We start from the raw sequence: 135912 nt of genomic DNA, 5'->3' as shown, positions 1-135912 counted from the left end.
GCATTTTGCACATATCTTATGCTGTTATATCTAGATACTCTGAGCACGCGTTGTTGAGCAGATGAAGACAAAACAACAGACAAAAAAAAGGCATGACGAAAAATACACAAGGCTGACTTTATGTGTTTTCAGAAATGCAAAAAAGTGAGAAAAGATGAAGACGGTGTTACCTTTTTAAAAATCTCTGTTCTGTCAGCTGAAACAACCGTTCTCTTCTTTTTAGTGAACCAAAATGTCCAAAATTGTTGTTCTGTTGTTGCATGAATGCTCATCACTGTGCTGCTGCCTATTTAAGTAAACAGAAGATGTGAGAGGGAGGGCCTTAGAGGCTACACACAAACCCTCCCCGCCAGACAATTGGCCAGTAGATCAGACAATTTGTCATGTCTTATGACACATGAAATGAACTGCCCCTTCTTGTCATAGTTCTACACATAACATATCCAAAATTGGTAATGCAGTAAAATGAACATCTATGATTGAGTGACAGCTTACAGGTGGTAATGACCCAGAATAAACACTGAAAGAAAAAAAGGATTAACTGAGATAAGACTTATTAAAAACTCAGCAAATGGTGGAAATGAAGATCATTGCAGTGATTCTGAATTCAACCTGTTTTTTTAAACAGATTGAAAATATGAAGCAGGCCAAAACACTGTAATTCTTACTCATCACATTGTGAAAATTGTGTACATTTTTTTGGTTTGGGTTTTTTCCTTTTTTTTTTTTTTTTACTAAAATCAAACCAAGTTTTTTATTTCAGATGAGATATTCATTGAGATTCTGTTACAAAGAGTCTATATGAAGGACGGATCTGAAGAAGATACATTCATGCACAACGACAAAACGATGATGAAGAGCCTTGTCACGACAGTCTTGTGCTTCTAAACAGCAAGGAAGCATTGAAGTCAGACAAGAAGTTCCACTGACTTCCCCAACATTTTACGAGGAAGGTTTTATTTATTTATTTAAACATGAGGATAAGTCCCTTAAGATCTCATTTTCAAGAGGGTCCTTGGTATTGAACGCTTAGAAGACTTGATGAGAAACAACAAACTAGAGAAAAGAAAAAAAAAAACAAAGAAACAAACAACTTAAATACTTGTATAGATCTTTTCTATCTTCCTCGAAGCCCCAAAGCGCTTTACAGTCACATTCACCCTTTCACACACACACACACACACACACACACACACACACACACACACACACACACACACACACCCACACACACACACACACACACACTAATGGTGGCTCTGATGCCACCATTGATGATATCAGTGTCCAAGACACTTTGACACATGGGTGGGCAAGGTGAGAATTGAGCCTTCTGATCAGAAATCGACGCCCTACCGCTTCACCACAGCTGCCCAAATTTAGCTTGCAGTATGACTTAAACGCCCAAACGCACAACCACAGACCCACACACGCGCAAACACACCAGCTCTCCGTATCTACCACCTCCTTGAATGACACAAAATAAATTAAAAAGTCTTTTTCAGTTTTGTTCACACTGGGAAAGTTTATTTCCCATTGTGAACAAAACTGGGAATGTTTATTTCCCAGTGAGGGCTGCACTCAGTGGTTACCACCCTTGCCTCACAGCGAGAGGGCGAGGGCCTTGGTTTAAATCCTGGCTGGGACCTTTGCATGTTCTCCTTGTGCATGATGTTTTTCAGGGAGTCTGGCTTCCTTCCACAGTCAAAAAACATGCTTCATAGGTTAATTGGTATCCCTTAATTGTCCCCATAGTTGTGCATGTAATTGTGTGTGAGTATGTGGCCCTGCAACCAGACTGGTGTACTATTCAGGGTGTACCTTTGCTTAGCAGTAGCTGGGTCGGCTCCAGCAGCATCATGACCCCAATTGAGAATTCAGCAGGTTTTGAAAATGGATGGATGGATCTCTTAACACAGTTTTTTAGAGAATCCATGTTCACTGATGAACAGCCAACTATGTTACAATACTTTTTTAAAGTCTAACATAAAGTAAAATAAATGAAACGCATCTGGCTGTCTGCTGATGTATAAGTTTGATGGATAAGTTTGATCCATCTGCTTAGAAAAGGGGGTAATTGCTTCAGCTTCCCAGTCGGATGTCAAACTTTTTCCTAGAAAAATTCCAATCCGGATCATGGAAAAGCAAATGCAATGTACAAAATCCCCTTAAAGTTGATGAGAGGCTATGATTTAAGTCTGATGTGCAGATACACACCCTGTACATGTCCCAGTAACTGAGTCAGACGCTGGTTTCTTGCTAATCTAGAGTATTTTAAAGTCATAGATTAAGACACGCAGCCATAAAATAAAGCCGTCCTAAAAGTTTCCTTTATGATAACAGAAAAACAAGAAACACAGCGGCAGGACCTTAATAGAGCTTTACTTAATAAACATTTACACAAAAAAATCCCATTGAGAGCTGTGCTGTATTCAAAATGCTAAATTCAAAAAGAACTAAAAAACGTTTGCACATTTTCACTCACAGCTGGTTTGTTGTGTAATTCTCTGTGATGTTTTTTAGTCTTAGAGTTCAAAAATACACAATTTGCTCTTTCTTAAATTAATTGGCATTAAAATGCAGCATTTTTTTAAAACTCAAATGTTTACTCTTAAACCGGTTGCTGTGGACTTTTATCTAAACAGATATTATATCTAGTTTTTTTTACTATAAAAAATGAAGAGCAGAGATTTTTCCTCTGAATTGTTTATTTTTAATCATTCCAAGTATTGTTTGTTCTTCCACTTACTCATGTAAAAATACTCATATTTAGCACCATATTTAGTTATTAAATATAAGGTGGTTAAACATAAAAAATCAAAAAGTTAATGTTAATAAATTTACATCACTGCCCTGTTTGCAGTTTAACTCAAAGCCACATCAATAGTCTGGATCTTAATCTTAGACAGAGATGAATTACATCAGCTGTTTAGCCTAAATCTTTATTCAAACATTAAGTCCAATGCAGCTCATGCACCATTTATTATGTTTTAACACAACTTCCCCTTGCTCAATTCTTGAGACTTTTCCAACAAACAATGACCTCATTGTGTTACTCCTGTTTCTTTTTCTTTGATGATAACAATAAATTTAAAAAGTATGTATACCCTCTAGGCAAAATCTGAGGTTGTTCAGCATTCACACTAAAAAAACTAGAACAAGTTCAGTCATCTAACTGATACATCTTGTTCAAATTAGATGTGTGTGCAGCACCACGTAGATGAAAAGTCCCATTTTTACAGGTGTTGAATAAAAAGAGGAAAGACGTGATGAAATTAACCAACTTGGGGAAAACCAAAACATCAGTGGTTGAGCCAGCTGCAATACTGCTTGCTCTGAAGTCATTTTGACCAGAGACACCTGACTCATTTGTCCACAAAAGCTACAAATACTGAGCATTAAAATACTCTCCCATTTTCTATCAGCTGTGGCAGAAGCTATAGTTGGTGTTAAGAGACAGAAACAGGTGGCAAAGACGGTCATTTTCTCTTTAAGTTCCCTGTTACAATTCAGAAATAAACTTTCAACACTGATCGCCTACAAAAGTTTTACAGCTGATCAAATGATGCCGTTTACAATTAGTAGAACATTGGGGAACCAGAGCACCATAAAGTCTGGGGTGTTTGACTTTGGGCTCAGCTTTAAAGGACGTTAGGGGGTATTTCATATCATAATGTGGGTGCTAATATCATTGATTTATCATCCTATGAATTTGTCGTTTCAGTAATTCCTTTGTGTTGCGGTCACACACACTGGCTTTTCATTCATGTGCTTTCTTTTTTTTTTTTTTACAAACACCAATCATTTTATCTTTTAAAGCAAGAATTTCAGTTGAATTTGACTCTTACCTGCTGCACAATGGTATGTGTAGACCTAATTATAAATACTTCCTTCCAAAGAGACAACACAATTACGCAGTGGTAGAAAAAAGGAAGAAGGAAATCATGACAAATGCTCTTAAAAATAAACCCTGAATGAGATGTAAGTTTAGCGTTTTGGCATGATTGAGAACTGCTCTAAACCTAGATCGGTGTATTGCTACAACATTGCAGAAGAAATTAAACTACCGACATTCTTTTCTTTTTTACAAGCTTTTTTAATTGTTATAAAGACTTTTTAAAATCCTTTTATAATGTCAGCTTTCATTTCATTTTTAGAAATTCTTAGAATCATGATTCACAAACACGTTTTTCAAACTTCACCGGATGTTTAGCCTCCCAAAAAGACTCTTTTAGTCACACGATTTTGCAGCTTGCCGATCCAGTAAAATGAAACATGTCACACTTCTCTTTTCTATGAACTGGTAGATATGTATTTAAAATTAAACTTGTAGCCTGCAGAAAAAAAAGTTTTCATAATAGTTAAATGTAATTTAAAAAAATGTGTACACCATTTAATCTATCAAATTTGAGTGTAAAAATGATTTGATTGGGATTAACCCAAATTTTAGGAAGAAATTCCTTTGTCAACCAATTTTATCTGACCATTTTCTGAAACTGCTTAACCCCTTCTGGGGGTCACAGGGTTGCTGGAGCCTGTCCCAGCCACTGTTGGGTCAAGATGGAATACATCCTGGATGGTTTGCCAGTCCAGCACAGGACCACACACAGACAGAGGAACAATCATATTCACACCTAGGGACAATTTAACATCACCAATTTAACCTGTGTAGTATGTTTTTGGACTGTGGTAGGAACTACCTGGAATAAAGACACACATACATAGTGAAAACAGGCAAACACCATACAGACTGGGATTTGAACCAGGGCCTTTTTGCTGTGAGGCAACCGTGTGACCACTACACCACTTAATAGTCTCTCTTATAACACTTTCCGGATGTGAGGGAAATTGTTTTATTATTATCATTGTTTAAATGTAATCCTCCCAAATGGTTCATTATACGACACTCCCGATTGAACTTTTCTCTTTGTTTGCAAACTGTAACCTCCTACTTGAATTCTTAATAAAAGGAGCACTAGGAGTAGCAGACCTTTTGAGGAGAGAAGGGAGGTGGACTTTCTTCCGTCACACTTGCTTTACTCACTTTTGCATAAGAAACTTGATTCTTGTTGTGGTTTGTTGTTTCTAATTGTATTTTTCTTTAATGTCTAGATGCATTTATCTGACACCGGAAAATTCACGAAACAAAAAAAATATATATTATAAATGCGTAGCAGCATCGCTACCATGAGTCATTGGTTCTTACACACACATTTAGCAGCAAAAACATAAAGAAGTCATTTCCTGTGTGACTTCAACATTTCCTCACATCATAGTGAGGAAACCTTTGCCTATGGTGGCACACAATCATGTTTCTGAAATTGATTGGGTTTGGGGCAAAATTCTTTGCACTCTGTCTTTACATACAGCAGCAGCGTTGCAGTCAGGTCTCTTTCTGTCATTACAATGTAGGGTTAGAAAAGTGCTCATAATTCAGTCATAGTAACTCTCAACTTGTAAGAATTTTTACTTTTTTGGCAACTGGAAGTAAACTATGCTTCTACTGAATTCGGAATAATTTTAAGCTATCCACAAAAAATTATCAGCTTCTGCGAAGGTCTAAATAGCTCCAGATGTTCACTATCACCTCCAGGTTTGGCATTTGCTTGTGATTTACCACATTAAATCTCATTTTTTGCCATTTGGCTGCTCTTTTAAAGGGTCATCAAATTTGCTGCCATCTTTCCTTATCCTCTGCATCTTCTTCACTCACAGTAACTCTCCTTCACTACATCTGCTACCCTTAATCTTTGGTCTTCCTCTAGGCCTCCTTCCTGGTAGCTCCAACCTCAACATCCTTTTACGAACAACATCAGTGTCCCTCCGCTCATTGTATTCAAACTATCTGGTTCTGCTTCCCGGCAATTTATTTCCAAAAAATCTAACATCAGCTGCTCATCCGATGGATTCTTTTAATCCTCGTCATTTCCAAAAGAAAACCTCATCATCTTCAAATCTGCTGCCTCCAGGTCCTCTTCCTGTGCCCCAATTAATCTGACGTATCATCCATGTTTTATGGCCAGACTTTGTTTAGCTTTAAGATGACATAAGAAAAAAGGACTTGCTGTGGTGGCATTAGAAGTATTGGTAGTAACTTGTTACAAAAATAACATTACTTTTTGCAGGTGAAAGTTCTCATTTATCCTGGTGACTACATTTATTTCAAGCTATGAAAAAAAAAATAGATGCTAAATTAGAATAGTTTTGGAGCTGGAGTGTTTTGATGCAAAGGCCTAAATGCATCAACAGGTTTCAATGGCTTGTGAAAGAAAGTAACTTAAAGTAATTCAAGAAATCAATCCAGCCATAAAATTTTAACATATGGGAGTACTTTTCAATAACAGCAGCTTAAATGTAACGTATTGCATTTTGAACTAATTTTCAAAACACTGCGCCTCTATGGGTTATATAGAAATACATGTTTAGGGGGGCCAATCAGGAGCCAACGTCGTAGTAGGAGTTACAGCACCCCCTACTGTCACAAAAAAGGAACTGCAAATCAGGTGTTTGACTTATTAAACATATCTATGTCATTAACGTTGCTCCTACTGTCTTAGCTCTTATAAATACATATTTATGTTTAAAGAGACTATATTACGTCTATTTCCCTCCTGTTTTTGGCCATTATTCGGGATGTTTTGATGATCTAACGTGGAGTTTTGGCGCCATCTAGTGAGCAACTTAAACAGAATTTAAGTTTTAGATGATAACAGCGACGTCAGCTAAAAGAAAAATCAAAACAGTCACCGCTGCTGACCAGCATCTGGCGCGGATGTAGGTCCAGACAAAAGACTGTGGTCATCGGTGAATCCCCCGTGAGACAGAAAAACACTGCGGGCAGCCTTAGGGAGGAAGTACGCATGCGCGGAAACTCTAAGCCTGTCTCTGAACTTTCATTTTGCTCTGGCGTGTTCCCGTAGGCTGTAGCAAATGAGACAAAAACTAGCCAAACTGTCAACATGAACTAGCGTCTAAGCAATAGTTTTAACTTAATATGCACCTTTCGAGTGTCATTCAAATATTTATTAATAAATAAAACTCGTAGAAACCAGTTTAGCTAACTGTGCAGCAACAATGGTGTAGTAAGCTAAGTGTAAACAATCGACTGTGTGAGAAAGCCCTGGGAAAGGTGAGTTTGTTAACATTATTATTACTAGTGTAGATTTTTAAGTTCACTGAAATAACAGATCAACTAATGTAATATTCGTAAATACATTAAACGAAACGTGCATAATAGTGCAAACAAACATGTTTTAAATGTTATAATGTATGTATCCTCATATCTGTGAAAATGTTTTTTTTTTTTTATTATTGTCAGACTGATCTTAAGCATGGAGCGGTCCGCCCTGAAACAGGGCCAGCTGTTTGGCTCTTGGGAAACCAAGGAAAGGCTTGGGATGGGAGGCTTTGGACACGTTTACTTATACCAACATGTGGTGAGTTGTATGCTGTGCATTCTGGAAGGCCTAACCTAAACAGCAATGTTTTTTACCCCTTCTTTCTGCTATTTTCCTGTTTTGTTTTTGTTTGGAGCAGGAGACAGGGGTGAAAATTGCTGTGAAACACTGCCGCCTGGACCTGAGTGCTAAGAACAAAGAACGGTGGAGCAGAGAGATTCAGATCATGTCAAAGTGACTGCTGTTTGTGGTTTATCCAAATCAGGGGTCTGTAACCTTTAACCCAAAGAAAGCCATTTGGTCCAGTTTTAATGTTCCACCTCCTTGTTTAAAAATAAAAGCTTTATTTATGTTTTTGGCGCCATTAAACATTTGTATATAAAGTGTAGCTTTTATTTATTTACAATAACTAAATTACAAAAGTGTTATATTTTTCTGTAACACTTGTAGTTTTGATTGAAGCACAGACAAATTCCTTTCAAAATAAAACATACCCTGTGTTAAATAAGGTCCTTCTCCTGCAGCAAATTCAATTGAATTAACAAAAAGGAAGAAAAGTCAAATCTGTCATTATGACTTTTTCATCCTATTTCTCCTATTTAAAAGAAATCTATTCATGTACGGTAAATGCAGTTTTATATACTTTTGGAACTTTGCCCCTGAGCAGCAACTAGACACTGTTGTTCAGCAGAAGATCAGAAAAGTGCTTTTAGTTTATTTTAATAATAAAACCACTCTGAAATTTCTTTGCTCAGTTAGCTGAAATGGTAAAAATCTAAAAAAAAAAGGACGAAACTTAATTGACTTAAACAAATTAATCAAAACTACAAACTCATTATTTATTCAAATGATTTGCATTTTTCTACAAAGCCAAAAATGGGTGTGGCACCGGAGCCTCAGGTTTCTGACCCCTGATCTAAATTTTGTGACTTCATTTCAGCTTTTACAAATGTTTTATTACATGTTTGGTCCCACTGTCGACAGGCTGAACCATCTGAATGTTGTTCAGGCCAGAGAAGTTCCTGAGGAGTTGCATGCCATCGCTTTAAATGATCTACCGCTGCTGGCGATGGAATACTGCTCAAGAGGAGATTTACGCAAGGTACTATATAGCTTCTCCATTCATTTTTTTTTAAATAAAAGTTTTTGCAAATGTAGGTATTATGCATTTACTTTTTTATTCAGGTGCTGCATAAACCAGAAAATTGTTGTGGGTTAAAGGAGAGTGAAGTCCTCTCACTACTTAAAGACATCGGTATTGGGGTTTTTTAAGTTATTACTTTGATACAAGACTATTTAAGCTCAGTGTAATATGTGTGGAATTTCTGACCAACACAGGCTCTGGTATCCAGTATCTTCATGAGAATAAGATCATTCACAGAGATCTGAAGCCAGAAAACATAGTTTTACAAGAGATCGATGGCAAGGTGCAGTAATTTAGTCTGTAACATACATGAAGCTTGTATTAGCTGCAATTTGTGACACACAATAACAGATTTCTTTGTTCTTTTTTTTTCTTCTTAATTTTGTTTAAAATATTCCTTCTTCAGCTTGTACATAAAATTATAGACCTGGGGTATGCAAAAGATCTGGATCAAGGCAGTCTCTGCACATCCTTTGTTGGAACTTTACAGTATTTGGTAAATTTATCTTACAAAATATATTCATTTTGGTGTTTTTATTTAGTTTTAAAGCTTTATATGTACACATGACAGGCTCCAGAGCTGTTTGAGAGCAAACCCTACACTGTAAGTGTGGACTATTGGAGTTTGGGGACAGTGCTCTTTGAATGCATTTGTGGCTTTCGGCCGTTTCTGCACCACATGCAGCCCGTACAGTGGTAAGCCAAAAAATGCATCTAGTTTTTTTTTTTTTTCTGTAATTGTTCACAGTTTTGACTCATGTTAAAATACTAGTGTAAAAAAGGCGTGGCAGAAACCTTAATTACATGAAGCAGATCTTATCTACTCAAAAAAAAGGTGCAGTAAGCTAACTTCAATTTAGGGTTGTTTATGTTCAAAGTCTGCATTGTAAACAAAGGCTATTTTTTCACGTCTTTATTATTTACTAGCATTTGTTGGGAGAAATAGCAGTTTTTTTTTTTTTTACCGGTAATAATTGCAGATGTTTCTTTAAATGCTAAATTTCATCCCAGTTCAGTTTGAAATGTGTTCTTTGGAGAGCTGAAAGGATTATTTTTTTTTGTCTAAACATGATGGAGACTCCTAAGAGTGAAGCCTTCAAAAGGTAAAGTGGAAATGCCTGGTTATGTTAAACAAACTAAGTGCATTTGAAAGTTGGAGATGAAGGTTAAAGTGTCTGTTCAGTCTTACTTTGTTGATCTAGACATATTTTCCCCTTCCCAGCACAAGTGATTCACAACTCTTGGTAATTCTGTACTTTAAAAAAGGAAAGGAAAACCTGGTTCAGAGAAAGGAGAATTGGAAACCTTCTCAATATTGAAGATTTTTAAGAAATTAGAAGCTATAAAATTGGATTATCATGATACCAATTTTGTTGGAAGTGTGTCAAATATTGAATCTTTATTTTTGTTGCAGACTGCTTTGGAAAATCTTAATAATTTGTGTTCTAATTTTTTGCATTTATTAATTTTTTGCTTGTGTAGGACAAGCAAAGTCAAAAACAAGGGGCCTAAAGACATCATGGCAGTCGAGGACATGAATGGTGAAGTTCGATTTTCAGCACACCTGCCTTATCCCAACAATCTTAGCAGGTCAAGGAGGAATCATTTAAATTTAAGTGAGTCCAGCTAACTTTATTCTGAGTAATTGATATCTGTTTTTCCTTTGTTCAGTCCGCTGCTGGAACCCATAGAGTCTCTGCTCCAGATGCTGTTGCTTTGGGATCCTTCAACTCGTGGCGGAGGACTGGATCCGGAAACAAACAAGCCTTACTTTTACTCCGTTCTGCACAATATTCTCAGCATGAAGGTTAACCCGAAGAAAATGTCTTCAATCTGGATTTACTTCATTCTTTAGTGTGTGTGTTCTTTCTAATTGACGGAACATTAAGTGAAACTACCCTCAAGCTTCACTCTTCATCTTCCAGGTCATTCACGTCTTGGACATGACCTCAGCCCAGCTGCACTCTTTAGATTTGGGGACCGACGAGAGTTTACTCTCTCTGCAGCTTCGCCTCGAAGCACAAACACAAGCGCATATTTCCCCACAGAGCCAAGAGCTTCTGCTGGAGACGGGAAACTCCCTCGACCCCCGTAGGCCGCCCATCCAATTTCTGCCAGAGGGCTTGGTATGCAGCACAGAAAGACAAACGCAAGCCAAAACGGCGTTTGTTTGTCGAACGCTAACTACATACACCACAATAGTGTATAGTTCTTGTACTTTTTCATCTGCAATTGTGAATGCAGATGCAGATAAATTCCAATTTTTGCTAATGTTTTTCTTTTTTACAAAGTGAACTACATTTTTTTGTTGTTTTTTTCTTTTTAGGGCAATAATAAATTTCCACCTTCCTCTTTAGGGCAAGTTTGTAGTTTTATCTCCAGAGTCTTTTATTTTATGCATCCATAGTTTTAATTCTGCATCTTTTTATTTTAGCGAGGCTGGGATAACTCTATAGTGTTCCTGTTTCACACAAGCCTTAACAAATACTCCGGACCGCTGACCGCCAGACCTTTGCCAGAGAGCGTCAACTTCATAGGTGAGATGCTTATCTCTGCACCAAGTTGTAAACGTATTTTCTAGATGTTATTGTGTTCTGTACTCATGTTTAAATAAATTTTATCTAGGGTTGATTTAACTTAAATTCAGTTAAACTCGTGTCTAATTTGGTGTGATGTGATATGTGCTTGTGTTCTCTCTTGTTGCCAGTCAGGGAGACTAAAACACAGCTCCCCCTCTCCACTCTGAGAAAGGTTTGGGCTGAAGCTGTCAGCTATGTTTGTGGACTGAAAGAGGACTACTTCCGGCTGTATCAGGGGCAGAGGACTGCCATGTAAGTGCATTAGTAGCCACATAAATGATCACTGTAGTAGCACTCCGAGACTCTGGTTTCTCCTGCTGTTTGCGTTAGGCTGAGTTTGCTGCGTTACAACACCACCTTGACCAAGTACAAGAACGAACTGTTCTCCGAGTCACATAAACTCCAAGCCAAGCTGGCTTTCTTTAAGACAAGCATCCAGTATGATCTGGAGCAATACGCCAACCAGATGAAGAACGGCATCTGTGAGTGGATTTTCAGGATCTTCTGTGATGTGTGTTGCATTTTTCTGTCACTTTTAACGCCTCTGCTGCTGTTTTGTTTTAATGTGAAGCTTCAGAAAAAATGTGGAAGACGTGGCAAGAAAGTAGAGAAAAGGTTGATTTATTAACGAAGGTGAGACACTTTCAAAACAAATGCTAATTTATTGGAGTGATTCAAACAGCACAGTGCTAACGGTTTTCCTGCTGAAGGCTGCAGACGTGGGGTTCCTGGATAAAGAGATTCTGGGCTTGCATAATGAGATTGTGGAGCTGCAGAGGAGTCCATATGCCAGAAGACAAGGAGATGTAATGGAACAGCTGTGAGTATCACTGCAAAGCTGTTATTCCACTTCATTTTGAAAACCCAAAAGGATTTAGACCCATTTTTTTCCTACAAGGTTTAAGAATTATATGAGATATAATTCAGAGCAAGTGAATCCCAGAACACATTTCTGATGTTTTTCTGTTACACTAATATCACTATTGGTTCTTATAGTTTGGGTCTAGGGTGTTGTGGAGTGGCATTTAACCCCAAGAAACATATGTTTCCGAACTTTTAAAGTTAATTTGACTTATTGTTTTTCATTTTATGTAGCAGCAATTGAAAATAATTAAAAATGCTTTTGTCTCTTTTTTCAGGGAAAAAAAGGCGATTGAACTCTACAGGCAACTGAAGGCTAAATGTAAAAGTTAGTACCTAAACTTATCTAAAGCAACATACAATAATCCACATTTTTAATTGTAATACAAAAATATTTTTTTGTGTATTTGCTATAGGTACATTTGTAAAACTGCTAATTGAATGATACAAAAATGATGAACAGGTTGTGTTGTCATCTCCTTTTCAGGTCCTGACCCGCCTCATGGTTACAGTGACAGCTCAGATATGGTGAAAACAATCCTTCAGACAGTTCAGAACCAGGACAGAGTGCTGAAAGATCTGTACACTCACCTGAGGTAAACTATACCCAATTTAATCAAACATTTTGAACAATGTCGGCACAAGTGAGGGATAAAGTGGCCCGATTTTAATGTTCTGAATGTTCATTTTTTCCATAGTACCATTCTAGTGTGTAAGCAACATATTGTGGATTTGTTCCCTCATCTGGAAAAAGCCCTGGGGGATATAAAAGCTACAGAAAACACTGTGATACAAATGCAAAAGAGGAGACAAAAGGAGTTCTGGTATCTTCTTAAGGTTGCCTGTGTATGTACGCTATAAAGTAACAACAGACACTTGAGAGCTTCAGCACAGAAATGAGGTATTTTGGTAGCTAATACGATTTGTGGTTGTGTATTTAGGAACAGAACAACTCTCCAGTGTCGTCACAACATCCCTCTGATTGGTAAGATCTCTTCCAAACGCAACTCTCTGCCTATAAAAGATGAATTTCACTATAAGTTGCAGTTTGAGGTGTAAACAAAGTCTTTAAAGTGTTAAATGTTTCTTGTCTTTTTCAGTGAAACTGTTGGCCAGCTGCTCAATGAAAATCAGCGGTATCTGAGTCATCTGACTTCTCTCATGCAAGATGCTGCTCAGAGCATGGAGCACAGTGTAATGGTAAAGTCTGGAGAACAGAATGAAATGATCATTATTGATGTAACTTTCAAATATAAGGACAAGTGTCTTCACTATTTTTGATCAATAATAGCCATCCCCTCATGTTGGTCTTGTGTCTTGATGGTTTTTCTTTTAAGTCTGCTTGATTTTGAACAGGTTTTTTTTCTTTCTTCAGGATCAAGACTGGAGCTGGACTCAGTCTGGAGCAGTGAAGGTCCAGTCTCAGAAGCCATGAAAACTTTCCAAAGATTACAATGTCTGGCATATCAGAAACACTCTATGTGTGCCTATACATTATCCTCTTTGACAATAACGTATAAAAAGTGTTTTTAAGCTGTCCATGAAAAAATGTTAACATATTTAATGAGTGTTTTGTCCTTAAATATTAAACATATTTATTTTCAGATGAATCAAAGTGCATTATTTTTGTTAAAAGAATGTGTTAACAATGGAAGGTGACCTGACGTTTTTATAAAGGTGTTAAACACAAACATTGTTTTGTCTGAGTCATCCTTGTGAGTAATCTGAATGCCTTTCTTATAGTTAATTGCATGAAGAAGAAAAAAACAAGAAGAAATAAAGTTTTTTAAATTATTTGGTTGGAAAATCACCATAAATATCATTTTTAAACCTTAAGACTTGCATGAAGGTACCTTCTCATGTCATTTTTGCCTAGATAGATTTTGGGATTTTTACAGTGTTGTGTTATTTTCAGTTTTTATAAGTCATTTTATTTGTACTCATATTTTTGTTTGCTCTGTCCAATTATTTGGTTCCCGAATCCCTTATTTCTCATTTGTTCTTTTTTTCTTCTTCAAATTTATATCTCTTAATGAGTGATCTATGCCCTTTTTGTTTGTTTTTTTTAAACCGTCTGCCTTTTTTGTGTCATAGTTTGTGTGTCATAATTATTATAAATATTCATTTTTGAATAGGTCTTTGTCAAAGTATTAGTTTTGCCATTCATATTTTTATAGAAAAGTTGACCCTAAATTATAGAGTTTGCCACCGAATATTATTTTTATTTCTTTTTTAAAATATTTCCTGTACCAAATTGTCCAGGCTCAGAAACGCAAAATAACTAGAAATAAGAAGAAGAAAAAAACAATTTACTGTCCCCAGGACTTTTTTAAAATCGCATTTGGCTTTTTTTCGACGGTCCCTGAAGTAACTTCGATGAAGCAAATCAGCGTTGGAAGGGGAGGAGTGACGTGAGGGGGATGGTCCGTCGAATGATAAGACCAGAGTGCAACTGTTCGATACTTGGGTAATTTTTCATTTTTTAAAACCATATATTTATTGTAATGTTTCAGATGTTTAAATAATCAACAGCATTGTCCATTATGTGAATATTAGTTATATTTTATTGCCGTTTGACAACTTGAAGTTGCGCTTAGGTGCAATTTGCCGACGGAGTAAGCGATTTCCGAATCCACCCTTAGAGAAAGCTAGCTAGCTAGCTAGCTAAGCGAACCTGCTAGTAGTCTTCCGTTTTCCACTTTCTCAATGAGTCGGTCATGTTCGAGTATGCAGATTTGTATCGTTTAATTTCTGCTTTATTACTTTGTAGAGGCATCTCACTTGCTGCCTTTTTAAGAACAAGTTATAAAGCAGAAAGAAGCACGCTAGCTTTACACTTCCCAGCATTCCCATTAGTTCTCGTGTTACGCATCGAGGTTCCATTACATTTCAAAACTGATCTTCACCATGTTTAACAACCAACGTTTTACTTGATTTAAATTGTAGGCCAAAACATAATAAACAAACGTTCAATCTTTTTTATTATTGGGCTGTTTTTGTTACTTTACAGATTTAATACAAAATTGATTCACCCTGCAGCAAATTTGGTTCAATGTGTATATTGACACCTAAATTGCACATTATGCGTACTTTAAATTATATTGTGATGCAGTATTGTTGCTAGAACTCTACAAAACCTTAGGATTTCGACCATATTTTTAGTGTTTTCTCGGGTGTGTCAATGTTTTCTTCAGATAAGTGCGGAAAGGTCCCCTGTTTTTCTGAGTCTGGGACTGTGGGTATTTTGATTCCCTTTCAGTCACTGCTTATCGTTGTGTAAATATTTCTGCTGATTGACATTTCCTTTTTTTCTGGCAGGTGTGTGTAAGTGAGGATGACAATGCCGCATGTGGGGGCAGTATTTGCAGCAATGGCAGGAGTGGTTGCCCTCATGCTGCACTCCTCCATTCACAAGATAGAGGAAGGACACCTTGCCGTCTACTACAGGTATTTCATTCGGTTTTTTTACGTCTGTAGTTTGTGAAAAACACCTGTTTTTCATAGTTGACATTAATATCTACCAATTGGGACCTACTTGTTTAAAGATAAATCCCAATGAAAACTGGATTTTTTTTAACACTTTCTTGTGGTATTTTACTCATGATGGAGGACATATATGAAGAAAATTAAGTTTAAAATTGTGGTTCTGCTTTGCAGAAACTGTCCCAGAAAATGACATAATCATAATTAAAAGACCACTTGGAATCCTTTTCAAACAAATCAATAGATGATTGCAATGGAGCTTTAAAGGATTTTGAGAAATTTAAATATACTTTACATCTGGTGAGGCAGATTATAAACGCAAAGACAATATGGAAGCTGTACTGGGAACTCGTTCATTTATTTATTTATTTATTTGTGTATGCGGATATGCACCAAGCAATGCTTGTTTTTGTTTTTTTTGTTTTTTTTCCAGAGGTGGAGCTTTACTAACTACTCCCAATGGTCCAGGATATCATATCATGTTGCCTTTCATCACCACATACAGAGCAGTGCAGGTAAACAGATACTTTTGCACTGAAACCCAACTTGTAGTAGATGTTTTTTTTTTTTTTAAACTAAATTCATTTAAAACTTTCGTTGAATCCGCTTGGTCCAAACAAGACTCCCTTGGGAGGTGGAGGTGTTTTTGAAAAGTTCTCAGTCAAAATTTATGATTAAACATATTTACTCAGCAAGGATCTATAATAAATAAAAAATAAATTTTGCACCATTTAGTTGCATAATTCTAAAAAAAAAAAAATTTTGCTTTTGCTTTCAAAGCTTCTTAGCTGTAAGGAACAAATTTTTATTGAGTGGCTAATTCCTCTAACTATTTCTGATCTGCTTAAACTTGATCCTTTGGACATAAATAATACAAATGTAACACAAATGAGAATAATTGAATCAAATGCTATATTTTCCACATTTGTGATATTTCTTTTTTCTAATAGATTTGGGATAATGTTGTCTCATTTTCATGTGTTTAGTTTTATTTCTCTCAACTTTAACATTCGGGTCAAAATATGTTTGAACTTTTTGTTTTAGACCACGCTTCAAACTGATGAGATCAAGAATGTGCCTTGTGGGACAAGGTATGACTGTTTACAGAGACACATTTTCAGAAGTTAATTACTCTTTAGATACTATTTGTTTGAATTAAACCTTGTTTTTTTTCTGTAATAGTGGTGGTGTGATGATCTACTTTGACAGAATAGAAGTTGTAAATATGTTGGTCCCTACAGCAGGTATGGTGTATTCAAATCTTTGTGATTGCAAACGTTCCTGATCGACTTTAACCACCGTGTCTTTGTTTGTAGTGGTGGACATTGTGAGGAACTACACGGCCGATTATGACAAAACTCTCATTTTTAACAAGATTCACCACGAATTGAACCAGTTTTGTAGCGTCCACACACTTCAGGAAGTCTACATTGAGCTGTTCGGTGAGAGGCTTTGACTGCTTCAATAAGTGTTCCTTCCTAAAACTCCAAATAGTTTGTATTTGAATAGTTTGCCTTGTATCCTGCAGATATTATAGATGAAAACCTCAAAACTGCACTGCAGAAAGATCTGAACGCTATGGCACCTGGACTTACAATACAGGTATGTAAACACACTTCATAGTGATACAGCATGCACTTAAATTTAATAATATTTGATATTTTAAGGGAAAAAAATGGAACAATATTTTGCACTTCTTTTAATAGTCAGAAATTGTTCCTGTTAGTATTCATTTAAGTTAATGATCATATTGATTAACACTGTAAAATATATTTCTCATGAATTTGTAATTGTTTGACCACATTTGGTCAAAATAGAAAGATGTTGCATATTTATTTAATTCTCTCCAATTCCATGCAGGCTGTCCGTGTCACCAAACCGAAGATTCCCGAGTCTATCAGGAGGAACTTTGAACTCATGTGAGTTTTAGAGGATTTGTCTCAGCACAGACTTACTCACTTAATTCATGAATTAAATACATTAAATAGAACTAAATGTGTGTACTTGTGTGTGTGTGTGTGTGTGTGTGTGTGTGTGTGTGTGTGTGTTTAGGGAAGCAGAGAAAACTCGTCTCCTAATAACGGTTCAGACTCAGAGGGTTGTGGAAAAGGAGGCGGAGACTGAAAGGAAGAAAGCCATTATTGGTAAATTTGTTGTTTTACTGTAAATCATTGTAGGCTTTTTATTTGCATCTCTCTGTAAAGTTTCGGCTGTTTCTTTGTCAGTCATGTCTAACAACTGTTTTTTTGTCCTTTAGAGGCTCAGAAAGTGGCTCAAGTAGCAGAGATCCATTTTAGACAAAAGGTGATGGAGAAAGAGACTGAGAAGAAGATTTCTGAAATAGAAGGTTGGCATAGCTGCTCTCATTTTCCTTTTTTTGTGGATAAAATGTCTGAGGCCATTGTGGTTTTCTCATTTGTCTCATTTATCACATGTGTTCGTTTCAGATGCTGCTTTCCTGGCCAGGGAGAGGGCCAAAGCAGATGCAGAGTATTACACTGCTGCTAAGTTTTCTGAGGCAAACAGGGTAAGAACTGTACAAGTACCCTCCCCTACTCCAAATATCATCATCTAACCCGATTTTCTGTTTTCATTTGTGGAGATTTAGATTTGAGGGCTTTTCTGATCCTGTTTTGAGTTTTTTTCTAAAGAAAAAACCCCACTCTGATCAAAATGGTGTCTTTAACATGTTTTTGTGGACATATACAAAGAAAATGAAGCATTTCTACATTCAAAACGTTGTGAACGAGGAGCAGACGAAAAAATGCTGTTTGAAAATTGCTGCTCCGCTCTGCAGTGGGGAGGTTAAGATGGGGCGGGGTAGCTCAGCGCCCACAACTCGGAGGCGAATGTCAAAGGAATTTACAGATTTCCTTGATTTAGGCACAAAACGTCAGAATCCTAATTAAAAGAGCACCAGGATCTCTTTTAAAATGGATTTTAAAAAATGATTTTAGTGGGATATAAAGCTGCTTCTATTCAGCTCATTTCATTTGTAAAAGATGCATCATTTAAGCCCATGTAAATGTTTTTTTATGGATTAATCTTAACAGATGTTATGTTTTTGTTTTTCTGACTAGCTGTTATCAGTCTAGGTGATATTTCTCTATCAACAGCAGAAATGAATTCTTATTATAAAGATGCCCCAGGAGACCTGTTTCATGGACCTTTGTCTGGGATCATACCTGTGTTTTGATGACAAAAAGCTAAATCCTTATCATTTTCTCAAAATACTGACATAATTCTTTTTAATCTTTGCAGCTTAAGTTGACGCCGGAGTACCTGGAGCTGATGAAGTATCAGGCCATAGCTGCTAACAGTAAGATCTACTTTGGTCAGGACATTCCGAACATGTTTGTTGAGGGGAACAGCAATTCGCCCAAGTCTGGACCAACTTCAAGTTTGCCCGGCTCTGAATCAGACGTGTTCAAAGCTAAGCCAGATGGGCACTGAGGCTCCAGGAGAACCTGATGAGGACCTTTCACTGAAAATTGTGGGTGTTGAAGCTTTGCAGATGGTCTTGAATCTAAACAGCAGTGGGGACGGTGAAGTGAAAGATGATTGGAAAGTGCGAGAGCCTGGGGTAAACAGAAAGTTGGAGAGAAAAAGTGAGCTTAAGGAATGCTCGATGCCATGGTAAAAATAATTAGCATAAAACGCCTATGCCTGGAAAGGTGACACTAAAGAGTCGCCCTAATTTAAATGTGCGCTTCTCTATTTCAGGTTATGCATTTTTTTTTTCCTGCATTGTCTTTTCTAGTCTTGCAGCTGCGTTTATGTTTTTCTGTGTGCGAGAGCATGATTTGTGATTAAATATGAGATGATTTTCTGGAAATGAATGTCTGGCTTTGCAGCACTGGAATCTGACAGGTGTCGCTAGTTAAAAGTTTGAATACTTTGTACGGGTTCAGGTGTACGGTATATTTGTGCCATTTTTGTGCCGGTCGGCCGTCGTTGCTGAGAGTCCTTTTGAAGACTAAGTAATCCTAGCTTCCATGAAACGCTGCCTTTGAACCGTTGACTTTTAGTCAGCTTATGCACCAATGTTTTAGGGTAACCGGTGTGGTAGGACTCGGTCATTGGATGGAAGCCACCTTTAGTTTGGTTTTGATGAACTGGAACTGAATATGTGCGGCGAAAGCTTTAATTACAGTGGATGATTTACTGCTTGTTGTGTTGTTTATTTTCTGGGGGGTTTTGTAATCCTATGTTGATTTGTTTTGTTGGCAATTACTTTAATTCCCAGTGAGATAAAAAGAAGAGAAATAAAATCTGGTTTTCTTCTATAAATTCAGATGATCGATCATTTCTGTGAGAGTGCTACAGCAATAAATACCAGCTCAACACGCTTGGATGTATTCTTTTTGTTAAGAATTTTCTTTTCTTTTTTTATTCTGATTGTCATTTGAAAGGTTTGCTTGAATCAGATGATGGGCATAATTTATTAAATATCAACTTTCTATTTTCAGGGCTTTTCAGTTTATCGTCCATTCTCAGGAATTGCTTTTCATTCTTTTAGAAAAACTTGGCATTGCTACATATTCACAGACGAGTTACTCTTAGGTTAAATTGGAAATACAAAATCCCTACAAATGTATTTTAATTTGTTTGTATAAAGTCTGTAAACAGGAGCATTTTGAGGATGTTGTCGGGTCAAAAATGAAAGAAATTCTGAAACAATTCCAATTGTAGTGGTTTTGACTACACCAGCTTAACTGGAAATGCACATCTCCCTGTTGAGAGTAATATTTAGGCAAGCACTACACAGAAATACTGAATTAGGAGGTTCTTTTTATTTTATTTTTCTGAGATTTGAACAAAATGCAAGTTGGTGCTAGTTGTTTTTTTTTTTTTTTTGGGGCAGGGGGCTGTTTTAAACGTTGAAAGACTTTCACCACTCAGATTTCAAGCCTTACATAAAAATGAACTAACTGACCTGCAGGCTGAATATTCTAACAAACACAAGCAAAGACTGGAGAAAACAACAGTTAGCAGCCCACACCGGTTGTTGTTTTTTTTGAAGATGATGTTGTTTGGTGGTGGGTTTAAACACACAAAGAATAAAGCGGTTGTGAAATTAATTTTGTCAATATTTTGTACAATCTGTGAAATTTAAAACATTTTCTCCTTGTTTTAAAAATGTTTACATGTAAAAATGTTTCTAGGTTTTGACAATGTTTCTATGTAAAATAAAACCTATTTTGGTACCAGTTTCTTTTTTGGGTTTGTGACTGTTTTCATGTAGTTCAGATCATTTCCAAAAGGAGGTAATCTAACTTAAGATGAGGCGGGATATGACTCATTCTGAAATCTGGTTTGGAAAATCGAGGGTTGTGAAAAAAAAAAAAAGTCATGAAATGTTGCAGATAAAGTATTGATAAAGTATTTTTCCTATATGGGAAGGCAAAAGGTGTTTTGCATGTCTGGAAGACAAAATAAATATTAGAAAACTGACGTAAATCTAAAAGTAGAGTAAAATATAATAAAATGCTGTTTAGTTAATTAGTTGGCAATACTTCATTAAAACATGAAAAGTATTTTATTTGAAAGGTAGAGTATTTAGTTTCATGTTATAATTTGCATTTTGATAAGCCTAACAAGTGTTTTTTTTTTTTTTAGTAATTTGACAAGTGTGATTAAAGTCTGCATTAATAGGAGGAAAGCATCTAAAATTCCTACAATTCACCAAACACTTGAACTATACTACATTAAGTTTTAACTCCATTTCAAACCTGAAACCTGTATATGTATTTTTTACATAAATTTGCTATACATCTCAGCAAAACTACAAAGCAGCTTTGAATGAAGGCAACAAAGGACAAGGAAGTGGTTATGGAAATGTGAAGTAAAGCTTCCTTCAGCTGTGTGTAAACTTTAGTTGCATAAACGCTTTCAGATTAGACTCAAATTTGATCTGAGAGCAGAAAGAAACAACTTTACCCCCTTTATTTCACATGAAGTTTATTCTGGATTTATTTGCAGAGTTGTACTAATTTTGTAGTGAAAGTCTGTAAAACTCAGCAATTTTAACCCCCCCCCCTCCCTTCCTTCACCACCACCATCCCAATTCCAGGAAGTGAGGTGATGGTCAGGTTTTTACAGCTTCCTGCCTGAGCATCGCTTTCCTGGGTTGCTTTGACATCACGTCCATGATTTATCTAACCTTGACATCTTCCGGGACGTTTCCCTCACCAAAGGGCCTGAGGGTGTGGTTCCTCCTCTATGAGTAAATTCATTCCCAAAAACGGCGGGGGAACGTGAAAATGAATCATCAGCAGGACACAGCGCTGCTCTGTTCTCCTCTTTTCTCTCAACATTCTTACTTCCTGTGTGTTTCTGCTGTTTCCCAGCAATATCCCCCTTTCTTTAAGTAACCCCCTAAAAAAAGCAGCTGTTCAAGCTGACAAATGCTATTGTTGCATAAGCACAGTTCTTTATTACAACTAAGTCAACAGGTTGAAATAGTCTTAATCAGGCTGTGAAAAAGTTTCCTTTGTTCGAGGAAATTACTCAGATTCTATCAGCTTTAAAGTAGACTCAAAAATTAAAATATCTGGATAAGAATTACACACTTTCCAGCTGTTTGTACATCTGTTTATGTGTTTAAAGCCCCGCAGAACTTTAAAAGTCAAAAGTCAATTCCTAATTGTTTTACATTTACATTCATAATGTTCTTAAAGTTTGCCATTTCCTTAAAAATAACACAAAAGATTGAAAATTGATATTTCAATTCACACAACAAAACAAGTTTTTGATTTTAAGAACGAGACAGTATCAGGCACAGCTGACATGAATGGTGGTGTGGAAACAATAACATAATATAGAAGTTATAAATATTGAATTATGTTTAAAATAAGCTAACTAGAAGCATTTTCTGTTTTGGGTATAGGAAAAAGTCTGAACTTCTCTATATATATATATGAGGAGCAGGATCGATTATAATGCTTAGAATTTTCCCCAAAATAGAAAATGAGATTATAATCAAATATAACTTTATTTATTTTTTATTTTTTTAGCTAATAACTCAATCATGACATGTTCCCATAAACAGTTTACCGTTCAATTAAACCTGAGGAACACAGTCTTCCTGGACAGACAGTTACATCCTTGACACAAACCAGATCAATTTGACCAAACATGCAACTCTTTGCTCCCATAACCTAAAACAAATTTATTGGTGGCATCGAACCTGCTCCAAACCTGCAAACACAAACATCTAAAAAGAAAGAAAACATGCAAAAAGTGAAATATGTGCAACTGAAAACATCTCCCATATGCAGTCTCAGTCTCAATTGATAACCCCTTTATAAGAATATGCTCTAATTTTATAATATTTTGGGATGAATATGCTCATTTTGTAGCCATAACAAATCTGAAAGACAACTATAAATCAATTTTTTGGGTCATTTATTTAAAAGCAGCTCAGCGGCCTTGTGGAAGACTGGAAGGTCGTGAGTTCAAATCCACGTCCGAGTCATACCAATGCCTCCGTACTTGGCGCACAGCATTAAGGGGTTGGATTGGGGGGATTAAACCACCAAATTCTGAGTGCGGCGGTGTCTGCAGCTCCCCAAGGGGGTGGGTGCAGAGAACAATGGGACTTTAACTTTCCATACATGCAACTACAGCTTCACTTGAGATATTATCAAAAGTTGATTTATTTTAACCCAGTGTTTTAATGTTGAGAGATATTAATAATGGTAAGAGCACGAAAAGTAACAAAACAGTTTTTGACTCAGTTGTGTCATTCAGTTCTCTGTCTGCTCAGAAAGCTCTGGTTCTGATAGGATGTGCTGCTTGGCTTCACAAATTAAGTAAACTTTATATTCCAATAAATAAACTGCTGAAAAAAAGGTTCTTTAACCATATTTGGACATCTGTCAGTTACTTCACATATTCTCTAGGAAATCTAGTAACTAAAAGTGTGGAAATGTAAATTTGTTCTATCTTTGAGGAACCATCTAAACTGCCAAATCTGCTAAATTGCCAAATCAATTCCTAATTTGCAAACTTAAGTTTAAAAAGGATATTCTATTAGTAAAGTTCTTTTTAAAAGTAAATTAGGTCACATTAGTAATATGATCTACTTTTCTTAGAAAAAAAAATCTTTTTTTGTAGAACATTAAAACAGATTCTCAGTGCAGCTATTATGTCTTGTTGGTGTGTTGTCGATGATTTAATGTGTTCTGTCTTTTGCTTTGTACATCTCCAGGTGCCGCGTCAGATCTTCTATTCGCATGTCCTTCAGGTGCACAAGATGTTCTAACTTGTTCACTTTTATCTGCAGGATCTGGAAACAGTGATGGAAAAATCAAAGTTTATCCTAAAAGAAGTTATTAGTAAAAATCAAATTCAAATAAAAAAAAATGTGTTACTACTTCTGTTGTCAGCATAAAAAGGGTTAATTCAATGGTTTAAAAAAAACTCCTTGTTTGGTAAAGGAGAAGTTAAGCACATCTTCACTCTGCTTTTTTTTTTGCTGCAAATGTTTGCAAAATGAGGAATGAAAAAAAAAAAGGTTAGATCCGCTGGGCAGCTGCTGACTCACAGACCACTGCTGACACAAAGTGTGACACATTTGAAAACACACACACCCAAGAACACAGCAGCATTGCAGGTGGGGAGCCTGTCTGACAAAGCTTTTCTCCAGCAGGACCATATGTTGTTCACACATATGCTCCCATTCAGCTTAAGAGTTTGCAGCATGAATGTACTGGAGTACCTCCACCGTCTCCTGCAGAGACAGGACTGCCTGCTCTTTTTCTTGCAGGATGAGTCGTAAACTCGGGTCCATGTCGGAGTAAAACCTGACTGCGTGTTGCACTTTCCTGCCCAAAGAGAAACAAAAGCATTAATATTATTGTTACTATGAATACTGGTATTGCTAAACGTGCTACAAAGAAAAGGTCATACATGTTTTTCTCCATGTTCTTCTCATCTTTCCTCAGCTCTGTCAGCTGAGTATGGATCTGATGAATTTCTACATAAAAAGAAAAGAAAAACACGATGTTTTTTTCTTAATAAATAACAAATAAACCAGAAGTATCAGTGTGCTGTGGTAAGAAACCTACATTGCTCCTTCTGATAAATCTCATGGGTACAACTAAGGTGAAGATAGGAGGATTAAAGACAGACAAAGAAGAAGAAACAAGGTAAGATTAGACAAAAGAAGAAGAACAAACTTTGGCTTTTAGCCAGCAGTGCAGAGATAAACACTATCTGGTGGTCGGGAACTGATAAGAGGACTGGAGCCCCTGTCTCTGATGGTGGAAAGGGAAAAGATGGAAAAGGAAGAGCAGAGGAACAAGGTGCAGGCCAGGGCTGAGGTCAGCTTCACAGGCTGGCTTTGCTGAGTATGGGGAAATGGAAGAGACACATATCACCATATCACCAACTAACACCCTGGCAGGGGAGTGTTTTTCTGGTCGCTCCTGTCTTCAAAGGGAGGTATGTTAGCGTCAGCGTGTGGTCACTGCTATCTCCACGACTTTTGGCGCAGTGCAGACGCCTTAACTTTTTTATTTAACCGTTATTTCACCGGGAGGATCAGTTGAGAACAGTTTCTCATTTGCAATGATGGCCTGGACTTTCCACTAACTACAGTCCAGGGAGGGAAAACAAAAATCCCCACAGACGCAGAATCAACACTGACAGTGGTAATTATATGTGCGGTTAAAAAAAAAAAATTCTCTGAATGTTTGCTAATGGCAGAAAATGTCTAAAATTAAACTGACCTCCTTTGCAGATCTAAAAATATGTGACATTTTAGCATTGTCAGCTTACCTTCATCCACAAAAAATGCTGGCACAATTAAACAATCTTCCTCACTGTCAAAACACAGTCATCAAATTGAAATTTATGTCAGCAGTTTTTGTTTCCGTTCACCATGTTGCAGCTTTCAGCAAACCCTTAATCACCAGATTACTGTCCTGTGATGTGGTGCAAAGTAAATCACTGAATTATTTTTGTTTTATTTATCCTCTCTTTAGTTCATCAAGCTTGTGTATAAAAAAATATATAGTTCCCAATGTTTAAAAATTCATCAAAGTAACTGTACCTGCGCAGGGTTTCTTCAGGTCCCTGGTGTCATAGTAGTCAGGGTTCTGATTCAGAAAAAAAAGTAAGTCAAAATTTTAGGGATTTTTTGTGCATCTCAAAAAGAATGTGGGCAATGACTACATCATTATACAAACTGTTATATTGTTTTTTGGGTTCTCCAGCTTCTTGTCGATCTTCTCCCTGAGGGCACTGAGAGCTGGCACCACAGCTCCAGAAGTGCTCAGAACAATCTTGTTGAGTGTTTCCTCTGGCACATGAAAGTCAAGCCTACAAAACACCTTCCTGTTCATAAAAACAAACATTTAAAATAAAAAAGAAATACAGCCCTTCACTGATCCATAAAAACTGTAATTTTTGTTTTTGTTTTGTTTTTTCAGCTTGTGGCCTCAGAGCGGGGGTCTGCAATATCTGACGCTTAAAGAGCCATTTGGTTCAGTTTCTTACTGACCAAAAATGCGAGAGCCGCAAAATCTCTCTTTACCGATTAGAAAAGTGCCCCTTATTTAAGTTAAGAAATTTGTTTATAAAATCTATCTTTTAAATTTTTTACATTAATTAATTTACAGCTGTGTTATTTTTTTCAACATATGTTTTAAATGTTTTTACTTTTGACAGCAGCAGATACCAGCTCCTTTCCTTTCAAAATAAAGTACACCTTGTGTGCAATAAAATCGTCAAAGCCAAAATAAAACCAATATTTTTGTGTGCCTTCGTCCTGTTTCTTCTTGTACTGTCTAATAGAAACATGACAACACTGGTGTAGAATTCAATTTTTACACGTGTAAAAGCCTATTTTAGGAACTTTGCATCTGAACAGGATGCTAATGTGCAGCAGAAGATGAGAGAAGTGCCTTAAGCTTAACAAGCCACTCTGACAATCGACAATGAAATATCCAAATATAAATGACAAAATAATTAAATAAAACAAATTAACCCAAACTGCAAACCCAATATTTGTTCAAATTTAAAAGAAAAAAAAACAAAGAAGCACAATGAAGGAGGTTAAAAGAGCGGCGGCTCCACAGCCTCGGGCTGCAGACCCCTGCCTTGGAGCAAACCAGTACAAAAAAACATCAGATAGACAGGTCCAGGGTTTTTTTTTGACACAATTGTCTAAAATTAAAGAATTCACACATGTTTATGCATAATGTGTTTGAATTACTATTTTGCGGCCCACAGTACCAGAGTTATTTTTTGAGAAACATGACGTAGATGTTTATTCTAATGCCAAATTGTATGAGGAAATTCTGATTGTTCTTATTTTTGTGTTTTAATCTTACCCTTTTGTCACAGGTTTTCACTCACCAAGAAAATCAATGTTATGGTAAAATCTGGCATCATGATGGCTTGTTGTTTCTCAGGATTTACTGTTGGTATGTTTATCAGTGAAATTCCTGGATTTGTGATTGCTGATAAGAAAATCTTGTTCTTGCAGGTTTGTAGTTTTTAAGCACATTCAGTACAACATCTTCACCCCTTTAAAGCAGGCCAGAGTTTTAATAACAACAATTTTCTGCACATTTTTTGTTACATTTCCCCCCCAAAATCTCTTTGTCCCTATTTTTCCCCCTGATGCATCAAGCCTAAAAACCCAGCACAACCACAACATAAAAGCATCTCTAGCTTGTTTTACTTCTTTTATTTGTTATTTCTTTTTTGTTTCTTTTATCCGTTTACAACCTAAAGAAAGTTGAAACTAGTACTTCTGCATTAAATGATCAAATTAAAGGTTTTTTTTGTCTTGCCTGTTCAGGACGTTCCAGTTACTGAGCTTTTGCTGCGTGGAATTAGCAGGAATGTAGTTGTGCAAGTCAACAAGCTTTGGGAAGAAATGTTTTACAACCTCAGCTGCCATCACTGCAGAGGGTCCAGCAGACAGTTCAGAGGAAAACAAACAGACAGACAGATAAACCGATGAGAAAATAACAGATAAATTAAAGCGAGATCAAATTACATCTGCTGCATGTTTTTTTACGAGCTCCCAATGGAGCACCAGTGCAAACAAAAGATTCAGACTCACTACCTCCATCGCTGAAGTCTCTTGAAATATTTCTTTTGGGCCTCGACAAAGGTATTTTGTCTATCCAGGCGAATAAATCCTGCTGTTCCTCGTCATTGAGTTCCCGCTCCATGACTTTTAGATATATATGTGTATGTTTTTTTAATCAGTTATTAAAACTGGGTTAGCTTGCTAGCTTCCTTTGACAACAGAATGTTTGGAGCGTTGCTAGGCGACCGCAAACTACGGGCAACGTCAAGCTTATCTTTAAAAGATGCGCACGCACTTAATGTTGATTATTCTGGTTTATTGTTGAAGCATAAACACACACACATACAAAATATCAGAGTAATGTGATTCCTCTAGATTTATTAAGAGAAATAAAGGCAACTTCATCCCAGAATGCAACACTGCATTAGAAGATCGCAATCAAGATGTCAAACCATTTTAACAATGGGTCTCACAAACAACAACAATAAATAAAATCACAATAACCTAGTTTTAAAATGTTAGAACGGATTTGTTAAAATAAAAATGGCCATCCTACTGATATTTTGACAACACTGTCAAAATAAACCAGACAAGACATAAGATACATAAAATACTAAACAAAAGACATAAAACTTTAATCCTTTATCTACACAAATGATGGTAAAAGTTGATTTTTACAAAATACATTTATTTAATTTTAATTTAAGAAATTACATAACAAATCAATAAAAAAAGAATATTATAAAACAAAAAAATTAGGATGGAAAATAAATTAAAAAAACTGTTATAAATGGCCAAAACAGAAGAATAAAATGCTGCAGAAAATTAAGACAAAGAAAGATCTTAAACATACACAAAATGATACATTATAAAGTCGAAATTAAGGTACCTCAAAAGTATTTCTCCCTTTTTAATACTATTTTCAGTCAGACAAAATACTTTTTTTTTAAATCTGCACAGGTTTTCTGTTTGTCTACAAGTCCATTTTTAAAGTGAATCAAAAATACAGAATACATGTTACGGCTAATAAAGAGGGCAATACATTCTCATTATTTGCTTCTTATTAGTTTCGGATTCTTCTAAATCTGGATCACATTCCCAAAGCTGTGTTTACATGGAGCAGAAGAGACCTGGGTGTTTTGCTTCCCTGTATTTACAGTCATGTAAATATCCTCAGATGCTGATCGTGTGAGTAGAACTGTGTGTTCATCCTCTTGGCAGATAGAATTCAGAAACCTGCATTAGTTGATCAGACATTCCAGTCACCTGGTTTCTGTCTAAGTGCACAAGTACCATATTTAGGATTCTTAAAACCAGCATTCAAAACACATTCAAGTCTCTGAATACAGAAAAAGATGCAGCCCATAACCTGTGTAGTTAGAAACATTCCAGTCATACCCAGGATAATGTAAACATTTTGACAGAAAAATGGATAGTGCAATTGCCTTATAAAGAGTACACACATCTAAGAATCAAGGCAGTGAAGATTTCTCCTGAAGACTCTTTGATATAAATAAAGCACTCTCGTTGGGTGGAAACATGGCTTTGGATTTAAATCAACGTAGGCATTAGTATGATGATCCACAGGGGGACCATCACTGACATAGAGCTCTGTCATTTAAAGTTGCTGATTCTCCTGTGGATCTTGTTTTTGCTTAAAAACAGATAAGTATTTCCTGAGAAGATTTTGTGGAAAGGACTAAACAATATTGTCTGCCACAGAATCTCAGCATTTACATCCTGGCTAAAATAATTTCCCTATCATCTTGGTCGGCTCGGGGGCATGAGAACAGCTCTCTTCCCAATCTGGAAAAAGAAAGAAATAGATCAAACATGTTGATAGTCGTTCTCCTCTGATATGGTTTTATGTTTATCTAGCTGAGTCAAATTCTTCTATTTCAAGTCAGAAAAAAAACAAGACTGGGGACTCATGACGCTGTAATGTAGCCAATATTCTGAAACTATGTCAAAAACCACACACAGCCTAATAAATAGCAATGCCTTTTTAGGATTTAAGAATGTCTGACTAATATCTGAATTAGTACCAGCTGAGTGTGAGGCAGTGAAGACAGGGCTGCAGTGGGCTTTGGCTTCACTGGAGGGGTTGGAAGTTTTGGCTTCATGATCTTGAACACAAAACAGTAACAATTAGTAATGAGCAAGTGATGACATCCAAAGATCAGGTTTCAGCATCCTTTGAGCTCACTTACTGGTTTTGCTGTTAGTGGTGGAAGAGGTCTAGATGGTGGCTGGGGCTTATTCTGAAAAATGCATATTATTGGATGATCAGCTAGAATATATTTGAAGGAAAATTAGTTATATTCAAAATTTTATCTGCTATCATACCTCATTATAAATGGGCAGCAGTGAAACTGCTGTTGGCTGCATGAATGCCTAAATGAATAGTTCAGAGGTTAAAGTAGAAGAGATGGACATAATCTAAGATTTGAAAAAGTAGAAAACAGAAGCTTAACTTACCTGGTATTTTCTTGTTGGCTGAGGTATTCCTTGTGTGTATTTGGGTGGCTGTAACGAGATAAAAACACAAGTAACATTGTTCATCGTTTTAGAGAATTCCCATTTTTAAAGCTTGAACAATAGTCCAAGAAACCTGTTGAGGCCAACAGATGCTGCATCACCAGGTTTCTTCACTGGTGTAAAGACTCACCTCTGGAGCAGCTCTGCAGGGCTTCAAATCTCTATCCGGTCGATTCAGAGCAAAAGACAAAGGTTTGCAGGCTTGGGTAGCTGATGACTCCAAAAACACCGGCTGACTAATGACCTTGGACCCCACAGGAGGACCCCCTCGTGTACCACTTGACCGGAACACTGGGTTTGATTGTCCTGAGGTAGTTAGGCGGCTAGAAAGAAATTCACACGGGTTAAAATTACATACGAGACCATGACATCTGTTTTTTGTGCCCTAAATGTAATTCTGTCAGAAGTAAGACGGGAATAAATGGTTTTAGTACCTCTTTGTAGGTGTCCTTTTTCGGATATAGCACATCAGACTCACAACAACCAGGACCAAGAGCAGAAGAAGGCCAATGATCACCGAGACAACAACCACAACCGGGGCTGAATCTACACACACAAAACCTAGTTTTCAAATTTTTTATATTTTTTAATGAACAACCAGTATCCAATCCAAATGAAGCTAATCAGACTTGTAAAGTGCAATAGGGAAATTTTCACAAATGCCTCATTTACATCAGTTTTGAGAAAAACAATGATGCTAGAAACCCCAAAAAAATCGACAAGGGCAGCTACATGGAAGACTGAGAAACTTGACAAACCTTGAGTCAGCTCTGATTGTTGCACATCACAGAAAGGTGGAGCCCATCCAGGGTCACAGTGACACTTACTCTCGTGGTTACACACCTGTAAAAAATGTAACTTTTAGGCTTGCAGTTCTGCTTCAACTGTTTTGAACCTGAGCTTTGTTTTCTCACCCCGTGGTTGTTGCATTTAGATGAGCAGTCGTTTTTTCCATAGGCTTTTATGTTTCTGATGTCTTCACATCGATTGTTGTAGCACACCTGACAGATAAAAAATAGAGTCAAATCTCCACTTCATCTGGGCTGAAATTGCAAAAGCAACTTTCTTACCATATTGTTGCCACACTTGGTGCCAGTGGGCACCATGCCCAAATCTGAAGGGTAGTTGTCTTCAGGTTTCATGGTTGCTTCATTGCATGTGACTCCATTTCCTACTATATAATAAGACTTCATGGACGTCACCGGAAACGTCCACCCACCAGAGCAGAAAAGAGTTCCACAAAACTGATCTCTGTAATGAAACAACAGCCAGGAATTATGAAAAAAATCTCACAGAAGAAAATCACTGACTGTTGTACGCTTACTTCGCTGCACATCTTTGGCTAAACTTCCTACAACTTCCATGTCGACTGAAACACTCGTCTGCAGCGACTTCAGCATCTGTCAAAAACAGTGGGTAAGATGATACATGAGACTGAATTCAAAGTCAAATAAATCATCACTTAATGCAAGTTCACCTGGTCCCCAAAGCCTTCTGCAGTGTTCTTGTCGAGATGGACAGTTTCCGTTATAGCAGTATCCTTTTCCGCTGTTGCACCTCAGGCCATTTTGAGCAAAGGTGTCAGCCGGACAGGCTGCAGAGAAGCCTGTGCAATATTCAGCCAGGTCGCAGTCTCCTGCTTTTGGTCGGCAGATGATGCCTGTTGGTTTCAGCTACAGACAAGAGACAAACACAGATGGCACTGTACCGACTACTGAAATACATCCTCTCACACATCACCAGGCAGACAGTACAGTCTGACTCTGGCTGGATATGTGCAAAAACAGTTTTTTTTTTATCAATGCAACCTAATGAATCAAGTGAGAACTAGATACCCGTTGTAGCACTTACTTGGCAGTTGTGGCAGCATTCTCCTTCTGCACACTGAGCTCCTGCATTCAGCTTGCAGGTTGTGGCATTGCAGCATGGATTTGTGCATTCCTGTAAGAGGAGGACGGTGAAAGTCCTTTTCTCTACATGCTGTGTGTATGCATTCTTTTTCAGCATGTCAGGCACAAACCTTAGCTGAACCACAGTCACACTCTTCTCCAGGCTCCAAAAAGGCATTTCCACATACTGGCCCGCCAAAGATGCGACTGGTGGAGGGAGTATCCAGCAAGCAGGCAGGGTTGTACTCTTCTAAAAACCTTCTGAGCTGAAGTTTGCTGCAGCTGCTGAACTGCTCGGGATACACAATGCTACGGAGGGAGATAGCAAGATTTTAGAAGGAGGAAATGAGGTGACCCTGTCTTTTTTAAAGACCCACTCTGATGAAAATTGTGTTTCTGATGTTTCAACATGTTCTTGTGGCATTTTTGTGATGGTGGAGGAAATATTTTTAGATTATTAGGGTTAAAATTGCATTTCTGAGTATTTCTTGATTCAAATGGTTGTCAATCAGGAGCAGATGCTTCACGCCAACCGTTCCGCCCACAACTCAGACGGCAAATTACTAATGAACTCCTGCCGCTCTGAAGAAACTATGTCCTAGAAAATGACACAGGTTTTTATTTTATTTGAGCTAAAAACAGCATAATAATAATTAAAATACTACTGGAAACACTTTTAAAATAACTCAAAAGATGATCAGAGTGGATTTTTAAGAATTGTGGATATGGCAGGGTATAAGTTTGTATTGTTTATGGTGCTCACCCAAGACTCTCAGCCATGATGCAGCCCCTTTTTGATGTATAGGAGCCACACACACAGTTCTCAGTGTCATGGGTCAAGCCCAAGTTGTGACCCATTTCATGTGCAATGGTGGAAGCCACTCCTATTGCATTGGTGTTGTGGTCCTGTATGCACACAAAAAGTATTACTATACAACTTTTTGAAGTTTTAAAGAGATTTGATTTTCTGGTAGTATGAAGTACCTCATTGATGGCTCCAGAGTTAGAGGTGCACATAGCATTGGTGTTAGCCAACCCGACCGTCGTACCTTCAAAATCTATGCCTCTAGACAAAGAGAAAGCAAAAAAGATTTACAAAATGTTTGCCCATTTTCTCCAACAGGGTAAACATCAGCTTGGCAGCATCTTACGTGATTAACTGTGCATTGTCGTGCTTGATCTTTTGAACCAGGTTCCGTTGACGCCACTCAATGAAGCGAATGAGGGTGGTATCTGAATTGCTGCTAACCTCAATCTGATCTCTGTTTGACCAAATAATCAAACCGACCAGCATCACCCGGACACCCACAGGACGGTACAGCTGGTAAAAGAAACAAATAACATTTCTGAATATATTTAAAACACAAATGCCATGAGAGAAGGATCCCACAGAAAACCAATGGCGCATTCATTTACGTGTGAAGAATTTCAGCTCAAGTGTGAATATTCACAATTAGATTTCACAAAAAAAGAACTCTTTCTTCCTTTTTTGCTGGTCAGAATCCAGGCAGTTAAGAGTAAAATCTCAAGACAGTACAGTCTCATAAAGTGTGAGACATAAAAACAACCTAACGTGAAAGTTTTTTCTGAATGACTTCCTACATACCTTGTCCACGTGATTTGCAATTTCAAGCACTCTTGACTCGATAGTTTTCTTACTCCCATATTTCTTGTACTAGAAAAAAAGATATAATTTAGCATTATAAGCAGTAGCATTTTGCAAATAAACTAAATTTGGGGGGAAAAAAATGTGGTCTAAAGAAACACAAAGAATGGAGAAAAACACCTCAGAGTTGTCCACCACCACAACAAGCTCCACCGTCCTGGGTTTGTCTGCTTGCTGTTTGGTTTGAGCTCTGCTTTTCTGCTCGACAAAAAGAAATACAAATATGCTAATTATTACTATATCAGCATATATATATTTGTTGTTTTATATTGGACCCAGGTCTTAGTTTTAGGTTCCTTTATGTTAACAATTCTTTGTATTGTAATGTAGACTTCCCGGTTTATCTTAACTGAAATGGGTATTTTGTGTCAACTTATAGTGTAAATTTTCCAGTATATTTTTTTTGTCTTGGAACAAAAATGGTCAGCAGTCTTGAGTTTAGATATTCTTTGAATGTGGCCATGCTGTCTCTTTACCAGACTGCCAAGCTGGAATACTCCAGACGGACGAGCTCCGTGATCATAGAAAGTGGTCGTGTTTCCATGGGAACAAGAGCTCCTCTTCCTCCTCAGGTGTTTGTAGTTGTAAACTGCATGAGGACCCTCATCACTGTGAGCTTTGGGGTTTCCTCTGTTATCCAGCATTTCGGCTTCCTCGCTGGCCAAAGGTTCAATCAGGTACATCCGGTTTCGGAGGGTTACAAATCCCCTGCAGAGCAGAATTTAAACTTCAGAACGTCTCTTACTGTTATAGCCGAACTAGTCCATGACATTGTTTCTTCATTTTTAAATGTGCATTCCGGGAAATAAATTGTTTAACTATGTTAATATGAGAATGTGGTTGCAATATGGAGTTTAAGATACAGAACTGCAAGAAAACAACTGCCTCACTCACTTCATTCCTGAACACAATTCAATGCTGGCAGAGGACTCCTCTACTCCTACAATGTGCCCGTGGTAGTAGCAGTGAACCTGAAATGACACATTTCAGAATCAAAAGACATATCTGATTACACAAAAAAATATGGCCTAACCACAAAGAAAAGACTGATTGATGCCGTGGTATTGTATAAACGGATGCCAGTTTGAGTCCCTCCTGCAGAAATAGTTTGAGTTTCCTCTTAAAGAAGGAACAATTTGATTGAGAAAGACATCCTGTCATCTGATATATCGCAATAACTTGAAAATTAAAGTATTCCACAAGTGACTAGTTGGAAGAATTTAAAAATCTAAGTAGTTATTAACCAGTCAGTGTGGGTCTACATTTTACAAAACTGTCTTTAACAAGCTAATAATTCAAAAAAATAACTTAAATCTTGTTCAAGGGTGTTTGCAAAGTTTTAAACGCAATAACATTTGTATATATACAAAAATATATATTTGTACTGTTTTTGCATTGCTTCTGTCTTGCTTCCATAATTGCTTTTTTATTTATATCTTTCCTAATGCTCCTTGACATGATAGCTTCATTAAAATTCCTCCTTGTAATAACAGAAAAGCTTTCTGTTCTGTTCTATTCTATTCTATTCTATTTTTCCTGTAAGCACTTCTGATCAAGCATCACAAAACCACTCAAACTAGGTGTCAATGACTGATTTCCTGTGCAGGTATAGTCAAACCTGAAAGTGAGATCATTACACTGTCATGAAACTTCTCAGAATCATTTTAATTCCTCTGATCACTAGTAAGGCTACTAAAAAGTTGCATACCCTAAGATCTGGAGTAGATGTCACTTGGGCACCATCGTCAGAGTAAGATGTCACAGTAAAGTTTTTCCCAACAAGATATCTGGGGGGAAAAAAGTTAGTTTTAATGCTAGGCCTAAAATTAAAAGTTGATCCTTTGAAAAGACTATAAAAAGTGTTTTTACCTGTTCTTCTCCAGGTGTAAGGTGTATTTTCCTCTGTCTATACTTAAAGAGTATTGGAGTACATCAGGGTATTTCTATTTCCACAAACAAGAATGAAGGTTAGAAGTCAGGATTTAACAACAATGTCACAATCAATTTGTAAAGTAAATCTCATCACCTCATGTGGAGCAGTATCTTTGATGGTAGATAAATCCTTCAGCCTTTGAGGAACCACTGTTTGGTACTTTGAGACATGAGGCAGAGTCCTCACATCAACTATACCTGAAAAGATCATCAAGTCTTTATCAGAAAGAAGGAAAGAAAAAAACCCCCGAAAGAAATAAAGAATGTTTTGAGTTCCTACCCAGCGACAAGACAAAAATCCATTTTAGACACCCCAAGTGTGTCATGTTGCTCTGTCGGACAGACTCTGTCATTGAGAACAAGAAGTCTGAAAGAAACGTCTTCCAGTCTCCGCCCATCTGCTGTGTAATATCCTGGAAATGGACAACTGAAAAACCCGGCTTCCAACTGAACTGACGTTTTTGAAATAAAGGAACAATTCCATTTTATTTTTCTTTATCTTATTTAAAAGTTAACTGATATAATTTTTTTTTATTTGAACACATTCACTTTTGAGCCTTGCACATAGTTTTTGCTGCACCATAAGTAAAGCATTAAGACAATATACTGATTTTAAATTATCTTATGAACAATAAAACATACAATGTGTTTTGTTTAAAAGCGAATACGATAAGTCTCAACAATTTTATTTTCACATAAGAAAATGTGGTGTTTGTCGCCATCTAGGGTTTTTTATTGCAGAGTGCAGGTTTAGTTTCACCAATTCATCCTTTTTTTATTTTAATGTTTTATGTAAATGTAACTGTTACAGAGCATTAATCTTATTTATTTGAAATTCTTAATTTAATTTTTTTTAAATCAAAACTGAATTGGGCGGTTGGGACTGACGTCATCAGCACGCGCCACATTCAAGCGTAAACAAACCGTTGTAGAGCGGCGAGCTGTGAAATCGACTGCCAAATATGTCGAGGCCGGAGGTTTACCCGTTTGATAATATTTCAGCAGCAAGCCGCAACAGCGAGCAGGATCCGACAGAAGCCTCGAGGCAGCAGCTATCCGAGGACGGACATCCGTTCTCTTTTAGCCCGCAAATTGTCCGTCTTCACAGGGAGCACGACATGTTTGAGGTAACAAACGGTTCGGATGATCGGTTCAGGAGCAACAGTTCATGACCTCTGAAGAAGTCAAATACAACACGATGTAACATGACTGCTGTTTTCAGGACGGAGATATCCACAGACACTTATACCTGCAGGACCTCTATACCTCGGAAGCAGAGGACAGAACAACACTCAGGTGAGTTAATGATGCTGCTTTGATAATGTCAGGTCTATGCTGCCCCTCCCCAATTAAAATAAAACGAAATAACACAAACGTTTTTTGTAGACAAAATGCATCTTTATATATTTTTGATTAAATGTATTGTGTTGACAAAGGCTACGTTTAGGTGATTAGTTGATTAATAATGTTTATCTATCCAACAATCACACTTTATTTTTATAGCACCTTATTTAAATATAAAAGTATAACACAAAGTGCTTTACATTAAATCAAAACAAAATAAATAATATAAAAACAAGTACGAAAATTAAAATAGGGACCCCCCCTCCCTATGCCTACACACAACCCTCCACCCCCACCCCTTTCATACCTCCCACCCCCTAAATGATGAGGATAGACAGAGAACTGAGAAATAGGCTCACCACGAGAACACAATGTTTGTCACTGGAAACGCTAATAATCCCTCTCATGCATTTGTCATAACCAGCCAAATGCGGAATCACAGGCGGGGGGGCAAGCCTCAAATGAATGGTTCCACCGCTTTAAAAATTATATTTCCTGCATTGATGCTGTTTAAAGACCCACTCTAATGAAAATTATGTTTGTAGTGTTTTTTAATAATTTTTTTAATATTCAAATGGTTGTGAATCAGGAGCAGACAAAAAAATGTTTCTAGCAGTGATGTAGCAAGCTCTCTGCTCCACTTCATTCTGATGCATTTACTTCCATACAATTAGATCAGTGTACGTCTTCATTTTTCCTTGTCTGAGCTGGCATCTAACGCAAAACTGTACGGCTGGATAGCTCCAATATTGCTCGCCATTTTTGTTGAATTGGTAATGTTAGGTTGAGGTTGTAAGGGGCTGTAAAGATAGCAGAAAGAGTGCAAACAAAGAGATGATGGGAAATTAGGGCCGGCTTACTCCTCGCCGACAGTCCTGGCCACAACCCTGAGGCGAATTTCAGATGATCTACTGCATCTCTGGAAAAACGTTGCCCCAGAAAACAACAGTTTTTTATATTTTGGCTACAACCGCATACTTATAATTAAAAGACCGCTGGGAACACTTTGAAAATACATCTTAATATTATTAGAGTGGGACTTTAATTGTCCATAATCAATAATTACCTAAACCAAGAGATTGTGGTCAAGATGTCATTCAGTTGACTCTTTGTTTATTGTTGTAGTGTTTCAGAATTTCCTTGTCACATCTCCGGCTGCAGTGCACAGTTTAGTTCGCTGGGAGAGTATGAGCATCACTACAACTCCTTGCACAGAAATGTCTGCAGCTCCTGCCGTCGCTGCCTGCCCTCTGCCCGTCTCCTCGACATTCACATCCAGGAGTGGCACGACTCTCTCTTTGCTGTCCTTGCCCAGAAGCAAGACATGGTGACCATTTTTAACTTTTTGGTCCAGACTTTTCTATAGTTGTTTCTATGTTTAAACAGGATTTTAGAATGTGTATCTTCTTTGCGTTACTCAGTATCTGTGTTTGGTGGAAGGCTGTGGACAGAAGTTCAGAACTGGAAAACAAAGGAAGGATCATCTAATAAGAATTCACAAGTATCCTCCTGACTTCAGATTTGATAAACTTAAAAAGGAAAGAGGGTAAGAGCTTGTAAGTTATATTTTGTCCACTAGATGGCAGCACATTTTTTGTGAAATTAAGATACTTTTTGCTTTTACACTTCATGAGCTAATTTCTTTTATTTATGCTTTTAATTGTTTTGTATATACTCCTGCAGCATCACTGAAGTAATTTGATTTTTTTTCTCAATTGTTAGACTTGCCCGTTGATTTTTCAGCTTTATTAAAAGTACTCTCTAAAATTTATTGTCTTTTATTTATTGTTTGCTGCACATTTAAGTTTTTTTTGTTGCTTTAAAAAGCTTTTTAAAATAATTCACAATACATTTTCATTAATAGAAACAAAGGTGGAAGAGGTCAGGAGCAGAAAGTAAAAGTCATCGAGGCTGTAAATGACGTGTGTGAGTCTGAGGGTGTTTGTGAGGTTCTGTGCAACCCAATGTCTGACCAACCTGAGGAGGAAGAGTCCATGGAGATTTGTGAGAAAGAAGCTCCCCTCATGGAGGATATGCCCTCTCCAGTTCAGGATTCAGAAGTGAATGCCCTGCCATTAAATCCTCAATACTCCCGCAGGTTAGTTTTATTTTAAATCTTTTAGAAGTAACTATATCTAGATTAGATGTATATGAACATTTTTTTGCTGAAACAAAGTTATTTCTTACTTAATTTAAACAATTCTTCATAACAAAATATATAAAATGAGAAAAAAAATTCTAAACTTTTTAAAAATAATATTCAAATTATTTTTAGGATTCCTAAAACCGTGTGCTTTGGTCACGGATCAAGCCGAAGCTTCAGAGGTCAACGTGGACGGAAGAAATGAAACATTTCCATCAACTTTCCTCTTCACTGTCCTGAAAAATTCTAAATAACTTGCCTTTCAAACTCTACATTTGGTTAATTTTGTTCATTTATGTAATTAAAGGTTTTGCATAACAGAAAAAGTTTGTTTATTGGTGTGTGTCTTCATGCGAGCTTCCAAACCCCAGCGAGCATTCCTGAGAAATTCAGTCATTCCGGGTTCATTTGTGATAGAAAGTTTGACAAAAGAATGTTAAGTCCACCATATGAACACTTCTTGAAAAAACAGAGAAGAATAGGTGATGTCAAATTTTATATAATTAACTGTAATAATAGTAAAAAACAAGTTTTCCCTTTTTTAAAAATCAAAAACAATGTTCAGTAATTACAGAGTTGTGTTGTAGTCATGTATAGCACTTTTGAATGTACTTAAATGGACCCTGTGTTAAACGTTAGTCAAACGAAGTGCTGCAACCGTTTATGGAAGCAAACAATATAGCAGATTCAAAATTGTGAGGCTGAAAATATAAAAATTCTGTGAAAAGTTGTGAACAAATGGTGAGCTTTGGACACTTTTACATTCACCAAAGACCTTCTTGTTCACAGTCAAATCTCTTTGCAGCGCTTGAAAGCTCAAACTTGAACTGCTTTGTGGGGGTTTTAAGGAAAGAAAATCCCATTTCATTAGGACTGTTTTCATCACAGCAGCTGGTTAAAGGCACTAAAAAGCTCTTTAATTTTAAAATGTTTAAATGCATACGTTCCAAAAAAGATAATTGCATTAAGCGTTTTTTTGTCTAACTTGTAAAAGTCTTTTATACGAAAGAATGCTTACACAAAAATAATGAGTGAAGTAAAACCATTTTCAAGATTTCTCTTACCAAAGATTAATATTCACCATTTAGGCCAACTGTGTTTCTTAATTAGTTTTTGAATCCATTTCAGTTCTGTCATGTTAAAATAAGCACTTCTGTGTTAGAATAATTTCATTTTCTATTTTTTGGTCAAAAAAGTATTTAAAAGTGCCTTTAAATAATGTGTTTTAACACCTAGACGACCCACTAGAAGTTTAAACTTTTTCTAAGGTCTCTGAAAAAAAAAGTTATTTAATTACATCTGAGAATGATCTATTGGGAGTTCAAACTTCCTAAATCTCAAAGTCATCTTTTAGGAATAAGACAAAGAAGGAATGGAAGAGCTGCCTCTGTCTGCTATAAAAAGGCTCACATAATCCAAGTAAGCAAAGACCCAAATTTACAAATTGCATTATAGCATTAATATTTTTCCTGTAAAACTGAATATATAGAATTTCTGTTAACAATAGTTTTTGTAAAAAAAAAAAAAAAAAAACAAGAGCAAAAAACACTTCAGTTGTTCATCAATTGAAAAGTTCAAAACAACAAATTGATCCATGCCAGTTTGCATTATAATGACAGCTTGAAGGCAACTCTTTCAATAAGCAGCTCAGGGTTTTATATTTAAGATAAGTAGTACATCCCATAAGGTCCACTGAATAGTCCTGGTACCGGTAAGGCGGGCCGCGGGCCACTCAGAGCCCCGTACAGGGCCGGTGCGCCCATGGATGCGCTCAGGGGAAGAGGAAAGGCGAAGGCCGGCAAAAGCGGCTTGGCAGCCAGTTTTAGCTTCTCCAGTTCGGCCTCCTGCAGTCTCTTGGCTTTGGCTCTGCGGTTCTGGAACCAGATTTTGACCTGAGTCTCTGTGAGGTTCAAGGAGCTGGAGAACTCCGCTCTCTCCGCGATGGAGAGGTACTGTTTCTGACGGAACTTCCTTTCCAGGGAAAGCAGCTGAGAAGTTGTGAAGGGAGTTCTGGGCTTCCTGTTGTTCTTGTGTTTCCGTAGATTGCATGGAGTCGGGCTGGGAAGTCCTGGAAATAGATGCATAATTTTTTCTTGAGGGACTTTATTTTTAGCCTTACTACTATACATTAAGATGTTTATGTTGCGCAAAACGGAGAAAAAAATACAATCATCTTTTGTACTGTTGCTCAAAAAGTCATTTAATTCTTTTAAAATAAGTATTTTTCTAACATTAATGATTCTTTTTCAATTTTTGGAGTTAAATAATGAAACAAAGCTATATACTAATAACATTTTCTGCATTAAACTAAGGCCTCTGTTTTTAAATCATATAATCATAGTGAAAAGAAAAAAGAAAACCTTAAATGAAGTAAAACTGTTTTTATATAATTAAAATACTTAAAGTCTTCTGTTCTCACTTATGGAGGATGCGTAAGAACCTTGAAACCAAGCGCTCGTGTCCTCGCTGAGGTCCGCCGCCTCCGACTTGGAGCGATGAGCTCCGTTCGGTGACGCGCACTTGGTCTCCTCCGCCCGGACGCGTCCTGAATCGGGCTCTGGTGAGCTCCTACTGTCCGAGATGAGGGACTCCACGCTGAAAGGCAGGTCGGAACCTTTACTTTTACATCTTCTCAAGGATGGCAGGTTCAGGTTGTCGTGTCCGACTCCACCAGTGGCCTCGTCTTCCGGTGATTGACGCTCAGCAGCCGAGGGCGGTGATCCCTGCGCGCAATTCATAACGCACAACTGGCGGTGCCATACAATCAATTTTCTTGCAGCTCTTGCCGCTAAGAGTTGTTGGGTGTTCGCTTGTGGTCGTGCAGGTGAGATGTTCCCAGAACCCCTTGATGTTACGCAGCTGCGTAATAAGCTTCAAGTTTTACGCACGGGCTTGTCTGCTCCAGTGAAGTGCCATGGGGTCATTTCTCATCTTTCCGCTTGCCTACGAGCCTACGAGACCTCAGATGTTTCCACGTGACTGTGCTGTTGTGTCTTCTGATAGGTCAGCGCTCAAATGACAGCAGTTTGGTTTCTCCGTTTTTTTGTTTTTTTGGACCGATGTAAAGCTCTCATCAGCTGCGGATCACCGAAGATAGCGACTTGAAAGGGGAACTGCTTTCCATTACCTTAAGGTTCCATATTGTTTTCATTTGAACATAGAATCAGTGGACTGATAGGTGTTTCCCTTTCAGGCCATTTTTTTAGTCATATTTCTGCCTTTATTTGTGTTTTTGGTTCAAAACGCCCCCCCCCCTTTTTTTTCATTTTCAATGCAAAATCAAATACAATTTTCAGAAAAAAATAAGAATGACATAAAGATTATGGCTCAATTCTTGAATATTACTTTGGTGGGTGTTTTAAAAAATAATTTCATAAAAACTGAATGAGATTTGTTACACTGAAAAAATGATTTTAGTGCAAAAAAAATAAAGAAGTTCTTAGTTTAGACAGTTGAATGAAAATTGTAGTGCAAAAACAGCTGACTCTGTTGTGGGACTTCACTGAATTAGATGGCAGTACATTTTATTATCATAGCCAATCAAATTTTCATTTACACTTGTCTTAGGAGCTACTAATATTTGAAATGTGTTGTGGTGTTTAATCACTTTTTCCATCGCCAAATTTCAGCCTTTCAGTGTTTTCAATGTTTGCACTAAAGGCTGTGAAAACCGTCTTCCAAATACTTTCTGCAGCTCCTCAAATTAAATTATCTCCAGTGAAACCAAATATGTGAGTTTTTCTCTTCTTCTGCTGAGCCTGCAGGAATACACCGACTGCCTGGCTTTCTGTCTGTCTGCAGGACAATTGGTTAAATGGAGTTAACCATTTCTCTCCCTGAGGTATGTTCTTGCTTTGATCCTGCTGCGCCTGGCGCCTGTCTGCTCTGCCTCCCCCTCTCCCTGTCTGCGTGACAGTGATAGATTGCTGGGTAACCATACAAGCTTTCATTGGCTGTAATTTAGTGTAACATTACATTCTCCTCTACTTACTGCAAATATTACTACTCTCGCTGTCTGTTTGACAGGATGTTAAGGGCTGTCTGTAAAGCTTCTGTTTCTCCTCCATTGGAGCTTTTGAGCTTTGCTTCAATAAGCAGGAGATGGCAAGAAGGACAAGATTAGGGTTGGGGAAATTTATACCGATTCGCAGGACAGAGGCTGCACTACACTAAAGAATGCATTCGATTTTTGTGCAAGATATTGGCTCACCTTTCAGTAAATGTTTAGATCGATAGTCAACAGGTTTTAGAGTTTTGGTCTCTTAAAATACAGTTTCTTTCAATTGAGGCTTGTTGAAGCAGGCTTTGTAAATCTTTATCTTTCATCCAATCTGGCGGAGCTTATAGTGATTGTTTGCAAACTTTGGGGAAGGGACTGATGTCAGGTCTGATAGACAGTTTTGACCTCACATTAGGGAACCTGTACTGTGGTAAAAATGTAAAGGATCTAGGTCGCTTGTCGGTGGAAACAGAACAATATTCTGTCTGTAAGTGGACTTCCCAACACTGGTTTCTTAAAATGTCTGTGAATGTTGGATGGTTCTTTCAATTAATTAAAATTCCATCACAGTAAATATGCTCTATTCATTTAAACATACCATATACCACTTGTAGTGTCAAAGTATTAGTCAGGTTGATTGATGTTGGTGTTACAATCATTTCTTAAATGAGAAAACAGGCCTTTCTTGATGACTTGGCTTTGGTTTTGTATTGCTCAGGCCCAGTCATGCCATCCAGCTGAAAAGGATGAGGCCTGAGGTCTTCGATGTGGAGTCTTCTTATCTGATGTGAAGGTGAAGGGAACTGCAACAACACGCCACTCTCATTACATTTCTGCAACTTAGTGTCATGACAGCCACTCCATTAAAGTTTATGCAGAACTATTATTACATGCTTGCATTAAGTGCCTTCCTCTTCCATGCCTCACATAACATCAAGCTTCACGCATCAGAATGGGCGCTGAACAGGTGTCAACAAGTGAGTAAGTTACACAGATGCATATTTAGGTTGTAGATAAGTTCATTTTTTAAGATGTCACCTTGAGCTTTGGCTTACTATACTTCCCTGATGCACTCCTCCATTAATATGTTTAACATTTCACAGGTTTGCTAGTCAAAAATGTTCAAGGGAGAACCTGCCTCGTTCATGCTTGATAGGGGTCTTTCAACAAACATCAGGTGACGTCCGGGAAGGGAGAATAAGTCAGTGAGAAGTGGAATAAAGACATATTTAGTTCTTAAAAGCTTGTTTAATTTCCAAAAAGTGCCTTTTTTAATAGGTCTTTGAATAGTTTTGCCCAAGTTTGATTCCTAACATAGACTCTTATCTTTCAGGCCTGGTATTACTTTTATATCACAACATTTTTAATAAATTCTTACCAAAACTTTTAATAATTCATATTACATTACCGACTTTTGCCATTCCTTTTTCCCCAGTTCTCCTTCTTCCCGAATACCCATTGGTATTGATAAAAAAAAGGAAACACATATGTTCAAGAGAAAAAGTATTTTTTAGAAAATGTTGTTTTAAATTTTTTTGTAATAAAAGCTGGAAAAACAAATCTTACTGAATCTAATTTAAGGGAATTCTTACTTAAAGAAAAGATCATGTTAGTTTTATTTCTACTCAAAAATGTAACATTTTCAGTTTCAATTTGTCAAAATGTATTGTTTGTTCAAAATCTTACTCATATTTGCATGCTTTCTGACAGAGGCAGATCTAAAAATTCAGTTTTGTGTTGTGAGACAGTCACTTCAAACTGCCTCTGGTGTGAATAACTCCCAAAGGGTTTTGTTTGTCTGTGCGTGGGGTGAACATGAAATGATCTGAGATATAAACACAATTCCCATTCCCATTTTCAAAACATTGTGTGATTAGTATGTCGGAGTATGGGGAGGGTGATGATGTAAACAAGATGGCGGTGATAATTATACAAAAATATTGTTACTTTGTTTATGATGAGTGTTATGCTGATGTAATGAAAAGCACAAGGGGTGGGCTCAGAAACAAAAATAATTATTAATTTTTTGTTACTGTTTTTGTATAAGCTTTGTTGTTTAGAATCTTTTATATTTACTTGCAAATGAATTAATGAATATAAATCAATATATTTAGCTCTTGGTTTCATAGAATTAAACAGGTTTCATCAAGTTGATTTATCAGCAGTTTTGCTCCTTTATCACCCAACCCTTGAGAGTCATGTGACAGATGAGACGTGAAACCTTTGTAATTGTTTCCCAGTTTGCTGATTTGTTAAGTGCTTTTCATTTGATATGCTCACTGAGCGGGCTGTCAGGGGAAAGTGTTGACAGGTGAGCAGACAGTGGATTATTATGCCTCCGTGTATTTTGTGTGTAAGACATTAGATCTGATGACAGGAAGGCGCATCCCACATGGTGTTTGACTGAGATCAGTGGAATTATTTGGCTGACAGGGACCTGTGGTGTTAACAGGTGATCATTAAGATGTTGTGGCTGTATTGTTGTATTTTGGGAGAAATGGAGGGGGAACAAATGGAACCAGACACCCTCTATGGACCAAGCCAGGAGTTTGAGTGAGTGCTGGAGCAGTGCTGACAGCAGAGATGAACCCTGAGGTTTTCTCAGGGAGGACAATGGTGACAGAGAGGATGCTGGAGAGTGCCCAATGAATACAGGCTGGGGATGTCAGGTCTGTGGGACTGAAGCCTCTTTGTTATCATTTGACAGAAAACGTCGTCATCAGAGCAATGACAAGGTAGGAATAAAAGTGAGAGGACACTGAAACACACCTTTGGCATGCACTCACTTAAAATACACAACATAAATACACCTGATTTAAACACCTGATTTAAGTAGTTCACAAAATCCTGTTTGGGTGTCAATTCAATATATTAAAGGTTAAACAAAAGGTTGAATAAAATCCTTAAAATTGTTCTGAAATTCTTACATGAGTAACATCTTTGTGCTTTAATATTGGATGAAAAAAATCTATTTATTCTTTTTGTCTAATGTGTATTTTCTACTTTGAAATCAAAGGCCAGGCTATTTCTCATTGTTTTTTTTATAGTATTTACAACGTACTTCGATTAAACCTGGGATATAGTTTATAAAGTAACGTCCCAAGCATTGGTCAAATTTACTTTTTTATGATCAGTTTTGACAGCTCAGAGGAACAGCTATTTAAAAATGACAGAACCATTAACCGTAACTGCTGTCGTTTACTTGGTTTGTTTAGTTATAAACTTTTTATTGTAATTATTGATTATTTGTTTCACCAAAATAATACAAATTACTGGAGAGTTTATGAAATTTTCTAAATTAAATATCTAAAAATTTGATTTTTATAATTTCAATGTAAGTGAAGTGCAGGACAAATTAGGTTTTCATGCCTTGCTTTTGGCCATTTTGCTGTACTTCTAGGCCGTGTCACACAGCTTTTATTTACTTTTTGCTCTTTCCTTAAAAGGCTTTTCTGTTTTTGTACATACAAGAATATTTGTTGGGGATAAAATAAAAATATCTTATGTTGTTTGGTTTTTGATAAAAGTTAATAACTTTTTTTAAACTGCATAATCTCTATGTAGTGGCAGTTTGAACAAGTCTGTCTCTTCTTCTCTTCTGGGATTACAATTGCTTCTACGTCATCTCACGATGCTTTATAAGGGCACAGAGGAGGCCTCTGAATAAACTTCCATTAATTCCTCTCTGTGAGGAAGAAATGACCAAAACACAAGGTCAAACCTAACCAAAAGTAAATGCAGGGAGAGGCTAGATTGCTTAGATAAGGAAACCCATTTTAAGTGCAACTTAATTTTTTTTAAATGTGTGTCAAAGGAGCAGTTTAGTGTACAACAGGACGGAGGGAGGGAGATGCGTGAAGAGAGAAGCGGGGGGAATGGAGTAGATGAAGGAGAAGATGAAAGCTTTGTGGTGCTGAAGCTTAATGAGCTGGAAAACACAATTGAACTTCTCTGACTGTGGAAATTGCTGTGAGAGCATCGTAAATTAGCACCAGTGTGGGACCTAGCCTGCTGACCAAAAAGAAAAGGGGGGCTTTGAGATGTAAAGACGTCAGGTCTGCATCTTCTACGATCAGTTTCAGAGGTCTGTCATACAAGACATGGAAATTGTTAGTTTAAACGAATGATTGGATTTTGTTATGGTCGTTTTTGCTCTTCTTCCTCCCAGATGTGTTTATTTAAAAACCCAACTTAGATGCATTTAATTTAAAAAATAGACAAAATCTAGCATGGATAGGTTGCAAAAGACAAGTTAAAAAGGAGATGGATCTGATTCTTCTCTAAAATTTGTTGAACTCCAGAGGGTGACTCTTCACTCTGCCTTTTGCGGGCTTGGCACATGCCTTCTGTTACTAAGTGGCTTCATATTGAAAGGCTCTGCAGCCACTATTCTCTCTCCCACTGGGTGCCAGCCTCTCTGCCCTGGCAGCTGCTGGGCTTCAGAATGGACCCATAGTTTCCACTCTGCAGGTGAGCTGCACAGCCAAAAACAGGGCCCCTCAAAGGTCTTTTCAGAGCTTCAATAGGGAACTGACTTGGGGAAAGAGGAGCAGGCACACAATGGTTGCCTTCTCTGGACACAGAGAAGATGGAGATGAGCTATTGGGGTGCTGCTTTAGTGTTCCTTATATCCATGTCGAGGAGAGGTGACAAGGGAAGAGAGGAGAGGATGAGTTCCCTCTTTTTATATTTTCTGAAGGCGTGGCTCCTTTCCTCTCAGCGTTTTTAGGCCGTGTGAGGACGCTCCAACACCCTGCATCTACAGAGTGTTTGCTTGACTTTTGAAACTTCAGAAAACACAATGTTTGCGTCCTTGTCTTGGGGCGTTGAAGGTGACATGACTATTTACATAATATTGCCACACCAACCAAGGTAAATAAGTTCCAAAGTTTAACTTCCTTTTGCCCGGTGCCTTTTCACTCTAACACGGAATGCACTTCCCTTGTTACCTTCTTTCTCTTTTGCTTTGAAGTTTTTGTGCAATTAGGCATGAAGTGAATAAGAATACAGGTACCCCTTTTTTTTAAAAAAAAAAGAAAAGCACAGCAAATGTAAGTGTTATCTGAAGTGTTTGTTCTGTGACAAAATCTAATTTTAAATAGCATTTGTGGATCTTGGTGCAAAAATGTACTGCATAGCATATTGAAAATGTATAATATTCCAAAATTTGGCTTCTGATGGATGACAGTACAATAAAACACAATAAAACAATTTTCTACAATAACCACATAAGAAGTTTGCTTCCTAACTAAGCACCTGCCCCCCCCCCCCCCCCCCCCCCCGTTCCACCCCTCTGAGATGGAAGTCCATCTTCCTCCTACCAAATCTTTTTCAACTGAAATAATAATAATAAATTGTACAGTTTTATGTTTGCAGAAACAATGATGCAATAATTACTCACCTGGTTCTAAAAAAGGATAAATTGATGGTGGTATTGTTTATAAAACCTGCTGGAATTCCATAGTATATCTGCAGCATCATTTCCTGGGTTTAGGTAGTGTTGCATGTGACACAGTATACCGGTATCCCCATCCATCTTCAGAACCCGCTGAATCACTTTCGGGGTCACAGGGTTGCTGAAGCCAACCTAGCGACTGTTGGGCAAAAGTTGCCAACCTGTTGCAGGGCCACACACTCACACACACCTATGGGTCTTCTTCTTTCACTTTCGGCTTCTCCCATCAGGGGTCGCCACAGCGAAACAACCCTCCCTTCGAGGATGAATCGCATGGTCAACTTGGCAATGTTTTTACGCAGGATGCCCTTCCTGATGCAACCCTCTCAATCCAACTGGGCTTGGGACCGGCACAGCAGCAGAGAAGGGAATAGGGGGCAGCCCGGATTTGAACCCTGGTTTCACGGACGGAAGGCGCCGCAAACCAGCACGAGCTAAACCAGCCCCCCCACACACACCTATGGGTAATTTAGAAAAAACAATTTGACTATAAAGAATGTTTTTGGATTGTGGAAGGAAACCAAAGTACCCAGAAAAAAACTAAAAATGCACAGAGAGCATGCAAACTCCACACAGAAAAGTCCCAGCTGGGATTTGAACCAGAACCTTCTTGCTGTGATGTAAGAACGACAACCACTACAGCACAGTGCAAGCTCATGTAGAATTGGGATAGTTGTGTGGGATATAGGGTAGTTTCAGACAGTACTATCAAAAGCCCACTTTTCACATTTATCAGTCAGAGAAATACAGAAATTTAAGCTTGTTGAATTTAACAAACCCCATTTTTCATGTTAAAATTCCTGATATTGCAAATAAGAAAAGATCAGACTGTAGGTCTGAATTCCTATTCCTCTAAAAGATTTCAAACTTTAACTGAATGAACAAATGAAATGAAAATGAAAAATACCTTTTGGACAACTCAATGAGATGTTTTTTAGTTGATTCATTTTCTATCTGCTAAATCTTATATAAGTAGAACCTACTTGAGTGGGAGCCTATTTTAACTGCCATTCAGAAACAACTGGATCAACGGCTCCAGCAAAATGCTTTAAAACTCTAACTTTTGATCCAGGCTTGTGAACATCCTGGAGAGATCAACACAGCCCAACTAGACAAAACCATGCATGCTCACACATCATGCCAACTAGAATTTGACATGCAAGTCTTAGAACTATGGATGAAGCCAAGCTTGAGGAAAAAACACCAGAAAAGAACATGCAAACTCTCAAAATAAAAGCTTTTCAAAAGATTCAAATCAAGAACAACTTTGCTTCAAGTTGATCTTTGCTTCATCCCAATGAGTGAAATGAAATTAGCTAAAAAATATATTTTACAAATTACAGTATAAACTTTGACTATGGAAACTGAACGTACATTTTTTCTGAATTCATGTGACCTAACAGTTTCTTTTTCACTTCACTATATTTTAGTTGAATTTTAATAAACCTAATGGGAGTGATTGTTATTCCAATTATGTCAATAAAATCCACTCCCACTCTAAATGGTTGAGATATTTTCTCAGCTCACTTTTTTGTTATTGTTTGCATTTTAAGTGAGATTTTAAACACATCACCATCTGTGAGATTGTGGAGCCCTTAGCTGTCTAATATAGTTATGTGGTTTTAAAAGATGCTATCAGTGCTGGTCTCATTTTTCCTCCCTTTTCCTTCTTTTTCCCTGCGTCTCTCTCCTCATCTAATCAGTTCCACTCTGTTATTGCTGGCCTCGGGCTGTTTCCCCTCTGTGCTAAACTGCTTTCACAAGCATGAGTCTAAAGCCTGCTCAAATGTCTATTGGACGCTTTAAATTTTGTGTGCCTGACCTTACCATCATTATGGAATCAATGTTCACTCTCACTGACGTGCTTTACACCTTCATAAGCCCAGGAATCATTTTTCCCTCTGAAGTTAGTTGACCACTTTTGAAAAGGTTAAGTGGCGAAAAGAAGCTCCCACTGCAGGGCCGACAGACAGACTGACAGGAGACAGAGCGACTGTGACCACATCCAGGACGGATACTATGAAATCCACTTCAGACAGTTCAGTGTAAGTTCTGGGGACAAACATCCTCACAAATGCACCACACCGCATGTATCATTTGCTTTGAGGTTTTCAAGAAAGCGAAGCATTTCCTGCCTTTGGGCCAGCAGGGAATGATTTTGAGGGACATTAGCAAGATCCCGTTCTGGCAAACCTTGTTGCACGGGGAGAAGTTCACAGGGCTATGTAAACCAACAAGATAATAACAACCCTCTTTAGTGAGATTTATCTCGGGCTGTCTTATTTAGAGTAGAAGTTATTGTGATATCTTAATTCACTTTGACTTCAGAAGAATGAGACGTTTAACTCCTTTACATCTGTTGTTGAAATCCAAGTGCACTGGCGCTTACAAGAAGTGAGGTTCTCCTTAAATAGTTTTTTTTACAGTATAAAAAATTATCATTAGTATTCTTTAATTTAACCCCTTAACGCCAATTCATGCAAACATGCATGTTTTTCGTAGTATATATAATGTATTAATTCTTTGAGAAAAACTTACAAGCAGAGGTTTGCCAATATTTTTTTTTATCAAAGAGTATGTTGCTGAGGATCTGCAGAATAATCCAGGCTGGTTTCTAAGCTATAGTCCTATTGAACAATGTTGTATTTGACAGATGACTGCGTAAAGGTTCATTCTGAACCAGTATTCATGTTTTTACTGTCCTGCTTATATAATTTAGCTTTGTAGTAGTGTCCCTGCAAAATTCTGTTCAAATCTGACTACGAACCTGCACTTTAGGATTCTTGTTGTGTTGCAGTAAAACATTTATTTGACACAAAAAGTCAATAAGACATATTTGATGCCTTTAATAAGGAAAAAAAAAAGTTTAAATATCAAATGTGTCAACCAAAAGAATTTTTTTGAAACACCAGCGTATTGGGAATTTTAAAGCTAATTGAGCTCCTTAGCCATGTTGTTGCCAAAGACTGTATGCAAGGATATGTTTATTTTGTGTATTCAATGAACAATTTCATTTCTTTTAAAAGAATACACAGATTTTCACAGTAATTTTGTTTTGTTTTTTGACTGATCTCATTAGTTTGAAGATTTATATCTGATCTCTCCAAACTGTTATTAAGTAGAATTTTCAAAAGTTATTTTTTTTACTTAATTAGATATTTGGATAACTACTTTTGACTTCTTTACAAGTGAAATTATTCAAAGAAAAGCTGCTCTTAGTTCAGTTAAACTTTTGTATACTCTACCCACTGGTCTTTTATAGTATAGTGGATGCTCTTAAAACTATGCTTCCATCAGTTCAGAGTTGAAGACATTTATTTTCAATGTTATTCCCAAAACATTATGCTTTTATTAAATTCTTTACTTTGACAGATACTGCAGACAATTTTTTTCTGTTTTCTGTTGTGAATTTTTCCTTATTTATATATTTTTTGGAGGGAAGATTGCTCCATATTGAATTTGGTCATATTTTAGCGGTTTGACATTTGAGTTCTTTACAGTTTTGTAAACGAGGTGGTTAATTGATTAACCTCTTTTGGTTTGGAAGCTTACTCTATTAGTGCTTGTTTCAACACATTAATAATTGGGCACAGTAATTGAGATTATTAAAAAAAAAATCAAAATATATAAAAAAAAATCATAAGTAGATGATAAGAATAGTGATTTAAAGACATATCATTTTCTGACATACAGGTTGGATACATGAGAAAGTGGCAACGAGTTCTTGCATATCACAGATGGCAACTCTTTCCTCTTTCATGCGGCGCCTCTCTTCACTCTGCTGTCGTCTGTATTCTGCAGGTATGCAATTATAGTTTGAAAAGGTTGGAGCCAGACCTTCTATAGGGCACAGCGTGGGAACAAAGTGGGGTGTGGGAGCTGGGGTCAGGGTGCACAGTGCTTGACTGGTGACTACACAGGGCTGAGACATAAAGTAAGTGACGCTCAGGATTTTGTATTTGCTTACTGTGTACAGATACGATTTTTACATCCTCTGACCAAAGAGAAGATGGCAAAAATATCCTGAAAAGCAGTTCATTATTCGTATTGAAACGCATCAAACCAGTAGAATTTGTTGGAATATTTCAATAAAACTTTTTACACAAAGTCCATCAGTGGATATCTTAATAGCCTTTAAATGTTGCATCATTTCAAATAAAAGGATACAAAATGGTACTGTTGTTTCACTTATGATCTGTGGGAATGAAAGACAGATCTGATACCTGTTAAAAACACTTCATGCATAAACCTGCAAATCCTGCACAATAGATTTAGGAAATGTATATTTTAATAGAAAATGTCAAAATTCTTTTTGTTATCTAAAAATAAGACTATTATGACTAACAGTTTTTATTTTTGTGTCCGATTTCGTGCACCAACAGCTTTTCTTAAAGTTATATTTTTGATTTTTACTTGGGAGATGCGATGAAAGTTTAAATAAACTTTAAAAGTGGACTCTTTCATGATGCTCTGAACATATCAATAAAACATTACTAGAACATTACTAAAATGAATATCCACTCTAGCTTTTTTTTCCCCACTCCTGTAATCTTTTGAACTATTTTAAAAACATTCCCATTGCTCTTTTAATTATGATTTTTTATTTATTTTTATTTTTAGGCAAAATCAAAAAAACCTTTTCCGTTTTGTAGGACATAGTTTCCCATTTTCCATCAACCCTCCGTTTACAATATCTCCCAGTGGCTTCCAGCCCCTCACAAATCCAACCTAACACTAAAAGTGCAACAAAAATGGCAGTCACTGTTGGTGTTAGGTTGGAGCTATCCTGCTGAGCAATCCTGTTGTACAGTTTTGAGTCAGAAGCCAGCTCAGACGAGGAAAACAAAGACAAACATGAATTTAGTCGTCTAAAGGAGCAGAGCAGGGAGGTTGTATCCCGCTGACTGTAGGACCAATGTCACTGCTTTTTCCAATTGCATTTTTTAGACGGCTCCTGATTCACAACAATTTGAATTAAGAAATGCTTAGAAATGTAAATTTAATATTAATTTTCTTTATATATCATGAGAAAAATGCATGTTAAAAACACCAAAACCACATTTTTTATTGCAATTGGTCTGTAAGAGGGAATCTGAATTTTAGGGTTTTAAAATTTGTCACTAAGAAAAATAGATCCTTTTTCTCAAATCAGATTCTCACTAAGCAAGTTTTCTTTGAACGTTCTAACAGACCAGACCTCTGTGAAGTTTTAGGTTTATTGAAGGCAGGGATCCTAAAAACCTTCATCCGTTGACAAAACTGCTCAAAGTGGACACATGTTTCTTCAATAATGATGAAAGCGCAGTGTTCTTGTAACTGGATCTTTCTGTAGCAGACAGCTTTCCATCACAGAACAGCGTGATCTTCCCTTTAAACGTGGAGCATCAAGACAGATGGATCTGAGACGCGCAAAGTCAGACACACAGATTTGGAGCATAACTAAGAGGCCTTGAGTTCAATTTGTTTAGAGGGTTTCTGAGTCTCCAAGAACTACAAAATGTACAACACCTGTGTTCCCTGTTAACACCTGTGCTCTTGGGGTTTCTCCAAATACACTTCCCTCTGGGTTCATTCAGCTGGCAGTTCTGGTGAATTCGAAGGGTTTAGGGGTCAGGGGTTAAAGGTTAGGGGGTACTCCAGCTGGCAGCCAAGACTGCATCGGGCTCCAGTGAGGAGGCATTCAGACTGGTTTGGGAGGGGGTCGCCTAAAGCTTGCTGTGTCTTTGTGATCTGTGATTCATGTGTTTTTTTTTTTTTTTCTTGAACTTTTGTTGTTGCAATTGTCACCAATAGTCAAAAACCTTCAAAACTTAGATATTAAAGCTATAAATGTGGTTTGGCTGCATGGTGCATGTAGCCTAAAAGCTGCAAGCATGCTACTAATGTTAATGCTTAATTTTTTTTCTGTAACTAAAAAAATCAGATTTTTAAAGTGGACAGTGGCATCAAGAAAAGAACAGTCTGTAGGGGGGGGGGGGGGGGGGGGGTCAAACTTCTAAAATTCCTCAAAAACAAATATCTGTGCACCAACGTTTTCATTCAATTTTTAGGTCACATTGGCTGCTTTTTAGAAATAATTGAATGATCAGATTCAGATTAAAATTCTAATTGACTCTTCTGTTTTACCCACTGAAAAAACGCCCACAAGTAAACGACTTCATTTTTGCAGTCCGCAAATACATGAAATTGATCGTACCTTGATTATAGCAAGTGGCTTGTATAAACCTTCATCTGTGCACACAGAACACTGTGAAAAAACTAAATAAAGATTAAAGGTAGTGATTACTTTTTCTGCAGATGTCTTTTTATTGTGGCTTTTTTTTAAACTTGTTCAAGTTTCCTGATATTTTTGGTTAAATTCAGTCTAAATTATCCCTGCCCCATTCATGAAACACCAGGTAAAAACGCTTAATTCATTTAGCTTTCCGAGGTTAAAATAATTCTGCTTGCTTTATCAAACTGCTCTCAAAACCGGGCCATAAACAAACAAAAAAAAAAACTAGAAACATGTAAACAATTTATGCAATATTTCTTTTAAATTGCCATTTCGCGAGGAAACATTTGCAAAGAAGTCAGCAGTCGAGTTTCTGCAGTTCCCTGCTTTCTTGATTGTTGGCAGATCTTTTAATTACCAACATAACCACATGTGCCAAGTGTTGGCATGAAGTGTGTTTCTCTTTACAGAGTTTTCCAAAACATTAGCTCCCCTCAAGTGGAAAATCGATTTAATGAGAAGTGCAAAAAAAGTGTAAATAGCCATTAGGCTAACTTTAACAGCTTCCACATGTTTACTGTGTTTATGAGGGGTGTGACTAAGGAAGAGAAGGTTGCACAGCATGCTCATATACAAGGCACAGATAAAGATGGAGTTGGAGTTTTCCCTCTCATTAGTATCCTTAAAATATTATTTCCAGGGGTGGCACAAGGTGTAATGTAATGCAGGAGGTGTTCTGGTTGTTTTAGGTTAAATAGATAACACAGTTAGGTCATCTTTCAGAAAAAAATCAGAATATTTAGTCATCAAACAGAGATTCCAATGATCTCATAAGTTACATAACTCTTTTTCTGCCTCCATCTGTCGTCAGCATCATCACTGAAGGAAAACTGTCTCCAGTATTACATCTAGCTCTAACTAATCAGGTGGCTCTGGAAACCCAGACTATTATTTTGCCTCTCTGAATCCAACTATTCATTCAGGAAAACTCAAGATTGTTAGCAAGAATTGTCCTCAAAAAATACTAGATTAAATGTTTGCGCCTGTTCCTCCATGGAGGTCCTTCTCCCAAACCTGTAATTCATGCTCTAATCCATCGTTACATGTCTGATGGGAGTTTAATTGATGTTGGTGAGGCATCAATTAAGTTAATTGTAGAGCATTGAGTTAATTTTAGTTATTTAGAAAACCCCAGCTTTCCTAAACACTGTGAGTGTGTGGGGGATGTGACGGAAGGCTGTGTGCAAAGACAGAAGGATGGTTAGCCGCAAATGCAGCCCTGCGTTTCAGAACAACCTTCATGGGATTTAATGATGGCATTGATGATTGTTTTAGTTGCTGAGGTGACTTCTCTGCTTTTGTTCCATTTCAAAGTCAAAAGTGTTGTGTGAAAATTTGGTGTGGAGTCTGATGTCTCCTCTCCATTGTCAAATGGAGAAAAAACTGTTTTCTCGATTTGTTCCTGCACCAGTGGAGGTCATTTGATAACAGTAATTCTGCAGGTGCTGTGCTGAAAGCAACAAATTCTGATATAGGCCAAAGTCAGATAATCAAATCCTGCATCCTTAATTGGAAGAAGGTTATATTTGTATTTCTTAGCAGCATGTTAATCTACTGTGTTAATCTGGGGTATGTCTAAACATATGCTTTTAATAAATGCCAACACATGCATCTATCTTCAAATCCAAACACATGCAGATAGTCAAGTGTTTCATCAGATAATCAACTTTGTCATTCCCCGCCGCAACATGCAAGATTTGGAGAATGTTTTAATGCCCCAAATGCTTATAAATCAAGACTTGATGCTGATTTTAATTTTTACAGACAAGAAATTTAGTCTTATTCTCTCACCTCAACTTGGTAATTAGGGACGCAAGCATGAGATGCATTGTGATGGAAAATAGACTTGTCCATGGTTTGCACATTGCAAATAAGACTAAACTTCTGATTAATTATCAAGCCCCGACAGCCTGCAGTACATTATCCTTACAACATCTGCATCGTGCCTATGGAGCACGTCACAAAGTCATTAAAGTGATATTTTGCATGAGCTTCTTTCTTTTGATTTTTTTTCTCAAACAGAATAAATTGTAGGTCAGATGAGAAAGAAGAATTTTGCTTTTAGTTATTAACTGACAAATTATCATGTGCTATTCATAACCAGATTAAACTACATCAAATTAAACTTTATTTAAATAGTACGGAACAAAACAATCCATAAAAGCAACCCAATGAAGCGGCATTCTTTTCCAGTTGCTGGAAAAGTGTGAGAACTGTAAGTTTTGTTAATTTCTATATTTTTATAGATGTATATCCTTACAAAAAGGAGGAAAAAACTCAAAAACTAAAATGTTCATTCACTCATTTTTATTTCACAGAGAACCTTTAGGATGTCTGGTATTCTTTATCCTCTATTAAGAAGCAGACCATTTAGTGACCTGAAAGGGGCTCGTCAACAAGTCATATTGGACTCATACATATGGATCTGATAGAGGGGAGATAAGCAGCAGACATGGTGGAGCCATCCTCTAACAGAGCAGAAAGGCTCTGCTGTCTCTCCTTCTGCTTTGTTGAACAGCCTGTTGAATCCCACTGTTTGTGAGAAATTGTTACTGAAATTATAATAACTGCTATGAATCCTTACAGCAATGAAACTCTGAAATCCAATCATGCTACTGAGGCCGAGTTTAATCTTTCATGGTCTCTGAGCTGGCATGAAAAATGCTGACTTATAACTATGTTGTAGATTTAACTGACAACCTTATTTCGTTGTGCTGTTTTACAGTATGACTTCAGCTTAAATGAACTTGTTGAGTCATTATGATTTTAAATTTAAAGTCATGTCTCAAATCTACTTTCTGATTGTGAATTTCTTGATTTTTTAAGTGAAGATGTGGATGACACCAACTGTCAAAATGTGAAGTTACCACTTTTTCCTGTAAAATAAAAAAACATTTTCTTGTTAGATGTGGTCACCTGCTGTATCTGGGACTTTTATGGATTTCAGAAACCAATGATATGTTGCAAGGGGTCAATTTTTTTGGCAGGGTTGGGCATCTACATGCGTGTCCTTTGCCACTGTGTTGTCTTAATTTCAGGAGTTAAATTAAATAAATGTTTATGTATCCACGAGGGGCCCAAACCAGGGCCTCATTGTGCCGGTCCCAAGCCCGGATCCATAAAATACAGAGGGTTGTGTCAGAAAGGGCCATCCGACGTCAAATCTGTGCCAAACCAAATATGTGAATCAGAACTAAGCTGATTAGCTGTGGATACCCCTGAGGGGAAAAGCCGAAAGGAAAAGAAGACTAAATGAAATCTAATTTGCAAAACAAGGCTTTTTATATCAAGCTCAACAATTTTAAATTTGTGACATTTTATATGTACTTGTGTTAGGATTATTTTGTCAAAAAATGCACTTACAGGTGTACTGAATTTGAAATCTATTGTACGTTAATAAAAGCGCTACTTTAAATTAGAATATAGATCCAAAACAAATGAGGGAAAGACAAATATAATCGACTAAAGACTACACTTTAATATCTACAATACCTAAAAATACTTTTACTTTAATAGTTTTGTACAAAGTTTTAAGAGTTTAATTTGGTAGGTCCATTTTCTGTACCGCTTTGTCCCTTTCGGGGTCACGGGGCTGCCGGAGCCTATCCCGGCTACTTGGGCGTAGGCAGGGGATGCCCTGGACAGGTCGCCAGTCTGTCGCAGGGTAGAACGTCCACAATCACACACCCATGCACTCTCACACTCACGGACAATTTAGAGTTGCCAATTCACCTATGAAGCATGTTTTTGGACAGTGGGAGGAAGCCGGAGAAAACCCACACATGCACAGGGAGAACATGCAAACTCCACACAGAAATGTCCCCAATTGATGTATTTTTCATGTCCCCCAGCCGGGACTTGAACCAGGGGCCTTCTTGCTGTGAGGCAAGAGCGCTAACCACTGCGCCACCGTGCAGCCGTGCAATTTGGTAGGTATACAGAATAACCATATGATGTCAGTTTAGGACTAGTTTTCCATATTTTTTTCTCAGGTTGTTGTTTGCTTTTTGAGAGACTTTTCATTGAGATTTTCTGCCCTTTAAGCTGAGATAAATGCCCAACCAACTGTATATTTAATTATTTTTGTATGCTATAGTTTTTAAATTTTTATGTTTGTTAGTCTCAAACTTTATTGCACACAGGGGATAGTTGCAACGTTTTCTTTTAGAAAATCTCCATATTTGGTAACTGTTGCATAACAATTATGACATTTTCACCCTTTAAAAAAAACTTTCATAACTAATGTGAATAATTTGATACCAATTGCTTATTTATTTCATTTTTTTATTCATTAACACTTTTCCTTCAACCTGACAAGATATACATCTTGAAAATGTTGATAAAGGTGCTGGCCTATAAGATTAAATCATTTTTCCTTTATATTTTATACAGACGTCATAAAGGGTTATGTATTACACATGGATTCTTTTTAAAGGATACAAAGGTCAAGAAAGCACAACAGGTGCAAAGGTTGAAAAGCACTCCTTCGTTGTCAGAGCAGGTGGAATTTAGACTGAAAACACTGAACTCAGAAGAGACCGGCAAAATGTTTAGGTGAGTTAAAAAAAGAAAATGATAAATATTCTGTGTTTATTTGTTTTGGTGGAAGTCTTAACTTTAATCTAGCCTCTTTTCACACAGGATTTCCCTGGTATTGGGTGTTTCGTTGCTGCTTGGTGCTGCAGCAAAGCCCTGGGTGTGTACTTTAATAACACTCTTGGTTCTTTAGGAGAACAGTTTCCCAGTAAAGTAAAATATTTTGTTTTTATGATCCTTGAATGGTATTTGTAATGGAAGTGTGTAATATTTATGCTCCTTTTCAGGATAAGCGTACCGAAAAGGCCTTCCAGGAAACTTCAATGTAAATTTGTATTTTCCCAAAATGAGAAGTAAATAACTTACAGTGGAAAAAAAACAAATTCTGGTAATGCATGAATCTTGTTTTAGGTTCAAACATGATAAAGGTGAACCGTCCCAGAGGGTGGAGGTGGAGCCTCCTGAAGACATGGATAAGATTCATTACGATGTCGCCCCGAGAATGAGGATATGGAAAAGCGTGAGAGACGGTGAACTGGACAAACAGCCCGTGAGGCCAAAAGAAGGCTTGGATGAGCTCCATCTCACCTCAGTTTCTGAGATCAACATAGTTCAAATCCAAAAATTGGATCCCCCCTCCAACATTCCAATAAAGGTTTTCCAGGGAGATGCCAAATTCAAACCTGTGGGGGATGAAGATGGTATTGATCGCCCTGTTTTTAGGGACGTTGTTGTGAAGAAACCTGAAGCTGACATGGATGAAATCTACCACAAAATGAAAAATGAGGTGGCTGCCGGACACTTGGGTCCACTGGTGGCTAAAAACAACCTGGATGCTGCATCTCATCGACCAGAGACAAATGTGGACCAAAATCAGAGAACAGTTCATCTTGAGCCAGAAGAGGACATGGATGCTGTCTACCACAAAAAAACCTTCATCCCAGCCCTTCATCAAAAGAACACCAAACCTGCAGCTGCACCTGTACATATGCCATCACAGAGAAGACACGCTGAGCCAGAGGAGGACATGGATGCTGTCTACCACAAAAAAACCTTCATCCCAGCCCTTCATCAAAAGAACACCAAACCTGCAGCTGCACCTGTACATATGCCATCACAGAGAAGACACGCTGAGCCAGAGGAGGACATGGACGCTGTCTACCACAGAAAAAACGTCTTCCCAGCCCTTCATCAAGAGGACACCAAACCTGCAGCCGCATCTGTCCATAGAAGACACGCTGAGCCAGAGGAGGACATGGATGCTGTCTACCACAAAAAAACCTTCATCCCAGCCCTTCATCAAAAGAACACCAAACCTGCAGCTGCACCTGTACATATGCCATCACAGAGAAGACACACTGAGCCAGAGGAGGACATGGACGCTGTCTACCACCGAAAAACCTTCATCCCAGCCCTTCATCAAGAGGACACCAAACCTGCTGCCGCATCTGTCCATAGAAGACACTCTGAGCCAGAGGAGGACATGGACGCCATCTACCACCGCTAATTTTGCAAAGACTCAGGAAGATCCAAATTTATTCATGGAAATAACACAGTTACCCTAAACACATGGGTAACTGTTCTGCTCATTTGATTTCTTGTTAATAAAGTTTATTTAATAACAATCAAAGGTATTATGTTTCATTTACTGACGTAATTGTCTGCAGATTTACAAAAATACAGAACATATTTGGCTTGAATAACATTGAAAAAACAGCTACAACAAAATGCAGTCTTAAAATAAGGAACATTAATTTAAATATGGTAGTTTTGGCTAATCACAGTTGTAACTCTCAAATGGATTATTTTTATATAGATGTTTATCCCAGGATGTATGGTGGTGTAATGGTCATCACTCTCGCCTCACAGCATGATGGGCCTGGTTTGAATCTTGGCTGACTCCTTTCTGCGTGTTCCCCCTTATGCATGTGGGGTTTTCTCCGGCTTCCTTCCACAGTCCAAAAACATGCTTCATATGTTAATTCCAAATAGTCCCTTATGTGTGACTGTGTGAGTGTGTGTGTGACTCTGTGATGGACCGGGGACTTGTCTCCGCCTTCACCCGAAACACAGTGACCCCAAACTGAAATAAAGCGGATGGATGTTTAACCCCAACCTTAAATATATAAATAATAATAATAATATGATCAAAATCCACATGATTGTTTCTTCAATTAACACTAAAAAATAAAAATATTATATTTGGTTTTTCATTATTTCAAGATAAAAAAAATTTCAAACAAGTGACCACAACTGGTAACAACAAATCAGTAATATGTGACAAAAAATATAAAAATAAATAGCAGTGACTGTAATTTCTGAATTTATTGCGGGCAACAGAAATCAGAAACTAAACTAAACTTTTTTAAATCAACAAAAATATTTTCTCTAAAATAACAAAGTTGTTTGTCACTCTAGAGACTCAGCAGGAATGACTCCTTTTTTCAGGATCAGGTTCCCATAGAGAGCCGTTTCCCTATGATAAAAAAAAGGGAAAAAATCAGTTAAAATACAAACACTAATGAAATTACTTCTATTTATATTTTGTTATCTTTTCCTGTTAAAATACGATTTTTTAATTTTACTTTATCTTGCAGCCATAGTTCCTGCTTATTGTTTCACTTGTACACTGTGTTTTTGAGTATTTCTACTGTTATTAGGCTGATTTTGATTTGAGACAACATATAAATACATTTTATTTTGGAATTAGTTAAAGTTAAAACTATACTTGGCCATCTTTCAAATAAAATTGATTGATTTACATGAAAAAGAAAAGCAGTTTGACAGAATATTTGACTTTTTTTGTCGCATTTTCCCTGTTAACTTTTTTTCCAAATTACATGTTTTGTTCTAGCTTTTATTGACAAACAAGCCAGACATTTTTAAAAAGAAAGAAAAGAAAGGGGGGAATAAAAACATACCCCGTAGCCACAACGGCATATGACTTTTTGGCACGCTCATAAAAGGCAAATCTTTCCACCTTCTCTAGAGGACTCTGTATGTTTAAAATTTTTTAATTAGAATAATTTATTCACATCAAGAGATTCAGTGTGCAGGCAGTTCTGAATTACCTTAGAGCCTGCCTGGCTCAGGAGATTGGAGTAGATCTCCCACACAGGTACAGATAAACCTTTTTGTTTGTCAGTGTCCACCAGATCCATGACGGCAGCCTGAAAAACATGCCAACATTTTCTTAAAACATTGTAAAACTTGAACTTAAAGTCAGTGGTTTTGGCAGGTTGTCATTTACCGGACAGGGGACATACGTATCAAGTGGCAACAACTTTAAAATAGCCTCCAAAAGTTGTGGGATTTTCAAACCTGCAGAAGGATCATGCATCAATTTAACAAAGGCATGCAGACTTTTATTATTTCAAAGTTTGCTCATATCACACATACCATCAGCTCTTATTTCTTTTGGACCACAAGCACAAACAGAAGATGCAGGAAAATTGGCATCTGCAAGCACTAAAGTAAGTGAAAAAAATGTCATGAACATTTATTAATTTACTGATTGAACATAAAGTAAAAACTATTATCAAATGTGAAACAGCGTTGCTGCTGCTTGTGCTTCTGGTTTCCAGTTTCCTTTTGTGTCTTGCTGCCTCGCGGTGTTTAAAGGCTGTCAACTGTTTTTAAGAGCAGCTCTATGCATGTGTGTATCTGCGGCTCATACCCAGTTCATCCCCGTGTCCCATTTTAGCGAGAACATACAGCAGATCAGGGGATAAAACTGACGGGATTCCCTTCAGGACGACCATTATGACTATCGCGGTAATGCAGGAAGTGAAGAGTGAAGTGAAGCATGGGAACTTCCTGTCTGCACTTCCGCCTTTGATTCAGCCACTCCTAAATAAGTGATTTAAAAGCTTAAAAACGATTCCGTTTATCATCAACACGAGTTTTCTATACAAAAAAGGTTACTTTTAATTTTCCAGCCAAACATTAAAAATGTCAAAGATAAGGGGAATGCAATAATGACGATAAATGCAAAAAGGAAGAGCAGCTATATTTGATTGATCCTTTCAAAGATAAAAGTATTTAATATGAACCTTTATTAGAAAATAACTAAATGGACTTATGCATACAAAATGGAGTCCTTTATGGTGCTCACTTCAGAGTAAATAAATGGGAAAATTGCTGCTTTTGGGAGCCATTCTCTAGTGGCCAAATAAGGAACTGCTGCAGTTATTACTTCCAGATTGACCACTAACGGTGGGACAGAATATAGGGACTTGGCGTTGACCAAGATAAGACAAATAAATGAATGAATGAATAAATAACTGGTATACATTTAACACCTGCTTACTTAAATCTCAGAACATAAACTTTAATTTTCAAGAATGCCCAGTAGTCTATTCCCTAAGATGATGCACAGTTTTCTGGAACACAGACAATTATATACCATCACATTGCTATTCAACGTAGCATCCAAACCCACTTAATCCCGTTCAGCCCCACAGGGTTGCTGGAGCCTATCCCAGCCACTTTCTGGCGAAGATGGGGTACACCCAGGGCTATTATACCAGTCCAGCATAAAATCAAAAATGTGAAAATTAAGTAGAAAATTATTAGAATAGAATCTAAGTTTTTGTAAGAAAAAAAAAAGCCCAAATAATACAAACACCTTTTAAACCGTTTTCCCTGTTGGCCTAATCCTGTGTTGTTCTTTAGCAAATCAAAAACATGGGTTACAATGATTCTTGGCAGTTTGTCTGTACTGACAGGAAAGGGCAGCTTCCTAATTTAGGGTTGGTAATCTTCAAGTTGTGTTGTTTCCGACACCCTTGTGCAGACATTATTCAAAGCAGACTCCAAAGAATGCATAACTCCAGCAGTGCCCATTGCCAAGGAGGAGAGATAATGAAAATATTTTTCAGATGAAGTCTACTCCGCCAGGCATGTTTTATTTGAGCCACAAAAACTCTGGCCAAATGGGAGAAAAGTGCAAAGGATATGCACAATGTGAATAACGATTGCAATTAAGGTCAAATTAGCAATTTTGTGGATCTGTGCATTCATTTTAAGATGTTTTATGGTAAATCAAGCTAAAAAAAGCTACTGGCTTTATTGCATTCCTTTGGTTTTGCTGCTTAGGCTACATGTATTCTGCTGCATGTCAGTTAAATTTTTGTAGGATAGCTCTCCATAATGCTAAATGGGCAATTTTCATTGTGAAAAACAAAACTTGGTTATAATTAGATTTTTGACCTACCCTGTTCTAACCCACGCAGAGCCAAAACACTGGCCTCCAACTGACGCAACAGTGCAGATATGGTAAACAAAATGACTGCTGTTTTTTGAGTTTTAGAATAGTTATGTGAAAAGAAAGTGGAGACTGCTGAGCAGGAGTAAAAACACCCCTCACAGGCCTGTCTGCCAGATCTGAAACCCCCCTTGAGGTTCTCCGGACTCATGCTGCTCCCACTTTATTCCCACTTCTTTAAATGAGTTCATCACACTATGAGGGTCTGCACTGCCAAATTGCAACGTTTTGCCCCCTTTGTGTGCACCGAGAGCCAACATTTATTATTTTGACCTTTCGGCATCCTCAAAGAAGAGTTCTTTTTCGGCTGTTCTCTGGCCTTCCCCACAGAGGGAGAAAATGACTTTTTTTCTTCTTCTCCTTTTAAAAAGTTTGTTTAAAGGGGGGGGGGGGGGGGGGGGTTGCCCAGATAGAAGTCTCCGAGAGAATACTGGAAGAAAAAAAAATCAATTAGGCCGTGGCCGTGTGAAGATCAGAGAGAGAAAAGGTGCCTCCTGATGATTGGAGAGGCTAAAGAAAACTCACATTAACCACATTTGTTCTGCTTCTCTCTTTGAAGTGCAAACTATGTTTTTATGAAAGGGCAAATGTATAGAAACAAAAGCCAAGGGGCAAGTTTTAATTGGGAAATCAGTAATTTTTTTTCCTTTATTTTTTAAAGAAGACCAAAAATAAATGAAATCAGCTTATAAATCACCTTTTCTAACAGCAACTGCATTAACTTTAAAGGCCTTTAAAGTAAACAGCAAGGCTATCATTTTTCAGTTGCTGAATTGAGAGAGCCTGTTGTGGACAAAACAGTGACAAAAATAAAAGTAATTTGCTATATAGTTAAAAGAAATTAAGTAGATTTTTATACAATTTTCATTTGTAGATTTTTTAACTTTAGTTTATTATAGTTTATGAAATGCATCTTTCTGCACCCGAATATCAAAGTCAATATACTTGATTGATCGATTTATTTCTAGTTTAATCACTCGTGACTCATAATTCCTGTAAAAGAGCGCTCAGTTACACACCAGGGCTGCTGAATTTGCTGTCCACGTTTTGGTCATTTGCTTTTGTGAAACTCCACAAGAGCGCCATCTAGCGACAAGAACAGAATAGTACAGTTTTGTCTTTTTCAACATTTTCTGTATAACAAATATATCCTCCTGACTACCAGAAAAAAATCTATCCTGTTAAAAATGTTTTAATCCAACACAAAATACAATTCCCAGAGCCCCATCCTTGTAATTGAAAGGCACCAAATGTTGATACTAAAAGGAGTTAATTGAGTAGTCTGCAGCGGTTAAAAGATATTCAGAATAAGAAAAGTCCTTTACAGAGGACAGATGTGCATTGCTGCTACTCAGCAGGTTATTCAACTGTATTGCTTCAAACCTTGAAAACACTTTAGCCAGGAGGTTGAGAATTACTTGAGCTTTATTGGTAAAATGATTGCAGAAAACAGAAATACAAACAACATTGAAAAACATATCAAGCCAGATCCTTCCTGTAAAACACAGGTTAAAATATAGTTATCAAATCATGGTCCTTGACAGATGTTCTTCACTCAGACTGCATTTGCTGTGATACTGAACCCCAGCAGGGCGAGCTTTTGTATAGAAGAACACAACACCTATGCACTCATTTTGTGTCAAATCTCCACTATCAACTATCATCCAGAGCTTCATATCATTCCACAAATCAAACGGACATCAGGAGTTCGGTGTTTGTCAACAAACTCCTGATCTAATTGTCTTGAAAACTGGCTTTTCTCTTCTCCACAAAGGCGGTCATGCCTTCTTTGCGATCATCCTATGAGGAAAATACACATGATAAGACACAAGACATCTTTATATCATCCTTACTGGACTTTCATACTCACTGTAGCAAAGGTAGCGTGGAACAACCGCTTTTCCAGTCTATTCCCCTCTGCCAAAGTCAGCTCAAACGCTGCGGTCGTGCAGAAGATTCAGTCAGGTAAAGCCGAAGCACATCACTTCCCATTTTTACTCGGCACTTTCACACACCTGCATTGACGGCTTCCTTAGCCATTGCAGAAACAAGTTTCGAATTGGAAGCAATCTTTTCCCCGCATTTAACGGCTTCAGACACCAACTGATCCACAGGATAAACTTTACTCACCAAACCTGAAAAACATAAACCACTCAAAGCCAAAAAGAAACAAACTGAAGACTTGGGTTTCTTTAGAACAAACATGTAGGACACAATCAGATTATTTTAAATCTTAAAGGCCCATTCCAATGAAAATCATGTTTTTCATCATTTTAAATGTGTCTCTGAGGCATTTTTCTGGCAATTCTGGACATTTGTACAGAAAATTAAGCTGAAATTTGCATTTCTGAGTACGTAATTTTGTGAATCAGGATCTTTTGAAAAAGAGCTTATTTGTGACGCAGAAAATACGCTGGGCGAACCACAAGCTCCCTGTTCCGCTTAAGAAGAGAGCTCTCAGCAATAGGGAGGGGAAGGGGGGCGGGACTGCTCCATGCCAACATTCCAGCCCACAACTCAGAGGTGAATTTCTAATTAACTTCTGCTGCTCTGCAGAAAATATGTCCAAAAAAAATGACACAGGTTTTTGAATTTTGGCTAAAACTACAGTGAAGTGAAGATCGCATCAAAACAATAATTAAAAAAGCAAAACAAATATTAAAAAAAAAACGGCTTTAAATTTTAGACAACAAAACATTTCGGGAAACAAAATTAATTTTCTAGAAAACAAAATTAAATGTTAGAATAACAAAACAGAGTGAGATATCAGAACAGGTAGTTATTATGGGACATCCCTGATTGGATGATGAAATGCAGTATTGCTTCATGTCAAATAACTTTTGGTTGAAATGACAGACAAATGTGATCAACCGAAGAGAGAACATCCAGCAGATCAGGTGTTAAAACCGACGGGATTCCCTTCAGGACGATCTGCACATTTCTGGAAATTACTTCCGAAATTATTCTTCCTTTTGTTTTATATGTTTTGGTTTCTAGAGTTTTGTTATGTTTTTCCAAAATGTAATGCTGTTTTTAATAATACTTGTTTTTTTCAATGTCGTAGTGATCTTTAAAATCGTTTTCCATCACTTTGTGATTTGGCGATGTGATTTTGCACTTCAGGGCCACCAGAAAAAAGCGGCATACTCATAAATAGAATCCCACTAAAAACGATTTTACAAAAGGTGATGGATGTGGGAGTTTAAAAGATGCAAAAATGTAAGCAACAACAAATCACAGGTAAAAGCATCACACATTCTGACATTGTTACCTGACTGTTTGGCTTCTTGGGCATTGATCCTGTCTCCTGTCAGCACCATCTCCATTGCCAGGGACTTGCCCACTGCACGGGTCAGTCTCTGGGTGCCGCCAGCCCCTGCAGGCAACAGAATCATGAGGAGTTGTTCCAAAAGCAGTGAAATCTGCACATTAGAAAACGTGCTTGTTACCTGGAATGGTACCGAGTAGGATTTCTGGCTGACCAAACTGCGCCTTTTCTCCAGCGTAGATGATGTCGCACATCATGGCCAGCTCACAGCCTCCACCCAGCTGAGACACCAAGCCAACAGGATTTTCCACACAACTCAAATTTTACCTGCCCAATTTTATAGCTTAACTTTATGAATAACACATGGTAGGATTCTAGAAAATACTTCATTAGATATGCAATCACCCAATTCAGCAAATGAACTTGTTTCGGCAAATAAAAAGGTTTCTTTTAGCTCCTTTTCCAACTTTGGGGATTTAAAGTCAATCTTAGCACTATTTAACAGCAGAATGCAAAGGGTGAAACTATTTACTTGTTCAAATGTGTAAAAGCAAATTGCAAAGGAGACACTATAGTGAACAACAGCAGCAATCCTATGATGGTGTGACACCTACAGCAAATCCATTGACGGCTGCAATCACAGGCTTCCTCACTGTGGACACTCTGTTCCAGTGCGCCAGGAAGTTCCCGCCGTAGCATTCTTGGAAAGTCCGATTCTGCATCTCTTTAATGTCTGCTCCAGCTGAGAAACACAACAGGTTGGACATCTTTTCCCCACAGACTCACATCAAACCGTCTTTACTTCTCATACCAGCGAAGGCTCTGTCACTGCCGGTGATGACGATGGCTCCGACGTCTGCGTCCACTTCAAAATCGTCCAGCGCGCGTCCGACCTCCTTCATCAGCCCGTCACACAGAGCGTTGAGAGCCTTGGGCCGGTTCAGCTGAATAAATCCCACGTTGTTCTTCTCACCTCGCTTTTCCACAAGGATGTACTCATACTGACCACCTGTGCAAGACAGATAAAGTAGGAGTGCTCCAATGAGACACGAGTGGAGTTCTAATCAGGATCCTACAAGGAAACAGTTTTGAAAGCAATGTTTGGGGTTATGAAAGTCTGTCAAAGTAGTTCTGATCTCATTTAAAATGGTTTAAACATACCTTCATCTATAAGCTGCATTTTAACCACAATGGTTGGTTGTAAGCAATAAAAACTCAAAAAATGTGCAGACTGATACTGGATTTGAGTGAAATTGCATTAACAAATGTTTTGTGTAAAAAAGCATAATGAAAATGTATGACCTTCAATGTTTACATTATAAACTGAAACCCTGCCTTTTTTGTACCCCATACACTGCAAACTATTTGCTCATTGATGAGAATTAAAACCTCATTTTTAGACTTTCAAGGAGTTTTCAGACGTTTTCTAAGAAATAAGTGCCAGTTTCAGGTTTTATTGAAATTAGCCAACTTTTACTAAGACCATACTATCACCTTGAGCATATTTTGTTGTAGAATGGGTCATTTTAACTTGTACTAGTTTTTTTTTACACTGTGATCAAAACGAAATACAATTAGGTACCTAAAAACTCAAAAAATATGTTATGCAGCAACGTATTTTATGCAGTCCGTAAAAAATTACGTACTGCATGGACAGATCATTCTACTGCTTTCTAGTGATTTTTTTTCTTAAAGCTCTTTTTCTGTTTTAGGCGACTTCTTGCAGTGTAATTGATAAAACCATAAGTGTGGCTCTCCATTCAAATCAATCAGTAACCTATCAGCACTTTGTGCAACTGCTGCTATTTATAAACTTTACAGTGTGTTTGTAAACGCTTGCCTGTGACTGATGTAGTGTGTGAAATGACATTGAAATAAAAACATTCACAAGTCTGGATTAGTTTTTTTCTTCTTTTGTTTACATTTGCATTTCAAAATAAGAGCATTTTATTAATGCCCTCAAATTGCAGGAAAAAATTTACGGTTGAACTGGCCTTTTAATTTTTAATCAATACATGTGTGGTTTCATGACTAAATCAAATGCTGCTGCAGACTCAGTTACTGCTGCGATTTTGTGCTACACGTTGCAGTGACGTAGGTTTCTTGACATTGATTGTGGTGGAACCAGCAGCCGCTGCTCCAAAAACAAACGGAGCTCTGCCTAGTTTTCGGAGCACACACCTGAGCTGTAGAGGCGGCCGGCAGACAGGAGGGCGGGCGCTGCTCTGCAAGGCTTCAGGAGCAAAGCAGCATTTCTGCAAATGAAAGCCATGACATCAGACTCTGACTCTGAGCTTTGCTTCTGGATCTCCACACCTCTGTCCTTCTGTGTCTTCTTCACCGGATTTTTTAGTTGAGGTAAAAGTGATGCTGCCACCTGGCGGCCATCTGGGGTAAGGAAGGCAGAAACGTTTTTATATCGCTTCCTATAATTTAGAAAGTAGAGAAAAATACCAGTTTATTTCCCAAAGTAAGGAACTCAGCTATTTTATAGTTTACTTGCTTATTTTAAGTTTATTATTTTAAGTCCCCAACTAAATTTTTTAAATGCTTGACATGCTTAGAATGTTGACTATGACTACTAAAAAGTAATGTGTTGACTCATTAATTAGTCAGACTTTACTTGTGTAGTTCTTTCACTAACTACACAAACAAACAAACAAACAAACAAACAAACAAAAACCACATGCAGTTAAAACAAATTAAAAAAAACAAAATAAAAATCAACAAAAATCCACACAAGCCCGAGTAGACCTAAAATGCTACAGAAGTACTATAAAATTTGCATAAGGTAGCCTAATATGAGGTTACAAAAAAGTTGAAAAAGAAAAAGAAATAAATAAAAGAAAACAGACGAGACAGATTAGTTTAAAGAATTATAATAATAAAAAAAGTTTTATAAATACAATAGTTTTTAAATTACTATACACAAATAGCAGTGAATTACTATTCACTGCTATTTTCTTGTTTGGCGCAAAACAAAATCTACACAAAAACACAAATAACAAAAATTACTCGATTAAAAAAAGTTAAGCAGAATTAGTGAATATAGGAAAATGCATATGAAAAATAGAGAATTGCATTGCAAACAAGAAAACATGTTTTTGACCAACCTTAGGTGTTCAGACAAGATTCAAAAAGTGCTCTTAGAAAGAAGACCTTGTATACAAAAAAAGGGTAAATAAAATATAATAAAATTTGAGTCGAAAAATTGAGCTACCAAAAATTGGACAGTTTTTATGGGTTTATTTGTTAAAAAACAAAAGAAAGAGAGAAAAAAAGCCTAAACCTGAACCTGTACTGCATCATGAACCCTCTCGGATGTGAACGCGCCGCTCGCTCTCGCGATCACTCATCTGTAAAAACCTGCATCGTCGGCGACCATCTCCTCCGCCTCACTCCGCTCATCACATCCTCATCAGGGAAAGGATCAGTGGGCAGAAAGGTAAAGCTAAACTCACACATTTAACACAACCAGAATCCCTTTAAACGGATTTGATAATAAACGCTGCCTGTGATTTATGCAGGTTACATTCCTAGCATTAACCATATGAACATCATCATGCGCGCACGCGCTCTTTTTCACCATCCATGCATCGGTAAAACTCATTTAATGTTAACCTTTAGAAATGTGCATGTATCTATAGTCTCTCTTAATGACCTAGATTCAAGTCTAACAAAAATCGTGGCCTATTGCAATAATACAGCAGCCTGTGTTGACAGTTCAACCTATAGAAGGATTTGATTTCATTCTTGAATTTAATAAAGGCAGACAAACGATTAATGAGCAGCATAGAAATGTAATAAACATTTAAGACTTTCTCAGCAGAAATAATCTGAACTAAACACCCATGCTTCACAGGGTTTTATGCTGTCATGAACATGAGTCATTTTTTTCAGTGTATTTTTGGTGTCTGCGTCCACATTTTCATCCAAAACAAGCCGTCTCTGTCAATAATGAGCCTTTTCTGCAGCGTTCAGGAATGAACCAGGTGATTGCAACATGCTGGACTTGCCTCCTGCTCTCCGCCTTCATGTTTGAGCCTGCGCTGTCAAAAGGAGGTCGTGGTGGCTCCCGGGGCTCCTCACGTGGATCTCCCTCTCGCAGCTCCACCGCAGGGACGTACCGAGCGGGGGGCCCCGTTGGTGGGACCCGCTCCCGCTTCAGGGTCGCAGGGCGGTCGTCCCCGGTGAGGGTGGCAAGTGCAGCAGCAGCAGGGGCAGCGGTGGCGTTGACGGCAGACAAATGGTACGCGTCTGCCTTCCGCCGCCGCAGCAGCAGCAGCGACAGCTCTGATGAAGACCTGGAGTACTACAACAGGACCAACTACTTTGATGCACTGATGTCAAGATCCACTGAAAATGGATCTTTTCTTTCCAGAGCGCTTTCAGTAATCATCGCCACATTATATCCAACATATGAACTCCTATTGGACAATATATTGTAGACGTCAAAGCTGAACTTAGGCTGTTTTTCAGACAAGGCTGTAGACTGAACCGGGGAAAGAAGCAGTGCTGGAATGCACAGCACAACAGGGATGGAGGAATGCCATCACACAAACTGTATGTTTTTACACAAAACCATTTATACCAGTAAGGAAAATGTACATTCCTCTCACATTTCACCTCAAATTTGTCAGATTTTTATTTCCAGTAAAAGGGGAAAAAAGCTTCAGTTAAAAAAACACTCCACTGCCAACCTACTGGAATATATTTCACCATTTTCATATTTAACACAGTTCATTCACTTTTATGGTTTTAAAGAAGTGATTTGTTAAAAACTGAATTACAAGACGAAGAAAAAAATCACCAGCATCTTTTATTTCTTTCTTTAAACTGTAACCCCCCCATCAGCTACTTTTTCTTAAGAATAGTTTTTATAATTTACAGCCTCAGACATCATTACCTTTCCCTTTAAAACATGTTAGGCTGTCTGTGTGATGGTGACATTTCCTTATGAAGTCAAAGAACAAAAAAAATCAGATTTACAGGTTTTTTAAAGATTTTGTAACACTTGGAATTGAACCGTATTCATATCTTTATTTATTATTTCATATTCCCCCCCAGCAGACTTCCTCTGCACTCAGGAGCAGACTGTTCCAAAGCTATAATTGCACTCCATTATAACCTGCAAACACTTGTGTACATAATAAAGTTTGTTATCACTGTCTTTATGCTAATAAATATCCTGTTTATTCTGTCAAACTGCTGCCTTGCTTGCCTGGTTGAAAAAAGAAGCATAAAACAAGGAGAATGTTGGTTATTATTAACATGCTGCAGGTCCGCTGACAGCCACACATGGAGACAGAAGCAGAATCCGTCCTGGGAGGTGAAGAGCAGGACTACAGGTCTCGTCAGTCCAGCATGACTTGTCCCAGATCTCCTTTCCTGAAGGCTCTGATGAAGTCGTAAGCTGCTGCCGTGTAGTTTGGGATGGTAACCGTAATATTTCCTAAAACAATTCAATAGAAATTTGTGTTCAATTCTCATATTTTAGTATTCATCTGAAGCCGTGTTGGTCATTGTGCTTCAATTTTATAAAATAAGACATCACTTCTACAGTCGAAGTACTTTGTATACTTGGTATACAATTTAGTCTTCATCTGCTGACATGCCACTGACATTACTGCCGCTCTGCAGAAACTATGTCCTAGACCAGGGGTCGGGAACCTTTTTGGCCAAGAGAGCCATAAACGCCACATATTTTGAAATGTAATTTCGAAAGAGCCATACAATAATGTAGTGTCCCTTTCCCACACTGAGGCACGGAGACTTAACCTCTTTTAAGGTTCTTTATTCGGGTTACTGCAGACCGCGACAAACGCCGAACAATTAATTCAGCAACTCCTGAATCTCTCCCGCCGAAACGAGACGAGAGCGCGTCTCCCAACTTTATATTCACCTGCTCCCGCTGCAGCCCTCCCCTTTCCCTTATTCGGCCCATAGCTGAACCCCATTGGTCCAAACTACCTAACAACAGGCTGAGCGACAGAACTGAGAGCCAATCAGCTCTCTGCTTGATGCGGTCAATGAACTCCAGAACTTTTAACGCGGCCCAACAGCCATCCAACTCAGTCCGCGACAATATGTTTAAAACTAAAATACAAGTGAATGTGTGCATTTGATGTAATTTCAACATTTTTAAAGTACAATAAGTCTGTGGATTCTTTTTAATAACATTGTTATGCTGTTTCTAATAAATGATGAGTATTTCTCGTGGTAGTTTTGCTGATGGTCTAGTCTGGTTTACGTGGTGAGTTTCTGCATCATGCAGGCGTTGAGACTTTAAACGTGATCTTAGGTATGAATGTTTTGTAGATGTGAGACAGACTGCTCACATGCGGACCTGGAGCCAAACACACACTCACACGCTGCAGTGAGTGACGGGCAGTGGGTTTTACCTATTTACAATCCCTGCGCGATTCACCTGCTGCCTGTCCCCACAACACCTCAGCCCCACCCTCTGCTTTCTCCCTCACACATCCCGTCCCCGCAACTGCGCGCTCTTTCTCAGAGACGGGAGCGCGCAGTTTTAGGCACGGCAATTCACAGGTTTCCAGGTGGTACAAACTCTGTGAATTAATAGACAATTTTAAACTTATACTAGTGCTGGCGCAGATTTGTCTCTCTAAGCACCGCTACTACTGCGCGCCTCTGCCATCGCATCGCGCACGAGAAGGACTGGTCTAATGAAGAAAAAAAATTTGAATTAAAGATTTGTCTGCGAGCCACATGTGACCATCAAAAGAGCCATATATGGCTCGCGAGCCTTAGGTTCCCGACCCCTGTCCTAGACATTGAGAGTTTTTTTTTATTTTTGGCCAAAAACAGCCTAATCATAATTGAAAGACCACCGGGAACAGTTTTTTAATACATCAAAAGATGACAGGAGTGGCACTTTCAAGATATTTTGGTAAAAATGCTGGATTCCCCCCGACTTACCCACTCCGGTGAGAGCCTTGACCCGCTGAGTCTTCCCCAGTTTCACAGCAATCCGTTTCAGGACGAGCTGGATGTCATCGCTGGGTTCTTGAAGCTCATATTTCTCCACATAACTGCAAAAGAACCCACAAACATAAAAGTGTCAAAATGTGTGATTTTATAAACATTTACAATATAAAATGTAAAAGAGAAAAAGACCTGAAATTCCTCAGCTTGTTCAAAGAGTAGAGTAAATAATCCGCAATTATGTCTTCACCCACTAAGTGATCCAGTATCGTTCCTGCAGAAAATAATGCAAACACATGAGGCAGATGTTGCAACACAATGGCTTGAGAATAGATGAGGAAGTTTCCGCTCACCACATAAAGCCAGCTTCATGCCTGTTTCTACACTCTCTATTTTAGGGGGTAATACTCCAGGTGTGTCCAGCAGATACATTTTGGGCCTTTCGCTCACCTAACGATGTCGACAGAAACAAATACGATCATAAAATTGCACAATAAACCCATTCAATCTATGTTCTTCACCCACCTGAATTTTAGTCAGAACAGCTTTAGTTATACCGGGCTCCCCACCCACTCGAGATGCCCGCCCTGCCGTTAGTGAAAAATCAGAGGAAGAAAAGGCTTACCGTACTATCAGCACATGTCAGCTCTTCTTTGTAAAGTACCTTTTTTCAAATTTGTCCTTCTCAGCGCGTTGATGAGAGATGATTTTCCAACATTGGGAACTCCAATCACCATCATGCAGTAATCTATATTCTGAAAGTTCAGAATAACTACATTTCAGCAGGTCAATTTAAACACATTTGCGTGTTCCATAATATCTGACAGGAAAATAATATGATTTGCAATGAGAAATGATTCTCTGATGCTTTAAGCCTGCAACTTTTAACGCTAAAAGAGGTTTTTCTGACCAAGACTCAGCAAGAGCCACAACTATATATTCTTAAACTTTAATGTTTAAGAGTATAAACTTTATTTATGTTGTTTTTGTCCCAAAAGGTTGTTATGTAATGAAATGTAGCATTTTAAAATTACAATATAACAGAGCAGATTTGTTGTTGTCCTTTCAAAATAAAATAAAATAAAACAAAAATCCAAGAATATCAAGTCAAACATGACATTTTCTATCATTACTGAATCATGTCTTCTATAAATGTTAAAAGAACTTTGCCTCCACTTAATTAAGTGAAACAAATTAACCAAATGTATGATTTATTCAAATTATTAGCATTTTTCTTTAAAGCCAAAGACCAACAGTGGACGGCTATGAAGAGCTGCTTGTGGCTCCAGATCCTCAGGCTACAGACCACTTCTTTAAGTGATGTAATGCACAGACATATTTAGAATTTCTAGTGCTAAATGAAAAGAATCAATTAAAAATACATAAATTTGCCAACCCTTACCTCATCCCGGTTAAATCGTGGTTTGTTCTCAAGAATTTCCAGCACCGTTGGTACCAGCTGTAGAAAAGAAACCTCATCAGGCAACAGAAACGGTGACTTTATAACTAATGTTTTAAACGTTCTCACCTTTTTAATGCTGTTGTCAGCCTGCTTTAAACAGTCTGTAAACAGGACATTCTTTACCCCATCTCTTTCAAGTTTCTTCAAAATCTTCTGCAGGACAAGCATACAAACATTTGTGTTTCACAATGAGACACAACTACTGAGGATATCAGCAGCATGTTTACCTGCTTGTTGGACAGATCGGCCAAATCCATCTTGTTGAGAACAAGAATATGTGGGCGGACGTCAAGTGTGTTCTGAAATAAAGGGTTTCTTCCAGATAAAGGGATGTGGTCGATGTTAAAGAAGAAGAAAAGATGAATGGTAAGAGGTCCTCCATCATATTAAGAGTACTAAATTTACTGAAAATGTTATGCATGGCCAGTAAATGTTGTGTTAACGGATAAACAAATACAGTGGAAAAAGCAAACGGCTTCTAAAATGGATTGCGTTGAGTATCAACACGTTGCAGCTTTTTTTTTAATACACACTGTTAAAATTATTGTCATACACCTAAAAAAAATCCCTATAATAATTTTTATATTCTTTTATTGTGACATGTTTAACATTTGAAGGATATCCTGGCATCATGTATTTCTACAATGCAGTCCACGCTCTTCAGGCTGGCTTTCATTTGCTTGAGCCCTGCGACAAAAAACGATCCAATAGAACACAACAGAATCTCCCACCAATCTGCGTGTTTATACACGCGCAACTAACTAAACACAGAGATATTCAGTCACCTTTGGCCATGTGTCCCGGGAACCAATGAGCCACCTCCCGTCCACCAAAATCGAAAACAGTCCTGAACTTGTCAACATGACGGAGACTCGGAAATAGTCTCATTTTTTCTCCTTATATTTCTAAAGAATTTATCCGGACAGCCATTTAGTTGATAAAGTTTTTCCAAAGTAGTTACAAGAATCTCGTACGGATGTGCCACCGTATTTACATGCCGACTTGAAGCTCTTGTTTGAAAATTGAGTTCCGCCAGGAAATAGTTTGAAACACTGCCCTCTAGTGGTTACAAAGCGACACGCATGTAATAAATTCTGCGTCTTTTTCTGAGTATTTAAGTGTTTTAAATAATCTTTTTTTTTTTCATTTTTAACGATATAATACCTCAAAAACGATAGATTAAAATGTTTATTTTTGCATTTATCAAAATAAAGCACAAACAAGTATTTTTGATTTTGTCTTTATTTCTGAATTTTTTATAGGCTCACAGAACCATCTTTTACACTCAGAAAAATAGGTACAATTTAATTTACTTTTTAAAAAAATAATCAACAATTTAAAACTTAATTTAGATGTTTTTTGTTTACTGAAAGTTGCTGTTATTTAAGCTAATTCACAAAAATTTAAAAAAATAAAAAGATGCTACAACGTACAGTTTGGTTTAGGTGAATTTCATTAAAAACCTCAAAGATTGTGTATTTAATTATATTGTTCATTTGTAATGTTGATCTTAGAAAATGTGATCACATGTTGATGGTCATCTCTTAGAAGGTAATTTCTTCAAAGCTTGGACTTGGGAACTTCAGATAGACTAGTGGAGGAGTAGTGAGAAATGAGTCTATCAGCTTCTCTTCTTCCTGTCAGAAGAGCTCCATGGACGGTAGAGAAGTAAGAGGGATGGGTTGCCTCTCCAGCAAACAAAACCTGCAGGGGCTGCAGAGGAAATCAAACATTTGTCAAACATGTGATGCTTGTGCACTCTTGGATTGGAAGTTTTTGTTTTGGCTGCAAGGATGAAGTTACTTGTGACTTTGATCCTCTTGGTGGCAGTGGCTCCATCATGTTGTCCAGGTCCTGCTCAGAGCAGCCTTTTCCGAGGTAGCTGTAAGATCCACAGGTCCAGGGGTCGGAAAACCATCGGGAACGAAGAACTCTCCGTGGAGTGATGACAGGATTCCCTGAAGACAGGGAAGGAGATTCCAGCAAGTTCCATCATGGAGGAGTTTGACGCTTTCCTTGCTTACCTGTAAACCTGCGGATCAGTTGTGTGATGGCATGAGCCACCTCCAGCTCAGACAGCGTTTCCATGTACTCTGATTCATGCCCTGCAATCCAGCCACACAAAACATGGCCATACCTGCAGGTTAAAGAGCAAACATCTCATCAGAATCATGCAGCATCACATGAAAAAATCAAAAATGCTGGGGGAGGGCACAGACGCTGCTTTGACCTTTCAGTGGGTTTCAGAACAGTGAAGCCAAACAGTTTTTTTATCCAGGACTTCTGCACGTCTGAGACTTGATCCACCATGGCGTCCTGCTTCACAAGACACAACATGCACCTCCCAGGGTTACTCTACTTCATATTTGGACATAAATGTCAAGCAGAGATTCAAACCATTCGACATTACTGTTCAGTGAGCACAGTGTGTGTGTTCACGCCAACTGTTTATCTGACCTCGTCTTCCCACAGCAGATAAATGACCTCGCAGTCAGCATCCCACCACGGCTCGTCAAACTCCACAAATACTTTGTTGTTTGTTCCAAACCCAAGCCTCTGGATGGAGTGCAGCTTGTGCAGAGGGAGGGGGGGTTGGAAAAGACTGGAACACTCCTTCTTCAAGTACCCTGACCAAAACGTTCACATTGGAGAACGAGTCACACAGTGAAAAAGAACTCAAGTAAGAACATTTTTATAAAAGATATTATACTTCTATGTTTTTTGACACTTGTCGTGTGCGACAGAAGCGTTTGATTTGTTTCATTTTGAAATTACCTAGAGGAACTGAGACGATGACGTGATCAGCGAGCATCTTTTCCCCGTCGTGACACTCAACGGTGACCGGGTTTTCTCCGCACTCTGCGTTATTCCAGTGGACACGCCGCACAGGACGATTATACGTCACCACATCATCAGGGAGTTCCGACATCAACTTTTGGATGAGGCCCTCAAAACCACTGCAGGAGAAAGGGACACAACTCTCAATCAGCGTAGTTCTTCATCGCTTCCCTTAAATAGCATTTTTCTGTGAGCAGTGCATGAATACAAACCCTGGGAATGTACAGTCCAGTCCAGGAAGAGTCTTGTACTGCCCAAAGGCTCCCAGACCCACCTCATCCATGCTATGGGCGCCGTTAACGCAGCACTCCACCTTCAGCATGTTGCTGATCGCACACAGTCGCAGAGATCTGACAGCTGGATCCTCATCCCTCCATTTCTCTGCAGTTCGTTTCTTCACCTCCAGACAGCAAGAGGCAGAACAAGCCCTTAGGACACAAAAGCATCTGCCATGTTCTGACAAATGGCTGAGGCTTCCAGCTCTTTAACCACGGCGTTGTTTTGTTGTGACTGACGGGTTTGTACCTCTGATCGTATGAACTCTCCCACACTGGCAAACGGCTCTCCCTTTTGATTCTGAAATTCTGATCCTTGGTTTAGCAAATCTGCAAATATTTCCAGAGCCAGGGACACATCCTCTGGATTCAGCTTCCGCCCTACGACAATAAAATATCAGTTTGATGTTTAGTTTTCACAAAAATAAAAGGGATACTTTACTCCTGTGGTTGGGATTTGTGTTGCTTCATGGAGTTCATATTTAAAGAGTACTGAATTGCTTGGAAACCTGAACTGCTGAAGAAATTAGGAATCCAGAGCGGATGTCCTCCGATGTCTACAGCCTGGTTCTCGGAGGTGAGCGCCTCTGGATCCAGAAGGCCGTACTGTCGGGCCAGACAAAACACTGGGTTTTCTTCGGACGGTCCATGGATCCAGTTTGCTCCGATCTCCACGACTTTATCACCTGAGACATTTCACGGGAGTCATTTCATGAAAACATCTTCCATTGGTAGTTATTTGCTTTCCAGGCAAAGTTACTGCAACAATTCACTAAGCAATGCAATAACAGTTTTATCTAGAAAGGTTTCCAAGACCCAACAGGAAATGTGACAAAGATGTACATTTGAGTAAAGTTCTCTGCTCAACTTCTATGTCTTAAAACAACAGAGGACTATAGTCTCAGTCTGCTACTATAAACCGTCTTCTCAGTTTTATATTGATTCCTTTGAACAGTACGAAAAATGAAAATAGTAAAGATCTTAGGGTAAAAACCCTCTTAAAAGGAAATAAAATCTGACTCACTTTTCTTTCTTTTCTTCTCACAGATGTAGTAACTTTATATTTCTTTGTCTTAAAGTTTATTGTTTTGTTTTTTAAGGAGATGATCTCCATCTTTCGCTTCTGCACGTCCCTTAAGTTGGATCTTTCTTCGTAGAAATGTGCAATTATATGAGTATTGATAAGTTCTAATAAATGTGATGGAGCAAACCCATTTCTAAATGGGGACAAATTTAGTTTCTTCTTTCTGAAAATGTCTGTGCTCAGTCTAAATGGACTCTGCAGGTATGAATGGAAATGGAAATGTCTGCAACAGTTGTGAGCTGTTATTTAATGGCTGTCTGAAGTGTGGTCTGACTTTCACAAGAACATTTCATCAGACATGTTTATGCCACTTTGCATAATAATCTATGTAATCCTACATGGATATAGCTACAAAAATGGAGGTCTTAACAACATTTATGGTTCCTGGAAGAAAACATACAGGAACACTTCCAGGAAGATTTGATTGTTTGCCATAAAACTTTTTGCAAAAAGACATGAAAAAGAATTACAGATGGGAACAGAACCTCTCAGAAGGATGTTTGTTTGGATCAAATGAAGAAGTTAGTTACATCTCATCCTAAGAATTTCAATTAACTGCTTAAGAAAAAGACCTGTGTAATTTTAGTACGACGTAAAGTTAAAGTCTAAATCGGCTGAACTTGAACTTGTGAGGGGTCTTTCACAACATCATATCTGTCTGTACAAATAATAAAGATAAGAGGATCTCCACTTTTGGTCTCATATCTAGGATGACAAAGATGATTAAAAAAAAGAAAAAGAAAAGTTATTCTACAGAGGACAAAGGTTTTCTGACTTTTTAAAGTCAAATTAGAGCAACTTAATAGATGTGATTATTTTAAGGCCCAATTCCTTTAAAAAGTGTCAACAAATTGGAAACACTTTGAAAACATAATAATATCTACTTGTGTTTCATTGAATCTTGCCTCCTTACATAATTTAGAGAATAATTTGAACTTTCTAAAGCCAGTAAGTTTTTTTTTATTTAAACTGATCTTGGAAAAAAATACTCGACGAACAGACACCTTCCCTTAACTTTTCCCTTAACTCCTTAAGGGAAGCTGTGAGCTGCTGCAGGTTAGTTAGAACCAATCATCGCAGCAGAAATAAAACCTGAGCAGTAGTGGGAGAACGCCTAAAGATATTGAATATATATTTATGAATTAACTTTTTATTATTATTATTATTATCCGTGAATCTTCCCAGTCCTGTCAAGAAAAAAACAACAAAAAATGTCAGTGCTAGCATTAAAGTTGTGAAGTAGCAGCTAGCTTACCGAGTCTGCTTGTTTTAATTCGGCCCCCGGCTCTGCCGGTAGCTTCGAGGATCCTCACGTGACGGTATCCCGCTTTTATAAGTCTATGTGCCGCTGCTATCCCAGATATACCGCAGCCCACAATCACAATTTTAGCATTTAGGCTCTTCGCCATCACTACATCAAACTCTCACTTAATGGTTAACGGTGAACTCTGCTCAACGTCCCCATGGAGAAAAAACAAACAAAACAAACGTTTTCCGGTTTGGAGTTTCAGAATAAAACCCTCAATTAATTACATTGGCTGTATATGAGTACAAGATTAGAGTTATCTCATACCGTTAATGGATAAATGTCACTATGACGGTTTCAAGTGTTTAATATTTATTATGGCTATCTATTCCCACTGTGGGGTGCAGGTAGAATATCAGGGTGGGGGGTGGAGAGTCCTGGGTGTCCTGAGAGTCTGGGGAATCATTCCCTCCAAGCCCCTGAAATAATTGCTATCATCATATCAGTTTATCGATCCATATACATGTCTTCTCCTTTGATCTATATAATATATCTTATAAGTTTTATGTTCAAAGCTCATCCTGACTTTACCCTCTGCATTCACCAGGCTTTAAAACAGCAAAGAGAACAATAAGGGCCCTGCTGAGAGCATATACCTTTTCACCCCTACAACCCCTATATCCAGTCTTGCAGACAATCCATATAAAGATAAATATATCAACCTCTTAAAACCATAAACATCTAGTGTATATTGTAATAAGTTGATATAATAACTAACTAGTGTAAATACAGTGTTTCCCCATAAAAAAAACTCTACAAAGCTACAAGGAAGACTAAAATACACAACAGCATTTAGCCAATAGCAACAACAAGATATATTGACAAAGTACAAAGAGAGCAAGTTGTTATTCATTTGTTTTTATTGCAAGTAATCAAATAAATCCATGTGATTACTAAAACTACCCTTAGATTACAAGATCCAAATTAACTTCAATTTTCATGGTTATAATCATTGAGTTTCTAGTGTTAAAAATCTCATTATTCCCATGATTTAAAATTGCTTATCAACACTGTGTTGAGAAAATGTTGAACATTAAACTGAGTGGAGCTTAAAACTGGTGGGAGATGAGTCGATCCGCCTCTCTCCACCCAGAGAGAAGCGCTCCATGGACGGTGGAAAAATAGGAGGGATGGGTCGCCTCTCCAGCAAACAACACCTGCAGAAGCTGAAGCACAGGCACATGGTTCAGCATTTCATAGTTTAATAGACAGTACTTGTGAAGGATGTTTTAGTGTGTATATCCACCTGCTCTCCTTTGTCAGGCAGAGGCTCCATCAAGTTTTTGATGTCCTGTGCAGAGCAGCCCAGTGCTGGGTGACTGTAGGATCCATATGTCCAGGGGTCATGAAACCAACGACTAAACTGAATTCTCTTTGGTGTAATGGTGGAGTCGCCTAAAAAGTAAATACATACATTTTATATTTATGTTTTTTTGTTTAGTCTGCACAGACACATTTTTCATTCATTTTTTTCATTCATTCATTTTCTTAACCGTTTTATCCCTTTCGGGGTCACGGGGCTGCCGGAGCCTATCCCGGCCACTTGTGGGCGAAGGCAGGGGGTACACCCTGAACAAGTCGCCAGTTTGTTGCAGGGTAGAATGTCCTCACTCACACACCCATTCACTCCCGCACTCACACCTATGGTCAATTTAGAGTTGCCAATTAACCTATGAAGCATGTTTTCGGATGGTGGGAGGAAGCCGGAGACCCCGGAGAGAACCCACGCATGCACGGGGAGAACATGCAAACTCCACACAGAAAGGTCCCCCATTGATGTTCTGTTTTTCATGTCCCCCAGCCGGGACTTGAACCGGGGGCCTTCTTGCTGTGAGGCAAGAGCGCTAACCACTGCGCCACCGTGCAGCCCTATAATATCACCAAATCGCACAACAATTACCAGTATTATTGTGTTCATATGAGTTTTAATCCTCAAAGCTTGATAAAGTAAGTATTGTATTTTCCCCATTGTGCTCAGGTGTGGGTCTTACCTGTGAAAGTATGGATGAGCTCTGTCATAGAACGCCTCACTTCTTCCTCTGGAAGCGTTTCCATGTGTTCGGCCTCATGCCCGGAAATCCAGCCGCAGAGAACATGGCTGCCGCTGTGGAATGCAAAACCCAGTTCAAAACGTGGTCAGGTTGATAATTTCACGTGAATTGTATGCATCTGACCTTTCAGGGGGTTTGATCACCGTGAAGGATGGGATTTTGCGTGTCCAAAATTTGCTTATGTCAGACACATGGTCTGAAATCTCCTCCTGTAGTGTAAAAAATACAATAAAAAATTTGTAGACGTGTCCTGATTTTTGTGTTGTTTGTAAAACGTATCATCACTGCACCACAGACCTCATCTTCCCACACTAGGTAGATGATGTCACAGTCAGCGTCCCACCATGGCTTCTCAAACTCAACATATATTTTGTTGCATGTTCCAAATCCCAGTTTTTCAATGGAGCGCAGCTTCTGCTTTGGAAGAGGCGGAGAGAACAGGGTGGAGAGGTGCTTCTTCAGGTATCCTGAAAAAAAGACGCAAATACTTAGGTTCTTCAGAAAAAAATATTTAAGTAAGTCTTTAAAGAGTCACTTTTTTCTTTATTCTAAAACAATATTTTCAGTTGCTCCTCACCTAGAGGAACTGTAACAATAACGTGATCAGCAGGGATCTTCTCTCCATTAGCACACTCCACTGTCACGGGGTGATCTCCAGCCTCTGTGTTGTTCCAACGGACACATTGGACAGGATGGTTGTAGGACACCAAACCGGTGGGGAGCTCCGACATCAGCCTGTTAATGAGGCCTTCGAATCCACTGCAAACAGAAACACAGGCAAGTTACAGGGAACAGCTCGCAGATCCGGTCATAAAATATCCTTCAGTTACTCCACAAATGCGAGGTGTGGCACAGAGATTTACGTTTTAACCGACAGTCAAAACATTCACCCTAATCCTAAAGTGGGTTACTTTGTTTGGCACCTTTCAGACGTTGAGATAATTCAAAGTGTTTGACAGACATAAAGCTTTAACAGCATTAGCAAACGTCAGTTAAAACATAAAAAAACAAATGTACAAAACAATGAGAAAAATATAGCAGTTAGACTTCAAAATGCATGTCACTTTAAAACCTGTTCTGTAGGTAACTGGTGGAATAGAATCAGACTTTATTGTTCCCAAGCAGGAAGTGTTAGCAAAGGCAAAGGTTTTAGAACGGGATAAAGCCGATTTTTCCTGGGAGACCCTGCACAGCTGATTTATGAGCACCACCGGAAACAGCAGATCCTCAGCACACGAGAAAAAAAGAGCTAACCATGTTAGCATGTGACAATCCAACCCCCTTTTCCAGCCAGTCAGAAGGGTTTTATGGGAGGACTTTGTCTTTACGGTCCTGACGTTACTATATGACTGAATTCAAGTGTCTCTACTAAGCTCCTTCATATGCCACAAAAAAGATTATTAGTCAATGTTTCTAATATATGAGAAATACATGAATAATATTAATATTGATATTCTTGAAAAATGTAATTAAAGAGGTGATATAACACATATTGAAGTTAAAAATATAATCCTTCTTGGATTTTTTTTTTGGACTTCAAAGATTGATTGGTTAATTTCAAGCTATTTTTAGCAATAAATAAGGTTAAAAAAAGACAGTTTCCTATTCCACTAATGAAGTTTTCATTCATATTTGTTGAGGTGAGGAACTACAAACCTTGGGAACATGCAGTCCACTCCAGGGATGCTTTCGTACGTAGAAAATCCATTTAAGTCGAGGTCATCCATGGTGTGGACTGCACTTCCACAACATTCAAACTTCAACAAGGCACTTAGAGCACAAAACAGCAGCTTCCTGGTGGCTTTATCTTCATTTTTCCACACTATTTCTGCCCTTCGGCGGGCCTGCAGACAAAATAAAACGCGTACTTTTAAAAACACGCTCTGTCCTGCGACAAATTTGTCTCTTACTTCATGGATTAAAATAAAAAGAGAATATATGCTAGTGGTTGCAGTGAAGAAAATGTACCTCTGAGCGCAAGAAATGACCAACACTTTCCCAGGATGTTGGTTTTTGTTTTTTAGACTCTGGAGTGTTGTCCACAAGCTCATGAATCAACTCCAGAGCAGGATTCATGCAGTCATCATCCACCTTTTTCCCTGAAAGAGTATATTCCTCAAGTCAGATAGTTGTCTTTGAAATGTTAATGCAGTTTATAATGAAGTAATTCCTAATAACCTGAACTGGTGAACCAGTTGGCGACCCATGGAGGGTATTCATCAACGTTTGCGGCCTGGTTCTCTGGGGTGAGAGCCTCTGGATCCAGGAGGTCATAATCACGGGCAAGACAGAACACTGGGTTCTCCTCTGATGGGCCATGAAGATAGCTTGCTCCTATTTCTATTATTTTATTACCTGTAGAATGAAAAACAATACAAAAAATCGTTACCATTCTAAAAATAAATAGATAAATGAACAGCACAGATTTAAGGCAGCCATAACTACACCTGCCGATCAGTTTTAAGGTGGTTTCTTTTTTAATCTAAATCAACTTTTAGGGAGATTTTGTGATAAAAAAAATGGGCCTTTCAAGCTACAAAGCAAGCCCTGCTCACCCATTTCACCAGTTTTAATTCGTCCTCCGGCTCTTTCTGTGGCTTCAAGTATCCGCACATGTTGAAATCCAGCCTTAATTAGTCTCTGTGCTGCTGCAATACCTGATATCCCGCAGCCTATTATCACTGTTTTTAAATTCTCCCTGAGCGCCATGACTACTTGGTACAGTGACGTGCACTCACACAATAACTCTCAAAAAGTTTCTTTACATTGTTCATCTCTTCTTTCTCTTTCGGCTTTTCCCATCAGGGGTCGCCACAGCGAATCATCGTTTTCCACCTCACTCTGTCATGGACATCTTCTACCCTAACATTAGCCAACTTCATGTCCTCTGTTAAGACATCCATATATCTCCTCTTTGGCCGTCCTCTTGCCCTCCTGCCAGGCAGCTCCATCTCCAACATCCTTCTACCAATATATCCACTATCCCTCCTCTGAACATGTCCAAACCATCTCAGTCTGGCTTCTCTGACTTTGTCGCTAACACAGGCAACATGAGCCGTCCCTCTGATGTACTCGTTCCTTATCCTGTCTAACCTGGTCACTCCTAAGGAGAACCTCAACATCTTCATCTCTGCTACCTCCATCTCAGCCTCTTGTCTCTGTCTCACTGCTACCGTCTCTAACCCATAGAGCAGAGCTGGTCTCACCACTGTCTTGTACACCTTTCCTTTGAGTCTTGCTGACACTCTTCTGTCACACAACACTCCTGACACTTTCCTCCACCCGCTCCAACCTGCCTGCACTCGCCTCTTCACCTCTTTTCCACACTCTCCATCACACTGAACTGTTGACCCCAAGTACTTAAACTCCTGCACCTTCTTCACCTCAGCCCCCTGTAACCTAACGCTTCTACCTTGATCCCTCTCGTTCAGACACATGTATTCTGTCTTACTACGACTGACCTTCATGCCTCTTCTTTCCAGAGCAAACCTCCACCTCTCTAGCTGTTCCTCCACCTGCTCTCTACTCTCACTGCAAATTACGATGTCATCCGCAAACATCATTGTCCAGGGAGATTCCTGTCTTACCTCGTCTGTCAGCCTGTCCATCAGCATAGCAAACAAAAAGGGACTCAAAGCTGATCCTTGGTGTAGTCCCACCTCCACCTTGAACTCCTCTGTCTGACCTGCAGCACATCTCACCACCGTCATACTTCTCTCATACATGTCCTGAACTACTCTGACATACTTCTCTGCCACTCCAGACGACCTCATACAGTACCACAGCTCCTCCCTCGGCACCCTGTCATACGCCTTCTCTAAATCTACGAACACACAATGCAGCTCCTTCTGACCTTCTCTGTACTTTTCCATCAACATTCTCAAAGCAAAAATGGCATCAGTGGTGCTCTTACGGGGCATGAAACCATACTGCTGCTCACAAATCTCCACCTTCTTCCTAAGCCTGGCTTCCACTACTCTTTCCCACAGCTTCATTGTGTGGCTCATCAACTTTATTCCTCTATAGTTGCTGCAGTTCTGCGTGTCACCCTTGTTCTTAAAGATCGGAAGCAGAACGCTTCTCCTCCATTCCTCAGGCATCTTCTCACTCTCTAGAATCCTATTGAACAAACTCGTTAGAAATTCCACTGCTGTCTCTCCTAAGCACTTCCATACCTCCACAGGTACGTCATCAGGACCAACGGCCTTTCCGCTCTTCATCCTTTTCAGAGCCTTTCTAACCTCATCCTTTCCAATCTCTGCTACTTCCTGCTCCACAACAACCACATCTTCCTCCCTTCTTTCCCTGTCATTTTCCACGTTCATCAGCTCCTCAAAATACTCCTTCCATCTTTTCTGTACACTCTCCTGGGTTGTTAGCACCTTTCCATCTCTGTCCTTAATCACCCTTATCTGTTGCACGTCCTTCCCATCTCTGTCTCTCTGTCTGGCTAGCCTGTACAAGTCCTTCTCTCCTTCCTTTGTGTCTAGCCTGTCATATAGCTCATCGTAAGCTTTCTGTTTGGCCTTTGCCACCTCTCTCTTCACTCTACGTTGCGCTTCCTTGTACTCCTGTCTACCTTCCTCAGTCCTTTCTACATCCCACTTCCTTTTAGCCAACCTCTTCCTCTGGACGCATTCCTGTACTTCCTCATTCCACCACCAAGTCTCTTTACCATCTTTCCTCTTTCCAGATGACACACCTAGCACCTTCCTACCTGTTTCCCTGATCATCTCTGCTGTAGTTTCCCAGTCATCTGGAAGCTCATCCTGACCACCCAGGACCTGTCTCAACTTCTGCCTAAATTCCTCACAAGTTTCTTCATTCTGTAGCTTCCACCACTTGGTCTTCTTTTCTGTTTTCCCTCTCTTCTTCTTCCTGACCTCCAGAGTCATCTTACACACCACCATGCGGTGCTGTCTGGCTACACTCTCTCCTACCACCACTTTGCAGTCATTAACCTCTCTCAAATGACCTCGTCTACATAGGATGTAGTCCACCTGAGTACTCCTACCTCCACTTCTGTATGTCACTCTATGTTCCTCTCTCTTCTGGAAGTAAGTGTTGACTACCGCCATTTCCATCCTCTTTGCAAAGTCCACCACCATCTGTCCCTCCAGATTCCTTTCCTTCACACCAAACCTGCCCATCACCTCCTCATCACCTCTGTTGCCCTCACCAACATGCCCATTAAAGTCTGCTCCAATAACAACTCTCTCTCCTCTGGGGAAACTCTCTATGACCTCATCCAACTCACTCCAGAATCTCTCCTTCACTTCTAACTCACAGCCAACCTGTGGCGCATACCCACTGACTACATTCACCATCACCCCTTCAATTTCTAACTTTAAGCTCATCATCCTGTCTGAGACTCTTTTCACCTCTAGAACACTGTTTACAAACTCCCCCTTCAGAATCACACCTACCCCGTTTCTCTTCCTATCAACACCATGATAGAACAGTTTGTATCCTCCTCCAATACTACGTGCCTTGCTGCCCTTCCACCTTGTCTCCTGCACACACAGTACATCTACCTTCCTTCTCTCCATCATGTCTGCCAGCTCTCTGCCTTTCCCTGTCATTGTGCCAACGTTAAGAGTCCCTATTCTCAAACCTATGTTCCTGCCTTTTCCCTTCTCTCTCTGGCCACGGACCCTTCTGCCTCCCCTCTTTCTTCGACCAACAGTAGTCAAATTTCCACCGACACCCTGTAGGTTAACAGCATCGGTGGCGGTCGTTGTTAACCCGGGCCTCGACCGATCCGGTATGTCTAAAGTGTTGTGGATGATTCGCATGGTTATTTTGGCAATTTTTACGCCGGATGCCCTTCCTGACGCAACCCTCTCTATTTATCCGGGCTTGGGACCGGCACAGAAGTAACTGGCTTGCAACCCCTGTGGCTAGATTCTTTACATTGTTCATCTATTTATCTCTAAGGTGCCGTTTAAAGTTCACAACTTTTATGAGCTATAAAAAGTGCATACAGCCTCCTGCTGTCCAGCAACCAAGGCGTTTCAGGTATGAATTGTAGAATCAGCCCATCTTTTTACATCGATCACAGTAAACTCAATGTCTTCTTGATAAGAAGTTAATTTGAAGTTTGTTAAAATTTCCTTTTCGAAGTTAAATTGGATTTTGAATTAGACCAGTATGATATTTTAATTTTAAATTGAGAAGTTACTCTTCATACAAACTAAACGAGACAATTTCAGACTTTGACAATGGACAGTTTTATACGTTTTTGTGTGAAATAATACTTGAATTTGATTTTACTTGTTTTTTGGCTTCACCTGCCCTCTAAAATAGAAAAATAAACTACCACTAGAGGGCAGTATCTTTGAACCATAGTGCTGAATTTTAAAAGATAAAAGCTCTCTCTTTCTTTAAGCCTTCAAATGTAAACTAGATTTTCTTAAAATTCAAATCACTCAGGTGAAATGTCATGTCGGCCGAGTAGGGCAGTGCCAGATCAGAGGACAAGTGTATTTGCATTTGGAAAGACTAATTTACATGGCTGTTTGTGATTCCACTTGTTTTTAAAATATTGAAACAGTAGTTTTTGAGGGGAATTTACATGGAAAATGATTCTTTATATTGTAGTTCTTTACTCCAAAAGACTGTTGGTATCAATAAACATGATAAATGTATTTCTGTATTTTAAAAAATCGAGTTGAAAATTATAAAAGCACTTTTAGCAAACCTTAAGCTATAGCAACTGTATAAAACATGTATTTATTTATGAGTAAGAATACAATTATACGCTGTTCAAACTCCCTACTGAAATGTTTTAATAATAGTAATTTGTTTTATAGGTTATTCTGGAACTAAATTATCTCCTAAAACTCTTTAAATATATTTCCAATTTTCAGATGTTATTTGACTTCTTTTCTCTTTATTCATACTTTGGCTAAAGGTCTACAAATACGTGTTCCTCCACAAAAGACTGCATTGAAAGTTATTAGTTTAAAAAACAGAAAACGGTTAAATGTTTTCTTTCTTCTTACATTTGTTTAATAGCAAAAGTTAATATTGAGCTTTAGAAGAATCCTGTCTCCTTCTCCATATTACACGTTCTCTCAGTAGGTCACCGTGTGTTCATATATTTAATAAAGTTTTAGTTCCAACTCAGAAAAATTGTATGCATGCTGTACATATGCATGTAAATATGCTTGTTTGAATGGATAAAAAAATAACACGAGAAATAGTAAATGACAAATATAGACAAAGGAATGAAATACTCTATTTATTCCTCAAAACAAAAACCTCTGAGTCGCTTAACATTTAATCTTCTACAGTATTTGGAATTAATCTCATAGTATTTAGGATTCATTAGAATTAAACCAGGGATGCCCAACCCTGATCCTCAGGACCAACTCCCCTGCTTGTTTTGAGGTTGTCCCCGCCCTGTTTACAGGTGTGTTATGCCTCTCGAATCTGAAAATACCTGGAATTCAAGGTAGTGAACAAAAGAGTAAGACAGCAAAAACAACAAGGGGAGGAGCTTTCGAGGAACAGGGTTGGGAAACCTATCATCCTTTTCTTACAAAAAAAAAAAAAACAACAAAAACCCAAAACCTGTTTAAAAATCACAAACAGATACCAAAAGAAAATGTAAGGCAAGTTTAGTAGGTGTGTATCAATGTGATATAAAGGTGGAATTACCTGTATTTAATAAATTAATGACATTTATGTTGTAATCAACTACTATAACTTTCTTATTGTGAGATCAAATCAGGCTGCAAGTTCATTTCCCAACATTTACACTTATTTATGAGGATTTTCTTTCTTTTTACTTTTCATTTTCTGTCATATATATCTTTTTAAATGGTACATTGTATTTTTCTCTTGAATATTTTTAAGCTGTGTTTGTCCTTTTGTGCTCTAATTTGCCATTTTCTTCCCTTTTATATGTTTTTCTTCTTATTAACAGTAACAGCCAGTTACAGGACAAAACAAGTGCAATGTGCAGACATAATGAACATAATACTGATCTTTTTGTGTGTGTATGTGTACATCACGAGTCTTTGACCCGGGTCTCTAAGATCTTTTTAAGCCAGCTTTTATTCCCCATCTATTCCTTCCTCACTCATTACTCATCAGTCTGATCAGGTGATATCAGGTTTTAATTGAATGAATACAAAGGGTCCAGGTAATTAGCAGCAGGGACAGATGTTTTGGGGGAAAATAAAAGTTTGTATGAAGGAAGCCTTTGGAGGTTAATCTTTAATATCTCAATCCAAGTTAAAATTGTTTAGTGTAAAAATCTATTCTTGCAACTCATCACTTGCTGTGACATATTATTCACTCACCGAGTTTGTTTGTTTGGATTCGTCCTCCGGCTCTTCCGGTGGCTTCCAGGATCCTCACCTGCTCAAATCCAGCATCTAGGAGTCTGCGTGCGGCTGCTATCCCGGCAATTCCGCATCCCACGATCACGACCTTTGCGTCCTCGCTCTCTGCCATCGCTTGATCACTGTCCCGCACACCTGACGGCAAGGCTCACCTGCGTTTTTCGCACTTCCTCCCAAGTATGTTTAAATACCAACATAAACAACTTCCGGTAGAGTTTCAAGATAAAGCTCTACTGTCAAAGCTCTTTTGATGATTGCAAAATATCTTTTGCTTGATTTTGTTACGAGTGACCGTAATTTATTTATTTAGTACATTTGGAGTGTTTTTCTGTCTATTTTTTTAAAAACATTTTTCTGCTGGAGTGGGATGTTTTTTCTTTCTTTTTTTCTTCTATCTTTGTTTGCACTTTAGTTCCTTAATTGTTCAGAGCACCTGATTGGACGAGAACCTTCAGCCCCAAAATAGTTCATTTTTCTGTAAATAAATCCCATCTTATTTTCAGCCTGGGCTTGCAAGAGCTTTTGAGTTGTTTGGGCATCTAATTTGTTTTTTTACCTTTACTTTTCATCTTTTCCCAATAGAGGATGTAGCATATTTATTCTAAAAATGTTACGTTTCACTTCCAAAAAGGTTCTCTTTTACAGCATCTTTTATTAACCTCAAGAAATCCTAAAATGTGACTGAACTAAATGACTAGAAGCACTTCAGAACTATTCTAGAAGCACCTTTAAAAGATGTTTGGATCCTTGAATGATACATTAAAGGACTGCTAAAATGTTGTGTGAATATTGGTAATGTTAATGGTCAAAATTATGTTCTTCTCATATAATATAAAAGCAAGGATTTAAAACTTGGAAAAAAGTTTTATGACTGCAATTTTCAACAAATTCAAATTCGTGTTCTCTCTGAACACAATATTAACACAAAAAAGACAAAAAGAGTTTAAATCTCAGATTGTTAGAAGCATAAACGGTCTGGTCTGTAAGCCTGGATCCTTGAGTAAAAAATCTAAAGAATGATGGATGATGAAGAGTTATGCACAATAACTCTCTTTCTTTCGGTTTTTCCCTTCAGGAGTCGCCACAGCGAATCGGCTTCCTCTGTTCTAACACCAGCTACATTCATGTCTTCGTTCGCTGCATCCATAAACTTTCTCTTTGGCCTTCCTCTAGACTTTTTGCCTGGCAGCTCTAGACTCAGCATCCTTCTATCAATATTCCCTTTCTCTCCTCTGGCCTCTGACTTTATCTCCAAAATCTCCAACATGTGCTGTCACTCTGATGGACTCCTATCCTATCCATCCTATCCTCAGTGCCACTTACGCTTTTCTTCACCTATTCTAACCTGCCTGCACTGGCTTCATTTCTTTTCCACACTCTATTACTTTGGACTTTAAATGCTTGATACTTAAAATCCTCCACCTTCTTTATCTCTTATCTGTGTAACAAGGTTAAACCTACATTTGTGAAACTGTGGGAAAAAGAAGTCACCCTTCTTTCTCAGGATACCCATATTGTGTGGTGGGTCTCACACCCACTCTCAGACTCAGCTCTGATGATTTTTTATTATTTCCTTTTCTGGAGTAGGCAAAAATGAACATTGTTCTTTTGAGGAACCACATTTCCCACACGTTCCCATAGGAAGGTGTGTGTCTGTAAATGATATGTGTGTGTGTGTATTCGTTCACGTGTAAAACATTTTTCAGAGGCGGGACCAGACCTTACACCACAATCTTCAATCTACCTCAAAATTAAGAGTTAAAGAAAAATAAATGTATGCAAAAAATTACAAATGGAGCTTTAGTTTTCCATTAAGTGTTTGTTTTAAACTAACCTTGGAACCAAAAACCGTTGATATTGACTTTTATTTTGTACAAATGAGGAATAAAGACTACACTGTCAATAAATGTGTAGTAAAAAAAAAGAGTAAACCGTTTTACTATCTCTCAACATTTATGGAACTTCGTAGATATTTTGGTTATGAAAATGGACAACACAAACAGAATCCCAGGCTGTTTTTCTTTTCTTTTCGCAGAATCCTGAAAAGAATGGATATTTTGGATATTTATTGATTTAAGGTTACAAATAAGACCCCTGCAGCTGTCTACAGAGAATCAACTGCATCCACTGCTGCCTGGTATGAAGAAAACTCAGAATTGTTTTCAGAGATTATTAAGATTAGTGTCCTATATACTGAATATGATAAGAACATAAAGTTATGTTTTTATTTCACGTACAAAAGAATTTCATAAAAGACATTTAATTTAAATATTAATATGTGCAGTTTTCATACAAAACGTGACAATACAATATGATTATATTAATTATGTAAGAAAAAAACAAGCAAAGTTCTTATAAAATAGAGAAATACAGAAACTAGTTCTGGAAGTAGAGGCACATTGTTACATCTGCTACAGGTCTGTATCCTTGGAAACTGTAAGCTTGAATGTTAGCTTTACACCACCTCTGACACTCACTCACACACCGTTATAATCCCTTAAAAACAGAAAGACTTAAACTCTGTCACTGGTTACAGCTTTGCCTTCAAGCTGATGTACAATCATAGACTTCAGGGCACTGTACCTGCAAAAGTGAGCAAAAAAAAAATAAGTTTAAAAAAAATAAGAAAAAAACACCACAAAAAACTTCAATGTCTGTATTTTAAAGGCCTAAGGAAACACAAATAGTTCACTGGGTTCCCACATGAACAACCAAAGAACTTAATTACACCCACAACAGTTGTGTTATTGTTGTTATTTTACAGTGCAGAGCCTTAAGGTGTGAAGTTGTTCTTTGCTAGCAAATGTACTTGTGTATTCTGTGATAGTCTCTCATCGTTCCTATGAATGGTTATTGTTTTACTGTATTTTATATTGAAAGAATGACTTTCGCCCCTCATAGGATACTTATTTGTCACTTTTTTAATATAATTAAGTACAAACATATCAAACATAAAGCCAAAAAATAACACTAGGCTAGAATAGATTAAGTTTTCAAAGTAAAAGCATTGATATACTATTGTAGGTCAAATTTCTTAACGTCAGTAAAAGTACTAAGAGTGTATCATTAATCTTAAGGGGCACAGTGTCAGTGAGCTCATGAATTTACAATAATTGCTAAGAAAAAAACAAACTGTGACCACTGAGGGTCAGCAGATTGATTTTATTTTGAAAATCTGACAAAAGTAAACATCCCAGTTTCTTGTGATGAAATAAAGCAGAAGTAAAGACTTATCTTACTTTTTAGTCAGTTTGGTGATTTCACGCTCTTCCTCTTCTTTAAGTTTCTCCACAAAGCTGTCTAGCACAGGGATCTCAAACTTTATGTACTGTGCCACCTAAGAACGACAAAAACAGTCAGACAGGAATTTGAATCTCTATGTATCCAAACTGCTTGAACAACTGCTGTTTTTTTAAAGACTCACTCTAATGAAAATATTGTTTTTAACATGTTCTTGAAGCATTTTTCTCATGATAGACACATTTACAAAAAGTTAAGATTAGAATTGCATGACTTTATTCAAATCAATGTGAATCAGGAAGCAGATGGAAAAAATGCCATTTGAAATTGCTTGTGGCCGTTACATACAAACTACTATCGGCTCCCTTCAGATCTATCCACTTGCAGACAAATAGATCCAGGAACGTCTTTGTTTTACTCGTCCAAGCTGGCATCTGGCTCAAAACTGTACAGCTGAATAGCTCTGATATTGCTCAATATTTTTGTTGTACCGCTAATGTAATGTTGGGAATTTGAGGGGCTGTTAGCTAGCATGAGAGATTGTAAACACAGGGTTGATGGAAAATGAAGGCAGGTTCACTCCACTGCACAACTCAGCTGTGAATTTCAGAGGAACCCTGCAGAAACTATGTCCTATAAAACGAAAAAAGTTTTTGGTTTTGACTAAGAAGCACAAGTGTCATTGAAACAGCAAAAGGCAAACAATAACAAATATTTAGCTTTAAAGTTTTTCTTCACTTTTATTGCTGCAGTTCCCAAATACATCCTTGACCTCCATATTGTCTTGCATCAATTCTGCTATATTTATAACACAGCGCAGTCACAACAACACATTTAGTCATTTCAGGCTATTGTTGCATCTGTCCACAAACAGGATATCTTTTTGTATCCAGCTAAATTTAAGTCAACTGTCTCTCTTTGGCTCATTGTGCATCAGTTGATAGTTGTGATGGATTGTTGATTATTTCAAACAAAAGACTGTCTTTATGTGAGAAAACAAAGTAAGAAAAAAGTTTTTCTTTTTTTAGATTTGCAAATGTACTTTATTTATCTATATTACCAAACAGAATTGACAGCACTCCACAGATCAAGGCCCAGTATTCTGCTTTTAAAAAATAACATTTACTTAGAAAACCACATCATTTCTTACTTTCAAAGCACTGTACCACGTCTGAAGCACCTCTGAGAACTTTTTTAGCAGAAAGTTGATTCTGTGAGGTGCAAGGTGTCTGTACCTTATGAATATGTTTACTCCAGTGATGCATAATTGTTAGAACCTAATACATAATTTAAAAGAAAAACAGTAACAGCAAAAAAGTAAGCTAAAATTTCGACACAGCACCCAGACTCACATCATACGTGACTTCCTCTCCCAGGTCAGCCTCCTTGATGAAGATCTTTGAGATTTTCTCACACGGTCCGTGAAGCACTCGAGTCACCAGTGGACGTTCATCATCCCTCAGTCGAATTCTCTCTGCAAGTTACAGACTAAATCAATGCTGGCATGCATGCAAAAAAAGACAAACATAGTTCCAGAGTTACAACACAATTGAGACTTACCACCTGACTCGTGCACCATATACAAAACAAACTCTTCACACTTGTTCTCCACCTTGAAACAAGAACAAATGTTTTAAGTTTGAACTTCTACGGTGGCCTTGAAGTGCAAATAACATCAACAAATCACGAAACCCAAACATAAAAGATCACAACAACAATTAAAAAAGCAACATTACATTTTATAAATCAAAACAAAAGTAAATTCCAGAGCTGAAAATGAATTGTTAAGAAAATGGAACAAAATGAGAAACTGGAAAATGTAGGTATTATGGGACATCAATGTTCATCACTGATTGGATGATGCCTTTGTTTACATTTTCAACCATAAGTTATTTGGCATGGCAAAATCTTCCAATAGATGATATTTCCTTTGGCTTTTGGCCACAGCTGCTGCAGAAGTTCGGTAATTTTCCAAAGAACTCTTCACCCCAGTTCAGGTAAAACATCCTTCTGCTTTCCCTCTTCTTCAAAAGTCGAGGTCTCAAAGTACCGTACCTACCTTTTTCGGTTTCTTATGTTGTTTATTCTTTTTAACATTTTGATTTCTGGCAATTACTTTTGCTTTCTCAAATGTTTTTTTTTTTACGGTTTGGTTTCTAAAATTTTGTTTTGATTTTTAAAATGTATTACTTGGTTTTCGTTTTTCATTGTTGTTGTGATCTTTAATATGTCTTTGCATTGAGGGATTTTGTTGATGTCATTTGGCCAACAATGTTCTACTTACCCTAAACTTATGAAGCAGAAGGTTTAAGACATGTCTGGTCGTCATGGAGCTGTTTACTCGAACATTAGTGACTGAACCGAAGGCTGGAGTGAATACAGATGTCTGGGAATGAAAGAAAAAAAGGGAGAAAGTGTAAATACTAAAGTCTTTACAGAGTTCAGAGTGTATTTGTACAGTTTGTACAGTTTTCATAGACTAATCACATCGGACATGTTGGCCAGGAAACGTGTTGTAAGTTGGAATCTGTTCAACATAAACATTTAAACATGCTGTATCCAGCAGGGGGAGAAAAAAAACCAATGGAGGCACACAGTGTAACCTTGCTATCTGTGGCTGGCTAATGAAATCAGACGACAACAGGCCATTGTGAGAAGAAGGAAATCAATGCCTCTCTGCACCTGGAGATTTGTCAGCAGAAGGATGCATTAATGTATCCGCCTGCAGGAGTGTTCTGTTCACTGTACCTTGTGGTTATAGAAGTGGCCGTTGATTGAGAACCTGTGAGTGCGTAAGCGCTGCAGGTCTCCAGCAGTGTGTGTGTTTGACCTCCTCTGAACACGCATGAAGGAAGCATCGCTCCGGGTCCTCAGCAGCTGAGGGCAGTCTTCTTCCTCCTGAACACCCTCCTCATCACCTTCAACAACAACACACCGTTCACTCATTAAAGGGTCATATCACTCACAACTCCCCTGTAAGCTGTATCATTGAGGTCCATCTATTAACTTGACAGGATGGAGCAAAAATACTAGAATCACTTCTAAGATATAGGTGTGTAGCCAAACACGACCAATATAACCATGATATTTACATTTTTTACATTCTGACAATGTGTTGTAATGTGGGGTGCCGGTTCTGGTTCAACGCCGGTTACACTTTGCTATTAGCAAGGTCTTAAAACTTAATTTACTGGTGATGCAAAATTACAGCAAAAAATATCATGGCCCTGAAGAAAATCCAAGAGACAAGTGACAACGAAGACTTAAAAAAAGCATCTTTAAATTACTTTTAAAGAGTAATTGATTACTTTACCTTAGTTACTGGATGAAACTGTTATTAAATTGCAGTAATTTATGACTTTGTAATCACAGTCATGAAGCATGAGCAAAAGCTGCTACTGGACCAGACTGAAGAGCTTAGGAGACATATGTAATGAATATGTACTCTGATTTTATTAATACGTACAGATTAAAACAAAGGACCCTATCTAAAATGTGTTCTTACCTTTTTATGATTGAGAGTAACTATAATTGAATTATTTACACGTGTATGTGGATGTATGTGTATTAGGGCTGCACGATATGAGGAAAACTCGCGATATGCGATATTGGTGATTAATATTGCGATAACGATATAATTTGCGGTATATAAACAAATATCAAACCAACCAAAAACATCATTTCCATTTCAATGCAACAGTATAAAAATTATACTCCAAATGACCTTTGTCGACATAGGAGGCAAACATCAAACATAAAAGGGCTCATTTGATTGATCAACAGCGTAAATGGGTCCTTCCGATTGGTTAAATGCATAAAGGGATTTATTTCATTTATTCAATATTTCAAGCTGCCATGAGTTTGTTTTAGCACATTTAACCCTTGTGCTATCTTAGATGCCCCCCCCCTTACTTTGACATGTTCTCCCTACCATGACAAAGGTGGATAAAGGTGGAAAGATTTCATGTAATCCATGGACACCAGTGAAGATCACAAATCATTGAAGAAAAAGGGTTCAGTGCACTGTCTAGTGGGTCTAGATGACCCAACTCCCAATGTTAAAGTGCCTAGGATAGCACAAGGGTCAAGGTAACCATTTATTGCGATTTTCGCCGTCTTTTGCGGTATGCATATTGCACAGCTTGATGTCGCGATAACGATAAATCTGCTGTACATTGTGCAGGCCTAATGTGTATATATTTTTCAATCAATTCATGACTACTTATCCTAAATTTGATATATCACTGTGTAGATATATATTTCTGTTCTTGGTCTTCTTTTTTAATTACTGTAGTTCTGGTTTCTTTCTTCTTCTCCTGATCCAAATCCAAATTATAATGTTATTATTTATTATAAAATAAAAAACATAGGAACTTGTTCTGAAATAAAACTAACCACCTAAATATTACTATTAGAGTGAACAAAAGAAAGTGTGCTAGTAGAAGACAGATTACAACCACCCACATATTCCATAAAAGTCCATAAATAAAAAGTGCTACATCGATGACTAAATGGGTTTTTGTTTACAGAGCTGGTCACCTGATTTGATCTGCTTCAAAATACTTCCTCACGTGAGGCTGGTCTTCTGCTTCATATGCTGAATGAATCACGGTGGTAATCTCTTCATTGAGTAATCCTCATTAATCTGGCAGGTATGCAGGAGTGTAAGAATAGCTGTAGGTGTTTGAGTTTACCAGCAGGTGCAGTTCTCCTGATCTGGGAGTTGTTGTTGGACTCAAAGGATGACCTCGGTGCCGCACTTGATCTGACATTACCAAAGCAGACAGACAAAGGGGAGGATGTTGCTTATTCTCAAATATAAAAAGGAAAAAAGTTATGTTTTAAATGTTTGCCTGGAAAGAGTACTTTGGTATTTTTCTTTATCCATTCTACACAAATCCACACACATACACTCACGTTATTAAGAGATGCTTGGTTGGCTAATTTAATCCCCGGCAGGCCACTTAAGATGTCCTGATTATCAGAGACACGTCACATGCCACAGAGACTCAAACCATAAACCCTTTCAGCTCTGAGACAACTGTTCTGCCTTCAAGCCATTCACCCACACCCTATTACAAAATCTTTATGGAGAAACCTCCAAATGACCCCCATATTGCCAGTATACATATGTATAGTTGTTTGGTTTTCAGAAACACATTTTTTAAATATATATATTCTGCTATGGAAGGAAAACCATCTTAGTTTGTTTTGTAATAATTTCCCTCCAGGCTTGGGGTTGATATCAACTTAGGACAAGCTCTTTTAGAATGACTTTGTAGTAGGTGTCCTTTTATTTACATGTAATTGTATTTTTCCTTTGCATATTTTAAGACTTTTTGTACTTTTATGTTGTTTTTTTTTAATTTTCTGGATCCCCCCCCCCCCCCCTCTTTTTTTCATTGTGAGGCACTTTAAAGTACTAAAGGAATGAAAATAACATTCATTCATTAGTCTGGAATCAAAAAAGGTGTCATTGTTTGCCTGGGAGATTAAAGAAATTATTGAAATTTCTTTTCAGTTTATTTCTAAACTGACACATTGAAAACAGTGCTTCATAAAAATGTCTAAATATGAAGTGAATTCCTTAAAATCCTATTTATTATCTCCTTTCTCTGCTTAAATCATTTATCAAGTGTTTGTCACTTCTAAAATTCACATTCATTTAGTAAAACTTCATTGTGTTGATTTGACCCAATACAGGTCTATAGAAGGCCATATACTGTACAACACTATTCAAACATGTAGTTGTAGAGTTAGATAAGCTAATTCTTCTTTAACAGTCCTGTCTCTCCTGGGAGAGGATTCCTCCTTCATTTGAACATCTCTGAGGTTTCTTCGTCTTTTTTTGTTGTTCCTGGAATCAGTTTTTTTCTGGAATTTTCCTAACTAAGACGGCGGGTCTAAGGGCAGGGATGCCCACTTTAGTTTAGTCTGTTTAATTTAGTTTAGCAATCAGCTATTGTCTATTATAACTTATTTTATATTTTGTATAAATAGTGCAATCCGTTGAGACAACTGTGTTGTAATAATGGGCTATCGAAATAAACCTGAATTAACTGAATATCTACTTGGATCAGGTCGTCCTACCTGTTGAGACAGAATCTTTCATTGTCATCAAACATTTGAAGGCGAATGGGCCGATATAGACCCCAATAAATGTTCAAGAGCCCTTCGAGGATGAGCTCTCCTCCCTCCTGCGAGTACAGAAAAAACACAAAACAATGATTATCAGCAGCCGTTTTCATAGAGGAAATCCTGCTGGACAGATGCCACAACAGCTCAGTTGCAAGTGTACGTGCAGGGCCGGTCGCACATGCCGAACCTCTCCCTGCTCGGTTTGAAACTCCCTTTTTCCACAACGCAACAATGAAGTCATGTCTGCAGGAAAACCAGAGGGGACTGCTGGGGGTCACGTAGACTCAGGAGGAGGGGGTTAAAATCACAAAAAGTCTTTAAATCAAAAATAAAAGCTCAATGTTGTACATGATGGGAAAAAGAACTGCAAAAACTTAGGTTTACATTTAAAACAAACACGATATGTAAACCCAAAATAAACAATTAAAAAGTAAATTCTAGAAATTTCACTTGAGATCAGCTGTTTTCTAAAAATCATTTGTTGTGCATCTAAATTGGTAAAAGAAAAAACTAACAGACCGCATCTATGTTGTAACTGCCACAGAGACTGAACTGTCAGGGGTGTTTGCATCACTGCCACAACAAATTCCATTGCTGCATAAAACAACTCGCATCGTTCAGAAGAAAGTCTGAAAATGGAAATCAAATAGATTCTTAACAGAGATCTCAACATCAAAGCACAGAAGATATTTTTAAATCTCATAAATTAGGTCATCCTCCGGGATTTTTAAACGGTAAAATGAGCCATATTCAGTCATTAGATGATCAAGATACTAAAGGCTTATAGAAATTTCTGGAGCGTTTTTATTATTATTTTTTTTTTACAAAATAAATACACTTATAATCTTTTCTATTATAATAATTAATTTACAAAAGCTATGTTGATGTGTCCAAAATTCTTATTGAATTTTCCAAACTAACTGCAAAAACTGAATTTTAAGAAATAGAAAAGACTTGTTTCAATAAACTATCTTATTTTCTGTTTGCAAGATAGTAAAATAAATTTTGAGTTTTTAATGAGAAAGCATGTTTAGTGGACTAGAATCTTTTTCCTAAGATAAGAATACCTGATAAGACTCTTTCTTACCCCAATGGCAGATTTTATGATTGTTTATTTAAATAAAATCTGTCACTGGACTAAGAATTTTTTTAGCCTATTTTAAGGGTCCTGTTTTTGCAGTGTATAAAGTAAACAATTTCTACAATTTTTTTGGATTGTGTGATTAATTCATGAATAATTTAATGTTGTCACTGATAAATTCTATTTGATGCTTTCTTATTATAAAACTTTACAAGCTTTAGAAAATAGGATGTAGTTTAAACTTGATGTTTTAAAGTCTTGAAAGGAGCAAACTGGAGTGTTTAAAGTAAGAAAATCAAGAAAAAGAAACAGAAAGGGTCTTCGGTGTTTCTCACAGGGCTTCATTGTTTCTGAAATGTAAACATTCAGCACAGCTGCGGTACGGGACCTCGTACCTTACCCCGAGTTTCCTGGACAGGCACGAACACACCCTCACATGCACGCTCACGCTGATTCAAACAAATGCAAGTAAGGTCAGCAGAGCTAATTTTAGACTGCGTGGTTAATCGCTGCGCCGAAGCCTGCCTCTTTAAAGCCTGGCTCCACGCTCCAGTTCACGCACTTAACTGCAGAGACCAGACATCCCTCTCTTTATCTCCGAGTTACAGACCAACAGCCACTGAAGGTGAGCATTATTCTTTTCTTGCTGTTTCATTATTTGTAATGATTTAATGCAGTGAATGTTTTGTTTATTGAAAGCCAAATGTGCATTTTAAATTAAAAAGTGAAAACCAATTCCTAAATTAAAAAACTTTTCTATTGTTTTGTTAAAAAACTGATTGTAAAACAATAGAAAAATGCCACTTTTAGCAGCACAGTGACAGTTTGGAAAATGGCAGTTAAAGTCACCACATAGGATTTTTATGCTAACTACTGTTTTTAATTTGCTACAGAATGAAGCGCAGACGACTGCTGTCCTTGCCGCTTTTACCCACAATAACTGAAGCCCTGGAGGACTTGCCGGCCCATCCCTCCTCCTCCCAGTCTTCACAAGGTGCCCACTCCCTGAACGACTACATGACAAGCATCCAGGCTCTGGCACGTCCTGTGGGGGTCTTCAGCTGCGGCCCTGTCAGGTTACAGCGGTCGCCAAGGCTGCGGCAGTTCTCCAAGCCTCAGATGAAGTTGCCTTCCTCCATTTCCCGCGTGTCCCCTCTCACACAAAGGACTTCAAGAACATGCAGTCAAAGTCTGAGCAGGACTGAGGATTTTTCCCTCCCGATGAGGAGAGAACAAGACTGTAAGGGCAAAGACCCTGTTGACTGGCTCTTTGGCCAAATGCTGGATTAGACAGAGACTGCTGGCTGAAAAGCCTCGTGGGTATTGTGTTGGAAAAACATCTACTGCTGGATTAACCTCACAACAATGTGAACGGCGTGTGGTGAAAATCCACATTTATTCCTGTCCTATTCGAACTCAGGTCTACATGTTTACATGTTTATAGAGATTATTTTGTTAAGCTGTGAAGCATCATGTTTCTAATAAAATGCAAATAAGAAAATATTTTTTGATTCCTGTTTTTTTCATATAATACTTTTTCAAATTTTAGAAAATTCTAAGAATAAGACTAAAACAAAGTTTAAATAAATAAATAAATAATAAATCAAAATAACTAACCTAAAACATAACTGGAGGCATGGAAAAGTCTGACACACATTTGGAATCCTGATCTTATGGTTTTAAACATGATAATAGAAAATAAGCAGATTTGATTGAAGCAGCTCTAAAGATACTGAGCTAACATAGATGTAACTCTATTAAAGGGAAAGCCAAAGAAAAAGGTCTAAATAATCAAACCTGATAATTTAGGCTTTAAATCTAATAGAACATATGTGTATAAATTAAATCAAGTTAAAAAATATGTGATCTACACAAGTTTATTAGACTCTTGTGTAAAGCAAATATCATTTTTTCCATAAAAAAACACATTTTCTTTAAATAAAACCATGAATAATAATACAACTAAAGCATGTTTAGAAAAAAGTATTCTTAAATATAAAACTTTTTTTTTTCTAAACTCCCAAAATCCAATGGAATGTCTTTAAGTAAACAAATGAAAAGGCAACAACTTAACCCTTGTGCTATCCTAGTAGGCACTTTAACATTGGGAGTTGGGTCATCTAGACCCACTAGACAGTGCGCTGAACCTTTTTTCTTCTATGATGTTTGAACATCACTGGTGTCCATGGATTACATGAAATCTTTCCACCTTTATCATGGTAGGGAGAACACGTCAATGTAAGGGTGGGGTCATCTAAGATAGCACAAGGGTTAAAAGAATCATTTTCTGTTTTGACAAACATTTCCCTCTGTTGGTGAAATGTGGTAACTATGTGGTAAAATGGACGATGACTCACTGGCCCACCAAAGTAAAACCAAATGATCTCTCCATCAATTCACCCATCCGTTCATTTTCTATACACGGTTGGTCTCTCTGGGTCATAGGGTTGCTGGAGCCTATACCAGTTACAGTTTAGGCGAGGGTGGAGCAAGCCCTGGTCCAAATTATCTATCATTTACGAATGCTTTAGATAGTATGATAGTTCTGCAAAAATCTGAGCTTAGGGAATGTAAACGTCAATCAAATATGTCAGGAAGAGTTTTGTTTTATTTATTTGGCATATTTAATATAAAAATTGTGTGATTGTAGTGATTTTATGTTGGTAAACATGTATAAAAAATAATTAAAAGAATAAATTTAGATTTTAACTTTTCTTTTAAATATCTAAACTTTTTTTGCCTATATTTGAGCATGAATGTATTAATTGATATTTTTGTTTGTTTGTTTAACAGATTTGAATTGGCTGCAGATCCCACTAGATCTTACCCGCTTAATTGTAGCCCTCTGCTACCACCTAGTGGTTAAGGTATGAACTAAAACAAACAACACCAGAGCTTTCCACTACAATGAATGCATTGCGCAGTAAGTTGAACACACAACATTTAACCTCATTACTCCCACAATGAAGGCAAGTCAGAACAAACACAGAGAGCTTCTCCGGCATTTCACTAAACCCAACTCTGAGTCAGATCAACCAGACCTCTTTTAACTACTACTAACAATATTTAGAAACATTATAGAATAACAAATTTTAGATTGACAGAGAAGATGTTTAATACCTCTGTAACAAAAACAGTTTACAGAAAATACATGCATGCACAGTTAAATAAAACCTGGCAGCATGCACTCCTTCAGTGCTAATTTAAAAGAATGGGCATTTAGTTCTTCCAGATTCCTCTAAAACGTGTTTATCCAAGGACTTAAGGTAATCCATCTTATTACTGACATTATAATTTCATAGCAATTTGATATAGCACAAAAAACAGCTGATTTGCAGACCTGATTAGTGAAAAGTTTACCAATTATAATGTAACACAATTACACTGAGCCTTTTTTGTGTTGTTAAATGTTTAAATTCTAACATAAGAAATAATTTTACAACACATTTTAGGTAATAATGTATAAAAAAACCTTCTACTTTAGCTTTCTAAGCTGATTAACATGTGACCACAGTATCCAAAGATATTTGTTAATTACAGCTGTGCTATGCAGTCATACTTGTTTTAGCTTGTTTTCTATTTTAAAAGGGTATTTTCCTCAGAGAGACAGATGATCTGACATGCTATGCCTTCTTCTATATGGAAAACATCGTCTGACTCCCAACTGAACAGCTCAGTTATGAGCTAATTGTTTAAATAAATTCTACAGTGTCAACCGTCTCTTTTTCCCCCCCTCACAGAACCTGTTTGCAGGAGACTAGTCTCATCCAAGTATGTCTGCAAACGATTGTGCAAGTCATTGTTACTTCCAAACCGATTCCCACGGTCAAAATAATTTCCAGAAATTTCCGAAAGGAGTTCCCAAACATTGGTTTGGGGCTGGCATCCAACCCCAAAAATGTCACTGCTGCTCTGTTTGCTGCTCATATCTACATTAAAAAGTAAATCCTTGGCAAAATAAGCTGGACTTTCAACAGAGGATGTTCAGAGAGATCATTATTTGTACAAAAACATCGTAAAAAAACCTGAAAATGAGTATTGTTTAGAAAGTGAGATTTGTTCATATTTGAGTCTTGATCTGTAAATCTATGAAAAAATAAACTCTTAAGTCACAATTTTTGGGTAAATCGAATTCACAACGATAAAAAGTCAAAATTATTAGTTTTAAATTTGAGGGAAAAAAAACTAGCGGCGCTAGTTTAGATAATCATCTGAAGAGATATGAGAGTTATATTTTCCTGAATGACTCACTATCTGTTTTTTTTAATATATCATGATAAATTGTTTATAAAATACTCTCAAAACAGAAAAAAAAGTATAAGAGACACAAATGTTTACATAGCTAATCCTATTTAATGATATTTGACAGACTCAATGCTGACGATATCAAACAATTCCAATCATTTCTGATTCCCAGCTCTGCCCTAAACCCAACAAAGGAGTTTAGCAGTTGGATTTCCTCTCATCAGGATTATCACATGTCTGGCCACATATAATGCTTATAAAGCGACAAATACAAAAAAGCTCACACTCACTGCTGTGACGCTATCACCTGGCTCAGACCTTTCCTTGTCTGATTGACCCCCCCACTGGAGCCACAAATCTCTACTGGAGCCAAAAACTCTGTTCTGATGCTGAGACATGTACTGTATTTGGGTTTGTTTGCTTGTTTTTCAACAGGTGTGGTTGACACATTTTTGCAAGAATAAAATCCCACAAATGTGTAAACTGTAGATGATGCTTCACACAATGCATGCATTCTATAACTCAAATCACACATCTTTTAGGGTTGCTTTGGGTTAAGTTTATCCTGCTTTTATTTATTTTTTTTTTACATAGAAATGGACTGTAGTGATTCTAACGATATCTCAAAAGTAGGTCAACCGTGGCCTCTGAGATGCTTCAGCGGGACCACACAATATGTGGTGTTTCTGTTTCTGCATCTTTTGGGATCCAGGTTTACAATAGGGAACGTTTAAATTAGGGTTAAACATTAACTAGCAATTGTCAAGGCTTAGAGTTTGTGTAAGGTAGAACAAATCAATAGAAGTGAGTGAAATGTCCAAATAGGAAGGCTGCAAAACATTTTTGCCCTAAAAAGGTAAAAAATGCTTCTTTTGAAAATGTAAGACTTCTACATGCACAAAATGCTCTAAGAGCATGTCTGGTTTTGTAGGTACATCTGTCACACTTTTGGAATTCTAAAGAAACAGCAAGTGTGATGTTATCAGTCAGCCTATCAAGATATTTTTTCATCCAGAAATTTTTTTTGTTACTAACACAATAAAAGGATTATTTTAGAGAATAATTCATAAAATCTTTCTGTGGTTAGCACTTATAGAAAATCAAGTGCTTATGAAGCTTTCAGTAAAATATTTTTGGATTTATTTTTGCTATAGTTTGCTATAAGATGTTAACTAAAGGCCAACTCAATGGAAATGTTTTGTTTTTTTATGTTTTCAACATGTTCTCAGAGCATTTTTCTCATGATGAAGGACATAAATAGAGAAAATTAAGAATAAAACTGCATTTCAAATCGTTGGGAATCAGGAGCAGCCAAAACAATGTTGGACAAAGCATTATGTAAAATCCAGTGCATCCAATGGTAAGTTTTCGTTTTCCTCATCCGAGTGAGCGTCTGGCTCAAAACTGGATAACTCTGATATTGCTATCTAGTTTTGTTGCACTGTTAAGGTCAGGGTTTGAGGGGCTGTAAGCTAGTGGGTAGTGTAAACAAAGGGAGGATGAAGGCAGGTTCACTCCGGGCCAATAGTCTCACCTACAAGTCGGAGGCGAGTTGATCTCCTGCCACTCTGCAGAAACGATGTCCTAGAGAACAACAGTTTTTTACATTTTGCCTAAAAACTGAAAAATCAAAACTAAATACCACTGGGAATGCTTAGAAAATAGATCAAAAGGTGATTGGAGTGGCACTTCAAAACTTAACAAAAAACCACTATGTAATCATTTTACAAAAGAGTGCCCACAATTCACTTTCACTTCTCGTTTCTGAAAACTCAAGACAATCAGGAGAAAAATCAGCACTTGTGCCCTGAAGGCTAATATCAGATAAATTTAGTGCTGTTGCCAGTTTCTACAAGGTCTGTACCCAAAGCCTGACATCCTGGGGAATTTCCACAAAATAAGAAAAGTAGTGAGTAAGGTATGACTTATGAGATACTACCAGGGACACATCTTGACCACTCTGTGCTGCCCTAAAACACACAAACGTACACAGAATTTCTCCTTCACTCAAAGCCCATCTGGTGAACACAAAGGGAAAATCCCAACCGTAAAAGTCTTTGTATAAATATCAAACAAAATGCACAAACTCTTGAAAAAAGCTTAACATATGCAAGAAAAGGTTTACACTGGGAATGTTTTGGGACTGAAATGGAAGGTTTTCTCCTCTGAAATCATCCACATGACATTTTGAGGGAAATGGGATTTTTTGTGGTTTACCAGCTACAAGCCACTTTGGAAAACCAGCCAACTTTGCAGGTTTGGGCTGAGAACGGCTCCAGTCTGGTCGCAGCTGTTGTGCTGTAACTATTTGTCCAAAACAATCAAAGTGCCTGGTTACAGATGTTTATTCCTGAGTCACTTTGTCAGTAGGGCTGTAACAATTGATGAATGAAAGAATCAATTAATATTCCTTCTATCCAACCAGATTAATATGTCTGAGGGAAGTTGTTAATCGAATTAAAATCGATTCAACATAAACCATATAAAAATGGTTTCAAAATGAAATTAATCAATTATAATTGATATTGGAAAATACCATTTGGATTGAAGCATGGTAGGTTTATTTCACTGTAACGTAACAACGACCAAATGCATCACAGTGGACAATACACATGTAATTTCCATCATTACAAACCAATGTGTGGAAACACTGAATTTTGCAAAGACGTGTCACCATACAGTGTGGTAGAATGTTCTAATAATGTTCAATTAGGATTATTTGGATGTAGAAAAACAGCAGCGGGCTGAACTTAAGGAAACTAAAATGTGAATAGATTTGCCATTAATTCTTGTTTATTTGTTTGTTTGTACGCATATTTGATGTACACTTGATTATCTTGCAAGAAACTCGCGGAATATGGAAAACTTCCCCTGCCCTGTACAGTACCCAGGTATTTATCTCTGACTGGTTGCATTTTTGGCTAAAGGTGTCTTGGATCGATTTTAGGTCAGTGAATCGGATCGCTCGAAATAAACCAATATCTACTATCCGCAACCACAAATTATGATTGTTAATCGTTACACCCATACAGCACAGCAGTTTTATAATAAGTCCCTGTAAGGAAGTTTTAATTCGGATGAGTTTAACCTCACGAGTCCTCAGCTGGAAGTTTTTCCCTTCGTGGTAACAGTTGTAGGTCCTGAGCAAAGACAGGATGTCAGACCTGTAAGAAAGCACAAAAGAGTAGATTACTTCTCACAAAGGGACAATACAAGGGTTGGTGAAATGTGACACATATAAATTGTTTGCAATCCAAGTGCAGAGCCTGAAATAAGAACTTACTTTGGTATGTGCTTTTCCTCACTGAGCTTCATGTAGATCTGATGCTCATCCATTCTGACTAGGACCAAACTGTTGCAAAAATGAGATTATTAAAAAATTAATGTTAGATTGATTAACTTATATTTTTGGTAAAAAAATAAATAATTTAAAAAAAGATTTTGTGTAATCTAAATTAGGGATGGGTCGATATCATTTTTTCTAGCCGACATCGATAACCAATATTTCCACTGCAATTGTGGCCAACAGCCGGCATTTGCTGATACCGATACTTAAATGTCTACAGTAACAAAAATGTTTGTATTTCTTTTTTGTTTCTTTATTAGAAATGCACAACCTTTCTTTTAATGGGTAAACACATTGTACTTGACCTTTTTAACATACAGCAAAGGATCTCATAGGAACAAGTATCACTTTAAAACTTTCATATAAATATATCTGAAAGCATTCAGACCATTTATCATATATTGGACATAACTATAAACCATAAGCTCCCTATTGCCAGGGATCTATTAGGAACAACGCGTATCTCTATAGTCATGGCGGCATACTCTCAGAATCAGAAGAAGAATCAGTTTTATTGTCATATGCACAGCTTTTACACTGACATACAGAAATTACTTTCCAGTACAACCCGAACAAGATCAGACATACAACAAATACACATATACAGTTCAGAGTTGACTGAGGCTGCAGCAATAAATGCGCTGCCTTACTAGGATGGGTGCAGATGGGTTACAAATGGGGGAGGGTCTGGGTCATTGGTGACAAAAAAAAAGTCGTATCTCAACACTGTTTGTTACAATGTGTAGATACAAGAAAAAAACTACAGCGTTTAAACACAGAATCACATATTCACACGACACACAGTACATGAGGAAGGTAGTGAGGGCGGGCCCTCTGTGATACACTCCGAGAGCAGCCACGGAGCAGCGCGTCTCAGGCAGTGGGGGTAACTCTGCCACACCAACAACATGGCCAATAGAGGTAGTCTTCTTCTTCTTGTGGTTTAAATGGCTGGAGGCACTAATGTCAAGGTGAAATACCGCCTCCTCAAAAGACTAAATCAAGTATTCACAGCCTTTAAATGTTCCAGTCAGGCAATTGGGCAGTTGGCATTCACAGAAGCCTCCAGGGGGAGTAACCACGGACTAGTTTAATGTTAATTTGCTTTGTTTCTGTTAGTTTTTATTCATTTTGTTGTAATTTTGTCCTACTTTTGTTTTGTTTTTTTCCTTTCCACAGAGAGACTAAGTTTTGTGTTAAGTCTTGTCTGTAGTCTTTGTTAAATGTTAGTTTCTCCCCCCACGTTTCCCAGGTGGTCTCCCCAGTTTGTCTTGTTTTGTTGTTATGAGACATGCACTACTTAGTTTTTACTTGGGATGGGTACTGGGTGCCATGTTGCTGTCAGTATTATAAAATATCATAAGCTTTCCTATCTTTTAGGATCAAGTATACATTTCAAAAATAAGTGGTTTCTGAAAACAGTCAGAAGAATATCTGTGGATTTTTTAAATATCGGACCGATACGATAAACTCGAATTATGCAAATATCGGCCAATACCGATACTGGTACCGATATATCGGCAATCCCTGATCTAAATATTTGTTTAACCTTTCTTCTTACCAAGAAGTGCCTTGAGATAAAATCTCTTTTTCAATTTCTTTTTTTTTTAAACTAAATTTTATATAAAAAATTAAAATTATTTTCATTGTATTTAACATTTAAATGTTATAAAATCCCTTAATAATATTTTTATTGATAATATTTTTAAATGAGCTTAAAAAAGGAAGAAAAACATAAAACTTTTGATCTAACAGCGGAAACTGTGAGCATTTGTGTCATATTCTCTTCCGTTTACCTTTTAGGTCAATTTATGACTGGACTGTTCCTTTGAAAGAAGCTTTATCTAGATGACTCATTCAGACATAAGTGAAAGGGTTAAGAACTACAGGAAGAAATCACATGTTGGCACCAAACAGATAGTGAAATCGTGCTGTTGCAACACAGAGAGAGGCAAATTCATGTAAATCATTGCACAAAACAAATTGAATCATCTTTTATTTACTGCCTAATTTCACTCAACAGAGAAAAGTAGAAAAATCCTTGAATATGTCCAGCTCTTTCTCATCCATCTTAAAGAATAGGGTCCCTGCATCCTGATTCCTTTTTCCTGAAATTCCATTTGGAAACGAGGGTCTATTGGGGGAATTTCTGGTTTGGAAACCCCAGCTCTGGTGGGAGGAGCATAGATATAAAGCAATGACTTCGAGGTGCTTTCACTCTTTGAATGTAGCTCTCAGGCAGTCAAGTGTTTAGCTTGTCTCCAATCCAGTTCAGCATGAAGCTTAATCCACAGCTCATCTGCCAGCTCGCCCTCCTGAGCTTGTTGTGTCTGCTGCAAGCCGGTAAGAACCTGTTTATTAATAACCCGTTGTTAAAAAAGAAAGACCTTCTTTCTTTTGGTTAAAACTGTCTGAGAGTGCAAAGATTCTCAGTTAATCCTGCTTCGCTTTACTTCTCTGTATAGTGAGGGAAACGGACGGCGTTTATGTCCCAGGGAGATGTTTGTGCCCTCAGACAATACCCGGTGTCAGGGGGCGACTAAAAGAGCTCTTGGTTCTCCCAAGAAGTGCCAGCTGTAACACCATCACAGTCATGTGAGTACCAAATGTTTCACACACACAAGGACTTCACCACGCGTACGAACAGGAGTTGCAATAAACATGTGGTTTGACGTTTGCTTGACAGAGTGACAATGATGAACAATGCGAGAGTGTGTTTGAATCCAGAGCAACCTATGGCCAAACAGCTGATCCGCTGCTGGGATAGGTAAGTCTGTCTCGATAGAACTGTTGGAGTTGCTAAAAAAAAACAAAAAAAACCTTAAGAGTTTCACAAGACAAGCAGAATCATGGATCATTTGAGACACGAGGTTTGCCTGAAGACAGTAAGCAGCAGCAGTAAGTGCCCAAACTGCAGTACAGCTCTTGTTTCAAGTAACCTGCAAACAAAAAGATCCAAGTTCTCACCAGTCCAGTTCTTGTGCAATCAACACACCCACTTGTAAAGTTTATAGATCTCGTTCTGAACTTTTGGTTCTCGGTATAAAGAATGTCAATTAGTGATAAAAAGCAGAAACCTTGAACCGTGTTAACAGCACAAACTGTAATCTGATTCTTCCATTAATGCTGCAGTGGCCGAGCTCAAACATCAAAAATTTAGTTTGGAGGGAAAAAAAAGTGAATTCTATCTAAATTGGCTGCTTTTATTTCTGACATAAAATGAAAGTGTTGTGTTTCCTTATGTGTTTTCTAGATCTGAGAGGTTGGGCCTGGACAAAAAGCGTTGTTTGAAGAGGAGGAGGGTGAGGAAAGGAGGTCGGCAGCAGCGGCAAAGACAGAGGGGACAAGCCCTTGGGACTAACATCTCCTCCTCAGCCTCACAATAGTCATGCAGATTGGAAAATAGTGTAAAGTTATTCCATTGGAGAGTGTCTTTTGTTGTTTTTTTTTGACTGATCCTTGCTGGAGCTGCATTTTTGCAGTAACTTCCATATGCTGTAGCGCACCTCAGACAGCATGCTTCCTTCAGTTTCTGTTTCAGCTATAAAGCTTTTTTGAAGGCAGCGTATGTGTATATATATATTTTTTATTTTCCTTTATAAACAACTGATGTGAGCATTGTTCAAAAAGAAAGCCCAGGAGGCTTTTTAATTAAGGTGACAGGTTTGGATTTATAACCACTTTTTTAATATATTTGTTATGCATTTCTTACCTGTAGTGAATGTGCAGCTAGAAATAGCAAATTTTTGTTTGCTATGATTTTAATGAATATATATATTTGTATATGTATAAATGATGGGAACTTTATAGATGTTTTTATAAATAAATATTTAACTATAACGGTCATGTGATTTTTTTGTTCCTTTTGTGTTCACATAAAGGCAGATTAGGAATAGAATCTTGTATTTTTTGGCAGGATATGTGAGGTCACTAAAACATTAAACTGTGTTTTAGTTAATAAACAACAGGATGTGAGTAAGAGAAAGAGAAAATAAACAAAGATTTTCTGTGCAAACAATGCTTCAAAGCTTGAAAAGAAGAAAATGTGTGCTTATTTTCTAAATCACACACCATAGAAACAGGAGGATTCCTTCAGCAATGATGAACATAAAAAAACTATGTCTTAAGTCAGTTTGAAGATCAAAACACAAAATACTTTCAGGTTTGCCTCATAGGATTTACAGAAGCTGAGATTTACTGTAAACCATGTGACAGGATAGACTCAGTCGAAGCCATTCGTGCACACCACTCATTCCCACACATGGTGAATAAAAGCAAAACACATCTGTCTTTGCCTTTCACCCGTGCTGATGATGGTCATGATATTTGGATAGGAAAAGCATGTGCCAGCCTGCTCTGTAATATTAAATTATAAAAACAGGTCTTGTAGAAAAAAAACAACAACAAAACAAACTGTTATGTGATCCCTTTTCTGAGGCCGGACAGCACACCTCAGTGAAAGAGAAAGTGAGGGAAAGTTACACAAGGATCCCTTTGTCTGGTTTCCTTTGTCCTTTGTTTTTGGGCAAAGTAATATAAAGGGTTTTAATGACTGTTATGTTATCAAGCAGCTATGTGAAAGTCAAATATTGACCAGGAATTAGGCTTTGACGAAACTCTGTCCTAAGCTGTTAAATTTTTTTTTTACATTACTGGCCAAAATGAAAAAAATAGATATTGGTAATAATTCTGTCCCCTTAATACTTTCTACATTTTAATATTGAATTTTATTTTTCCTCATCAAGGAAGAATCAGACAATTGGTTAAAAGAAAAAACACTTGGTTAAAAGCTCTTCATACCAGTTTTCAAGTCTGATCATCTATTAATCTACAGATTTTTTAGCCAAAATCCAAAAACCTGTGTCGTTTCCTAGGACATATAGTTTCATGCATAGGGGTAGGAGTTCATCAGAAATTCGCCTCTAAGTGTGTTGGCGCAGAGTAAGCCTGTCCCCTTTTCCCATCATCCCTTTGTTTACACTCTCTCCATGTACATGGATCTAGTTGTCTGCATCAGAACAAATGGCACAGGGAGCTTGTGGCCCACCCAGCATATTTTCAACGTCACAAATTTAATATTTTCAAACTGCATTTTCTCCTGCTCCTACTTAACCATGATTTAAAAGAAAAAAATACTCAAAAATGCAATTTTAAGCTTCATTTTCTGTATATATGTTCTTCATCATCTGAATAACGCTGAAAAAACATGTTAAAAACATTTAAAACACAGTTTTCATCAAAGTGGGTCTAGAAGATAAACCTTAAATTACTGGCCAGAATGAAAAACGAATGTTGGTAATAATTTTGTCCCCTAAATATTTCGACATTTTCTGATTGAATTTTAGCTTTTATTTTATTTTAACAAAGAAACTGTCAGAAAATGCACAAACGAGTGGTAAACAGCAAAAACACTATTTCTTGTTCCCATCACTCCCAATAGACAGACTTGGTCCAAAACTCTTCATATCAGTTTACAATACTGTGGGAAATCATTGCCATCCTGTTTTCAGCTGTCTTCTTTAACTATATTCGGCAACAATACCTAAAGCTTTGACAGGAAATGGCCCCCACTTTGTTCTCCTTGAAATAACCGACTTTCAGGCAGCTGCTTCTGTGCCCAATGCGTCTTTCAGGATCTCTTCTGTGAAGTTTGACTTTGCATTCAAAGTATCTGGGATTGGAAAAAACAAGTATTAAAAAACCTACAGTAAAAGTTATTTTAGACTCCCCAACTTTTCCTTACATGTTCCATAATGCCATGGTGACAAATCTGGAGGTATTAGCAGCACCAAAGACTCAACACATCCCAAAAAAGATTCTTTAACAAAACCTTAAATAGTGAAAGCTTGACACTGCAGGGGGAACAAGTATAAGCATGAACAAACAAAACTGCCTCTTAACTTATAAAGAACCCCTTTATTCTTTTTAAAATAGGCCAAACTCAAATATTAACCAACTACCAAGACTGACTTTTTGCATTAAGGATATAAATTATAGACATATTGAAAAAGGTCTTCAGTGTAAACACAGGATTTTTAAATCGGATTAAATGGAAAAGAGCGCGAGCCACAATTTCCTGTGCTGACAAGTAGCAACCCTTTTTGCTCGGGTTGAGCTGCTAAAACCAAACATGTCACATGGCATGGGTTTCTCACAGCCCTGCTGAGATCGAGCCAACTGTGAAATAAAGCAAAAAAGTTAGGTAACAGTAACACTGTTGATAAGGGTTTTAAAAAAAAAGGAAAAAAAGAAACAGCCTTTAAAGTTTTTACCTCACCTCTGCATCTCTACCTTCTTTGGAGGGAAACAGCACCCATCCCAAAGAAATAGTAAACATGACGGCTTGCTTGCTTGCACATGCAGGACCTTACACCACAGCAGCAAAATGCCAACATCAACCATTTCAGGTGAGCATGTTGTGCCATGTGAAGCTGAAAACATATGTGAGGTCAACTTTTATGACTACGTTTTTGTTAAATGCTTAATTTATGGGAAAATAAATTTGTAACAAGTTTGAATGCATTTTATGTACATATATATTTGTCATTTTAATATACTTAAAAAATATAAAAGCAACGATGATTTAATAAATGCAGACGTTTGAGTTTATCAGATGATGTTGATGGCACGATGGTGCCCTCTAGTGTCCAAAGTACGAAACACACAAACGTTATCACAACAGCAAGACAGTAGAAAAGATCTATGTCCTTCCAATGACTCTATGATGGACTTGCCAGTAGTATCTATCAAATATTACCATCAAATCGAATGTTAACTTTCATTTAAAATAGTTTGTTATCTGTCTTCTGTCTTGCTTACTCTATATAGAATGAACATGTGTTTATAAATAATTGTATTATTAATAAAAAAAATAGTTTGTTGATACGCATTTATTGATCGGAGTGAATGGTGAATATTTCTTCAATAAAAGCAACCTAGGACACCACTTTTGGACTTTTTTTTCTAACTTTTGCCTCATCATCTGGTCAAAAAGAGCGATAAGAGGTGAAAGTTCTATGAAATGAACTTTGTGTCCCTCCAACGAAAATCATGCTTTTGGTGTTTTTAACATTGTGGCATTTTTCTTGTGAATTAGGTCATATATAAAGAAAATTAAAGGGGCTATACCATGCTTTTTTAAAGCCTTTCACATTAAACTTTATCCATATAATATATTACCTTTGGTACACTAAATTTTTTATTATGAAATATGAGTTCTCAGTTCATGTTTCGCTTACAAAAAAACAACATCCAAACTTTTGCAAATATGGATGTGCATATTGTGCATATGAAAGGAAAGTGTTTTAGCTGATCGCCGCTAGCTCCGTGGAGAAAGTGTGTTAGCCTGGCAGCGGTGCTGGCAGTGCAGATTCTTCTTGGAATGGGCTGTTCTCACTTATTCCTGTCGTTGATTAAGAGGGGCTGGTGCTCAGAGTGCAGGTTTTTAGAGGAATGCTTAGAAATGCGTGAATGGAAGAAAATACTGCTTTGGTAAAAAAAAAAAAAAAAGTTAATTCTGTATGAAATAGGCCCTTTAAGCTCAAAATGGAATTTTAGAGTATTTTCTTTCATTTAAATCATTGGCAATCAGGAGCAGGTGAAAAATGACGTTGGAAAAAGCATGTACCTGTGAGGTAGGTGCTACAATTGGCGTGCTCCTCTCCATTCCGGTGCATCCACTTGCAGACAAATAAATTCATGTACGCCTTTGTTTTTTTTGTCTGACCCGGCCTTTGTACAGCTGAATAGCTCTAATACTGCTTGGAATTTTTTGTTGCACCGCTAATGTTAGGACCGGGGTGTGAGGGCAGTAGGCTAGTGGGAGAACGAGTAAACTGATGGATGATGGGAAGCGGGGACGGGCTTACTCCACGACAACAGTCGTGCCCACAACTCAGAGGCGACTTTTTGATGGACTCCTGCTACTCTGCAGATATGTCCTACAAAATGAAACAGGTTTTTTGATTTAGGTTAAACATAGAATAGTCATAATTAAAAGACTACTGGGAATACTTTTACAATAGATGAAAAGATGAATGGAGCGGGTCTATAATATGACATTAAGCACTGGTTAGTCTTTAAACACCAGCTGCAGCTGAGTGAGGTTGGTAAACTTGCTGTCAGTAATTTCTTGAGACAATGAAAAGAAGGCAAAACGGCAGGTGAGAACATGGAACCAAGGCACACAGAGGCACCTCAGTTTGGATTTGAAACAGGATGGTCATTCCAAAGGTTGGCACAGTGCAGCACATCATTTTGAATAAATAAAATATATATTTGAATGGCTAATGAAAGTTCCTCTGGCAGATCAAGTGTTATATAATTTAGAACAGTATTATATTGAAAATGCTTTACGAAAAGATGTTTTTAACGAGAAAGAAAACTGAAGTTGAAACTGGAGATGAAAGGGAAGAAAAACTGCTTGCATGTGCAGTCACCACAATTTTTTTTTTCTTAAATCAGGAAATGGAATGTCTACTAAAGTCTGACTGGGAAATGATCTCAGTCAAACAAAATTGGTACAAAAGATGAAGGAAAAAAAATCTTGAAGATGTCTGACGCATTACTTTTCTTCCTGTTATCTTAAAAAAATAGGTTAATAAACTAATCTTAAGAACAATCCCAAACGACATGTTAATTATATATATCAGTGTCTCCTCTCTTATTACTACCTCTGCTCCTTTGCCATCCACCAGTGACAAAATAGGAAAGATGGTCAGTATCTTCTCATGCATATTCATGTGTAGTGGAGGACATTTCTTTTTCATAACTTAAAGGGGTCCAGTCTAGCACAATTTTAATGAATTATACATCTAATGCACATTTCTGAACTACAGATTAATGTGGTATTTCTCTCCTCCCATTTATGAGGTGATTTTTAGGTCCCTTTGTGTTTAAATCAAAGGTCAGATAACCGCCTTTGCAGATCCAGCAGCTTAATTGGTTTCATCATTCCGTTATTTAAAGCCAATGAATATCGCTTTTCCCACAGTCCCAGCTGCGTCCATATGATAGATCACAACAATATAACAAATGCTTTTAAATCATTTTGCTTTCAAATCTATAATGAATTATTGTAGGATATCACATTTATTTTAGCCATACTAGTTTAGCGATTTCACAATTACAGCAAAAGAATGACCTTATTCCAAGCTTTTTATCAGAGCGATGCCACTTTTTTCGCTCATAAGTGGCATGAATTCCTTCGTTCTTTGTTTGGTTCTTCTTAAATTAAGTGAATCAGTTTGTCTCTTACCATAACAAAAGTGCGTGCCCGTCTCCTTCCGTATATGTTGAGGCTGTGTGCCCCGCTTATCGATATCAGCGGTCATGCTGTCTTGGCAGCGTGGTATGCAACCCTGACAGGCTATGTAGCCAATTAAAACGCTTGTTGACGACAGCGAACCAATCAGCGCTCTGCGTGGGCGGGGTTTGCTCTGTCTTTTTTTTTTTTCCTCAGTGGACTGCAGAGTTGGCTAACCCAAACCAGGAATCTGCAACCTTTTAACACTTAAAAGAGACGATCTGGAGGATTTTTGTCCGACAAAAACTCAACATATATATTTATATATACATAACAAAATAATTAAAACAAAACAAAAAAGTATTCTGGACTTTTTAAAATTACTATCATCTTAGTTTTTCTAAGGATGGGAGGTTAAAAAAGAGTCACATGTGGCTTCAGAGCCTCTGGTTTCAGGCCCCTGCCTTAAACTGTATTTAACATCACCATAATAACTATTTGTAACAGAAAAGTTTGAAAAATCTTTGCAGTTTTATCACAATTAATTTAATTTATGCGTTTGGCATTATTCAATCTTATTGTAAAATGTAATCTTTTTTCTATAAGGAATCTGACAGTCACTATTCTGTCTTTAAGTTGTTAAAAAATGAAAAGTTCCTGCAGCCTGAAAAATGTGTTTTTCATCCATCCTGTTTTTAAGCCTGGCTCATCTAGGAAACCGTTGTAGGGTGGGAACACTGACTGTATAGGGAGTCTCTTTTTCCTATAATTGAATGTGGAATTATGGGATAGCATGAAAAAGGGAAGTGAGTTGCTGCAGCAGCTGACAAACTTGTCTGCCAGAAAACAACTCAGTCTAAAGTATATGAAGTGGCTTGCCAACATTAATAGACTGGACAGCATTTTCCTCTTTTTATTTATAGGTCACTTTACTAGGAAGTGGGCCACAAATTGTGGACAATGAAATGCTTTCATCCCTCCTGACTGAGTTTGCATCATGAGACATATTCTTTTTAACCAATCCTGCTTTTATTAATTTTCTTCTAACTTTGAGTTTTTCTTGAGGCTAACACTATTCTTCTTGGACTAAAGGACCGAGGGCAAATTGAACACAGCACCATTCTACTGAGATTTTTTTTTAAATCACTTTATTGATTTTTGAACAAATAAAAACAGAATTCGTCTGTAGAAAATCAGATTTAGGATTCATAACAAATGATAAACCAGGTTACTACACCTGCACTTTTTGCACAAATATGTTAAATTTCATGGTATTTACAAAGCTTATGTGGTAGCATATCTCATAAACATTAATTTTACATTCTATGATTTTAACTCACAATTTAGAGAAAACACATTGGTGTCTGGCTTGCATTTCTCTAATCACCACGATAACAATGAATCCCTCCAGAGCTTCGTCTCCATGGTCACGGCTCACACATTACAAACACACAAAGGGGAGGCTTGAACGCATTTGCACATGCTCTAATGCCTGCCACTCTTAGACATCTGCACATGTTTTCTCTGAATGACCAACCAGCTGATACAATTTATTAACTCATGAATATTTTATGCTGCATTGGCTGCAGTGATTTTTTTTTTGCTTGTGTTGAAGTCTACTATGCTGGATTTAATAATAAAAAGACAAAAATAAATTAATAAAGATATGTAAAATCACTTGATTTAGATAATTTTCATTTTGATTTTATGCTCTATAGGTTTGAAATCTTTAGAGTGAAAACTTAATATTAAACAAACAACAGTCTACATATTTTGGTAGTCACAGAATTTTTTTAAATGATTCCAAACATTCAAAAATGCTGTTAGGTTTTTGCATTAAACATCACCACTGAATTTCGAGCCTTTTAGTCTGTGATCATTGGTGCAGTGTCTGATGTTGTCTCTGGCTCACAGTACACCTCCATCTCCTCCAGCTCCCTCTCCACCAGCTCCTCCCGACCTCTGAACCACGTCAGACTCTTGTCTCTCCACTTCCACCTCGTCTTTCCTGTGTCATCAGATGAGGGTGTCTGTCTTTTTTCCAACATGGTCTGGGTGTGTTCGCCTTTGTGCTCTGGACTGAGGTGATGTTCTCTGTCTGAAAGGTTTAGTCCATCTTCCATTCTTCCTGTTTTTGCATGGAGAAATGGGAATGTGCTGTTGGAGTCTGACCTCTCTATGTCTCTGAGTGTGGTTAGGTCCAGGTTGCTGTGGCAGACATGTGAGATTTTGGTATCTTTAACATTGGTTTTCTTGCTGAGTATGAAGTTGAATATTGCCGTCACCAAAAGCATCGACCCTGTAAATAAAATGCACCTTTTTAGGCTTTTTTTTTAATTAAAAATGCTAATTTACAACATGTTTATATTTTAAAATTCAACTAATCTGACATTTAAATGTGACATCAGTACAACAGCAAAGTTGTGAGTTGAAATTATATGAGTGTGGGTGGTTTTGTTTTACCTGGGATAATCGCATGCCATACTAACACAGGATGCAAGAAGCAGACCACTGACATGATAAAATAATAAAGAAATTTGTGAAAGCCTCCAACACGGGCCATTTTCTTCCACAATACAAACAACTGCCAGTCTGGAGGACAGCTGGGAAAATTAAGATATAAAAAGAAATTAATCAGAAAAGTCAATTAACAAATACGCCTCAAATTTCTTTCATATCAACAATGAAAATAAATAAAAGTAAGGAAATGATGGTGTTTAATTGTTAGGTTTCCTTGTTTGTCAAGGGATAGTGTTATAAATTGATATTTTTTTCTAGTTTTTAAACAACCTACTTTGAAAAATGATGGGAGCACAATCCCTACTAAAGTAAAGTAGCTATTACAGGCATTTTCCAATAAACTGGACATTTTCAACGCAGAAAAAACCCACAAGTTGGAATAATGTCCCTTATTTTAATAAAATGTATTAAATTTGTATTACACCTATGTCAAAATAGTAGTTTCAAAGCATTTTATGTTATTAAAATTTACAAAACATAGATTGTTAATTAATGTTATGATTAAATATGTACGGCCAGTTTACAAACAATTTTTCTTTATTAAATTATGACTTTAAAGTCGTAACTTTACGAGAAAAAAGTCACAACTGTTAAATTACGAGAATAAAATTGTACATTTACAAATTTAAATCACATGATTTTACTCTTTTTTTTCGGTGCCCCAAAATTCCAACGTAAAAATGCAAAAACAAATGACATTGTAGATTTTAACTAGAAATGCAATGATGATTAGCTCTCACAAATGTTTTTAAAAATTCTTTTGTAATTATATGAATAAATATTATATGTTTAGCATTTAAAAATGTATGCATATAATACTGTAAAGATTGGGGGCAGAAGAGAATAAGATTTTTCTTCTACAGACTCCTTTTTGGAGCATTTTATCATTTTCAGTTAATCATGTTTATTTAACTGTTTTGTGTTTGAAAATAAAATTATATCAATCAACTCAAACTTTGATTTCCCATGATGTTCAATGCTTTCATAGATCCCAGTCAGAAATTCCCAAATCAGCCATATTTGGCTAAAGAAGAATGTTTATTATTACAGACTCAAGGTCCATTTGCCACAATACACAGAAAACAAATAAAAGACTTAAGAATAATAATAAAAAGCATTTATGATAGTACAAGTATAAAAACATTAACATAAACTTAAAAAAGACTAAAACTATTGCCAACTAAAAAACTTTTTTAAAAGTTTAAAAAAGGCGACCATACCAAAACTTACAAATAGGGGACTGGTCTCTAAAAGTGTTGTACCCTACATTGGTAAGAGTTAAGATGATTATGTTATTTGAAGCATTAAGACCATAGATAAAATGTCTTAACAAAGCTTGGAGAGCATTGACTCTTGCACCAACAAATAAACTGCTTGCGCTGTTTTAATAAAATCTATAGGGCATCATTATAGGCTGCCTGGAGCCTCCCCATGCTGGATGCCCTATAGTTGGTCCACAAGTGGGCAGTGAAGTATGAACAATGAAGTATACGGTAGTATAAAATACTGTATGAATTTAGTTGCTTATATTTATTTTATATCTAATTAATTGTAAAAACTCTGGCATCCTGATGCTCACCCAAGTTTTCTGTCTCATTTTTACACATTTTAAAGCTGTGTACTCACAGAAGACACATGGACAGAAGGGCGTCCAGGTAGTAGGCCAGCTCAAACATCATCATGGCAACAGATGATGCTCTGACAGGGTCAAGAAGTAGAGCCAGAGGAAAGAAAATGTTATGAAGGGAAACAATTTTACACTAAAGGAAATACTCAATTTTTCATGGTATCGACTAAGATTTATTTTATGTGTGTGAGATAAGGTAAGTATTTGGCATTGGTTTTCTTTATATGAACTGACAGAATCAACATTCCTGCATATCTGGCCTCCTTGGAGAGATGTTTCCTGTGGCTCTGTGGGTGTTTTGTGACACAGAGATAACAGGGAGAGCAGGATGGGGGCTAGCTTCATTTCTGCCAAGTGTACCACCTTTCAAGTTCTTACATGTGTGTGTGTGTGTGTGTGTGTGTGTGTGTGTGGGTGATTATGCAAGCCAACATTTCTAGAAGACATCCCAAAATGTCTGGTCTCTGTGGTTAAATGTCAGCATTTTTTCCTCACATTGGGTGGGTGCAGGTCAGCCAAAAACCTTGATACTCACATTAGGTAGATGCCAAGGCTGTTGAATTCTCCCTTTTGCATCGTCTCCACTCCCACAGCACACAGCACTAAAATAAGAGGAAATATCTTTTTAGATGTAAATGATAAACTAAGTTTGTCCACCAGATGTCAGACTTAGGTTATTTTTTAAGATGAAGGTTTTAAAGTTGGGATGCTGAAGAATTTAGGACTTTAATAATGAGTAACAATCTAAAATGAGAATAATTGCTTGTGATAATTGCTTGTGTGGTGCTCTTGAATTTTTAATTTTCATTACACTTCAGTGTTTGTCATTAAATACAGCAAATAAGTAACATAAATATAAGTACCGGTATTCAAGTTACACTGTTTCTGTTCTGGAACCACTAACTTTAAACACAACTTTGATTATGTACATTTGAAACTAAATAAATACATTGAAGATATAACAATTTTGATGTGTACACATTTTTTTTCTTCATTTGAGCATTTTAGTTCAGTTTCAATGGAAGGTTACAGCACATAAAGAGGCATTTCACTACAATCCATGATCCCCAAAATACTTAGGCTTCTTTGGCTTTAGTCAGGGATTTGTTTACCCGCAAAATTAGGAACAAAAGTCAGAAATTGTGTTCAAAGACCCACTCCAGTTGTTTTCGATCTATTCTAAAATCGTTCCTAGTGGACTGTTAATTTTGATTTTGTTGTTTAGCCAAAATTTAAAAACCTGTGGTTTTCTAAGGACACACTTTCTGCAGAGCGGCAGTAAAGTGAGCTTTCCGTTTACATGCTCTCCCGCTAGCTTAAAGCCCCTCAATCTGACAATACTGGTGCAACAAAAATGGCGAGCAATATTGAAGCTATCCAGTCGTATAGTTTTGAGTCAGATTCTAGTTCAGACGAGCAAAGCAAAGATGTCCATGGATCATATTGTCTGCAAGTGAAATCATCAGAATGGAGCGGAGCAGGGAGCTAACCCTAACCCTAACCCAGCATATTTTCTACACCACAAATATGCTCTTTTGCCAACAGCAGTTTTTTAACTGCTCTGGAATCTCAACAATCCGAATATAAAAATACTCAGAAACGCAATTGTGAGCTTAATTTTCTTCACAAAAATGCCACGTGTTAAAAACCCCAAAAACCCTATTTTATTTGGAGTGGGCTTTTAAAGTTGACCAACCACAGATTAAATAAACAAATGTGGTCCTTTAATTAAAAAAAACCTAAAAGATCCCATGGAAGTTTGGAAGAAACAGAAAGCAGTGTATCAACTCAATAGCCATTAATTAAGGAGTCTGCAGAGTAGAATCTTTCCTACATTACCTGACTAAAAGATTTAAAATAATATATTTTAAAAATGCAGATGTTTAGATTTCACCGGCCAAAAACATGATTAACCATTCTTAAAAATTTCACCACCTTTGCAAAAGCTCAAAGAGAAAAAGGAAGGAAGTCCTCATCGTCAGGCAGTGAGCCTAAACACACTTCAGAATGTGCAATGGAAAACCTCCTGAGGTTCCAACTGAAGGCTTTGCCATAATCTCTACAGTCCTCTGACCCACAAGCCGTGAAATTCTGTAATCAGACTTTGGAAAAAAAGGATTCAGGTCAGTGGTTCAACTTGAGGGACCCTTGAACAAAAAAACAAACAAAAAGAAAGTTTATAAAAATATGTTGGTGTCTGAACACATGCAAAGTCATATTAAAATTAAAGTTACATTTTCCTTTTAGAATTTTTTTGGTAAGTGAACTTTTTACATGAGCATACATTTGCACAATGATTTTCCTTCCATCATATTATGAGTTGTCACTGGATATCCCCAAATTTAAGTGCTGGAAAAACATCTTTGGCTGTATTTACAGTGTTGGACTTGAAATGAAGGCTGATGTGACAGCTAGGTCCTTGAATTACAAAGAACTAAGTAGCCTATTTCGTGTGAGATAAGCACAGTCAGACTGAGATCACTGCTGAACATGTGGAAGCAATTTCTCTGGCCAGCTTACCAGAAATTTCGAGATGCAATCTGCACCGGAGGGAAATCGGGAGACCGTGGACCTCGGTTTTGGTTGTTTCAGGAGTGTTAGAGGAATTAACGCATCACAGATCTCAACTACTCATTAGCATATACTGTAGGTGCTCCCTGCATGCTTGTCTGTGCAGAATACACACAGAGGCTAATAGGTCAATCCAAACACTAAATGTGTGAACATCAGCCAGTCTTAGAGGGGCACACACACACACAGCTCATAAACCTGCATAAACACACTGGAAAACAATGTACACAGAGCTGTCACGGGTGTGAATGTGTTCAAGCTTGTTCACTCAGGCCCAATAACTCAGCTGGAAGCAGAGACTTTGTGCTGGTATGATGCGGGGCACATGTCTCTGAGTTAATGTTTGGCGTCTGCAGCTGTTTGAATTTAAGAATAAGGGCTCCCATATTTTTCTCTAACAACCAGGGAACAATTTCTCCCATGATGATTTAATGCACTGTGTGTAATCTACCACAGCACACCCGAGAAACAAAGGACAGCAACGACTGTATTATCACATTTTCATAGGTGCTGTAAATCGTCGTAGATATGTTCCTAAAAGTCAAATTTACAGTTGGTCAAAATCAGATTTTTTTACAACCACTCTTAACTTTTGGCCAACTGTTCAAGGTCGCAGTGTGTTAAAGAGAATAAAACCGCACTTTCTCAATGGGTCACCAACCTTTCACAAGGACATATGAAGAACAATGAGCATGCCCTGACATGAACAGTCAGTGCATGAGCGTTTTTGGAACTGGGAGGAAACCAGAATACCTGGAAGAAAACCCTGCATGCATCAAAGTAGTAAATGGGTAAGCTTTAACTCAAATTAGATATGTCTTAGTTGCAGAAATGCTTTCTACTGCACTGAAAACTATTTAAAATTTGCAAAGATGTCAAGCTTTTTTCAAGATTTAACATTTTACCAGGTTTTTACATTTTACCAACTTCTCTTTGCCCTACACTTTTGCAAGCTTTTCTCAATTTTAGCAAATTCGAGAACTTTTTGTTCCGTTAAGAGCTACGATCTAGAAATAATGACATTATTATAAAATGAGTCAAAATCATTTTGCTTTATAATCTTGACAATAGAAAAAAAAGATTTAGGGCTAAAAAAAACCCTCAGATTTCACTTTAATTTTTGGTTCAATTTTAAGAATGTTATTTTAATAAATGTTTGAAAGTTAATCTGTCAATATTTAGTGAACCATAGTTCAGATTTATCTAAGAATAAAATGTTGTTTTTTTAAAATTCTATTTATGCATTAAGACGGGAGAATAATTAGGTTAAATAAAAACTCAAAAAAATAAACAATTTGCTTTGAACAATCAAAAAATACTCATTACTGGGCTATATAACATTTAATTTTAAGTAACTGTATCTAACAGTTAGCTTTTTATGCTTATTTTTCCCTTTCTGAATGCTTGTGTGGAACTCCTTGTTTCTAGATTTTGATATCTTATCAGAGGTCTCGTTAAGTAAAATTTACTTGACAGATCCTACTATCTAGTCATTTTCTTTTTAAGATCAGTGTTCTCTTTTTTTTGCAGTGACAGCTACTATTTATTGATGATTTTGTTCATTATTCACAGCAAGTGCCACCAAACTTCACAGAGATACCAAACCAAAATACTTTAAGTAAACGTTTTATTCTTCAATTGCTTATTTATTGTCTTACCTGTTGCCGTACAAACCCCAAGGATCCTGCAAGTGAACTCCACCACATTCCACCAGACTCTCACTTTACTCCCCATGACCTCAAGTATTTTCTCAATTCACTATTTATACCAGGTCTGATGGAGTCAGAGTTTCCAAGGAGGCACTCCAAAGATTTAGTTGACCGCTGAATGAAAATAAAGCGAGAGTTATGAATTCCATCAGGGCCATAGTGTGGAGCTTCTGGATAAGTTTGGTTCACAAAGGTTTGTGACTCAGTGCTGCTATTCATTTAGTGACTGTTAATCACCCCCCCTCCCCAACCCTCAACACACAGTAGCACTTGCAGAAGGTTTAGCCCTCTACCCTTTTCGCCAAGGAGCTGTTCAGCTCAGGGCTGTTTGTTCCGTCAGTTGCATTCCTCATTAAAGTGAGTTAAAAATTTACTTTTAACATAAAGTTACCCCAAGCAGAAGGCATGTGCAGCTTTCCTTCTGTTTCATTCGGCGAGTCCGGTATATAAAATTTTTTTTGAAGCGTCACACAAACATTGTTTTTTGTATTTTTTACTGTTGGCTGCCCCATGTCTGCAATTTGTGTCAGTCTCCAGAGGTTTGGCAAATATTAAAAACAAACTCTAATTTCGATGCTGGGTCCTTTAAAGTAGCAATGATTTGGTACATGTTTGTAGTATCATATTCCACTAAATGTGGGACAAAATGTAACAAATCAAAGGCACCCTTTCTGTAACCATCGCATGAATTTAAGCCCTCATAAGCGGCTGTCGCAGATTTGCCTGTAGTGTTAGCTTGTTCAGACACAGCAGAAGCCTTTTAGACTCACAACATTCACAATGTGCACACACAAACACACAAAAACTCCTGAAAGGGGCTAAAGTAAGCTAACTAAATCTACTTAAAGTTTGAACAAAGATTCTTTTTGTGTTTACCCCAGTTACACTTGTTTTTGCCCACACATTTAGTGTAGTTGTGGCCTCTCCAGCATGAAATGTGTGAGTGTGTTCACACTGTAAGGCCAGAACCACTTTAAAGGGTCAATCTGGAAGCAGTAATTCATTGTACGTTGGTATCGGCCTCTACTGTATTTAGCCAGTGAAAACTTGACACAATAAACAAAAAAAGGGAAGCAATGGGCCAACAACAAAGTTAGGCTCTGAGCATGATGTCACTACATTCAATTTGAAGCAGTTTACGTGAGTTAATGGCTAAAGAGGCCATTTGGAAGCATTCCCAGTTTTGTGCTAGCAGCTGGACAAGTAAAAAAAGGGTGATTTGACTTTTCAAGAGAACCTGCTTGACATTATGGAGCTTTTCATGTAAGCAGTGGCATAACTTCAAGTTTGCGGTCAATCTGATGTTATCACTGTTGCAAAAGTCAAAGGTCGTGGATATGAAAGTCCAGCACTGTAGAAATTCCCTCTAATTATAATAGAAATCCCTAAAGTATTGATTAAAGTTCAAAAAGATATTTGTAGACAAAACTGCAGCAAAAGGATCAGGAGAAGGCAGCAAAGTGTTTGAGTGATTTGTGAAACGAACACAATGAGTCATACATTTTATTGTTAATTCATTTAATATTTGACCTGTTATACATTAAACGTAAAAGCTTCACTCAAACAGGAGTCAGAAACACAGAGTTACTCTTGTGCTTTTTCATCTTTGGCACAGGATTTGCTTTTGTTTATTCAGCTTATCAAAGCCAAATCGCTGAGCGTTGCCAAATTTGGGGGTGCTGACTCCAAAATGCACGCTAATAATACATGTTTATAAAGAAAAAGTTAGGCTTATCGTGTTTTCAGCAAGCCAAAGAAAACCCCAAAGGTCTAAATTGGACAAAAAGGCCATAGAAATTTAGTTTAAATGATATTACTAACAACTTATGTAACTATTCAGCAGGCAAGTAATATATGTTTTGTGCATTGTATCATTTAAAATTTGTCCTTACCCCTCAAAAAGTTTCAAAACATCTTAAAAAAAATTATCATTTAAAAATTTTACTCCTGTGCTCTGCAAATGTTAACATTTTCGTTGAATATTTCTTTAATTAGTCGTACAGGAGTTCCCAGTGCTTTTAATATGTCCAGAACCGTGTGAAAATTTGTTTTCCTTATTTAGAAAGTGATAAAAAAAGTGAGACGATGTTTTTGGAGGGGCAGGACGGGCAACAAGTTATGGTGCTGTTACAGATTACATCTTTGTGAACATCGAGTCTATTTTTTATCCACATTTTTATATTTAGTGTTTCCTATATTATTTCAATTTCATGTGAAAAGAAAATGTGTTTGATTTGTACATTTTCTTTAAATTCCATGTCTCTCTGATTTTTTGCAGCCCAGTGAGACATAACTGTGAAGAAAAACATTCATTTCCCAACACAGCAGGTTTGACCGCTGCAGATGACCTTCCCAGAGAGCAGATTGCTTATGCTTATATTATATCTTTAATGTTTAATTTCTGCCCCCCAAATGTTACTTAAAAGACTCCGAAAGCTTTCATTGCAAGTTTTTCTGCAATCATCAGAAAACGCCCGCGGGTGGAACAGTTAAAGTAATTGTGAGAAACTGCCATCCAGTGAGACAGTTAATCTCATGTTACTGAATAAAAACATTGAGTGTTTTCATTTGGTCGGTGTGGTTGTGCACCATCTCCTGTCAGATCACAGCGTCAGTTACCACCTGACCTAAGACTCTCCTCCCATTTGTCCACACGTCCTGCAACTCTATAATCACCTCCACATTGCGCCTCCTTATCTGGACTGTGCACTGCTCAAGTGAGTTTATGGATATGGGACAAAAGATGAACAATCCCCTACTCCTATTCAGTTGTTTTCAGGCCAGTGAGGGAGTCTGGTGCCTGTCAGAAACCCTGGAAAACATCTTGATCTTTATTATAGTAGCAGGTTATTACCCTGCCGCTTCTTTTGTTTTGGTTAGAGAGTGTCTTCAGCATCCTTTCCCCTCAAGCTGTAAAATCACAAAGTAAGAGATATGGGAAAATCTATATAAATTACATTTTCTTTTTTTTAATTATGACTTTTAAGCATTCCTGTAAATATTGGAAGTCTTAAACCACATCCATTCCTGCTTCTGTGAAGCCCAACACCACATTTAGAAATGTAGAGAGTCCCCTGGTGGTCGAAACCCACTAGTACATTCAAGCTTGGAAGCTGCTTTACTGTCAGTAACCAGCGGAACATTTCTGACAATGAACTGGGGAAAGTATTTTGTTTTTGTTTTCCTTTTTCACGGGGCATTAAGAATGTTTGCGAGAGGTCAGCTACAGAGATGAGGTACAAAAACAGAACATGTGTTTGTGATGCAGACAGAGAATAATTAAGGGGGTTTGGGAATCAAGCAGTGGATTGACATATTTTGTTTAAAGTAACATTTTAAATCTTTAATCTCTTTTAAAGTGGAAAAAAATAAAAATGGGAATTTGCTGCAATGAAGTCTTATCAAAAACCTTCTTATGGTCCTTTCAACTGCGAATAGAAAATAGAGTAAAAGTAAATAGTGTCTGATTCAGATAGAAACACACTTGGGAGAGATTATTAATCAAAAGTTTCAAAGATTCAAAGATTTATGGGTAATTTTTAGTTTATTTTTCTTAGCAATATTAAAATGAAGGACAACCATGTCTAGTGGGCGTCAAAGTGGACATGACTAAGCCAAATGCAAGTGAACCATAGTAAAACTTGCAGAAACCCGTGCAAATTGTTGAATAAACTAAATGCTTGATTGAAAAAAATCAAAGAGGAGAACCTAAACATACCAAAAGTAAAAAAGAGCAAAAACTGAAAAGACTGGAACTCAATGTTAAGCAGAAAGTAGAAAAAGGATGAAGAAAACAATTTACCAGTGATAATAAATGGAATTTGTCATATAAAAAGAAGCTGCAATGACGGGATCAGTAATTATGCTGCATCATGGCAGTTGGAGGAACGTCAGAAACAAAAACTAAATGGTTTACAAAACAAGATGACTTATAATCGAACAAATTAAACATTCAAACAACCAAAAGAACAAAATAAAAGAACTAAGATAAAGAAAACTCATGCATGCTCAAGGAAAACGTGCAAACTCGAAACAGGAAAGCTCCAGCCAGGGATCAAATCAGCATATTCTCGCAGAGAATTGCAGAGTTAACTTCTACACCACCATGCAAGCCAACATTTCAAATTAATTTAAATTACAAGAAGCCCCTCTTGCCCCACAGCCACGTGGAATAGTTTAATCTGATAATCTGCCACCAACCTAATCACCAATTTTATGCCGTGCACATTCCACTTCCTTATTGTCAGGATTTAAATGCACCCTGTGGGTGTCTGCTCTCCATTTTTGGACATCCGTAAAAAACAACTTTCTCCTTGATTTCTGTCTATGTCATCTGATAAGCACTCCAGGGACACCTTCTCAGATGTTTTAATATTATCATCGGTGCCTCGTGCAGGGGAGCAATTTCTTACACATTCCACAAAGACAAGGTTAAAGAATGTTGTATCAAGGAACGACCGCTCTCAGAACTAAGCATACACATGTGAGCGAACAGAAGATTCACACACTGATACTGTCTGGAGAAGAGAACACAGACCTTGGGTTCAGAAGAGATTTATTTTTATTGTTTCTGTGAGAAAATTATTTCTTTCTCAAATGAAGTCCCTCTGTGGTTTGTCTCTTAAAGACAAAGTATTTGCCCTTCAACCAAAAAAAAAAAAAATAAGCCCAAAAAGTTCCAAAAACACATGCTGGTAGTCTACTTTCTTTCCATATGGATCAGAACCCTGTGGTGCTGCAGATAGACCCATCAGCAATTGATATCAGAAAAATGAAAGTTGATTTTATGTGATATTTAAATATGAAAAGATTTAAAATAAGCCACAGCTTTCTTCTCTTCAAACCAACCATGAGTAATGTGAAAATGCATGAGGTGCTTCAGCATTTTATTGTAAACAAAAATACACATTTATGTAGCTGTCAGTCATTTTTATGAGGAAATCCAAAACTTTCGTTTGAAACTCTTCAGTCCTTTTTCATCTCTGTGTAAATACTCCAAGAAGGTCCCTTGAAGCACAAACAAAATCTTTCTATGAAGACTGACCAAGATTATTAACATTAGAAACAGATTTGGAAGTCTTGCAAAAAAGCGCAAAAACTGTTGATGCCAGGAATGGAATGACCACCTTATCCACTAGAAAGCTGCTGCATGGTCCCATGACCACAACTTCCCCACCAAACCCTCATAAAGTTATTTTTTTGTTTGCATATATTGCAAATTTTTGTAAGTATATCAGAGGATCTGCTGCATGGGATTATCTGGTGTGTATAGGGCCACAGAGGTAACCTGAACATTTGTTCTCCCATGACCGAGCCCTTATGGGGTCTGTTTGGAATTTAAGTAGAAAAACCACCTTCTTTATTGTGCATTTGGGAGCTTTAAAATACAGTAAAGGTTCACGTGCAGTATTTGTGTTACGAAATGAGAGATATGCAGCTAAATCACTCAGAAGAAAGTTATTTAATAGCACCATTATCAGTATTTTAAATCATTGTAGAAGTGGTTGCCCCCTCCAACACGGTTTTTTATTTTTTGTTTTTAAACTGAGAAGAAGCCATAGAAGGTTCCCACCAATAAAGTCATTTCTTAAATCAAGCACTTCAAGCATCAAGCATCAGACAGCATGAGCTATGTGCAGACTTTATCCCGTCACCATTCTCATTTAAAGCCCAGGAAATGTCAGAACGAGTCCATGATGGAAGAGATGAGGAATTTCAGTGCCCAGACACACACTCTGGAAACAGTTACTGTTCTTTTGCCTTTCCCTTTTCTTTTAAATTTGGTTCCTGGTTGATGTGCAAATCCTTATAAACCATGTTTGCTGTATGGATACGAATTTCCTCACAATGTAATTTAAAAAAGCAATTTCTTACATTTTCAACAATGTTAAATGTCCTGGTTTTCACTGTTGTATTTCTCACAATGAGAATGCATAAAGTAGGATTCCCATTTTATGTCTAGATTTCATTCCATAATGTCAAATCGCTTGATGTTATCCTGCAGTATAATGGCTTGCTTCACTCATAGATTTAAAGAGGTTGTTATTCCCATTTATATGTACCTGAAAAAATCCTATGCAGAGAAACACCAACCAGATTCAAGAACCTTTCCCGGAAAAGCTCATTATTGAAGAAAATAAAACATTGACATATATTAAAAAAGAAAAACTATACATTTTTGAACAACTTCAAAACACTAATTGCTTGAATACTGTTACTGATATATAGTGCAACACTCATGCCAGCTTATCTTACCCCTGCGTGTGAGTTTAGCATCCAAAACTGAATTCACTTGAACAGTTTTGGGAAGAATGAACAGATGGCAATTATTTTTTCGTGTATGTGTTTCAGGGGCCTTGGACGTTAACCAAGACAAAGTTTACTGTGCCTCACTCCACATTGGGTTTTTCATGAGTTCATGTTTGCAGAACGTCAAGATCGTAGATGATAAAATGAGTTTCGCTGAAAGAACCTGGAGCCTCAGAGTGTAGTTTGTCCTCATAGTAAAGCAGACGTCCCAGCAGTTCTCTACAGTCTTTTTGTTTTCATTCACTGGATGGTCAAGCTGGAGATCCAGGTTAAGAAAGGGAATCATGTCTTATTATCTGCTTGTTATAAACTCTGTCATAAGACATCATTTTCTGTTCTTCCTGCTCAAGAGAAATCTTGATCCTTACAAATCCTTTACACATGGCTATGTTTTAGGAGTCTGGGCATGGTGGTCATGGAGAGAACCATCCTTCAGCCTGGTTAAATGCTTCCATGTAACTGGGTTCTGCTAAATGCAGATGTTACTTAACAGCACTGATGAGATGAGGCCTCAATCAAGAACCGCTTTGAAAAAACAGACTTCTCCAAGTTTGCAAACGCATCAACTTCATATGGGTAGTGAAGAGACTGAATGTTTCACATGAATTCAAAATAAAGACTTTTGAGGTGCTAGAGTGTTCTCTGCAATCATCATGAGAACTGGTTGATTTTATAAATAGGTTAGTTAAAAATAAAAACAGTGTGGTTCATGGGTTGCAGTTCCATTTGATTATTTCATGGAAACCTGAATGCTGGCCAGCTTTTTTATTCCCAAAGCAAACATTGTGAAACACTGTAAAATAGACCGTTCACTGCAGCAATATTGGAATAGATAGATTTGATGACAGAAGCAAAGAGATTTTTTCTTGTCTGTCATCAACCACAGATGAAAACACAGCAAACCTTCTTTAGGTAGAACATACAAATGACTTTTAGTGATGAGTACATTTTGTGTAAAGATTTCCTATGTCACTTGTCATTCACTTTAACACCTTTAAGCAGAGGGTTAGGAAGGACATTAAAAAAAGTTTTAAGCCAGTCTGTGAATCTTATTTTACAATGGGCTATGACAATTAAACTTAATCTGATCTAATCATCTAAATCTAATGGTAGCAAAAAAAAGAACAAGTGAGTGTTAAAGATCCAATCTAATAATGTTTTGATCTTTTTTAAAAGAAGCATTCCCAGTGATCTTTTAATTGTAATTATTCTGTATTTTTGCCCAAATAAAAAAAAACGGTGTTGTTTTCTAGGACGTAGTTTCTGCAGAGCGTCAGGATTAATCCAAAATTCACCTCTGAGCTGTGGTGTGGAATAAGCCTACCCACACGCTCTCCGGCTGGCTGAATGGTCTTACTAAGAATCTGATTCTGATCACCAAGACATTCATTTATTCATCTTCTTAGGCATTTTGTCCCTTTCGGGGTCACGGGGCTGCCATCATGGCCAATCTTGGGCAAAGGTAGATAACATCCTGGACAGATCGCCAGTCTGTCGCAGATCACTAAGACATGTTTTCTCAAATTTTCAATGTGCTATTGATAAACTTTTTTAATAAGATTGTTTTTCTTGAAAGACAGAAAAAAACAAAACATTTTTTCTTTAAACAAGGCTCTTTTTACTTTCTTAAGATTTACTTTCTGCAGTGTGATGGTGTGCATCGATCTAGTTGTCTGCAAGTGGATGCATCAGAATGGAGCTGAGCAGGGAGCCCATTGTATTTTTTACATAACAAATACAATC

At 37.6% G+C, this 135912-nt stretch overlaps 17 protein-coding genes and 1 long non-coding RNA gene across 29 annotated transcripts in view; 7 read left to right on the top strand and 11 right to left on the bottom strand.

The window, feature by feature from the left end:
* The window catches only part of plau (plasminogen activator, urokinase), a 3555-nt gene extending 2988 nt beyond the window's left edge, over positions 1–567 (bottom strand). Inside the window, exon 1 of the mRNA XM_004077409.4 lies at positions 171–567. The gene's annotated coding sequence lies outside the window, so the exon portion shown is untranslated. The remainder of the gene's footprint in view (positions 1–170) is intronic.
* Positions 568–6794: 6227 nt separating this feature from the next.
* On the top strand, positions 6795–13674 carry LOC101171857 (inhibitor of nuclear factor kappa-B kinase subunit alpha). Its single transcript, XM_004077180.4, has 22 exons — positions 6795–7129; positions 7319–7436; positions 7537–7631; positions 8382–8499; positions 8583–8652; positions 8736–8824; positions 8948–9037; positions 9113–9237; positions 10024–10131; positions 10213–10348; positions 10467–10667; positions 10976–11078; positions 11249–11372; positions 11451–11602; positions 11692–11753; positions 11831–11940; positions 12260–12309; positions 12469–12577; positions 12680–12827; positions 12923–12966; positions 13082–13181; positions 13357–13674. Exons 2-22 carry the CDS (start codon positions 7332–7334, stop codon positions 13414–13416), a joined length of 2199 nt encoding a protein of 732 aa, XP_004077228.1. The 5' UTR covers positions 6795–7129; positions 7319–7331; the 3' UTR covers positions 13417–13674.
* Positions 13675–14343: 669 nt separating this feature from the next.
* Positions 14344–20679, top strand: LOC101166981 (erlin-1). Of its 3 annotated transcripts, none has more exons than XM_023963787.1 (12): positions 14344–14448; positions 15300–15428; positions 15898–15979; positions 16509–16555; positions 16647–16708; positions 16781–16906; positions 16993–17066; positions 17325–17383; positions 17517–17608; positions 17722–17811; positions 17912–17991; positions 18726–20679. In XM_023963787.1, the coding sequence occupies exons 2-12, from the start codon at positions 15316–15318 to the stop codon at positions 18915–18917; spliced, it is 1017 nt and encodes a 338-aa protein (XP_023819555.1). In that variant the 5' UTR covers positions 14344–14448; positions 15300–15315; the 3' UTR covers positions 18918–20679. The 3 variants fall into 3 exon arrangements, with proteins under 3 accessions (XP_023819555.1, XP_023819556.1, XP_023819557.1); XM_023963788.1 differs by having other exon boundaries at positions 14364–14448; positions 15297–15428; XM_023963789.1 differs by lacking the exon at positions 14344–14448 and adding an exon at positions 14515–14596.
* Positions 20680–22442: 1763 nt separating this feature from the next.
* Positions 22443–27765, bottom strand: LOC101171604 (sperm flagellar protein 1). Its single transcript, XM_004077179.3, has 7 exons — positions 27547–27765; positions 27269–27380; positions 25658–25805; positions 25522–25567; positions 24378–24444; positions 24187–24292; positions 22443–23754 (listed from the first exon to the last, which is right to left on the bottom strand). The coding sequence occupies exons 1-7, from the start codon at positions 27653–27655 to the stop codon at positions 23641–23643; spliced, it is 702 nt and encodes a 233-aa protein (XP_004077227.1). The 5' UTR covers positions 27656–27765; the 3' UTR covers positions 22443–23640.
* A 47-nt stretch (positions 27766–27812) lies between these two features.
* Positions 27813–36003, bottom strand: LOC101166736 (disintegrin and metalloproteinase domain-containing protein 8). Its single transcript, XM_004077407.4, has 25 exons — positions 35819–36003; positions 35633–35736; positions 35476–35549; positions 35315–35393; positions 34501–34577; positions 34083–34314; positions 33727–33804; positions 33547–33615; positions 33092–33261; positions 32925–33006; positions 32704–32846; positions 32072–32249; positions 31903–31992; positions 31529–31724; positions 31376–31451; positions 31122–31302; positions 30966–31052; positions 30810–30894; positions 30486–30597; positions 30182–30374; positions 29992–30039; positions 29860–29907; positions 29724–29774; positions 29559–29639; positions 27813–29319 (listed from the first exon to the last, which is right to left on the bottom strand). Exons 1-25 carry the CDS (start codon positions 35934–35936, stop codon positions 29275–29277), a joined length of 2697 nt encoding a protein of 898 aa, XP_004077455.3. The 5' UTR covers positions 35937–36003; the 3' UTR covers positions 27813–29274.
* A 435-nt stretch (positions 36004–36438) lies between these two features.
* On the top strand, positions 36439–39351 carry znf511 (zinc finger protein 511). Its single transcript, XM_004077177.4, has 6 exons — positions 36439–36665; positions 36761–36834; positions 38008–38209; positions 38304–38428; positions 38747–38980; positions 39158–39351. Exons 1-6 carry the CDS (start codon positions 36501–36503, stop codon positions 39228–39230), a joined length of 873 nt encoding a protein of 290 aa, XP_004077225.1. The 5' UTR covers positions 36439–36500; the 3' UTR covers positions 39231–39351.
* Positions 39352–39504: 153 nt separating this feature from the next.
* On the bottom strand, positions 39505–41988 carry LOC100049217 (homeobox protein MSX-2). Of its 2 annotated transcripts, none has more exons than XM_004077176.3 (2): positions 41445–41988; positions 39505–41093 (listed from the first exon to the last, which is right to left on the bottom strand). In XM_004077176.3, the coding sequence occupies exons 1-2, from the start codon at positions 41761–41763 to the stop codon at positions 40687–40689; spliced, it is 726 nt and encodes a 241-aa protein (XP_004077224.1). In that variant the 5' UTR covers positions 41764–41988; the 3' UTR covers positions 39505–40686. The 2 variants fall into 2 exon arrangements, with proteins under 2 accessions (XP_004077224.1, XP_011482809.1); XM_011484507.3 differs by having other exon boundaries at positions 41466–41957.
* Positions 41989–59041: 17053 nt separating this feature from the next.
* On the top strand, positions 59042–60917 carry LOC101170700. Of its 3 annotated transcripts, none has more exons than XM_023963506.1 (5): positions 59042–59308; positions 59396–59450; positions 59578–59615; positions 59702–60317; positions 60438–60915. In XM_023963506.1, the coding sequence occupies exons 1-5, from the start codon at positions 59088–59090 to the stop codon at positions 60795–60797; spliced, it is 1290 nt and encodes a 429-aa protein (XP_023819274.1). In that variant the 5' UTR covers positions 59042–59087; the 3' UTR covers positions 60798–60915. The 3 variants fall into 3 exon arrangements, with proteins under 3 accessions (XP_023819274.1, XP_011482807.2, XP_011482804.2); XM_011484505.3 differs by having other exon boundaries at positions 59054–59308; positions 59702–60197; positions 60318–60917; XM_011484502.3 differs by having other exon boundaries at positions 59058–59308; positions 59702–60917.
* Positions 60918–61596: 679 nt separating this feature from the next.
* On the bottom strand, positions 61597–63114 carry fuom (fucose mutarotase). Of its 2 annotated transcripts, XM_004077174.4 has the most exons (6): positions 62967–63108; positions 62690–62758; positions 62541–62611; positions 62362–62460; positions 62212–62285; positions 61597–61766 (listed from the first exon to the last, which is right to left on the bottom strand). In XM_004077174.4, exons 1-6 carry the CDS (start codon positions 63049–63051, stop codon positions 61700–61702), a joined length of 465 nt encoding a protein of 154 aa, XP_004077222.1. In that variant the 5' UTR covers positions 63052–63108; the 3' UTR covers positions 61597–61699. The 2 variants fall into 2 exon arrangements, with proteins under 2 accessions (XP_004077222.1, XP_011482803.1); XM_011484501.3 differs by lacking the exon at positions 62212–62285 and having other exon boundaries at positions 62967–63114.
* A 2849-nt stretch (positions 63115–65963) lies between these two features.
* echs1 (enoyl-CoA hydratase, short chain 1) lies at positions 65964–70160 on the bottom strand. Its single transcript, XM_004077173.3, has 8 exons — positions 70006–70160; positions 68636–68833; positions 68439–68566; positions 68006–68105; positions 67828–67932; positions 66572–66691; positions 66427–66494; positions 65964–66356 (listed from the first exon to the last, which is right to left on the bottom strand). Exons 1-8 carry the CDS (start codon positions 70094–70096, stop codon positions 66291–66293), a joined length of 876 nt encoding a protein of 291 aa, XP_004077221.1. The 5' UTR covers positions 70097–70160; the 3' UTR covers positions 65964–66290.
* Positions 70161–71116: 956 nt separating this feature from the next.
* Positions 71117–73029, top strand: sprn (shadow of prion protein). Of its 2 annotated transcripts, none has more exons than XM_004077172.4 (2): positions 71117–71269; positions 71799–73029. In XM_004077172.4, the coding sequence occupies exons 1-2, from the start codon at positions 71132–71134 to the stop codon at positions 72270–72272; spliced, it is 612 nt and encodes a 203-aa protein (XP_004077220.2). In that variant the 5' UTR covers positions 71117–71131; the 3' UTR covers positions 72273–73029. The 2 variants fall into 2 exon arrangements, with proteins under 2 accessions (XP_004077220.2, XP_020565287.1); XM_020709628.2 differs by having other exon boundaries at positions 71174–71269; positions 71806–73029.
* Positions 72391–77249, bottom strand: mtg1 (mitochondrial ribosome associated GTPase 1). Of its 3 annotated transcripts, XM_004077171.4 has the most exons (11): positions 77020–77248; positions 76857–76921; positions 76462–76566; positions 76301–76387; positions 76175–76231; positions 75437–75527; positions 75298–75359; positions 75126–75222; positions 74965–75046; positions 74767–74879; positions 72391–73276 (listed from the first exon to the last, which is right to left on the bottom strand). In XM_004077171.4, exons 1-11 carry the CDS (start codon positions 77120–77122, stop codon positions 73179–73181), a joined length of 960 nt encoding a protein of 319 aa, XP_004077219.1. In that variant the 5' UTR covers positions 77123–77248; the 3' UTR covers positions 72391–73178. The 3 variants fall into 3 exon arrangements, with proteins under 3 accessions (XP_004077219.1, XP_020565284.1, XP_020565285.1); XM_020709625.2 differs by having other exon boundaries at positions 76175–76387; positions 77020–77249; XM_020709626.1 differs by lacking the exon at positions 76857–76921 and having other exon boundaries at positions 76175–76387; positions 76462–76549; positions 77020–77128.
* A 209-nt stretch (positions 77250–77458) lies between these two features.
* LOC101169480 (peroxisomal N(1)-acetyl-spermine/spermidine oxidase) lies at positions 77459–81912 on the bottom strand. Of its 2 annotated transcripts, none has more exons than XM_011484500.3 (10): positions 81687–81912; positions 79857–80033; positions 79598–79728; positions 79285–79472; positions 79010–79191; positions 78692–78861; positions 78465–78553; positions 78259–78371; positions 78038–78192; positions 77459–77947 (listed from the first exon to the last, which is right to left on the bottom strand). In XM_011484500.3, exons 1-10 carry the CDS (start codon positions 81838–81840, stop codon positions 77795–77797), a joined length of 1512 nt encoding a protein of 503 aa, XP_011482802.1. In that variant the 5' UTR covers positions 81841–81912; the 3' UTR covers positions 77459–77794. The 2 variants fall into 2 exon arrangements, with proteins under 2 accessions (XP_011482802.1, XP_004077218.1); XM_004077170.4 differs by having other exon boundaries at positions 78465–78550.
* A 667-nt stretch (positions 81913–82579) lies between these two features.
* LOC101166491 (peroxisomal N(1)-acetyl-spermine/spermidine oxidase) lies at positions 82580–92492 on the bottom strand. Of its 2 annotated transcripts, none has more exons than XM_011484499.3 (10): positions 92098–92492; positions 85967–86143; positions 85757–85887; positions 85445–85632; positions 84366–84547; positions 84086–84255; positions 83912–83997; positions 83729–83841; positions 82984–83132; positions 82580–82903 (listed from the first exon to the last, which is right to left on the bottom strand). In XM_011484499.3, the coding sequence occupies exons 1-10, from the start codon at positions 92249–92251 to the stop codon at positions 82787–82789; spliced, it is 1467 nt and encodes a 488-aa protein (XP_011482801.1). In that variant the 5' UTR covers positions 92252–92492; the 3' UTR covers positions 82580–82786. The 2 variants fall into 2 exon arrangements, with proteins under 2 accessions (XP_011482801.1, XP_020565283.1); XM_020709624.2 differs by lacking the exon at positions 92098–92492 and adding an exon at positions 86344–86534.
* Positions 92493–94349: 1857 nt separating this feature from the next.
* Positions 94350–119566, bottom strand: rassf4 (Ras association domain family member 4). The gene is made up of 11 exons (XM_023963745.1): positions 119446–119566; positions 110127–110195; positions 109932–110007; positions 101470–101576; positions 100074–100144; positions 98128–98297; positions 97664–97765; positions 96940–96991; positions 96732–96853; positions 95379–95476; positions 94350–94722 (listed from the first exon to the last, which is right to left on the bottom strand). The coding sequence occupies exons 2-11, from the start codon at positions 110177–110179 to the stop codon at positions 94653–94655; spliced, it is 921 nt and encodes a 306-aa protein (XP_023819513.1). The 5' UTR covers positions 110180–110195; positions 119446–119566; the 3' UTR covers positions 94350–94652.
* LOC110016535 lies at positions 102833–104101 on the top strand. Its single transcript, XR_002291861.2, has 2 exons — positions 102833–103223; positions 103492–104101. It is a non-coding gene; the product is annotated as an uncharacterized LOC110016535 (long non-coding RNA).
* On the top strand, positions 111961–114033 carry LOC101168980 (C-X-C motif chemokine 2). The gene is made up of 4 exons (XM_004077168.4): positions 111961–112532; positions 112655–112784; positions 112876–112956; positions 113443–114033. The coding sequence occupies exons 1-4, from the start codon at positions 112466–112468 to the stop codon at positions 113573–113575; spliced, it is 411 nt and encodes a 136-aa protein (XP_004077216.1). The 5' UTR covers positions 111961–112465; the 3' UTR covers positions 113576–114033.
* Positions 119567–120571: 1005 nt separating the features above from the next.
* Positions 120572–128079, bottom strand: tmem72 (transmembrane protein 72). The gene is made up of 5 exons (XM_011484497.3): positions 127810–128079; positions 124116–124182; positions 123580–123651; positions 121897–122036; positions 120572–121732 (listed from the first exon to the last, which is right to left on the bottom strand). The coding sequence occupies exons 1-5, from the start codon at positions 127883–127885 to the stop codon at positions 121299–121301; spliced, it is 789 nt and encodes a 262-aa protein (XP_011482799.1). The 5' UTR covers positions 127886–128079; the 3' UTR covers positions 120572–121298.
* Between the last annotated feature and the right edge of the window lie 7833 nt (positions 128080–135912).

Source organism: Oryzias latipes, chromosome 15 (assembly GCF_002234675.1).
Source record: "Oryzias latipes chromosome 15, ASM223467v1".
NCBI classification, from domain to species: domain Eukaryota; kingdom Metazoa; phylum Chordata; class Actinopteri; order Beloniformes; family Adrianichthyidae; genus Oryzias; species Oryzias latipes.
This window is presented reverse-complemented; position numbering and strand designations above follow the sequence as displayed.

What these genes read in the sequence shown, in the direction of transcription:
- sprn (XM_004077172.4), top strand. Translation starts at nt 71,132, where the DNA reads ATGAACCCTCTCGGATGTGAACGCGCCGCTCGCTCTCGCGATCACTCA. An exon ending in AAGGATCAGTGGGCAGAAAG is followed by an intron (nt 71,270 to 71,798) that starts GTAAAGCTAAAC and finishes CCTTTTCTGCAG; the next exon opens with CGTTCAGGAATGAACCAGGT.
- LOC101166491 (XM_011484499.3), bottom strand. Translation starts at nt 92,251, where the DNA reads ATGGCAGAGAGCGAGGACGCAAAGGTCGTGATCGTGGGATGCGGAATT. An exon ending in AATCCAAACAAACAAACTCG is followed by an intron (nt 86,144 to 92,097) that starts GTGAGTGAATAA and finishes TTCATTCTACAG; the next exon opens with GTAATAAAATAATAGAAATA. An exon ending in GTGGACTGCATGTTCCCAAG is followed by an intron (nt 84,548 to 85,444) that starts GTTTGTAGTTCC and finishes TTCTGTTTGCAG; the next exon opens with TGGATTCGAAGGCCTCATTA.
- LOC101169480 (XM_011484500.3), bottom strand. Translation starts at nt 81,840, where the DNA reads ATGGCGAAGAGCCTAAATGCTAAAATTGTGATTGTGGGCTGCGGTATA. An exon ending in AATTAAAACAAGCAGACTCG is followed by an intron (nt 80,034 to 81,686) that starts GTAAGCTAGCTG and finishes GAAATGTCTCAG; the next exon opens with GTGATAAAGTCGTGGAGATC. An exon ending in ACTGATCCGCAGGTTTACAG is followed by an intron (nt 78,193 to 78,258) that starts GTAAGCAAGGAA and finishes CCCTGTCTTCAG; the next exon opens with GGAATCCTGTCATCACTCCA.
- echs1 (XM_004077173.3), bottom strand. Translation starts at nt 70,096, where the DNA reads ATGGCTTTCATTTGCAGAAATGCTGCTTTGCTCCTGAAGCCTTGCAGA. An exon ending in TAAGGAAGCCGTCAATGCAG is followed by an intron (nt 66,495 to 66,571) that starts GTGTGTGAAAGT and finishes GCACGACCGCAG; the next exon opens with CGTTTGAGCTGACTTTGGCA. An exon ending in TCCACGCTACCTTTGCTACA is followed by an intron (nt 66,357 to 66,426) that starts GTGAGTATGAAA and finishes TTTTCCTCATAG; the next exon opens with GATGATCGCAAAGAAGGCAT.
- LOC101166981 (XM_023963787.1), top strand. Translation starts at nt 15,316, where the DNA reads ATGACAATGCCGCATGTGGGGGCAGTATTTGCAGCAATGGCAGGAGTG. An exon ending in CACCTGGACTTACAATACAG is followed by an intron (nt 17,067 to 17,324) that starts GTATGTAAACAC and finishes AATTCCATGCAG; the next exon opens with GCTGTCCGTGTCACCAAACC. An exon ending in AAGGAAGAAAGCCATTATTG is followed by an intron (nt 17,609 to 17,721) that starts GTAAATTTGTTG and finishes TTTGTCCTTTAG; the next exon opens with AGGCTCAGAAAGTGGCTCAA.
- LOC101168980 (XM_004077168.4), top strand. Translation starts at nt 112,466, where the DNA reads ATGAAGCTTAATCCACAGCTCATCTGCCAGCTCGCCCTCCTGAGCTTG. An exon ending in TGTAACACCATCACAGTCAT is followed by an intron (nt 112,785 to 112,875) that starts GTGAGTACCAAA and finishes TTTGCTTGACAG; the next exon opens with AGTGACAATGATGAACAATG. An exon ending in CTGATCCGCTGCTGGGATAG is followed by an intron (nt 112,957 to 113,442) that starts GTAAGTCTGTCT and finishes TGTGTTTTCTAG; the next exon opens with ATCTGAGAGGTTGGGCCTGG.
- znf511 (XM_004077177.4), top strand. Translation starts at nt 36,501, where the DNA reads ATGTCGAGGCCGGAGGTTTACCCGTTTGATAATATTTCAGCAGCAAGC. An exon ending in AAACTTAAAAAGGAAAGAGG is followed by an intron (nt 38,429 to 38,746) that starts GTAAGAGCTTGT and finishes TTTCATTAATAG; the next exon opens with AAACAAAGGTGGAAGAGGTC. An exon ending in AATCCTCAATACTCCCGCAG is followed by an intron (nt 38,981 to 39,157) that starts GTTAGTTTTATT and finishes AATTATTTTTAG; the next exon opens with GATTCCTAAAACCGTGTGCT.
- LOC101171604 (XM_004077179.3), bottom strand. Translation starts at nt 27,655, where the DNA reads ATGGAGCGGGAACTCAATGACGAGGAACAGCAGGATTTATTCGCCTGG. An exon ending in AAGAGACTTCAGCGATGGAG is followed by an intron (nt 27,381 to 27,546) that starts GTAGTGAGTCTG and finishes GACCCTCTGCAG; the next exon opens with TGATGGCAGCTGAGGTTGTA. An exon ending in ACCCAAAAAACAATATAACA is followed by an intron (nt 25,568 to 25,657) that starts GTTTGTATAATG and finishes TTTCTGAATCAG; the next exon opens with AACCCTGACTACTATGACAC.
- LOC100049217 (XM_004077176.3), bottom strand. Translation starts at nt 41,763, where the DNA reads ATGAATTGCGCGCAGGGATCACCGCCCTCGGCTGCTGAGCGTCAATCA. An exon ending in TTCTTACGCATCCTCCATAA is followed by an intron (nt 41,094 to 41,444) that starts GTGAGAACAGAA and finishes ATCTATTTCCAG; the next exon opens with GACTTCCCAGCCCGACTCCA.
- LOC101170700 (XM_011484502.3), top strand. Translation starts at nt 59,088, where the DNA reads ATGTTGATAAAGGTGCTGGCCTATAAGATTAAATCATTTTTCCTTTAT. An exon ending in GAGACCGGCAAAATGTTTAG is followed by an intron (nt 59,309 to 59,395) that starts GTGAGTTAAAAA and finishes CTTTTCACACAG; the next exon opens with GATTTCCCTGGTATTGGGTG. An exon ending in GTGCTGCAGCAAAGCCCTGG is followed by an intron (nt 59,451 to 59,577) that starts GTGTGTACTTTA and finishes GCTCCTTTTCAG; the next exon opens with GATAAGCGTACCGAAAAGGC.
- LOC101171857 (XM_004077180.4), top strand. Translation starts at nt 7,332, where the DNA reads ATGGAGCGGTCCGCCCTGAAACAGGGCCAGCTGTTTGGCTCTTGGGAA. An exon ending in CAAGAGGAGATTTACGCAAG is followed by an intron (nt 8,500 to 8,582) that starts GTACTATATAGC and finishes TTTTTTATTCAG; the next exon opens with GTGCTGCATAAACCAGAAAA. An exon ending in AGAGAGCGTCAACTTCATAG is followed by an intron (nt 11,079 to 11,248) that starts GTGAGATGCTTA and finishes TCTTGTTGCCAG; the next exon opens with TCAGGGAGACTAAAACACAG.
- mtg1 (XM_020709625.2), bottom strand. Translation starts at nt 77,122, where the DNA reads ATGAGACTATTTCCGAGTCTCCGTCATGTTGACAAGTTCAGGACTGTT. An exon ending in CACGATTTAACCGGGATGAG is followed by an intron (nt 75,528 to 76,174) that starts GTAAGGGTTGGC and finishes CTGAACTTTCAG; the next exon opens with AATATAGATTACTGCATGAT. An exon ending in CTGTTCTGACTAAAATTCAG is followed by an intron (nt 75,223 to 75,297) that starts GTGGGTGAAGAA and finishes CGACATCGTTAG; the next exon opens with GTGAGCGAAAGGCCCAAAAT.
- tmem72 (XM_011484497.3), bottom strand. Translation starts at nt 127,885, where the DNA reads ATGGGGAGTAAAGTGAGAGTCTGGTGGAATGTGGTGGAGTTCACTTGC. An exon ending in AGCCTTGGCATCTACCTAAT is followed by an intron (nt 123,652 to 124,115) that starts GTGAGTATCAAG and finishes TGACCCTGTCAG; the next exon opens with AGCATCATCTGTTGCCATGA. An exon ending in ATGGCATGCGATTATCCCAG is followed by an intron (nt 121,733 to 121,896) that starts GTAAAACAAAAC and finishes TTTTATTTACAG; the next exon opens with GGTCGATGCTTTTGGTGACG.
- LOC101166736 (XM_004077407.4), bottom strand. Translation starts at nt 35,936, where the DNA reads ATGGGCGGAGACTGGAAGACGTTTCTTTCAGACTTCTTGTTCTCAATG. An exon ending in TTACACCTGGAGAAGAACAG is followed by an intron (nt 35,394 to 35,475) that starts GTAAAAACACTT and finishes TTTTCCCCCCAG; the next exon opens with ATATCTTGTTGGGAAAAACT. An exon ending in TGGTGGTGGACAACTCTGAG is followed by an intron (nt 33,616 to 33,726) that starts GTGTTTTTCTCC and finishes CTTTTTTTCTAG; the next exon opens with TACAAGAAATATGGGAGTAA.
- rassf4 (XM_023963745.1), bottom strand. Translation starts at nt 110,179, where the DNA reads ATGGATGAGCATCAGATCTACATGAAGCTCAGTGAGGAAAAGCACATA. An exon ending in GAGGAAAAGCACATACCAAA is followed by an intron (nt 110,008 to 110,126) that starts GTAAGTTCTTAT and finishes GCTTTCTTACAG; the next exon opens with GTCTGACATCCTGTCTTTGC. An exon ending in TCCAGCTGAGGACTCGTGAG is followed by an intron (nt 101,577 to 109,931) that starts GTTAAACTCATC and finishes CTGTACTCGCAG; the next exon opens with GAGGGAGGAGAGCTCATCCT.
- fuom (XM_004077174.4), bottom strand. Translation starts at nt 63,051, where the DNA reads ATGGTCGTCCTGAAGGGAATCCCGTCAGTTTTATCCCCTGATCTGCTG. An exon ending in ATACGTATGTCCCCTGTCCG is followed by an intron (nt 62,461 to 62,540) that starts GTAAATGACAAC and finishes CATGTTTTTCAG; the next exon opens with GCTGCCGTCATGGATCTGGT. An exon ending in TGAGCCAGGCAGGCTCTAAG is followed by an intron (nt 62,286 to 62,361) that starts GTAATTCAGAAC and finishes TTAAACATACAG; the next exon opens with AGTCCTCTAGAGAAGGTGGA.